This window comes from Meles meles, chromosome 3, assembly GCF_922984935.1.
Source record: "Meles meles chromosome 3, mMelMel3.1 paternal haplotype, whole genome shotgun sequence".
Lineage (NCBI taxonomy): Eukaryota > Metazoa > Chordata > Mammalia > Carnivora > Mustelidae > Meles > Meles meles.
In genome coordinates this window covers 109,922,669-110,066,847 of record NC_060068.1, presented here as the reverse complement: position 1 = coordinate 110,066,847, position 144,179 = coordinate 109,922,669, and the positions used below count along the sequence as shown (strand labels likewise).

General features: G+C 47.1%; 1 protein-coding gene across 4 annotated transcripts; it reads right to left on the bottom strand.

The window, feature by feature from the left end:
- Nucleotides 1-65,112: 65,112 nt before the first annotated feature.
- LOC123937932 (core histone macro-H2A.1) lies at nt 65,113-133,390 on the bottom strand. 4 transcript variants are annotated; one of them, XM_045998782.1, is made up of 9 exons: nt 133,206-133,390; nt 123,942-124,147; nt 107,079-107,185; nt 106,440-106,637; nt 88,951-89,061; nt 81,648-81,747; nt 75,361-75,450; nt 73,156-73,330; nt 65,113-65,875 (listed from the first exon to the last, which is right to left on the bottom strand). In XM_045998782.1, exons 2-9 carry the CDS (start codon nt 124,111-124,113, stop codon nt 65,710-65,712), a joined length of 1,119 nt encoding a protein of 372 aa, XP_045854738.1. In that variant the 5' UTR covers nt 124,114-124,147; nt 133,206-133,390; the 3' UTR covers nt 65,113-65,709. The 4 variants fall into 4 exon arrangements, with proteins under 4 accessions (XP_045854738.1, XP_045854740.1, XP_045854741.1 ...); XM_045998784.1 differs by lacking the exon at nt 81,648-81,747 and adding an exon at nt 79,859-79,949; XM_045998785.1 differs by lacking the exon at nt 81,648-81,747 and adding an exon at nt 79,859-79,949 and having other exon boundaries at nt 88,951-89,058.
- Nucleotides 133,391-144,179: the final 10,789 nt, after the last annotated feature.

Here is a 144,179-nt window from a genome sequence, read left to right as displayed (position 1 = left end):
TAAGTGACCTTGAACCATCAATCAGAAAAAAAGCAGATAACCCAATGGAAAGACAAAGATTTAAGCAGGCAGTCCATGGGAAAGGAGATACATAAAGCAGATGGAAAGAAGCCCCACCTTACTATATTTTTTTAAATGTCGATTAACAAAACAAGATACAATTTTTGCCTCAGAGGCTTGTGAAGGCTTACACATTTGCTGATGCCTTTTATTGGGCAGCGTGTGGGGAAGAGGCCCAGTCCCACGGGGTGGGCGGAGAGCGGGAACTGGTGTAAGACCTGCGGACAGAAGTTTGGCAAATGCGTAAAAAATGCACCCTCCTTTCGATCTAGCTATCCCACATACAGGAATTTATCTTACTGGTAAATGTATAAATGAATGCATTGATGTGCATTTGGGGACATTTATTATATCCTTGTTTATTATAGAGGAAAAAAAACAAAGAACTGTAAACATGTCCGGATAGAAGACTGGTTAGGGTACATCTGTGTAATGGAATCCCCCGCAGCTGTTAGAGTATGGCGGGTTTGTACTGTATTTTGCAGATCTTCATATATCACCCCAGACACGTTAAGTAAGTACAGAACAAGGAAAGTGCCGAGCAGTAGGCCCAGACTATTCTCCTTTGGATAAAATAAATACAAGCTGGAGATATATATATATATATATATATATATATATGCCTCTGCGTATAGACATATAGCCCAAGAAAAGCATAAGAAACTTCTTACAGTGATTTGATTTTTGATTTTCTTTAGACAAATGTCCTGGGAGCTTGAGAAGGGAGGGAAACTGACTGTTTATCTTACCTTTTCATTTTATCAAGATTTTTAATTATTTGCATGAATATTATAATTTTAAAGAAGAAAATCAATTGAAGCTGCTCATTTGTATATAAAACATTTCTAGTTAAAAGATTTCCAAGGTGTGTGTGTGTGTGTGTGTGTGTGTGTGTGTTTGGACTATATCTTTCCTCTGAAATCCTACTAACTGTCCAAGAAGTGGCTCTCCAGCATGGTCACCCATGTGAATAGTTCAACCCTAAACCAGGGTCCTGTTTTGTTTTGGAGTGAAGCAAAAGCTCGGGGGTGGGGTCAGCATTAGCCAGTGGGTTGGGGACCCCGTCCTGCCCAAGAGCTTGAAAGAGTCTGGTCTTCCTGTCTCAGTCCCACAGGGCAAGGCCTGGGGTTCTCAGTGCACCCCTGGAACCAGCCTCACCCTTGGACTGGTTAGTGGGTGTTCTCCAGGAGAGCACCAGGCAGATGGTCCTGAGTGGGTGTGACCTCCATGAGTCCTCCAGGGAGTTAGTAAATCTGCGTATTTTCTGTGAAGGCCATCAGGACAGCCTTTGTGTTAAGGAATTTGGGGTGCAATCTATGTTCTGTCTGTTCCCGGATCCTTGGTAGCTGGAAGGGGCTCCTGCCAGGAAGGAGTCAGAGAGGCCAGGGCTTTTGGAAGAAGCAGCAGGCACAGCTGACCTGTGGTATCTGTAATGACCCCTAATGAGTCAGAACATCCCATCTTCTTTTCCCTCTTTCTCTCCTGTTCCTTCCTCCTCACTGTTTTTTCCATTTAGAGAATTTTATTCATTCTTGTTTTAAATTTTATTGCAAAATAAAAGTTAAATTGGCCTGTCATTTAGGGTTTCAAATTGTTCTAAAAGGCTTATTGCAAACACAAGTGCATGTTCACACACACACATACACACATCTTACTACTATTATAATTATTACCACTTTTAGTAATTTAGCTGATTCTTCTGATACCTCTGTATCTGTAAATAATGTGCTTTATTTACGTTCCTCAGGTTTTTCATTTTTGACATTGTCCTTTGGTTTCTTGCTGTGGAAAATAAGGATTCAACTCTTTTCATCACTACCCACATGTCTCATCTCCCATCTTTCCAAAATAGAGCATAATTTTATTACATCAGTGTACAGGGCTTAAATTATTTTGACCTTGAAAATATAATTCCTGACTGAGCTGTGATGACTTGTACTTTTCCTCTGTGATCAACATTTTCTCTCTGGAGTTAATTATCTTATTTTTTTTCTCTTCCCACTGTTTTATTTTACGTCACTATTCAACACCACATTATCCTCCAGTTGAATAAAATTAGTCTCAAACTTGGTTTCACAATCCCTATTCTATTAATTTATTCTTCTTGAGAAAAACCTTCATGGAACCTTCTGAACTAGATTGGGTGCTTTCTAGATATGTTCTCTAGTATTTATTTGGGGTTTCTTCACTCAGACCTTGGTGATCTCCTTGGCATTCTTTTCTGCTGGATCTTCTATTTCCTGGACCCTGGATCCTCCTCTTTCTTGGGTTACTTCCTCATTTTGGTGGAGCACGTTTTCCCCCCATTAATTTACAAAGAAGTGAGCAGTTATTTTTGTGTGACCTTAAATCCCTGAAAATGCCTTTATTCTGTCCTCATGTTTAGTTGATGATTTGGCTAGGTATAAAAGTCTAGGTTGGAAATAATTTTCTCTCAGAACGTTTATGGCCTTGTGCTCCTATCTGCAAGCTTCCACTGTTGCTAAGAAGACCATTTTATAAAGAAATCAGTCACCCTGTCTTCCTTCCTCCCTCCCTCCTTTCCCCTCTATAGGCATTTTTCTTTGTTCCTGTTGTTTAGAAATTTCATGATGTAGTTCCTTGGTATGGATATATTCTCATTATGTAGGTCACTTAGTGAACTTTCTGTCTTTTGAAACTCCTGTCCTTCAATTCTGGCGATTACTTGTGAAAGTTTTTTCCTTCCTTATTTCCTTTGTAATTCCCCTGCTTTTATGCTCTCCCTTCCCACCCCCTCCTTAGAACTGCTGTTGTTTAGATATGAGACCCCCTCAACTGTTTCCCCAGTGTTCTTATTTTTCTATCTTTTTGTCTTCTCTGGCATTTCCTTACCTTGTCTTTGAAGTTTTTATGTACTTTGTTTCTGCCCTCATTTTAAAAAAATTTCTAAAACCTCTTTTCCTGTTGTTTTCTGAACATTCCATTTTCAGAAAGCACCTTGCTTCACAGATGTATTATCTTCTCTGAGAATATTGTAGTTACATGCAGGTTTTCTCCTCCTTTCCTGTGTGTTTTGGTCTCTATTTCATACTAGATAATTCTTACACATTCCTGGTGATTCTTGATTGTCTGCTTACATTTACGAATAGCAGTGACTAAAATGCTGATTTGAAAGCTCTAGATGCTTAGGTGGGGTTGTTTAAACTATAAGCTATGAATTTTATGTTGCATAAATCTTGTGCTATTTTCATAGGGAATCCTCAGTGTTGGTGTCTTTTGGACACCTGGACTAACCTGATTGCTTAGAGAAATTGTCTTCAGTCTCCTACCTGGAGGATATTTCCCTAGTTGCCAGCATTCTGGGATCTTGGGAGGGGAAGAAAGCTAACTCTCTCCTCATTGAGTGTATGTATCATTAGTCTTCTCAGGCTAGCATCACAAACTGGGTGGTTTAAGCAGCAGAAATTAATTTGCTCACAGTTTTGGAAGCTGGAGGTCCAAAATCAAGGTAGCAGCAGGATTGGTTTATGGTGAGGCTTCTCTTTTTGGCTTTCAGAAGACCACCTTCTTCCTATGTCCACACACGGTCTTCCTTCCATGTATGTGGAGAAAGCGAATGGTCTGTGGTGTTTTCTCTTCCTCTCTATTGGACACCAGTCCTATTGGATTAGGGCCCCCACCTAATGACCTCATTAGCCTTCATTACCTCCTTAAAGGCCCTGTCTCCAAATACAGTCACATTGGGGGTTGGAGCTTCAACACGTGAAAATTTGAAGGGACACAATTCACTTCACAGCATTTTGTAGAATTTCATTTAATATTTCTGTTTTTGTTCTGACACTGTAGCCTTTAGCTATGCTTGGTGATCTCCAGACTGTTTCATCCTTTCCTAACAGATCCTTTTGGTTTTTTTTTTTAAAGAATTTATTTATTTATTTGACAGACAGAGATCACAAGTAGGCAGAGAGGCAGGCAGAGAGAGAGGAGGAAGCAGGCTCCCCGCCAGGCAGAGAGCCCGATGTGGGGCTCGATCCCAGGACCCTGGGATCATGACCTGAGCCGAAGGCAGAGGCTTTAACCCACTGAGCCACCCAGGCGCCCTGGATCCTTTTCTTTTAAGTCTTCTGCCAGAACGGTGATGAGGTTGTCACCAGGCTACCTTGAATGAAGATGGACAGCTGAAGGCTTGGGCATTTCTCAAATAGATTATAAATCAATCCTCCTTTTAAAAAATGTACACTCGGGGTGCCTGCATGGCTCAGTGGGTTAAAACCTCTACCTTCAACTCGGGTCATGATCTCGGGGTCCTGGGATTGAGCCCCGCGTTGGGATCTCTGCTCAGCGGGGAGCCTGCTTCCTCCTCTCTCTCTGCCTGCCTCTCTGCCTACTTGTAATCTCTGTCAAATAGATAAATAAAAAAAATCTTAAAAAATGTACACTCATCCCCATTTCCAGAGGTAATGTTACTGCCAATTCCTGAGTGTTTGACTTTTGGTATTCATTACTGTTGACTTACGACTGACTATATTTTTCAGATCTCTTAAATTGGTTACCACTTACCTAGCTTCCAAAATGTTCTCTCCTGTTTTCTTTGTTCTGCTTTCTTTGTTATACCATAAAAGTACTGTTCTGTTGTCCTTAGTGGCGTTTCTGGACAGAGTAGAGGTATGTGTTTGTTTAAGTCTCTGTGTTTTACAGGACACCATATGTCTCTTTCCCTTGAAAGCCAGTGGAAACCTATCTGATGAGTTAGCTTAGATTCCTGTTCCATTTCTCCCTCAAATCTAGTGTTTCCACAAAATGTCTCCATGGACTATCCAAATGTGTTTTAATTTGATGCATTGATTGATTTTTGAGGTCTGATATCACTTGACCAGAACATATGAAATGCTTTCTGAGCTCATCCTAAATACACAAATCTTCTTAATAAACTCAGAAAACAATTTGTGTTTTGAGTTGAACAAAGCTTCCACATTTTCCCAAGCATCATTTCCTTACATTTTAAAACTAGATCTATTTTCAAAGGAAGCTAACCCATATGTGGTTGGTTTTTTGGTTTTGTTTTGAGAAGTTGTTTTGTTTGCTTTTAATACATCACAATATTTCTTCATAAAGCACTGGTGAAGTCAAAATTCTTTATTAACTTTTTCTTAAGTGAGCCCTTTTCATTAGTTTTTATTTAGAACCTTTTCTTCCCCCCAAAATTTCCTAGCCACAGCTAAGCTCCCAAAGATCTGAGTTCCTTTTGAAGTCTTGACTTTTGTTGTGTTTTAATTAGGGCAAACCAATGCCTTCTAAAATCTTGTGGGGTTTGTCAGTGTTGCCCAGGTGAGCAAATCTGCCCCCAGAACCCATTCCAGAAAGCATCTTACTCCCCGGTGCCTTGGGCCAGGAAGAAAGCACATACCTGCAGCACCCTCTTGTTCTAGTCATCTACTATGACTTTGCATAGATAAGAGTAGGAGATGTGCCTTGGAGAGCTCACATCTAGTTAGAAAGTCTAGGAAAGAAGGAGAGGTTCTGTCATTTCTTCGCTACCTACTGGGGCCAGGTAATTCAGTGAGCACTTTGCCTTTATTGTCCAATTTAAACCTAAGGATAAACATGTATTTCATCTAAAATTGATACCCATAATAAGCCTTCCAGATAGATACGGTTGTACCCCATTTACAGAATAAGGGTACTGAGACTCAAAAGGTTACTTAACTTGCCCAAGTTTGCACAACTAGCACATGAAAGGGAGGCTGGTTTCCAAGGGAGGTGGGATTCTAACCCATGAAAATCTGGGAAATGGTTAGGTACGTGGCATGGAGTGAATATTCAGTAATGATGTGGCATCGATGTCCCGGAGCCCAGGGTGCATTGTGTGAGATTGAGAGGAGACGGATGAAGGCTGCCACCATGAGGGAGGTCACGCTCGAGGTGACTGTTATCCCATATCTGTCTCTGTCTGTGCTGCAGCCATGTGTCCACTCACATCACTGGTGTCTGTTTCCGGGATCCTGCTAGAGCCTGCCTGCTGCACTCGCTGCTTTCCTTCCTGCTCTCTTAACTGTCCATTCACCACACGGCAGCCAGAATGATCTTTTATTTTTTTTTAAATTCAAGGTAGAATTTACCTACAGTGAAATGCACATAACTCAAACGTGTAAACTGATGAAATTTCGACAAATGTATACTCTTGCGTAACCAACACCGGAGTCAAAACATTGAATATATTCATCACCTCAGAAAGTTCGCTTATGTCCCTTTGGGGTCATTCCTCCCTCTGATAGGCAACTATTCTTATTACTACAACCATAGATTAGTGTTGCATGTTCTTGAGTTTCATATAAATGAAATCACACAGTGTATACTCATTTGTGTCTGGTTTCTTTCACTCAGAGTAATGTTTTACGATTTACCTGAGCTGCTGTGTGCATTAGTAGTTCGCTTTTTAAATTGTCGAATAGCATTGCCGTTGTATAAAAATACCATAGTTTATTTATTAATTTTCTTGTTGAGGGAGCTGTTGGGTTGTTAAAGTTTGGAGCCATCATAAATGAAGCTATTACAGACACTCTGGTATGAGAGATTTTTGTGGACATACATTTTATTCTTTTGGGTGAGGAAGAATGGAGCTACTGGTTATAAATAAATCTTTCTTTAACAGTTTAAGAAAAGGTCAAAAAATTTTCAAGTTGTTTGCCATTTAGTACTGCTACAAGCAACATATGTTTTTTTCTCTTCCGTTCTAGACACTAGAATAGGTAAAAATGAAAAAGACTAACAACACCCAGCATTGGAGAGGCAGGGGATCTGTGATAATTAGATATTGATATGGGGGAATATAAAGCTTGACTCTGTTATCTATTTCAAATGAATATTTGGAAATATAGGATGATGTAGAAGTCAAGGTTCATTTTCCTCCTATTATTATCCAGTTGTTCTAGCATCATCATCATTATCATCATCATCATCATCATCTTCTTCTTTTTCTTCTTCTTCATCATCATCATCATCTGGTAGTGCTCTGAAAAAAGACTTTCCTTTTTCATTTGGACTGCTTTGGGTCTTATGTCAAAAATCATATATGTGAGAGTCCTTCTGGGTTATCCATTCTATTCCCTTGATATATTTGATGATCTTTATGTTTTTGCTATGCTATCTTAATTAAAAATTATTTTATAGACGTATAATTGACATACCATTATGTCAGTTTCAACATAATGCTCTGACATTTGTGTATATTCTAAAATCATAACAAATCCAGTTATATTAATTTATTACCATACATAATTATAGTTTTTTCTCATGACGGGAAATTTCAAGGTCTGCTCTCTTAGCTACTTCCAAATATGCGATAGAGTACTCTGAATTCTAGTTACCATGCTGTACGTGACATCCCCAGGACTTCATCATTTTCTAAGTGGAAATTTCTACCTTCTGGCTACCTTGACCCATTTCACCCTCCCCACTCCCCATCCTCAGGCAACCACTATTCTGTTCTCTATATCCATGAGCTCAGATTTTTATTTTTTAGCTTCCACATAAAAGTGAGATCAAAGGGTGTTTGTCTTTCTTTGTCAAACTTACTTTTTATTTAAGCCTTCTTTAATATCTCTTCTATCTTACAGTCTTTGGTGTAGAGATCTTACATAGCTTTTTTTTTCTTACATAGCTTTTTAAAAAATGTATTATTGGTCTTCTATATCTTGTATTAAATTTATTTTTAAATATTTTGTGTTTTATGATCCAACTATAAATGATGTTGTGTTTTAAATACCATTTTTCTTTGTTGGGAACCAGTACATGCAATGCAATTCATTTTTGCATTTTGACTTTTATTCTGTGACCTTGCAAAACTCCCCTGTTAGTTCTAGTGGTGTGGTTTTGAAGGGTATGTATTCCTTAAAATTCGCCACATAAATAACCATGTCATCAGAAGAGAGCGACTGTTCTATATCTTTCTGACTGATCTTCATGGCCTAGATCTCTAGTACAGTGCTGAATGGAACTAGTGACAGTATCTGCCCTCTCCTTGTTCTCTGTCTTAGGGAAGAAAGCTTTCAACATTTCACTGTTAAATATAATATTAATGCTGTTAGCTGTCACTTTTTTTCTGTAGGTACCATGTCATAGGTGGTCTCTACAATGGTCTCCAAAGATCCCTACCTAATTTTTTTCACTTCCCTGTGCACTCTCCTTTCTTTCTTTCTTTTTTTTTTTTTAAAGATTTTATTTTATTTTTTCGAGAGGCAAAGATCACAAGTAGGCAGAGAGGCAGGCAGAGAGAGAGAGGAGGAAGCAGGTTCCCTGCTGAGCAGAGAACCCGATGTGGGGCTCGATTCCAGGACCCTGGATCATGACCTGAGCCAAAGGCAGAGGCTTTAATCCACTGAGCCACCCAGGTGCCCCTGCACTCTCCTTTCTTGAGTATGAGCTGGCCTTATTGACATGCTTCTCATTAGAAGCTAGATTAGAAGATCATGCAGAAGTGTTGAGATGTCACTCTCAAGTTTAGCCATACAAAGACTGGTCTTTCATCTTGGGGTTCACTCTCTCTTGCTCCTTTGCCCTAGGGGAAGCCACATGCCATGCCATGGGCTGCCCAGTAGAGAGGCCCATATGGGAAAGGACTGTGGGTGACCTCCAGCTAACCGTTAATCAGGAACTGAAGTCCCCTTTCCAATAGCTCAGTGAGGAACCGAACCCTGTCAACAGCCACATGAGTGACCTTGAAAGTGTCTCCTCTTCCAGTGGCCTCTTCAGAGCAGTCGGCAGTCCCAGCCATGGTCTGATGGAATTCGTAAGAGAGCAGCTCTTGAGCCCCAGGCTCTCAGTAAAGCCACACCCAGATTCCTGAGCCCAGGAACTATGAGATAATAAATGTTTATTGTCCCTGGTGTTCCTGGTTTACTAAGAATCTGCTTCGTGACTAGGCACTGAATATTGTTAAATGCTTTTTTGCACCAGTTGAGATCATTAGATGGTTTTTACCCTTTCTTCTGTCAATATGGTGAATTATATGGCTTTTCAATTAAGGCCCACATGGTCCTAATATATTATCCTAATTATATATTGTTGGATTCCGTTGACTAATATTTCCTTCAGGTTTTGCCTCTGTTTGTCAGAGGTACTAGTCTGTGCTTTTCTTTTTCCTATTGAAATATAATTTATGTTCCATAAAATTCAGTATTTTAAAATTACTGTACAATTCAGTGGGTTTTAGTATATTCACAAGGTGTGTAAACATCACTACGTGTAATCCCATAACATTTTTATCACCCCAAAAAGAAATCCTGAACTCCTCCTTCAGCCCTTATCCAAGCCACAGTCATTGAGTTCTATCTCTGTGGCTTTACCTATTCTGGACATTTCATATAAATGAAATCATACAATCTGTGGCCTTTTGGGTCTGGCTCTTTCATTTCGCATGCCATTTTTAAGATTCATTCACGTTGTATCACTATCACTACTTCATTCCTTCCCATGGCTGACTAACATTCCATGGTATGGATCGCCCACATTTTGTTTATCCTTGGTCACTTGTCAACATTTGGATTGTCGTCACTGTTCGGCTGTGAGGAGTATTGCTGTGAACACATGAGCAAGTTTTGATGGAGACATATATTTTCAGGGCTCCTGGACATATGCTAGAGAGAAATTTCTGGGTCACCTGTGTAAGTCTATGTTTAAGTTTTGAAGAAGTACTACCAAACGCTTTCCCACAGTTTCCCACCATTTTAAATTCCCATCAACAATGTGTGAGAGTTCCAGTTTTTCCACATCTTCACCAATACTTGTTAGTACTATCTTCTTGATTATAGCCATCTTTGTGGGCATATAGTGCTGCCTTCCTGTGTGTTTTTTTAAAAAGATTTATTTATTTATTTTAGAGAGGTGGGGGGGGAGGGGCAGAAGGAGAGGAGAATCTTAAGAAGACTCCCCACTGTGGGCAGAGCCTGACGGGGGGCTCAATCTCACGACCCTGAGATGACAACCTGAGCCCAAACCAAGAGTCAGGCACCTGGGTAGTGCCTCCTCATTGTGATTTTGATTTGCATTTCTCCAATGGATGATAGTGTTGAGGATCTTTTTACATACTTATCACTGTTTGAATATCTTCTGTGGAGAACCGTCTGCTCAGGAACCGTCTGCTCAGCTTTTGTTCATTTTTTGAAAAATTAGGTTATCTTTTCATTATTGTGGTATAATAGCTCTATGTAGATTCTAGATACAAGTCCCTTATCAGACATGTTTTTTGCAAAAATTTCCTCACATTCTGTGGGTTGTCTTTTCACTTTCTCATTTTTTTTTCAAAGATTGTATTTATTTATTTGACAGATCGAGTAAGAGAGGGCACACAAGCAGGGGCAGAGGGAGAGGAAGAACAGGCTTCCCATTGAGCAGAGAGCCCGATGCAGGGCTCCATCCCAGGACCCTGGGATCATGACCTGAGCCGAAGGCAGACGTGTAACAACTGAGCCACCCAGGCGCCCTCACTTTCTTTTTGATGTCCACTGAAGAATAGTGTTTTTAATTTTGGTGATGCCTAGTTTACTTTTAAAATTTTGTTTCTGTTAGTCATATCTAAGAAACCATTGCCTTATCCAAAGTTTTCTTCTAAGGACTTTACAGTTTTTGCTCTTACATTTAGGTGTTTGATCCACCTGAAGTTAATTTTTATATAGCGTGTAAAATAAAAGTCCTTAGTCATTCTTGTGCCTGTAGATATCCTGTTTTACCAGCACCATTTGTTGAAAAGACTACTCTTCCTTCCATTGACTTGTCTTGACACCTCTTGTCAAAAGTCCGTTGGTCAGAAACCTTTCGGTGGCTCAGTCTGTTGAGCGTTCAACTCTTGATTTCAGCTCAGGTCATGATCTCATGGTCATGAGATGGAGCAATGCATAGGGCGCTGTGCTCAGTGGGGAGTCTGCTTGAGAGTCTCTCTCTACATCTCCCTCTTGCCCTCCCTTACCCTCCCTCATGTGCTCTCTCTCTCTCTCTCTCAAATAAATTTAAGAAAATCCTTTGGCCGTGGATAGATGGGTTTTGTTGTTGTTGTTGTTGTTTTAAATTTATTTTACAGACAGAGATCACAAGTAGGCAGAGAGGCAGGCAGAGAGAGAGGAGGAAGCAGGCTCCCCGCTGAGCAGAGAGCCCGATGCGGGGCTCGATCCCAGGACCCTGAGATCATGACCTGAGCCAAAGGCAGAGGCTTTAACCCACTGAGCCACCCAGACGCCCCAGATGGGTTTTGTTTTTATGGACTCTCAGTTCTACTGCATTTGTGTGTATGTCTCTCTTTCTGCCAGTACCACAGTTTCTTGATTACTGTAGCTTTGTAGTTTTAAAATTATTGGGAAGTGGGAATCTTCCACCTTTGTTATTTTTGTTCAAGATTGGTTTGCCTGTTTTCAGTTTCCTTAATTTTTATACGAATTTTAAGATTAGCTTGTCAATTCCTGCAAAAAGGCAGCTGGAATTTTTATAGGGATGTGTTCAGTCTGTAGATTAATTTAGGGAGTATTGCCATTTTAACAATATTAAGTCTTCTGACTCATAAATGTTTGATGACTTTCAATTTACTTAGCTCTTAATTTCTTTCAACAGTGTTTTGTAGTTTGTGGTTTTCTTGTATTGACTTTGTTTTTTGTGTGAGGGCAATGCTGGCTTTACAGTATTAGTTGGAAACTGTTCCCTCCTTTTCTAGTTTCTGAAAGACTAGTATAGAGTTGGTATTCTTTTCCTTATGTGTTGGTTTTAACTCACTTTTAAAGCCATCCAGTCCTGAGACTTTGCGAATATTTTAAAATATGAATTCAGTATTTCTTTTTAAAGATTTATTTATTTATTTATTTGACAGAGATCACAATTAGGCAGAAAGGCAGGCAGAGAGAGAGAGAGAGAGAGAGAGAGAGGAGGAAGCAGGCTCCCCACCGAGCAGAGAGCCTGATGCGCGGCTTGATCCCAGGACCCTGGGACCATGATCTGAGCCGAAGGCAGAGGCCTTAACCCACTGAGCCACCCAGGTGCCCCTGAATTCAGTATTTTTAAAGGATAAAAGGAACTGTATACCAAAATAGCCAGCTTTACATTATGTTAATTTGGAAAATAAAACAATACAGAGCTTTTTAGATTTTTAAGTTTCTTTTTGGAGTCAGTTCTGGCAATTAGCATCATTCAAGAAACTCCACTTCTTTTTAATTGGCAAACTTATTGGCCAATAGTTATTTATAAAATTTTCTTATTATCATTTTGATGTCTCTAGGATCTGTAGTGATATCTCTGTTTTTATTCTCAGAATGAGCAATATTCTCCTTTTCTTTAAAAGTCTGACTAGATTAACTTCATTATTTTTTAGATATCTGCTTTTGGTTTCATTGATTTTCTTCTCTTTTATTTTCTATTTCATTAATCTTTGTTCTTACATTTATTATCTTGTTCTTTTTAATTATTTTGGGTTTATTTTGCTGTGTGTTTTTTTTTTAGCTCCTAAATGGAGAAGCTCCAGTTTTTTAGATGATTCTTCTTTTCTAGTATAAGCATTTGAAGCTATGAGTTACCCTTTAAAGCATGCAACAGATATGTTGATTTTAGATATGATTTTTTACTTAGATATGATGTTTTATTTTGATTAATTCAAAATATTTTCTAGTTTCATGTTTTTAAATTTATGTTATTTGGTGCATCCATATTTAGGATTGTGTCTTTCTATAAACTGACCCCTTTATGGGCACCTGGGTGGCATAGTTGGTTGAGTATTTGACTCTTGGTTTTGGCTCATGATCTCAGGGTCATGGGCTTGAGCCCTACAATAGGCTCCGTGCTCAGCAGGGAATCTGCTATCCCTTTCCCTCTGTTCCTCCTCATGCACACTTGTGTACTCTCTCTCTAATAAATAAATAAAGTCTTAAAAAATAATACATTGACCCCTTTATCATTGTGAAGTATCCGTTTTTATGTGGCATTATTCCTCAACCTAGAGTTTATTTCTTATTAGTAAAGTCACTTAAGCTTTCTCATGATTAGAGTTTGTCTGATAGATCTTCCTATGTATTTTACTTGTAATATATCTGTCTTATTTTAAAGTGGTTCATAGAGAATATATAATTGTGCTCTATATTTGTTATTCTATCTAGATTGAGACTCTCTGCCCTGCTCTTTAATGTACTATTTAGAATTAAGTTTTTATTTTGTAATTAAATGTAAGTATAGATGTGGTTGGATTGGGTTTAACTGTAGCTTGCAGCTATTTATTTTTCTGTTTGTTTCTGCTGTTTTCATACATTTTTTTCATTAAAAAATTTTTTTTTTCAGAGTAACAGTATTCATTGTTTTTGCACAACACCCAGTGCTCCATGCAATACGTGCTCTCCCTATTACCCACCACGTGGTTCCCCCAACCTCCCACCCCCGCCCCTTCAAAACCCTCAGGTTGTCTTTCAGAGTCCGTAGTCTCTTATGGTTCGCCTCCCCTTCCAATTTCCCTCAACTTCCTTCTCCTCTCCATCTCCCAATGTCCTCCATGTCATTTGTTATGCTCTACAAATAAGTGAAACCATATGTTTTCATACATTTTAAAAAGGATTTTCCCCTGCCTTTTAGAGGAACTGTTTTTTTGTTTGTTTGTTTGTTTGTTTTTATGATTCCATGTTAATGCCACTCATGGCTTTTTAGGTTCACCTTCATTTTACTGTTTTTTTTTTTAATTTTTATTTTTAGTGGTTGATTTAAGTTTTAAAATGTGCATCTTTAACTTGTTGCAGTCTATCTTTCATATTAAGCCACTTTATTTATAACAGGAGAACTTCACGATAGTACAGTTTTACATCCCCTTTCTTACCCCTTGTGCTATTTTAAAATTTAGTTTTACTTCTACATCGGTTATAATACCATATATGTATATGGTATATATACATATATATATACATACATATATATACATATATATATACATATATATACATATATACATATATGTATATGTATATATGTATGTATGCATATATATTTGATTTAAATAGTCAAATATGTCTTAAATTTTGAAAATTTCTATTTTGTCACATCTTGAAACTTACAGAAAAGTTGTAAAATTCCTAGAGTTCCTATATATCGTTTACCCGACTTCCCCAATGTGAACTAGCATCTTGCATAACCATAGTACAATTATTAAAAGTAAGAAACTAATATTGATACAAACTGTTAACTACGCTTTATTCAGAATTCACCAGGATTCCTACAGATGTTAATTTTCTGTTCTAGGAGCCCATCCACATTCTTTTTTTTTTTTTTTTTTTTGTTTTTTAAAGATTTTATTTATTTATTTGACGGAGAGAGAGATCACAAGCAGGCAGAGAGGCAGGCAGAGAGAGAGGAGGAAGCAGGCTCCCTGTGGAGCAGAGAGCCCGATGCGGGGCTCAATCCCAGGACCCTGAGATCATGACCTGAGCCGAAGGCAGCGGCTTAATCCACTGAGCCACCCAGGCGCCCCATCCCATCCACATTCTTTCATTCCAGTTAACACTCACCCTCTCCTTAATGGCTAGCAATCTGTGACAGGTCCTCATCTTTATTTACCTTTGATATTCTTGATACTTCAGAAGTAATTTTATGGAATGTCCCTCAGTCTAATGTTTTCTCATGATTAGATTGAGATGGTGCATTTTTGGCCAAGATAGCCCGGAAGGGGTGTGCCCTTCTCAGGGATCTTCTCAGGGAGCATATGATGGTATGTCTTATTATTATCGGTGGGGTTTACCATTGATCACATAGTTCAGGCCGTGTCTGCTGGGACTCTCTACTGAAAGTTACTATTTTTTCTTAATAAGTCTCTTGGAAGAAATACTTTGAGATCACATGAATAGTCCATTTCTCCTCAAACTTCCTCTCACTAATTTTAGCATTGCAGATCTTGTCTGCAGCAATTGCTGTGATGTTCTAATGGTGATTTTCTATTTCCCTTTTTCTTTCTGCCTGTATTAATTAGAATTCTTCTGTAAGGAAGAGCTGTCCCTTCCCTCTCCCCATCCTCTTTCTCTCAATATTGACCCATGTGTATTTATCTTATGCTATAGTTTACTCTCTCATGCAACTTTTTGCCCCACTGGGGCAAACTCTTGGGAACTCTTTGAGGTTCCTGAACTTTTCATATGTCCTTGTCCTTTTTTGAGCACGTCTGTACCTTCTGGCACCTGTGGTGCTCCCGGGTCTCCTTGCATTTTATCTGCCCCAGCTTTGGCTTTAACCAGCTTATACAGAGAGCCCTGGTTATGGTGATGGTGGTTTTTGTTTTGTTTTTGTTTTCTAATTGAGGAATGATATTTAGAAGCTAAGATCTAGGTAGTAAATATACTCATTGCTATGGGGATGTCATTATTTCTAGGTTCTACTGGTGCACTACTTGGTGATACAGATAAAGGGGTGTGTGTGTGTATATGCGTGTGTGTGTGCATGTGTATATATATATGTACTAATATATATACACATATGTATGTACTAATCTATGCATACACTCATTTACATTTACTTTTGTAACTGTCTCAGTATATTTTAGTATATGTGCTGCCGAAGCGAGCACTGTCTCAGTATATTTTAAAAACTATTAGTTCACATGGATACTTCTAGTATTTATTTATTTATTTATTTTTAAATTTATTTTTTTTTCAGAGTAACAGTATTCATGGTTTTTGCACAACACCCAGTGCTCCATGCAATACGTGCCCTCCCTATTACCCACCACCTGTTCCTCACCCTCCCACCCCCGACCCTTCAAAACCCTCAGGTGGTTTTTCAGAGTCCATAGTCTCTTATGGTTCGCCTCCCCTTCCAATTTTTTTTTTTTTATAAACATATAATGTATTTTTATCCCCAGGGGTACAGGTCTGTGAATTGCCAGGTTTACACACTTCACAGCACTCACGATAGCACATACCCTCCCCAATGTCCATAGCCCCCTCCCCCTCCCCTAACCTCCCCCCAGCAACCCCCAGTTTGTTTTGTGAGATTAAGAGTCATTTATGGTTTGTCTCCCTCCCAATCCCATCTTGTTTCATTTATTCTTCTCTTATCCCCCTAACCCCCCATGTTGCATCTCCACGTCCTCATATCAGGGAGATGATATGATAGTTATCTTTCTCCGATTGACTTATTTCTCTAAGCATGATACCCTCTAGTTCCATCCATGTCGTTGCAAATGGCAAGATTTCATTTCTTTTGATGGCTGCATAGTATTCCATTGTGTATACATACCACCTCTTCTTTATCCATTCATCTGTTGATGGACATCTAGGTTCTTTCCATAGTTTGGCTATTGCTGCTATAAACATTCGGGTACACGTGCCCCTTCGGATCACTGCGTTTGTATCTTTAGGGTAAATACCCAGTAGTGCAATTGCTGGGTCATAGGGTAGTTCTATTTTCAACATTTTGAGGAACCTCCATGCTGTTTCCCAGAGTGGTTGCACCAGCTTGCATTCCCACCAACAGTGTAGGAGGGTTCCCCTTTCTCTGCATCCTCGCCAGCATCTGTCATTTCCTGACTTGTTAATTTTAGCCATTCTGACTGTGTGAGGTGATATCTCATTGTGGTTTTGATTTGTATTTCCCTGATGCCGAGTGACATGGAGCACTTTTTCATGTGTCTGTTGGCCATCTGGATGTCTTCTTTGCAGAAATGTCTGTTCATGTCCTCTGCCCATTTCTTGATTGGATTGTTTGTTCTTTGGTTGTTGAGTTTGCTAAGTTCCTTATAAATTTTGAATACTAGCCCTCTATCTGATATGTCTTTGCAAATATCTTCTCCCAATCTGTCAGTTGTCTTTTGGTTTTGTTAACTGTTTCCTTTGCTGTGCAAAAGCTTTTGATCTTGATGAAATCCCAATAGTTCATTTTTGCCCTTGCTTCCCTTGCCTTTGCTGATGTTCCTAGGAAGATGTTGCTGTGGCTGAGGTCGAAGAGGTTGCTGCCTGCGTTCTCCTCAAGGATTTTGATGGATTCCTTTCTCACATTGAGGTCCTTCATCCATTTTGAGTCTATTTTCGTGTGTGGTATAAGGAAGTGGTCCAATTTCATTTTTCTGCATGTGGCTGTCCAATTTTCCCAGCACCATTTATTGAAGAGGTTGTCTTTTTTCCATTGGACATTCTTTCCTGCTTTGTCGAAGATTAGTTGACCATAGAGTTGAGGGTCTATTTCTGGGCTCTCTATTCTGTTCCATTGATCTATGTGTCTGTTTTTGTGCCAGTACCATGCTGTCTTGATGATGACAGCTTTGTAATAGAGCTTGAAGTCCGGAATTGTGATGCCACCAACGTTGGCTTTCTTTTTCAATATTCCTTTGGCTATTCGAGGTCTTTTCTGGTTCCATATAAATTTGAGGATTATTTGTTCCATTACTTTGAAAAAAATGGATGGTATTTTGATAGGGATTGCATTAAATGTGTAGATTGCTTTAGGTAGCATAGACATTTTCACAATATTTATTCTTCCAATCCAGGAGCATGGAACATTTTTCCATTTCTTTGTGTCTTCCTCAATTTCTTTCATGAGTACTTGATAGTTTTCTGCATATAGATTCTTAGCCTCTTTGGTTAGGTTTATTCCTAGGTATCTTATAGTTTTGGGTGCAATTGTAAATGAGATTGACGCCTTAATTTCTCTTTCTTCTGTCTTGTTGTTGGTGTACAGAAATGCAACTGATTTCTGTGCATTGATTTTATATCCTGACACTTTACTGAATTCTTGTACAAGTTCTAGCAGTTTTGGAGTGGAGTCTTTTGGGTTTTCCACATATAGTATCATATCATCTGCGAAGAGTGATAGTTTGACTTCTTCTTTGCTGATTTGGATGCCTTTAATTTCTTTTTGTTGTCTGATTGCTGAGGCTAGGACTTCTAGTACTATGTTGAATAGCAGTGGTGATAATGGACATCCCTGCCGTGTTCCTGACCTTAGCGGAAAAGCTTTCAGTTTTTCTCCATTGAGAATGATATTTGCGGTGGGTTTTTCATAGATGGCTTTGATAATATTGAGGTATGTGCCCTCTATCCCTACACTTTGAAGAGTTTTGATCAGGAAGGGATGCTGTACTTTGTAAAATGCTTTTTCATCATCTATTGAGAGTATCATATGGTTCTTGTTCTTTCTTTTATTAATGTGTTGTATCACATTGATTGATTTGCGGATGTTGAACCAACCCTGCAGCCCTGGAATAAATAACACTTGATTGTGGTGAATAATCCTTTTAATGTACTGTTGGATCCTATAGGCTAGTATTTTGGTGAGAATTTTTGCATCTGTGTTCATCAAGCATATTGGTCTGTAGTTCTCTTTTTTGGTGGGATCTTTGTCTGGTTTTGGGATCAAGGTGATGCTGGCCTCATAAAATGAGTTTGGAAGTTTTCCTTCCATTTCTATTTTTTGGAACAGTTTCAGGAGAATAGGAATTAGTTCTTCTTTAAATGTTTGGTAGAATTTCCCTGGGAAGCCGTCTGGCCCTGGGCTTTTGTTTGTTTGGAGATTTTTGATGACTGTTTCAATCTCCTTACTGGTTATGGGCCTGTTCAGGTTTTCTATTTCTTCCTGGTTCAGTTGTAGTTTATACGTCTCTAGGAATGCATCCATTTCTTCCAGATTGTCAAATTTGTTGGCATAGAGTTGCTCATAGTATGTTCTTATAATTGTCTGTATTTCTTTGATGTTAGTTGTGATCTCTCCTCTTTCATTCATGATTTTATTTATTTGGGTCCTTTCTCTTTTCTTTTTGATAAGTCTGGCCAGGGGTTTATCAATCCTATTGATTCTTTCAAAGAACCAGCTCCTAGTTTCATTGATTTTTTCTATTGTTATTTTGGTTTTTATTTCATTGATTTCTGCTCTGATCTTTATGATTTCTCTTCTCCTGCTGGGTTTAGGGTTTCTTTCTTGTTCTTTCTCCAGCTCCTTTAGGTGTAGGGTTAGGTTGTGTACTTGAGACCTTTCTTGTTTCTTGAGAAAGGCTTGTATTTTCCTATATATTTTCCTCTCAGGACTGCCTTTGCTGTGTCCCACAGATTTTGAACTGTTGTGTTTTCATTATCATTTGTTTCCATGAATGTTTTCAATTCTTCTTTAATTTCCTGGTTGACCCATTCATTCTTTAGAAGGATGCTGTTTAGTCTCCATGTATTTGGGTTCTTTCCAGCTTTCCTCTTGTGATTGAGTTCTAGCTTCAGAGCATTGTGGTCTGAAAATATGCAGGGAATGATCCTAATCTGTTGATCCTGGTTGAGACCTGATTTGTAACCCAGGGTGTGATCTATTCTGGAGAATGTTCCATGTGCACTAGAGAAGAATGTGTATTCTGTTGCTTTGGGATGAAATGTCCTGAATATATCTGTGATGTCCATCTGGTCCAGTAAGGCCTTTATTTCCTTGTTAATCTTTTGCTTGGATGATCTGTCCATTTCAGTGAGGGGAGTGTTGAAGTCCCCTACTATTATTGTCTTATTGTTGATGTGTTTCTTTGATTTTGTTATTAATTGGTTTATGTAGTTGGCTGCTCCCACGTTAGGGGCATAGATATTTAAAATTGTGGGGCGCCTGAGTGGCTCAGTGGGTTAAAGCCTCTACCTTCGGCTCAGGTCATGATCCCAGGGTCCTGGGATCGAGCCCCACATCGGGCTCTCTGCTCGGCGGGGAGCCTGCTTCCTCCTCTCTCTGCCTGCCTCTCTGCCTACTTGTGATCTCTGTCTGTCTGTCAAATAAATAAATAAAATCTTAAAAAAAATAAAATTGCTAGATCTTCTTGTTGGACAGACCCTTTGAGTATGATATAGTGTCCTTCCTCATCTCTTATTATAGTATTTGGCTTAAAATCGAATTGATCTGATATAAGGATTGCCACCCCAGCTTTCTTCTGATGCCCATTAGCGTGGTAAATTGTTTTCCACCCCCTCACTTTAAATTTGGAGGTGTCTTCGCGTCTAAAATGAGTTTCTTGTAGGCAACATACTGATGGGTTTTGTTTTTTTATCCATTCTGATACCCTGTGTCTTTTGATTGGGGCATTTAGCCCATTAACATTCAGGGTAACTATTGAGAGATATGAATTTAGTGCCATTGTATTGCCTGTAAGGTGACTGTTACTGTATATTGTCTCTGTACCTTTCTGATCTACTACTTTTAGGCTCTCTCTTTGCTTAGAGGACCCCTTTCAATATTTCCTGTAGAGCTGGTTTGGTGTTTGCAAATTCTTTCAGTTTTTGTTTGTCCTGGAAGCTTTTTATCTCTCCTTCTATTTTCAATGATAGCCTAGCTGGATAGAGTATTCTTGGCTGCATGTTTTTCTCGTTTAGTGCTCTGAATATATCATGCCAGCTCTTTCTGGCCTGCCAGGTCTCTGTGGATAAGTCTGCTGCCAATCTAATATTTTTACCATTGTATGTTATAGACTTCTTTTCCTGGGCTGCTTTCAGGATTTTCTCTTTGTCACTAAGACTTGTAAATTTTACTATTAGGTGATGGGGTGTGGACCTATTCTTGTTGACTTTGAGGGGGGTTCTCTGCATCTTGTGGATTTTGATGCTTGTTCCCTTTGCCATATTAGGGAAATTCTCTCCAATAATTCTCTCCAATAGACCTTCTGCTCCCCTCTCTCTTTCTTCTTCTTCTGGAATCCCAAGCATTCTAATGTTGTTTCGTCTTATGGTGTCACTTATCTCTCGAATTCTCCCCTCGTGGTCCAGTAGCTGTTTGTCCCTCTTTTGCTCGGCTTCTTTATTCTCTGTCATTTGGTCTTCTATATCACTAATTCTTTCTTCTGCCTCATTTATCCTAGCAGTGAGAGCCTCCATTTTTGATTGCACCTCATTAATAGCTTTTTTGATTTCTACTTGGTTAGATTTTAGTTCTTTAACTTCTCCAGAAAGGGCTTTTATATCTCCAGAGAGGGTTTCTCTAATATCTTCCATGCCTTTTTCGAGCCCGGCTAGAATGTTCAGAATCGTCATTCTGAACTCTTGATCTGACATATTACCAACGTCTGTGTTGATTAGGTCCCTAGCCTTCGGTGCTGCCTCTTGTTCTTTTGTTTGTGGTGATTTTTTCCGCCTTGTCATTTTGTCCAGATAAGAGGATATAAGGATCAAATAAAATACTAAAAGGGTGGTAAAGACCCCAGAAAAATGCGCTGTAACCAAATCAGAAGAGACCCCAAATTATGGGGGGGAGATAGGGGATAAAAAGAGGTTCAGAAAAAAATTTAAAAAATAAAACAAATAAAGAAAAAATATAAAAAAGAAAGAAAAAATATACATATTTAGATAAACTAGTCAAAAAACGTTAAAAAAGAAAAGGTAAAAGTTTTAAAAAATTTAGCAGAAGAAGAAAAAAGAAAGAAAAAAAATTGAAAAAAGAAAAAAAAATTGAAGTAGCCGCAAGACTAAAGAATCATGGGGAGAAAGCCATGAGTTCCGTGCTTTGCTTTCTCCTCCTCTGGAATTCCGCTGCTGTCTTAGGAATTGAACCTGCTTTCCTTGATAGATGAACTTCGTCCTGGCTGGATATTTTGTTGATCTTCTGGGGGAGGGGCCTGTTGTAGTGACTCTCAAGTGTCTTTGCCTGAGGCGGGATTGCACCGCCCTTACCGGGGGCCGGACTAAGTAATCCGCTCCAGTTCGCTTTTGGGAGCTTCTGTTCCCTGAACGTTTTCCGTAGAGTTCTGGAGGACGGGAATGAAAATGGCTCCCTCCTAGTCTCAGGCCCAGAGGAGCCGAGAGCCCGGGGCCCCACTCCTTAGTGCACCCCCAGAGGACAGCACCCAATCACTCCCGTATCCCCAGTCTCTAGCCGCGCTCCGAGCTCACCCAGCCCGCAACCAGTTCAAGGTAACCCCGAGCTGAGAGTTCAGTCCTCGGCTCTGTCTTTGTAGCCGGCTTCTCTGTTCTAATACCTGCGAGCTCTGCGACACTCCGACACCCCCGATCCTTCTGTGACCCTGCGGGACCTGGGGCCACGCTGACCCCGCGTGGGCTTCACCCCGGTTTAGCCTCTGGAGCAATGTCCCTCAGTGGAACAGACTTTTAAAAGTCTTGATTTTGTTGTCCGTTTCTCCGCCGCTTGCCAGGAGCCGGCCCCTCCCCCCGCGGTCTATCTTCCCGTCGTTTTAGATTCACTTCTCCGCCAGTCCTGCCTTTCAGAAAGTGGTTGATTTTCTGTTTCTAGAATTGCTGCTCTTCTCTTCGATCTCCCGTTGGATTTGTAGGTGTTTGCAATGTTTAGATAAGCTTCTGAGCTACCTGATGTAGTCTCAGCCTGCTACTTCTCCGCCATCTTGACTCCTCTCCTAGCTTAGGCATTCTGGATACTTCTAGTATTGATACTGGTATCCAACCCATTACCAGTGTTCATTCTGACCTTTCTCATTTGCTTACTTTTAACTGCCTCTTTGGATCATTAGAAACCTAGTTTTTATTATCTGCAAGATGTGTATTTGTTTGTTCAACTCTAACGTCCATATAAAGCTGCTTCAAAATTCCCAATTCATATCTCTTTGAGAAACAAATTTAGTAACTACATCATACTGTTTGGGTGCAGTTCTTTTTCTCTTTAGCTTTACAGTATCTCAGCAAAATATAGCTTTTGAAAGTTAATTGGGGCCACCTGGGTAGCTCCATCGGTTAAGCAGCTACCTTAGGCTCAGGTCATAATCTCTGGGTCCTGGAATTGAGTCCCACGTCAGGCTCCCTGTGCCGCAGAAAGTCTGCTTCTCCCTTTGCCCTTCCCCCCACTCATTCTCTAGTCTCTCTCTCTCTCTCTCTCTCTCAAATAAATAAATAAAATCTTGAAAAAAATGAAAGTTGCTTGGGTTAGTTCTTTTCTTCCCTACCCTCTCCAGTGTGTTTACACTATTCATTTGTGATACTCTTCGGTTACAATTTATATTCCGTCTTGGGTGCTTACCACATCCTGGTTGATTTTATTTTATATAAATTTACGTGTAGTAAAATTTGCTCTTGGAAGTGTATGACTGTAAGATTTTGACAAATGTATGGGGGTCTTGTCTGAATCAGCAGTCATGATGCAAAATGGTTCTGTCACCTCCTCCCCAAGTGCTGTCCCTTTTAAAAAAGATTTTATTTATTCATTTGAGAGAAAGAGTGAGCCTGACCTAGGAGAGGGGCAGAGGGAGAAAGATACTCCCTGTTGAGCTGGGAGCCCAACATGGGACTCAGTCCCAGGCCCCAGAGATCATGACCTGAGCCAAAGGCAGACACTTAATTGCCTGAGACACCCAGGCGCCCTCGTGCTGTCCCTTTTTATCAGCCTCTTCCCCACCGTCTTGTCCCTGGCAACCACTGATTTCTCACTTGTTTGCCTTTTACAAAATGTCGTAAAAAAAGGAACCAGACAATGTGTAGCCTTTTTAGGTCTGACTCTTTTCCTTTAACCAAATGCAGTTAAGATTCATCCAAATTGTTGTGAATCAGTGGTTCGTTCCTTTTTTATTACTGAAGAGTATTCCATTGTACCCTTGTGCCATTGGAATGGTGTTTATCCATTGACTGGTTGAAAAGCATTGGCGTTGTTTTTAGCTTTGGGTGATTAGGAGTAAAGATGTTAGATAAACGTACAGGTTTTTTGTGTGAACATAAATTTTTATTTCTCATGTGTAAATACCGAGAACTGAGAATTTTTGGTCATATAGTATTTCTGTGTTTAAATCTATAGAAACCTGATAAATTGCTCTCGGCAACAGTTCTGTCACTTTGCATTTCCACCAGGAGTGCATATGAGTCCCAGTTGTTTTGAACCCTTATCAGCAGCTGGAATTGTCATTTTGAAAAATTTACCATTGCAGTAAGTATGTAGTGATTTCATTGTGGTTTTTATTTGTCTTTTGCCTAATGACTAATAACATGGAACATCTTTTCATTTGCTTATTTACCCTCTGTGTATCTTTGATGAAGTGTCTGTTTAGATTTTTTGCCCATTTCTAAGTGATTGCTTATTTTCTTATTGTTGAGTTTTGAGGTACTTTATATATTCTGGAAACAAGTCCCTTATAAGATACATAATTTGTGAATATTTTCTCTTATCCCATGGCTTGTCTTTTCATTCTCTTAATAGTGTATTCCATTTCATGTTTTTACCTTTGATAAAATTGAATTCATCAATTTTTCTTTTATAGATTATACTTCTGGTGTAGCCAGAACATTTTGGGGAGAATTAGCCTTTGAATGATACTGAGTCTTCCAATCCATAAACATGGATTTCTCCATTTACATTGCTTTGATTTCTCTCATCATGACTTAAAGTTTTCATCTGTAGATCCTGCACATTCGTAGATTTATACCTAATTACTTCAGGTCTTGGTGATATTGTGAATAGAACTGCTTTATTAATGTTAAATTCCAGTTGTTCATTGCTAATATAGAGTAATACAATTGATTTTTGTTTGCTGGCCATATATCTTATAACCTTCATTAAACTTATTTAGTTGTGGGAGCCATCTTAAAGGTGGCCATCTGCTAATAGAGACAGTTTCATTTCTTTCTTTCCAATCTGCATGCCTTTTATCTTTTTCCTGCCATATTGCACTGGCTAGGACTTCTAGTATGACCTGAGTAGAAGTGGTAAGAGTGGACATCTTTGCCTTGTTCCCAACGTTAAAGAGGAAAGTGCTTACAGTCTTAAGTATTTTAACAGTGGTTTGTTTTTGTAGATGGCCTTTATAAGGTTAAGGAAATTTGCTGCTGTTACTAGTTAAATGAGTTTGTATTCTGAGTGGATTTTGCAGTTTGCTATGTCTTGGTTTTTCTTCTTTAGTCGGCTAACATGGTGCATTTTGTTGGTTGATTTTGAGATGTTGATCCAGCCTTGCATTCCAGGGATAATGCCACTTCATTGTGATATCTTATTCTATTTTTGTATTGCTGGGTGTGACTCAATCATATTTTGTTGAGGATTTTTGCATTTGTAGTCATCTGAGATACTGCTCTGTAGTTTCTTATATAATATATTTATCTGGTTTGGTATTAGGGCTATGTTAGCCGCATAAAATAAGTTGATAGTCTTTTTCTCTTGTCTGTCAGAAAATAACTTGGTTTAATTAATGTAGTTTAGTTTAATTCTGTTTTAGTCAGAAAACAAATTTTGTTTGATTTCAATTTTAAAAAGCATATGAAATCTTATTTAGGGCCCATTATATGATCCATCTTGTTAAAATGTCCCTGTGTACTTGAAAAGAATGTTTAGAGGGCACGTGGGTGGTTCAGTTGGTTAAGCATCTGCCTTTGGCTCAGGTCATGATCCCAGGGTCCTGGGATTGAGCCCCGCATCAGGTTCCCTGCTCAGCGGGAAGCCTACTTCTCCATTTTCTTGCTTATGTTCCCTTTCTTGCTGTGTCTCTCTCTGTCAAATAAATAAAATCTTAAAAAAAAAAAGAATTTTTATTGTAATAGTTATGGAGTGGTATGCTCTATAAATGCCAATCTGGAGCTCTGTTGTTAGTGATCCCAACTACATATGTGCCTATATTTTCCTGAGGTATTGAGCCTTTTATTGTTACATACTATCCCTCTTTATCCTTGGTAAGCTTCTTTGTTCTAGAGTCTATTTTGTCTGATATTAATATAACCAGCCACTCCAGTTTTCTTTTGATTGGTGTTGATATGATAAGTCTTTTTTCATCTTTTTACTTTTAACCTATACGTCTTTTTGCATTTAAAGTAGAGTTCTTTGGGGTGGTAAATACCCACTAGTGCAACTGCTGGGTATGAGGGTAGCTCTTTCTTTAACATCTTGAGGAAACCCCCATACTGTTTTCCAGAGTGGCTGCACCATTCCCACCAATAGTGCAGGGGGGTTCCCCTTTCTCCACATCCTTGCCAACACTTGTTGTTTTCTGTCTTGTTAATTTTAGCCATTCTAGCTGGTGTAAGGTGGTATTTCATTGCGGTTTTGATTTTTGGGAAGAAGTCAGGGAGGGAGACAAATCATGAGAGACTCTGGACTGCGGGAAACAAACTGAGGGTTACAGAAGGGAGGGGGAGGTGAAGGGATGGGATGACCAGATGATGGGTATTAAGGAGGGCGTGTGTTGGGATGAGAACTGGGTGTTATATGCAGTTAGTGAATCATCGAGCACTATAGGAACTTATGATGTACTATATGTTGGCTAACTGAATATAATGAAAAAAAAAGTACAAAATCTTTAAAAATACTGGGAAAAAATAAAGTAGACTTCTTGAATACAGCATAACAGTGGGACTATTTCCAAACAATTCAATCTCACAATCTCTTTTAATTGCCGTATTTAGACCATTATGTTCAAAGAAATTATTAATATTTACATTGAGGTCAACTATTTTATTGTTGTTCTATTTGCCTCCTCTCTTTTTTCCCCCCCATGGCTCATTTCATGCCTTTTTTTGATTAACTGAATCTTTTTTGGTATATTTATCTGTTGGCTTTTTGACTACATCTTTTTAGATACATTTTTTAGTCATTGCTCTAGAGATTATACAACAAAATCCCAACTTTTCAGTCTATTTAGAGTTCATGTTTTACTGTTGCAGGTAAAATGGAAAAGCCTTACAGCCATAAAGATACTCTTAACCCCCCCAATTTATGTTAAAGTTGTTTGGGGTATTATGTAAACATTCATTGGGTCCTTCAAAGCTTCAGGGTTCTGACAATTATCATTTTTCTTCCAACAATCTTTTTTAAAAAATACATATTTTTAAAAATTTTATTTATTTGAGAGACAGAGAATGAGAGGGAGAGAGAGCATGAGAAGGGGGAGGGTCAGAGGGAGAAGCAGACTCCCTGCTGAGCTGGGAGCCTGATGTGAGGCTCTATCCCAGGACTCCAGGATCATGACCTGAGCCGAAGGCAGTCGCTTAACCAACTGAGCCACCCAGGTGTACTTCCAACAATCTTGTGTTTTAAAAACTTCAAAGGAAAAAAAAAATTCTCTTCTATGTACCCTTCCTGATTTCTCTTCCTTCATTCCTGAAGATTCAGGTTTACTTCTGGGATCATTGTCCTTTAGCCTGGAAAACTTCCTTTAGCATTTATTTTAACACTATTCCGCTGGTGACGCATTCTCTCAGGTTACTTCTTTGTCGAATGTCATTCTTTTGCTTTCATGAAGGAGATTTTCACCGGATGCCGAGTTCTAGGTTTTTTTTTCAGCACTTGAGTGATGTTGTTTCACTGCCTTCTAGCCCCCAGGGTTCTGATATGAAGTCCGTAGTATTTCAAATAGTTGCTCCCCCTGTACAATGTGTTGTTTCCCCTAGCTGCTTTCCAGATTTTTGCTTTATCTTTGGTGTTTTTGCAGTTTGCTTTTGATGTATCTGGGTGTTCTGTTCTTTGCTTTCACTGTGGTTAAAACTACCAGCATACCTCATTTTATCGTGCTTCACTAAATTACATTTTGCAGACATTGCAAAATTTTTACAGATCAGAGGTTTGTGGCAACTTTGCACCGAGAAAGCCTGTTGGTGCCTCTGGTGCCATTTTTGCAATCGCATTTGCTCACCTTGGGGCTCTGTGTCGCATTTTGGTAATTCTCACAGTGTTTCAAACTTCCTCATTATTTTATTTGCTGTGGTGACCTGTGATCATTGATCTTTGGTGTCACCTTTGTCATTGTATGTAGGTGTCCCACACTGAGCCTATATGGGACAGCGAGCTTAACTGATAAATGGGTGTGTTCTGATGGCTCCAGCGACTGGCCAGTCCTCTCTCTCTGTCCTTGGGAGAATGGGCTGTGGATGAGAGTGTCCATCCGACTAGCTGGTAACACCCAGGGAGGGTTATGCTGGGCATTTTGACATGGCTGACTCAGTGATGGATGTCATCAGAATCACGACATCCTCGCTTGGCTGTTTGATCACGGAGACACTTTGACATGGTCTAAGGAAAAACATTTTAAAATAAAATTAGAGGTTACAGGGTTGATTTTATTACCTATTGAGGCGAGTAATAGATGTCCCTGACTTTAATCCTATCACTAAAATAGGAGGGTTGGGAATCGGGGAGCCTCTGGGTTGAGGTAGGGGTGAGAAAGATGTGATTGAATCTTTGACAACTTGTATTTCTTGGTGATAAGGCAGCTGTTAAGACTTGGCTGATTTCTTTTTGGATGATGGACGAAAATACCCTGTATCTTTATGAAAGGCCACTCTTCGTTGGGCATCCAAAGGACAGGCCTGGGGGTCCAGGAACGAGGGGAAACCAAGACCAGGGTGGCCTCATTCTGCCAGAATGGAGGGATATGGACCCTCACAGCACTTGCCTTAACCCTCCTGCTCCAGAACATTTTTACTCCCTCCCCGCCCCCCCACCCCATGCCACACACTCGGCTGCCTCTCCCCTTGTAGGCTTGCCTGGGAGAGCACTGGGGTGGGGTGAGTGAACACAGACACCGTGCTTTTTCTTCAGACTGCTTTTTTGATGTCTCAGGGTTTTGATGGGTCATTTTTGCCTTTCCTGGAGGCATGTGCTGCATTGGCAGAAGCAGGAGCTCCGATCGGAAGGCTGTCTTAAATCCCAGCTTTACTGGCAGGAGATGTTGTCTACGGGAAACGTCTGCTTTTGAATCAGGTGGAGAGGGGTTTAGTGTGGCTCTTGCCACTTAATCGAGCAGGTGAACTTCTCTGAATCTTGGTGCTATGGGCTCAATTTTGTCCCAAATTCATGTGTTGTAATTATACTTGCCCTAACTCCCAGTGTAATTTCCTCATGGTGTGTGTGAGGGGGGGTGGGCTAAGGAAGGAATTAGGTTTAAATGCGGGCATGAGCAGGGGAGGAGGCTCATGATAGGATAAGTGCCCTTGTATGAAAAGACACCAGAGAGCTTGGTCATGGGCTCACCCAGCAACCCCTGCCCTCCACCCTGCTGTGTGAGGAAGTGATGATAGACAGTTTGCAAGCCAGGGAGAGAGCTCTCCCCTGGGTCTGACCATGCCAGCACCCTGATCTTGGACCTGCCAGCCTCTAGACCTATGGGAAATTAAACTGGCTGTTGAATACCACCAGGCTGCCTCATTTTGTTATCCTGAGCAGACTAAGATGCTTGCTTTTCCTCTCCTGTAAAACACAGGTTATGATACTTACAGACTGTAAAGCATTTGTACTAAATGTATATTCGTGACCAGTAACCTTCCAGTTACCAGGCGTTTCTTTCATTCATATCATCACAGTTATCATTGTGATAATTATACATAACAAGAATTTCATTTTGGGAAAGGAGATGTCCCCCTAAAATGAATTATCAGGATTGACCCAAGTTTCCTTTCTTCAGCAACAAATTCGAAAACAAACTGTGTTTCTGAACTAAACCACTTATATCACATGCTTTTCTGCCTTCTTAAACAGTAGCATAAAGATAACACCTCACAGTGCGTAACGCTGGTAACAGTATGGTTTCGTGAACCTGTCTCATGAATTTGTACTTGGGATGTTGAGCATTTCTCGTGTGTTATTTGCCGTCTGTGTATCTTCTTTGGTGAGGTGGCCAGGTCTTTGACACATTTTATTGGGTTGTTTTCTTTTAAGAGTTATCCCGGTCTGTGGGCTTTCTTTTTATTCTCTTAACTGTGTCTTTGAAAAAGCAGAAGTTTTAAATTTTACTAAAGTTGAACCCATCAAATTTTCCTTTCACGGATGTGTTTTTTGGTGTTGCTTCTGGGGTTTCAGTGCCGACCCAGAACAGCTCTACACCTGTAATCGATTTTGTTTTTAAAAACCTACAACTCAAGAACTTGAGGCCCAGATGATTCCACTGGTGAATTCTATCAGATAGTTAAGCAATAAATAATAGCAATTTTATACTAACTCCTTCAGAAAATACAGGAAGAAGAAATATTTGCCAGTTGTTTATGAGCACAGCATGACCTGCTAACAAAACCTGATGAAGAAGTATGTAAACTCTCAGATCAATATTTTTCCTGAACAGGAGAGCATAGGAGGCACATTGTGGAGACAAAAATCTTTCATGTAACTGCATCAAAACAAATCCAGCAGTATGAAAAGGGATACTACATCATGACCAAGCAGTGTTTATTCTAGGAATGCAAAGTTGATTTAATATTTGAAAATCAATTATTTTAAGCCACCTTAACAGAGTAAAGAAGAAAACTGTGCAATCATCTTAAAAACAAAAGAAAAGCATTTGAGAAAAATCATTATCATTATAATAAAAATGTAGCAAATTAGAAAGAGAAGGGATTTCTTCAATCCAATAAAAGACATTTACCAAAAACCTATAATTTATCTCAAGTCTAATGATAAAACCTGAAGCACTTTCTTTCTAAGATTAAAAGTAAGATAATGTTGTCCACTCTGGTCACTTCTGTTCAGCACCGGGAAATCCTAGCCACTGCCAAAAGTCAAGTAAAAAAAAAAAAAAAAAAAAAAAAAAAGAGGCCTACATATAGGGATGGAAGAACAAAATTGTTTTCATTTTGGGGTAATATGATCATGTATGCAGAAAAATCCTAAGGAACCTATGGAAAAACAACTAGAACAGAAACTTGAATTGAGCAAATTCAGAGGATAGTTTCATTTCTGTAAGTGGATTGTCATCCATTTTTTTTTCCATACACCAGGAGCAAACACTTAGAAAATGAACTTCAAGAAAGAATTCCACTTGTATTAGTTATAAAAACCCGGGGAGCCTGGGTGGCTCAGTTGTTAAGCATCTGCCTTCGGCTCAGGTCATGATCCCAGGGTCCTGGGATCGAGCCCTGTATCGGGCTCCCTGCTCAGCGGGAAGCCTGCTTCTCCCCTGCTCAGTGGGAAGCCTGCTTCTCCTTCTCCCACTCCCCCTGCTTGTGTTCCCTCTCTTGCTGTGTCTCTCTCTGTCAAATAAATAATTTTTTTAAAAATCTTAAAGAAATTTTAAAAACCCATAAAATATGTAAAGGGAAATTTAATGGAATATGTGTGAGACCTCTACACTGAAAACCACAAAACATTACTGAGGATATTTAAAGAGACTTAAATAAATTGAGAGAGGTGTCATGTTCATGGACTAGAACACTCAATAAAGTTAAGATGTCAGTGCTCCCCAGTTACTGTAATTCCAATCTGTCATGGTGAATTTTTCTGTAGAAATTAACAACTTGATTCTAAAATTCTTACGGAAACACACAGGTCCTAGAATATCCAAAGTAACCTTGAACAAGAAAAACAAATTTGGAGAATTTAAACTACCTGATTTCAAAACTTACTATTGAAGTACAGCAATTTCTGGTATGAAGGTTAAAACAGAAGTAGCAAAATTGATTATATCTGTAAAAATTGAAGCAATTCGCAGAATTAAAAAATGGAAAATAGGATGTTAATTATCTAAAACATGGAGGGCGAAGTAAAAATGTGCTTTTTAAATGTGTTTGAACTTAAGCAACCATTAACGTCATATGGACTGCTATTTACATAGGAAGTTATGTATGAACCTCACCGTAACCACAACCCAAAAACCTAAAATAGTTACATTAAAAAAAAGAGAGAAAGAGAGAGAGAAAGGAACCATGCATAAAACTAAAGAAAGTTGTCAAATCACGAGAGAACAAGAGAAGAAGAAAGGAACAGAGAACTACAAAAACAACCAGAAAACCAGGAGCAAATGGCACTAAGTAAATACTTATCAATAGTTACTTTAAATACAAATGGACTAAATGTGCCAATCAGAAGAGAGTGTGACTGAACGAATGAAAAACAGAACAAAACCCATCTTTGTACTGCCTACAAGAGACTCATTTCAGACCTAGTGATACACACAGACTGAGAACGAAGGGATGGAAAAAGATACTCCAGGCAAATGGAAGCAAAAGAAAACCTGGGATAGCAGTAGTTACATCAGAAAAAAATAGAGTTTATTTTATTTTTTAAAGTAGGCTCCATGCCTAGTGCAGAGCCCAGTGTGGGGCTTGAACTCAGGACCCTGAGATCAAGACCTGAGCTGAGATGAAGAGTCTGATGTGTAACTGACTGAGCCACCCAGCCACCCCTAAAAAAATAGACTTTAAAACAAAGACTGAATCAAGAGACAAGGAAGGACATTACATAACGATAAACGTGTCAATCCAACAAGAGGATACAATAATTACAAATATCTGTATACCCAGCATAGGAGTACCTAAATATATAAAGCAGATATTAACAGATGTAAAGGGAGAAATGGACAGTAACACAATAATAGTAGGAGACTTTAACACCCCACTTACATCAATGGATAGAGCATGCAGGCAGAAAACCAAAAAGGAAACATTGTCTTTGAATGACATATTAGACCAGATGGATTTAGCAAACATATACAGAACATTCCATTCCAATACAGCAGAAAGCACATTCTTTCCAAGAACACATGCAACATCTCCAGGATAGATCACATGATAGGGCACAAAATAAGTCTCAGTAAATTTAAAAAGATTGAAATCATATCAAACATCTTTTCCAACCACGGCAGTATAAAACTACAGCTCACTTACAAGGAAAATTTTGGAAAAAATACAGACACATGGAGGCTAAACATGCCGGTAAACAACTAATGGGTTATCAAGGAGGTAAAAAAAAAAAAAAATACCTGAAGACAAATGAAAATGGAAACACGATGGTTCAAAATCTTTGGGATGCAGCAAAAGCAATTCTAAGAGGGAAGTTTATAGCGATACGTGCCTGTCTCAAGAAACAAAAAAAATCTTGAGCAATCTAACCCGATACCCTTTACATCTAGAAAAAGAAGAACAGAGTCCAGGGTTAGTAGAAGGGAGGAAATAAATAGAGACTTAAAAAAATAATAGAAAAGATCAGTGAAACTAAGAGCTGATCTTACGCTTATCCTGGTGAGCCCTGAGTAACGTATAGAATTGTTGAATTGCTGTGTTGTACCCCTGAAGCTAATACAACATTGCATGTCAACTGTACTTTTTTTTTTTAAAGATGCTACCGTTTAAGAATTCCTGAAATAGCACTTTCTTGTCCCCGAGGACTCTAGTGGCATATATTCCTGCATTCAAGTCAGTATGCAATAACCAGTAAAGATTATCATAGATTTTGCAGTCATTCACATTAAAATGTCCCAAGCATTACATTAATCTTCTGAGGAGACACAAGATGAATCATTAAAACAAAACAAAGATCTGGTTCTCTGCAAATATAAACAACCTTGATAAAGCTTTAGCCAGACTCATCAAGAAAGAAAGAGCAGACTCAAATAAAATCAGAAATGAGGGAGGATATGTTAAACCAACAGTACAGAAATATGAAGGATTGTAAGTGACTGCTACAAAAAAAGGATATGCCAACACATTGGATAACATGAAGGAAATGGATCAATTTCTGGAATCATACAATCTTCCAAGACTGAATCAGGAAGAAATAGAAGATCTCAGCAGACCAATTACGAGTGATGAAATTGACTCACAGATCAAAAACCTCCGGGCGAACAAAAGTCCGGGACCAGATGGCGTCACAGGTGAATTCTATCAAACGTTTAAAGAAAAGCTAATACCGATCTTTCTCAAACTATTGCAAATAAGAGAAGAGGGAGGAATGCAAATCAGTAGTGGCTGAGTATTCCTGTTCATGGATAGGAGACACGACTGCCCAGGGGCTCAGTGGAGGATAGAATTTTGGGGGACAGATATGTTATGCATCTCGATTGTTGATTGTGTTTGTATGATTATATATAATCACCAAAGTTAATCAAACTGTATCAGTGTTTTTGACAAACCCAGTGTTATTGACTACGATTTATACCTCAGTAAATCTGCAGAATAAGAAAATATTTCAAACACACACACAAAAGCTGACCTTTCCAAGTGCTCTTGAGGATATGGATTAACTGTAAACCTCACACACAGTCGAAGTGTAGAATTGTGCAGCCTTTCTGGGAAGTGGGTTGGCAGCTTGTTTTAAACTCACATTCCCGCTTGACTGTCTTCCATTCCTAGCTATTTATTCAAGAGAAATGGAAACATATGTCCACCACCAGCTTTTAATATGCATATTAAGAGCAGTTTCATTCATAAGAGTCCCAGTTCTAGAACGAACCCGAATGCTCATCAGCCCCACAGTAACATACAGGCTATTGAGGAAGAGTTGCAAACGCAGTGTGCCAAGACAGAGACACACATCTTCGTGATTCCATCTCCATAAAGTTTTGCAAGAAGCAAATCTGGTGACTGAAGGCCACATGTATCCTTGGCTGGTGGGGAGGGGAACTGAGTGCAGAAGAGTACCGGGAAGGGGGGGGGGCGGGTTTTGAGGGTGCTTGAAATAGTTGAGATATTGACTACAGTGCTGGCTACCTGTGTGTGCCAAAATGCAACAAAGTATATAAAATGGATGCATTTACTTCACCTAAATTTTGTTTCAACAAAGTTAGGAAAAAGAAAAAGATACCAACCAAGACCTTGAGCCCATTGGAAGTTTCACCAGGTTCCTCAAATCGTAACCTGATACAGGTATTCTGTTTAAGATCCTGAAGCCCGATTTGAGACATTCCTCGTTAAAAACAGGAAAAAAAAAATGTAGAAGCTTCTGTTGTAGAGAGGAGAAGTTGGCAAATCAAGTCACACTCCTTAGGACTTTGCTTGCTACCATTTAACAGGAATTTTGTATCTCTCTCGAGTCTCTCTGCCCTGGCTCCCAGCACACAGCAATTGGTGGAAGACGGGGAATTGCATTTTTGGTTCTAAGCACTCATCATGCTTTCTGCAAAGGTGAGGTTGTCCTTACAGTTTCTGGAAATATGACCAGGGGCTGGCTTTTCCAAGAGGGCCACTAAGTCCCTTGTTTCTCTATTCATATCTATTGTACACATAAGAAACTTGACGCTTTTGAGATAATTTCCATGGGGGGAAAAGCCTTGTTATTTCAATTACCTAGTGACCGTCATTTAAAGTATTTATTTTATCTAGATAATTGATCCACCAGCCCACTCTGGGGTGGCGTACATCTGCCGCCTTTGGAAGTGGGCCCTGTTACTGAGGACAGGGATGTGCCTGGCCTAGGTCAGTGTTTCACAAGCGTCCTGCTCAAGTTCACCCTCGCGCCGGGCACCTGGGGGAGCCGCCATTGTGTCCTTCTGTCACTTGTGGCTCGGGTCACCATGTGTGCACGGCATGGCTCGTAAATGGGGAAATGGGATTCGAGCTTGGAGCTTGCGACAACTTGCTATGGAAAATGAGTGATGATCCAGAGACAGCCAAGGAAACAGTCCCGCTTTCCTTGTACCTCATTTGCCAACTTGCTTCATCTGCCCACCACAAATTGCTGGCCTGCCCCACGTGTCTGCATCTGAGGATCACGGCCAGGGACAGGCTACATCACCCTCCCGCAGCATCCGGCACAACCTGTCTCTGAAGTCCTTGAGAGTCTGGCCCAGTCTACCCCCCCAACACCAGTTTTGCAGAAATTGTGCCTCCCAACCTCTCGGCCCACCTGGAAGGTCCCTCAATTTTCTTGTGAAAAGACCAACCAAAAGTTCTCAGGGTTTCGGGAGCTTGTGTTACCCCCTCCTCTACCAAGCGCATTTTACACTGGATTGAATTTCCCCTCTTTATGCAGGAATTCAGCCCTGTGCACAAGAATAGCACCAGGGTCATAAATATTAAGAACAAATTTTTCTTTCCTTTTTTCTCCTCCTTTGCCCCAGCCATGGTGCAGGCAGCAGAACAAGGCAGGTGTGTAGTTCTGCATGGCTCGCGTGGATTCTGTGGGCTCCCCGTGGGCAGGGGGTGCTGGACCGTGTGGTACTTGCATTGCCGAGGCAGGAGAAAGGCTTTTGTGCGTGTTCAGAGGCTGGGGTAAGGTTCACGGTCAGGTCATGGCGCCAACATTCTTTTCTCGGCCACAGCAGCCGCGATGGGCCCCAACGGGAGAAGCCCGGGCAGGGGGGGCACGGGTCTCGGGAAGCAGAGCTCCAGCTGCTGTGTTTGGTTTCCCTTTGGTCCCAGGGATTTAGATAAAAGGGCTGCTTTTATTGATTGGGGAGCTTGGGGGAGGGAGGAGGCTCTCGATGTCAGCCTTTGCCTTTTTGCTTTCCTAAGCAAACATTTATTGAGCATTTACTGTGTGCCAGGCATCCTGCTAAATGCTTTTCAGGCGTTATCAGTTTGAATCCACAAGACACCCCATTGCTGGAGTCTCTTTTTGACAGAGGGAGTGAGTACAGCCCAGAAAGTTTAAGTAACCTGCCCAAGGTCACACAGCTTATTAATGGGAGGCACTGTGGGCCCTGGAGCCCTCTGTCACTGGGACTATTACACTTGTCCCCTCTCTGTTCTTCTCGCCCCCCCCCCCCCCCGCCTGCCCTGTGCACCTGCTGCTGTTCCACCAGAGTGGTCTTTCCGGAACTCAGCCCTGCTCTGCAGTCATCAGTGGCCTCCCTTTTCCCACGGTGCAAATTCACACTGTGATATGAGCTCCACTTACCTTCTCCTAGGAGACCCACTGAGCTGGGCCCTTTCCACCCTGGGCTGCTGTCCCTCATACCGAGTTGTCCCCCAAGAATACCTGAGCCCAGGCCTCCTGCCTGGGTCTCCAAAGCCCCTCCTGGAAGGGCACTCCCTCCCTGCCAATCACAGCTCCTCTGTCAACCCCCTGGGGTTCCTGGCATGTGTGGCCTGGGTGAGATGGGGTTAAGGGGGTAAGCGGTGTATATTGTTTCTTTCCACCCCATTCCCCACACAGAGACTGGCCTGTAGGGGTGTTCTGCTAATGCTTCTTGTGCTAACTTGGGTGGGAAAACTTAATTTTAGCCTCTTTGTCGTTGGCATGCAAGGTGCTTCATGGTCTCAGGACTCCTGTAAACCCCTTCCCTGACTGGCATGGGCCCCATTCCTGCCTAGTAATAAAGGTAGAGGAAGAAACTGACCAGTGATGGGAGAGGAAGGTGCTGCTGAGGAGGACGAAAAAGATGATGACCTGAGGGTCCCCCATCCAGAGAGTAGAATGGGGCCCAGGCCTGGGCTGAGGGTCTGGCTGGCTCTGGACTGACATGGGAAATGCTGGGGTAAGATATGGGGATGTCCAGGGCTTGACATCAGTCCCATGCAGGGACCCAGTGGGAGGGCAGGTGAGGGGCTTCTGGAAGCACAGGTGTTAGCTGGCTCATAGGAAACCAGAGGGGCAGGGATTATCCCATTTAAGATCGCAGAGACAGATGCCATTTGTTGAAATGAATTAGGACCCCAAATGGGTGAGTTGCAAAAAAAAAAAAAAAATCCTCAAAGAGGTATTACTGGGGGATCAGTGTTACCCACTCTCGTTAATGAGCTGATCATGCTTCCATGGGAACGTTCTCACTGGGTCCTAAGGGGAAGTCTCCTGCACCTCAGCTTTCCTCCTCTGTGGCATGAAGTTCCAGCACAGCGACTGCCTGGCCATGCAGGGGGTGGTATCCCAGAGAGAGACTAACCCAGCCTGTGCTGTGGTCAGTGATGAGGGGGCTGCCCCAGGACACAGTGTTCCCGAACCCCCTAACTTCTGCACTCACTCTGCAGGATGGGATAGAACTTGATCCTCCTGGCTCATTGCTTTCACATGATTAATAGTTCATTCCCACTTACACCAATTCTGAGTCTTAATAAGAGTTTCTTGGTTGGGGGGCAAGTCTCTTGCCGTGCCTAACCCACCATGTAGGGTACTGATGGGTTCATTTTGCTCCTGACAACCGTTAGAGCTGCGCAGGGTTGGGGTGGGGGGGGCATTGAAATTGTAATTTGTGAAATGGAGCAGCTGGGGCTCGTCCTGAGGTCACATAGGTGAGTGGCGGAGGTAGGGGGCAAGTCAGGTTTGGCTTACTGTGAGCACTGTTATCCCAGGCTACCCTGCCAGCCTTGATCTGACCAGCTCAGCCATCCACCCTCCTTCTCTGGCTCTCCAAACATGCTGACCACAAGGTGTGCCAACCAGGTATTTCTGCAGCCCGCCCTCGGTGAGGACCGGTGGATTGTGGCTGGGACAGCCCGTCCCTTGCTGAGCTGAGGCCCGTGTGCGGCTGAGGGCACCCTCGCTCCGGAAGACTCTTGGTAGAGGCAGCTTGGAGCAGCCTTGCTTTGTTTATAGTGAGCTCCCAAGCTTGATGGTTCGGAGAAGAACAACAGAGAATGACCATCTGGGTGACGACACTGCTCGCAGGTGTCTGTTGGTGCTGACACACCCTGGGTTACGCTGGAGGGGCCCACAGGCTGGCTTTTCCACTGAAGGACATCGGAAGGTCATCTGGAGGGACTGTGGCTTGCTGGCCACTGCGGTGTGAGGGCCAAGGGGCAGGACTGGAGCGCTGGGAGGAGCTCCTACATCTGTGTCCACAGGCCCATTCCGGCTTCTGATTCTACTCCTCTCCAGCGTGGGAGCCTGAGGGTGCCGCTTAGCTCCGAGCGCTGACCGTAAGGTTGGCAATGACCGTGAGGACCCGCATGGTGACGAGGCTGGGCACTCTGAGGATGGGGCCCGTGGGTCACGTAAAGCAGCCCCTCAGTGCTACAAGGGCTTGTGGTTTGCTGGCTTATGGGTTACTGGCGCGGCCCTGGTAGAAGGGAGCCCTCCCAGGCCCCTCCGGCGGGGGCAGGGGTGTGGGGAGGACGGAGGACAACTGGCCTGCTGACCCCGCAGGACAGGTTCCTCTGCAAAGTGGACCCCGTGCCTGGCCTGAGTCCCTTCTGCACGGGAGACACACGGAGATCCTGTTAAGGCCCTGGCGTCCACTGTTCAATCAATCAGGCTAATCTGCCTGGCCCTCGATAAGGGCAGGGATCAGGTTTCAGGGAGATTTTCCCGGGATTACTTCTAGTAGCCGCTCAGTCTAGACGGGCCTCTCAGTTACAGGCGCACAGACAAAGGCGAGGATCGGGAGTGCCCGGCCACAAGGCTGCCCGGAGCCCTGCCATGGGCCGCTCCCTCCCTCCCAGCCCCTGCTGTCTTCCTGGGCGGCCGGGGCAGGGGAGAAGCCAGCTCACTGACTAGGGGCCTCCTGGGTGCAAGGAGGGTCCTGAGCCCCTGCAATGTGCCCAGCAGGGCCCCAAGGCGCCACAGTAATACGAGTGGTTGGTGTCTGTGGTGTTCTCACCCTGTCCCAGGTGCTATGAAGGGCACAGCTCCCCTTTGTCTCCTTCAGTGGTCTTATGACGGAGTTACTCTTGTGCCCATTTTAAAGATGAGGACAGTCGGGCAAGGGAGGTGGAGGTAGACAGTGATGGAGCTGCGATGTGAATGGAGACCTGTAGTTGGGCTTTTTCTGGGAACTCGGGCAGGGACTGGTGGCTGAGAGAAGGCTGCCCAGTGCTGAGGGCACAGGCAGTGATGTCTACCCACCTGTCTCGCTTCTGGGTTCTCGACCTGGTTTTGCTGCTTGCTCTGGGACTGGGGCAGGCCGCTTTGGGATGTCAGTTTGCTCGCCTATAAAATGGGCATGGCAGACAGGGATGGTGCAGGTCAGTCAAGGAGAGCGTGTGGGAAGTGGTTTTGGGAACAGGGAGGGCTCTGCCGCTGCCAGTCCCTGGTTCCTGACTTGCTGTCTGGCCATGAGCGAGTGAATGGATGAATCTGAACAGCCTTCCTTGTGAGGGAGATTCCGCGAATCCTGTAGTTCCCTCCTCTCCCTCCCCAACTCCCACTGATCCTTGGAAATGTGGGGAGCAGTTCAAGGCTACAAGGGACGGGGAGCTGTGGGTACAACCCCCCTCTCCAGTTTTCCTGGAAGGTGAGCAGGAGGCATGTCCCCCCCCCCTGCCCTTCTGGGGACACGCAGGTGTGACCTCTCCCACTCAGATACTGCTGTGTCCAGATGGGGTGTGTGTGTGTACCCTCCTCAGGCTTTTGGAACAGAGCCTAGAGAGGGAGCTTAAGAAAATGTCCTTTGGGGGCTGGAATAGAAGATTCGGTCATGTCTGTGGATAATTGACGGAAAGGGAGACAGACGCATGGTAGACTTACATGGCTCTCCATTTTATGACTTACCTGTCTTGGGTTTGAAAGTCTGTCCGTTACTTTCTGGTTCTCTGCATCTGCCCCCATGCCCTCCCACAAAGTTGAAGATCTGCTTCAGGAGAACAAAGCATCACTCATTTAATGGGTTAGCTTTTCCCAGAGCAACAGAACCAAAAATTAATACCTAATAAAGAATAAAAACAGGGGTGCCTGGGTGGCTCAGTGGGTTAAAGCCTCTGCCTTCGGCTCAGGTTATGATCCCAGGGTCCCGGAATCGAGCCTCGCATCGGGCTTTCTGCTCAGCAGGGAGCCTGCTTCTCCCTCTCTGCCTGCCTCTCTGTCTACTTGTGATCTCTATCTGTCAAATAAATAAATAAAATCTTAAAAAAGAAAAAAAATAACAAAATTTGTAAGTTTGATGAGACCTTCAGGGATTGCTCTTCTGTACAAATGGCTTCTATCTCCAAGCGTTTTTTGTTTCAAAAAGCCTCAAGTCAAAAATTGACCTTGTATATGAACCTTGGTGGGAGGAGGTTACACAGAGATAGCCTTGGGTGGACTGACATGTGCCCCCCTTCCCCCAGTATGGTACAGTTGTCTAACACGTACACTGTGTTCCTCAGAGGGGAGTATACATTGATTGAGAGAGCCTAGTGAAGAGGGAAGAGGAGGGCCGTGTGCAAGGGACAAAGCATTGAGGAGCTCATGGAACTTGGAGTTTCAGTGACCTTGGTCTGAGGCGTGGATCCACCATATCACCAGTTGCGTGAGTTAGGCAGGTCATTTGGCCCTTGTGAGCTGAGCCTCTGCTTTCTTGTGAGTTGAAATGAGGAGAATGGTAGGACTGAGGTTGTCAGGCCATTGTGAAGATTGGTCTGAGATGGCCAGGCATGAAAGGGCTGTGTGAGGAGAACAGTCTTTCAGAAGGCCTTGCCTTGGGAGGAGGAGCATGGAGAGTCATCAATCTAGTGGCTGGGCCTTTGTTGTGGGCTCTGCGGGTGTTTAATTTGCCCCGTGTAATCAGCCTTGGGTGCCTCGACTCATTTCCATTTTCGCAAATGCATTTCAAATGCCACTGGGCTCAGAACAAATGCCAATTTAACTCTGTAATGGAGTCTTGAGTTTTCGCTGAGCCATGCATGGCTGCTCCCAGCACGATGAGCAGAATTACAGTGAAATCAGTGTGTGTTCATGGACGCTGACTGTGTGATTAGCATCTCTGGAATTGACGAACCCTCATCTTTTCCTTGGTCCGTGAGTGAGTGAGGTCAGGGAAAGAGAGGTGGGAAAGGAGTCTCTGGTGGAAACTGGAGACATGTGCTACAGAAAAGGGAAAATGGCGGCCTTTCTGCCACCCTTTCTCCGTAGAGTCTTGAGTGAATCACTTTACAGCTCTGGTCTTCAGTTTCCTTAATCGGTCAGATGTGACCATTCCTGTGCTGTCTGTCCACTAGGGTTTTTGGAAGAACTCATGAACATATGTGCTGAAAAGACGTTTAAAAACAAAGAATCTTGTCCAGATGTATAAAGTTGTTACGGATGGAAGAATAGGGGTGTGGGTAAACGTTGGCAACACATGACTTGTCAGGTTTTGTAGTTCCGTTTTCGGCTTCTGAGATCTATGAGTGACTTGGAAAATAGGCCAACCCGGTAAAGGTTTATATTTCTAGGAGCCCACAGTGTGGGTTTTTTATGATTAATTATACATTAGTCCATTTTCACAAATAGAGCGGTGCGGACAAAATGATGGCTCTTAGAGGTCGAGCACTGCATGTAAGCCTTATCCATGTCACCTCAGGCTCAGGCAAGGGAGACCACATGCCCCAATCATGCAGTTAATAAGAAGTGTGATAGCATGTGAGCCCCTGAAATCTGTGGCCTTCTAGTATCGCCAGTAAGTCATTTACAAGTATTTGATCTGCCTTCCCTCTCCTCCCCTCCTTCCTCCCTTCTTCAATAATTGTGTCAAAAAGTCCTTGGGTGTTGGCTGGTCTGGTGGAGTGAGAAGCTTGGCAAATCTTCACCCCTCCAGAATAGTGATAAAACTGGGCAAAAGTGTCAAAAACCACCATTTAAGTGTCCTAGAAACTCACCAAAATCACACTGTTCTGGCCAGAACATAAAATGATGCAGCCAGCTTGAAAGCCAATATAGATTTGGCAGTTACTTACACTAAAATATCCCCCCCAAAGTTAAACATAAACTTACTTTCCAACCCAATATCCGCACTTAGGTATCTGCCTGTATAGATCTCCTTCATCTCACAGTGGGTTGGGTATCCCAAGGATCTCATCCTAAGTTGCCAATAATGTACGTGGCAAGTGTGCTTCATACACCTAACCTGCCAGACCTCCTAGCTTAGCCGAGCAGACCGTGCATGTGCTCCGAACACTAATATTAGGTTCCAGCTGAGCACGGTCATGTAACACGAAGGGTCAAACCTCTCATGGCATGTTTGGATACTGCACTGAAAGTGAAGAACAGAACGGTTCTACGGGGACAGGGTGGTTGTAAATTACTGGTGGTTTATCCTCAAGATGGCATGGTGACCGGGAGCTATGGCCCCTCCCCCTGGCCAGCACTGAGAGAGAGTATCGTACAGCATATCGATAGCCCAGGAAAAGAGTGAAATGAAGAATTTGAAGTCTACTTTCTGATGACTATATTGCTTTTGGACCATCACAGAGTCAAAAAATCGTAATGTGAACCATCTTAAGTTGGGGACCATCTGTGTTGGTTTTCCATTATTGCTATAACCGATCACTACAAAGTAAGTGGCTGAAAACAACACAAATGTATTATCTTATGGCTTTGGAGGTTAGAGGTCCAAAAGGAGTCTCACTGGCTAATATCAGGGTGTCACCAGGGGTGCATTTCTTCTGGGAGCCCCTTGAGGAGAAACTTGCCAGCTTCTGGAGGCTGTCCACAGTCCCTTGACTCATGGTCTCCTTGCATCTTCAAAGCTGGCAACAGTGGCAAAGCTGTATCCTTCTCACGGAGTATCTCTCTGACTTCTTCTGCCTCTTCTCCTTTGAAAGGACACTTGTGAGTAGAGTGGGCTTGCCCAGGGAATCCAGGGTAATCTTGCTTTCTTCGCACCAGCCAATTAGCAGCCTTAGTTCCATCTGCAACCTTAATTTCCCTTTGCTGTGTAACATAACATATTCACAGGTTCTGGGGATTAGGACATGGACTTCATATAAAATAATCCAGGATGACCTTGCTTTCTGAGGGTTGGCTGATGAGCACATTGGTCAACTTTGGAAGCCATTGTTCTGCCCTACCACACTACCCACAGTAAAGAAAATATGTGTCCACACAAAAAGCTGCATCTGAGTATTTTCAGCAGCATTGTGCATGATAGCCCCAAACTGGTAGCGGTCACAATGTCCATCACCTGGCTGATGGATAACAAAGTGTGACATATCCAGAAAATGGGGGTGTGATGCATCAGTAAAAAGAGAGTAATGATACGCATTCAATCCCAGATGAGCTTCAAAAACATGATGCTAAGTGAAAGAAACCAGTTGCAGCAGATACATAATTCCCTGTATATTTGCTTCTTTCAGAGGCAAATCCATGAAGACAGAAAGCAGATTGGCCAGGGGGTGTGCCTGGGGCTGGGGAATGGGTCCTGGCTGAAATGGACAGTGGGAACTTCGTGGGAATGATGGAAGTGTGCTAAAACCAAATTGTGGCAATGGTTACACAGTTGTATGAATTTACTAAAAAAATCACTGAGTGGTGTTCTTTAGGTTGGGTTGATTTTAGGGTCATTTACAATTCACCAAGGCTCTCTGAAAAAACAAAGCACTGGGGTGCCTGGATGGCTCAGTGGGTTAAGCCTCTGTCTTTGGCTCAGGTCATGATCTCAGGGTCCTGGGATCGAGCCCTACATTGGGCTTTCTGCTCAGCAGGGAGCCTGCTTCTCCCTCCCTCTCTGCCTACTTGTGATCTCTCTCTCTCTCTCAGTCAAATAAATAGATAAAATCTTAAAAAAAAGAAAAAAGAAAACAGAAAGCACTCATGCAGGGCCAACAGGGAAGCTGGCAGAGGTTAAAGGCCACATGAAGAAGGCGCTCACTGTGGTGGCAGCCTTACGGTTTGGAGAACTTGGTTATACACACTGGGATTGAGCAGGTAAGTGAATACACTGAGAGTGAAGGAGGCTGATTTTCCCACTGTTAGAGGAGGGAGTTACAGATAAGGAAAGGGGAAAGTGAGGATGAACACAGTTATATTGGACTGTAATTGGAGGTATTTGTGTAAACTTGCGGCTTCCAATATTGATAAATGTAGAAATTAGCGTGTATGTAAATATTACCCATACACATGGTCGTGTATCTACACTACAAATATTGGTGAGCTCTTTCCACTAGGAAGGCCTAGCAACCAGAGCAAATAGCACACCTGGTTTGCCGAGATGATGGTTTCTAACGCCATGTTCCACTAACGGGGACTAGGAATCCTTGGAGAAATGGCTGATTCCAGGGACAGGGCAGGAAAAGCATGCAACGTGCTAGAAATATGTTCTGCCAGAAAGTCAGACATGGTTGAAGGGGCTCCCGCTGGTGCAGTCTGGGACACTGGAGCATCAGAATATATCATGATAGTAGTGATGGTTTAAAACCCACAAGAAGGCCATCTCTGGTGTAAACGATGACGTGTGGGAGAAGAGGAAGCTCACATCACAGTAGAACGTCAGCGGACCCATATGGAAGCAGGAATGAGGTTAGGAAAATCTCCCTGCAGCAGTCCTTATAATGATAATTATAATATTATAACCGTCATTATATAACAGTCGTTATAATAATAATAATTTTCTAGGCAAAACGAAATAATTAGTTTCGCATTAAAAATTTTAAACTTCCATCTCTATGTGAGGGTGTGCCGGGGCTTGTTCTTTGGTCTCATTCAGAACTGACTCAGACGGGAAGCCCTGTTTGATTCTGCCCTGAATGGTCCCAGGCCACTTTTCTCCAAATTTCTTTTCACCTGTGTGGTGCTACGTTCCTTCTGCCTTTGTGTTCGGTGGGTAACCGTCCCCTTTCTGCTCTTGCCACTGTGTCACCTGCAGGTCTCCTACCTGTCCTAGGCAGTCTGCTCTGGCTGGGACACCACAGGGGCAAGCTTGTCAGGGGCTGCATCCCCTATTCTTCTGGGACTTGCCATGTGGGGACAGGGCCTGGGCTGCCGTGCATGGAGGCTGTGGGGTCTCTTTTGTCTGCTCAGATTCCTTGTGGCCTCTTGCTGGCTCCAAAACTATTCTGAAGAGCTGAGAGTGCCCGGGAGTTGGGCCTCAGTTAGCATCACCTTTGGTCTGGGGAGATACCTGGTCTCTTTGCTTCCAGCAGCGTCACTTGACAGGTCAGTGTGGGAATGAGCACGCTCCGCTGGACACCGCAGCCCACAGGTTGCCGGATGTCAGTAGACCGGCCAGCACCAACTGTGGAGTGAAGTGTCCATTGACAGCTGCTTGTGGGTGAACGGTGACCTCAGGGGTGCCTTCCAAGAAAACACTACGCAGTGATTCTTCGTTGTTACGAGCTGAGTAATGGCCTGTCACACCTCTAGGCCCAGACCGTTTTGCCGTTTCTTCGCTTGCCAGTCCACACATTCCACAAGACTCTTTGTTTGCATGGTGGCTGGGCCCCTTTGAACCCCAGAGCTGTCTCTCTCCTTCCTTCTTGGGGTCTGGGAGGGAGGGAGTTGGGAGAGCAGATCCCCAAGACAGCTGTCACTCTCTGGAGACCACACTGCCAGGGGTACCTTTGGGCATAGGGATTTGGGCAGGACAGATGGCCCTGGGCTCTGGGAAGCTGTCCCAGAAAATCTGGTTTACCACACACAAATAGATGTTCATCATCCTGGAGCTGGAAATTAGGTTTCTGGACTCATTTTTATGTGCTGTTTATGTTGGCCACTGTCCTTGGAACAACCTTGGCCAGCTGAGGGTTGAGGGAAATCATGCCTTGTCCACTTGGAGAGGGTCATTCAAAAAGGGATGGGCTAGCTCGCCAGGGACTTTTCTGATAGGGTCTGATAGGGTCTGGCATGCCCCTGCTTGGCAGGACTCGGTTCTGATTTGGGCTGAGTGCTCCCTTGGGAGTGGTAGCAGGGGCATTCCCAGCCAGGAGAGGCCCCGGGAGCCCGCGTACATCGTGTAGAAGGCACTTTTTTTCCCAAGAAACAACCCTCATGAGCCAAGGAGGGTCTGCCTCTGTGGCCTATGCATCAGAGCCTTTGTGGGGCTCTCCTTGCTTCGTGCAGGCCCTGTCACGTGGACTTGAGAAGCACCCGCTTTCTGTGTACACCCCAGTACCAGGCCCCGGCACTTTCAGCCCTGTATGAGAGAAAACACAGGCTGGGAGCTAGCGCTCTGGCCTTGAGTCTCGTGTCTGCCAAGAGAATGAGACAGTGTGTGCAAGCATTTCCCCTTTCCCTTTTGGAGCCCAGTGTCCTCATCTGTCATCGAGGGGGCCAGAGCAGAGGCCCTCGAGGTTTTCTTCCGGATGTCATAATACCTGCAGAGACACATGCCTGGCAATTCTCCATGGTAAAGGGTATAAGTATTTGTCACCATAGGGAGACCCCTTGGCCTGGAGCTCATCCTGGCGGGGGCTGCATTGCCTCTTTGCAGGCAACATGTAAGATCTTTCCTTTGTCTTTGGGGTTGTGCAGTTTCCCTGTAATACATCTATGTGTAATTTTTTTTTTTTTTTTAAATCCTACTTGGGGTGCCCTGGGCTGCCTAAGACTGAGGCTTAACACCTTTTACCAATTCTGGAAAAGCATCTGTCAGGATTTATCTCTTCTCTCCTACTCTATTTAGGAAATCTGTTGAGATATTTCATAAATAAAGTTTCTCTTTCTTCCATTTAATTTTTCAGGGAAATACTGAAACCAGCACCGTTTCGCTCATAGATTTCGCTCATAGATTTGTGTGTTGGCTCTGGTGGTTCCACTCCACGCTAAGGGTCAGGTTCAACTATGGGCCACAGGGCACTCGTCTCAGGACCCAAGCAGAAGGGGTAGCAAGTACCTGGGTGGCTTCTCAGGCACGTGAAAGGCCAAGACAGACCGCGACAGTGCATTTCACCTTGGCCTATGTCATGTCTACTCAGATTTCACTGGCCAAAGTACCTTATGTGGCTCAGCCCAAATGGGCATGTGGATAGTCTACTTGACTCAAGGAGGGGGTTGAGGAGAAGTGGCTGTTGGCTGAACACTAATGCACTCCATCCCAGCCTGTCCTCTCAGGTACAAAGACTCACTTGAAGACAAACAGAAATGTGCTTCCTCCTTCCCCAAGACAGGATGGAAGTTTCATCCGATCAGTCCAGCAGGCTCAGGATCTTGGGGACTGTGAACTTATCTGTGAACTGAAGGGACGAGTATTTGTCCTCCTCACCCCTCAAAAAATCCCCTACACAATATGCAGTTGAGGAGCAGGGACAAAGTAACCACAATTATCCTTCAGTTATCCCTGAAAAGAGGAGAAATGGGAGGCACCAAGCAGTGGTCCAGGGTAGTGTTCCTCCGGGAAAATGCTGTGAGATGCTCTTATCGTGGGCTTAGGCAGTGTTCCTGGATGAGGTCCTGGTTCTGCTCTCTCGGCCTACCACCTGGGTCCACAGCAAAAATACCTCCTGATTGGGGGTCTGGGTGGCTCAGTGGGTTAAGCCTCTGCCTTCAGCTCAGGTCATGATCCCGGGGTCCTGGGATCAGCCCCGCATCGGACTCTCTGCTCAGCAGGGAGCCTGCTTCCCTCTCTCTCTCTTCCTGCCTCTGCCTACTTATGATCTCTCTCTCTCTCTCTCTCTGTGTCAAATAAATGAATAAAATCTTAAAAAAAAAACAAAAACCTTCTGATAGCTCCAGTGGCTCACAACAAAAATATTTTTTACTCAGGGGTCTACATGTCTTCTGTTCTGCTCCAGGCTGTGGGTCAGGTTCACGTGGTTGTACACGTGGGGCCCAAGGTTGAAGGGCAGCTGCTCTCTAGGGCACGCTTCTCTCATGCTATGTCCCAGAGTGTGAGCCCAGCTTACAATTCTTCATGCATTTCTCTCATGTCTCTGCCCCTGTCCTGTCCTATCTCTGGACCACTTTGTGAGTTCTTTTTTTACATCTTTTCCACTTGAGTAATTCTTGAGCCAGCTGTAGTATTTACTGGGTTTCTGATTTCGTTTTTCATTTCTAGAAACTCTAGCTGATCGTTTCTCAAGGATGCCTGGTCAGTTTGGAAATTTTCTTTTTCCATTGGGTTTAAGCTTATAGACCTGGCTTGGGCTTCTTCAGTTTGAGCTCTTAGCCCTCCCTGTAGGTTCCCTCCTCCCTTTCCACTTCTTCCCTTTCCTTCCTCCCTTCCTCCATCCTTCCCAATGTTTCTTCTATCCTTCCTCTTTCCACCTTTGATTAGTCTTTGCATTTAAATTTCTATTTATTATGTTTGACCCAGCATTTCTGGATGTTTATGGTGGGAGGGTAGCCTGGTGCATTGCCAGGAGCTGGAGGCCTCTCTCTAAAGTACATTCATCTCAGTTCTCCCTGGGCACACTGCATGCCCTGTTTTGTTGTTGTTGTTGTTTGTTTGTTTGTTTGTTTTGAGGCCTTGGAGGGCTCAGACCTGAACTCAGCCCAAGGTACCTCCAGGGGAAGGAAAAGACCCAGTTTCTCTGTAGAGGTTCTTGTCAGAGAGAGGACGGGCACACAGACACAAAGAGGTAAGGAAGAAATGACCACCATGCATTTATTGAGCACCAGCTGTGTGCCAGATCCTGCATCAGTGCTATGTCTGTCTCCTCATAGCATCTTACTGGATCAACACAGCAACATTTTGAAAGGCTCGGAAATGTCAAGCAAGATACACACGGTGTCATATCAAGCCGGTAGCCCAGACTGAGAAGCCAGGTGTAGCCCCTTCTCCCTGTGCTGTGCTTCTTCAGAGGACAAAGTACAGGTGGGCCTGACTGTCCAGGGCAGGTGTGTGGGAAGCACCAGGGCCCTTCACCAGAACCCCTCTGCCTGCCTGTGCCTCTGAGTGTGTGTGTTGAACATGGTGGTGGGCATCAGCGAGTAGGGGCTTAGGGAGGATTCCCCTTCCCTTTTCATGATAGTTGTAGACATTCCAAAGGACTAGATCTTAACTGGGTGCAGGGTTACTGTACTGTATGTGAGGGCAGGGGCTGTGGTATGATTGGGGCTAGAGGGGCTGTCAAGGCGCAGTCTTTGAAGCCTGCATCGGGAGCCGCTGGTGGCCTGAGCACGCACGCTTGGGTTGAGAGACAGGTGTGTAGGTGTCAGTGGGGACTCGGCCATGAGGCCATGCTCCAGACTCTTCACAGGTCTAGCGGCTGTGTTGCTGGGTCACTCCCAAACACTTAGCCACCAGGACTCGCTGGACCCAGGACCCCTGGTTGGTTGTGTTTTTAATGCAAAGTCAGTCCCAAGGATGGCAACTTCAGCATCCTAGTCCGAACTTCAGTCTTCTCTCCTAATCTAGTGGTGATTGCTTGCACCTTTTCCAGAGAGAAAGTCCCGTTCTGTGTCTTCTCCCTGGCACTGCCCCCGACCTCCATGCAGCCACTGAGCAGTAAGACTCTAGCAGACGCTGGGGCAGAACAGGAAGAAGCTCCTCCTCAGGGCACACTCAGGGGCCCGGTGCCGTGTTCCTGCCACTGTCCCAGTCCACAGGGACAGGAGGCTGTCATGCAGGGGTGGGCTCTGGGACAACTCAGATGCCTCATGCAGAGCCTGGAGCTGACCATCAGTTGCAAAGGGCTTCCTGGCCCAGCTGCGTGCAAGCTGGGATCTCTGGGCAGGTTTCTGGAATGGGAGGGGACCTCCAGGGGAAGGTTGGCAGCAGAGCAATCCAGAAAGTGGACCTTGGAGTCGGGCGGACCTGGATTCAGGTTCTGGCTCTGTCACTTGCTTGTGACCTCGGGCAAGTTCCTTAACTTCTCAAAGCCTCAATTTCCCCACCTCACCAGGAGAACATGAGTAACAACAGTGCATGCCTCTGTGTTGCTGCTGAGGGCCTTGCGGACAGGGCCCGATGCATGGTGAGCAGACAGGAGAGGCTACCTGTGGTTGCCATTGCTGTTCGTGTTGAAGGTACCCTGGAGTCCCAGGCACTGGGTGGTGGTGGCTCTGGTCAGAGTGACGCGAGGAAAGTCCGGATGAAAGAGCCCAGGCATTTTGAGTTTTGGCATAGAAACTGAGCGGCTGGTGTCGGTGTGGTTGTGGCCCTCCAGCTCTGGGAGGAGGCCATCTGTAGGCCCAGGGGGGTGACCTGGCAGCTGAAGGGGAATGACCCCTCCCCCACAGCTCTCTCTGGAAACCTGGCAAGTGAAACCCATGCTCCCTACTCTGATCGGTCGGTGTGCCCCATCCTGCCCCGTGAGTCCTCCTGAGGGGCCGGGGAGGCTGCCGTCAGTCACCCATGCCTCCATGTGACGTGGCTTTGTGGTCTGCTGCTCTTCAGCCAAGTTTCTTCAGGGGCTTCCTGCCTCTTCCCTTGCTACTGGCTAGAGCTTGAGGTGGTCATCTTCACGAGCGTGGCTTTCCTTCAGGATTATGTCTCGCAGCACATCAGGAGCAAAAAGAAGGGAGGGTTATCATGACCGACGGGGAACGGGGCCTCTTTTTCCTATGGAGTCATGACTGTGAGCTTTGTGGCCACACTTTCTCTCCCTTCAGTTGCTTGCATCAGTAAGTTTTGGCTCTGAGTCTGTGCTCCAGAGAGCAGAAGCTTCCAGAAAGGTGAGAGCCAGCCGAGAGATGGGCACCACGTGCCGTCAGGGAACCTCGGGGAGAGCTCACTCCATGTTCGTGACTGTATAGAAAGCCATACTGGCCACAGGATCTGTGAGTTTTTCTCCGAAATTCCTTTGGCTTTGGGGTCCTCAGGGAGCAAGCACTAAACCACCACCTTCCCTGCAGCTTACGAAGTGAGCCTACGACTGGCAACGGGCTGAGGCAATGACAAGAAGGCAGATGGACTGAGACATTGCTGCCTAATCCCCAGCATGGACACAGGACTGGTCACTGCTCTGGAGCAGACCCTCTGTCCCCGGGCCTCAGTTTCTCTCTCTGCTACCTAGACATTGCCGATGGCTCCATCCACTCCAGACTTGTAGCGTTCATTGACTCCAGGCTTGAACATGGCTCTAGGCCCATGCTTTGCACGGCTTCCCATGGAGGAGTCCTTGATCCATTCAGAAGCAAAGAGAAACTATTTTGTGAATGACTGAAAAAAAATTCTCTTAGAGAGTAAGAATTCCACAGGGTGGTTAGCAGGCAGTCCTCGGGATTTGCAGAGAGATACCAAGCGTCCAGATAATTCCAGACCAGGATGTGGCAGAGAGATGCCAGCTCTTTGAAGGGGCTGCCAGGCAGCCTCAGCTCCTGCCTGCAATTCCTCCCCACCCTACCCCTTCCGGAGTGCACAGCCAGAGGGCTCCTGTCCGCCTGGCTTCCACGGCTGGGATGCTGCAGGGACTGGCTTCTCGGGAGCCACAGTTAAAAACTACCCCTGCACTTGAGGGTTTGATCTCTTGCAGCAGATGATAAATTGGCCCCAGGCACTGAACCAATTCCCCAAGGCGCTGGAAACATTGTGGCCCACCCTCTGTCTGCCATCGCTAACTCAAAGGAAGAAACAACACTCTGCCACGATGCTGAAATAAAAATAATTCTTTGGTAGGTTTGCTGAGCACCAGATTCTAGGTAGGTTTCTGGACCCTAAGTTTTTCTCACTGATTTAGGAGCCTGCTTGCCTCCCAGGCCTGGGATGCTTTGCATGCCAGCGTTGATGGTTGTGGCCTGGAGTCTAAAAGAGCTGGGACTAAACCCAGCTCCGTGACTGTCTCCTGTGTGACCTTGGGTAAGTCATTGAACGTTCTCAGTTCCCTTGTTATCAGAAAGAGGAGAACGGGATCTTCTGTGCAGAGCTGTTAGGGCACTAAGCTGCCATTTATGGAGTGCTTGCTGTGTGCAGGGGACATGTACCATGTCGTTTAATATTTGCAGTAACCTCATGGTGGGGGCCGGTGGAAGGGTAGTATTATTCCTATTTTATAGATAACTTGTAGGCTCTGAGAGACCAGGTGACGCACGCAGGACCACAGCTGGTACGCTGCACAGCTGGGACTGGAATCTCGAAGTTGACGTGAACTCCTGCCCTTTGAAGGGCTTGCGCACCTTAGGGGCTCTGTAGGCACAAATGAGAGAACAAAGAGAAGAGAGCTGCATGCGTTGTCTCTACACCTGACTCCGAGGATCATGTTGGGCCTCGCGCATGAACCCAGGATTCCTGTGACCTGGACGTGATGGCAGGCAGGCAGATGGCCACTTGGGGATTGCTCCAGGGCAAGGCAGGGCAGGAGAAGGTCCTCAGGGGTGCCGGGGCAGACTCTTCTTCTTCCTCCTGGGGCAGGCAGGCCTCTCTGGAGGCTGAGCCCAGATCCTGGATCCTGGAGGCCGGCACAGGGTTGCTGAGATTTAAGGAGTAAGTTCAAAGCATAAAGGAAGCTCTCTTAAAAATGAAGGGCAGTGTGAGTGTCGGGGGCCAAAGGAGGACGGTTGAGAATTCCTAGTAAAACTTTACGGCTTCCGCATCTCTGCTCCTCTGAATTTTCCCATGAGAACTGCAGGTCTGGGGGGCCGTCTCGGCTGAGTGAGGGCAGGAGCCACCCATTAGCCAGGCCAGGCAGGGCTTTCCGGCTTCATTAGTGGCCGCACACGGCCCTGGTGGACGGCGGCCTGCTAATTGGGGGCCACACTACAGGCCCATGGTGGGGAGACACGGCTGGCCATTCCCTTGGGGGCCGGGATGGCCTTGCCATGGCCCGCCTGCCCCGCCGGCCAGCATCTGCTCAGAGGAAGCTCTGCTCTTGTCCCATTTATGCATATTGACTTAGTGGAGTGCAAACACGTTAAACGTTCACTTTCTCCTTTATAGGAGTCTATAAAAAGGCTCTTAAACTGGAGTCCCAGGGCTTGAGCGAGACAAACGTAGGATCGGGCCTTGAGGAGGGTGCCGTCCGTCCCCTGGCCTTCAGCACAGAGGTGTGAGCCCATTTCGGCCGTTGCTTCAGCTTGGAGTCTGGAAGCGCCGGCTTCGCTGGCCCGGCCACAGAGGACTTGTGCCCGCGGGCACAGGGCTCCAGATGTTCGACTTCTGGTGAGTTCCTGCGGAAGGCTGGCTGCCCTCGTGGCCCACTGTGGTGTAAGAGCCAGAGAGGTAGCCTTGCCCGGGGCCTGTGGGGGTGCCTGAGATCCTGGGGTCTCTAAGCGAGCGCAGGAGAGGAAATGTCCCAGGTCCCCCGTGACTGGCTAAGTGAGCTTCGTGATAATTGTCCCTGGTGACTTGGATCCCGGGGATGGCCTGCTGGGGTGCAGGAGAGGGTGGAGGCCCAGGATGGAGTTGTGCCTCTGGAACCACAGAGCCTGCGGCACCCCCCGTCCATGTAAAATGTTCCCTCTAAAGAGTGACTTGGTAACCAGGTCATAAGCCCTGGGGCCAAGCCTTGGGGGGCGATTTGCAGGTTTTGGGAAAAGACTTTTGCTTCTCAGTCCTTAGTTTCTCCATCTGTCAAGTTGGGAGCCTGTCTTTGCCCCACCTGCCTGCCTCTTGGGGCAGCCGTGGGGCTGCAGTGGGAGAGGAGTGTTTGGGAATGGTGGGAGAGATGCTTTGTGGGGCTCACGGGGGCCTGGTCTGTAGAAGGTGGCCCTGGCTTGGGGTTCAGCACCTGGCGCTCCTTTGTTTGGTGTACAGCTGACGGATGGGTCAGTCAATGAACGTACTGGTGCTCACCCCGAGGGCCTAGCTGGTCACCCTGTCCAGCTCACTGGGTCTCAGTGTTTTCCATAGCCGCGGCTTTGGGCAGGAACTCAGGAGCTGGTCCTGCTCACAGGCATACACCCTGGGCTGTCCCCCTGACATCTGCTGTCCCTTTGGTCCTTGCTGACCTGATCCCTGCCTAGGGCTGTGCTCACTGAAGGTGTTTGGCCGCACAGCTGGGGCGTCCATCTGTTGTCTCCCTACCCAGTGCCTGGGCCTGGTGAGCAGGTCCCTCTGGGCACTGAGGGTGGCGAGGGTGGAGTGAGGGCAGCCCCAGCGGCCAGCAGCAGCCTTCACAGGCCTGTCCTGTCAAGGAATTCCATACAACAACCAAGGGCGAGAATGAGCCTCGACCCAGGCTCAGGTCAGAGCTTTCCTGAGAGCAGAAAGTGTTCAAAGCCAAGGGAAAGGCAGAAGGGAGATAGAGACCTTCTGGAAAGAATAGCCAAACCTCTGGGTGCAAATCTCATCAAGGCATAAGAGGTTAGCGTGGGTTCTGCCCCTGAGGGGTAGGCTGCCTTTGAAGTCCAAGCTGGTCTTGTCTCTCTCCACCTTGCGTCAATTCCTTAGTCTCCCTGAGTCCATTTTGTCATGAGTCAGTTGGGGATATGTCACTAACTGTAGAATATTTGGGGGGCTTCAATGCAAGAATGTGAGGCAGCCAGCACAGGGCCTAAAACAGAACTATCCAGTACATGGATATTACTGTTTCTACCACCACGATTAGCAGTCACTGTCTTTATAACTGTTGGCAGCCTAGAACCATTTGCTGGTGGCTATGCCCTGGTCATTCTTTTTGCTCCATACACTAAATTAAATGGTATGAAAAGCTTGGGGTGTCTTTCTGGAGAGCTTCACAGACAGGTTCTAGAACATTGTTACCCAAATACACGAGCCACCTGCCATGCTGAGCACTTAAAATGTGACAAGTGAAAATGAGGAACTGAATTTTATATTTTACTTCATTTTAATTTAAACAGCCTTATGTGCTTAGTAGCTATCATATTGGACAACACAGTTCTAGAAGCTTCCCTGCGAACTTGCCTAGCTCTTCTCTGAGCCGTGTTAGTAGCAGATGGAGAAGCATTTGTCAATAATTCCGGCACCTTCCACTACATACAGTAAAGGCTGGGTTAGAATTGTACATGGTATTGATAACCACCTGGCCAGGGTCCCTTGAACTTGGCCCACATAGAGATAAGCTGGCTAACTCTCAGACGCGGACCACAGCCTGAGTTTGGGCGTTAGAGGTTGGACCTGCCATGGCTTCTAACATTTATGGGAATCCGAGCGTTAGAAAGAAGTAGTTCACATTTCTTCACGTTTTTGTCCCTGACACTGGGCTGCCAGCTCTCTTTTACAGACAAGGAGACCACATCCCCAAGAGGTGGGTGACTCACCTAGCCCCTGATCCCCTCCGTATTCCTCAACCCACAGAAATAGAGGACCAGCCAGTTTTCACACTGATGGAATGCCATAGTACGGCTCAAGGTCACGGGCTGCGGAGCTGTTCTCCCAGGCAGAATGGGGAGTAGCTTCCCATATTATAGCTCTGAGAATGGAGGCGCAGAGGGGCCAGAGGACCTGCCCAGAGTCCCCAGGGCCTTGGTCCGTCCTCCAGGGGCAGGGATGGTGCTCAGGGCCTACCAGTCTCCAAGCCGGCTTCTCCCGTCACCCGAATCCTTGCCACCGTGTTCCGACTTCCTGCAGCCGCTGCCAGAGTGGACAGGCCACACCGCAGGGCAAGTCTGCACCAATGGGAGCCCGGGCTGGGCCCTGAGTGGGGTGGTCCTGCCTCAGCAGGGCGGGTGTATTGGTGGTGGGGGGGGGGGACAGCTGACAGCCTTAATAGGTACATTGTCCCCTTGCTGCCGAGAGTGCCGCCCGGCCACTTCCTCACACGCGGCGCGCTGATGAGCTCATGTCTGAGGCTGCGGGCGGCTCAGGGCAGCCGGGCTTGGCTGCAAGGAGGCCCGGGGCTGGCGAAGCCCGTGCGGGCTGGGGCCGGCAGGGTCGTGAAGCAGAACGTTGTAATGAGCGACGCCGGCTGGATTTATGGGGCTGCGCACGTGCGCCTGGCCTTCCTGCGAGGGCCTCCTCACGGGAACAAAAACAAGTCCTGGCCCGAGCTCGGCGCGACTGGGTCTTAACAAGAGCCCACTAATTACTGGAAGGCCCCGGCCGGGTCCCCAGCCTGTGGAGGAGCAGAGCTCGGGGCTGGTTCCTGTGTCAGCGGCGGCTGTGCCAGGGTCCTGGGTCTCTACTAGGGAGGCCCTAGCCGGAAGCCCGAGGCCTGCCACTTACTGACAATGGCATTGCATAAGCCGCTGACCTCCTCCTCACTTCTCCTCATCTATAGAATGGGGAGTGTCGGTTCGGAGGCCACTGGAGACAGCACGAGAGGACCAACGAGAACTGACTTCACAGTTTTCCATTCCTAGTTCCAAATCCCGAGTCTGCTAGCTTCTGCTGTGCGGCCTGGCCAAGTAACTTGACCTCTCTGAGCCTTGCTCCCTCATCTAGAAAACAGGGATCAGAATGCTCATTTTGTGGGGTCGTGAGGAGGATTTGACCGGTGAATGCACATTGACTCCTTAGTGAACCGGGTGCTCACGCCGCTGCAGCTTCTCCGTGTACGGTCCCATCTGGCTGTGTTGTGTCTGTTGTTTTCTGCCCTGACCGTGGAAGCGGCAGATGGGTTCTTGAAGGCCCTTTGTCGTTGTGACTCTGCTCCTGTCCCATGGTGTCTGGGCCGCAGAGGGTCAGACCCATTCTGTCAGGGACCTGTGTGTCCCTGGTGCTCTTTCTGGTGGTACAAGGGCCCAATAATGCTTGAATCCAGGCCTTGGGCATAGCAGGCAGCAAGACTTGGCTCTCCTGTCCTGGGGCTGGGGCTGTGAGAAGAGGATTCCTGACTTGGGCTTGTGTGCTAGGCCATCAGGAAATGCTGCTAGGGGCCCACCAAGGACACCTGTCCTGGGGCCAGTACCCTTGCCTGGAAATTCTGTGCGTCCATGCTCGCTGGCATGCAGGCAAGGAGTCCTTGGCTGCAGAGACTGAGAGGTCTCTCCTGAAAGCATTTTCTACCATTTTCCCTGTTTATTGATATCATGGATTTAGCATCTAGCGAGAATGTTCCCCTGACCTCTCCCTTTTCGAATCAAGAGCCAAAGAACACAGAAACACCAGATGCCATGAGATCCGGGCTGTGGTTAGCAGTGTGGCAAGAGTGTGCTGAGCTGGGACCTGGTGCCAACATCAGACTCCACTCTGAAGCCACCGTGTGCCCACATGAAGCCAGAGAGCCAGCAGGGTGGTACCCCTGGCTGACTCGTATAGGGCTGCCGTGTCAGCAGTGATCATGTTCTCCCCAGTCTCCTCACTGCCTTCTCTGGGTCAGGCGCTCTGCCTGGTGACTGGTCTTGGTGGTCCTGGTGGACTCTGCTGGAGTGGTGATTCATGTAACCACGGAGAGCATACCCCTTCCCGCCTTGGGCCCTCAGGGCAAGGTGCTGAGGGTGCCATAGAGGGTAAAGGTCCTGATCCCTGGCCTCGTGGAGGGCAGAGTTTCCTTCACTTACTGCTGCGTGCCCAGGACCTTGTATAGTGCTGGGCCCAGAGGGCTCAAGGGATCTGTGTGGATGAGTGATACTCCCTGTGTGTTGGGGAGACAGGCTTGTCAGCACAGGACAGCTGTCCAGGAGGCACAGGGCTGTGGCTGGGGAGTATGCAGAGCGCACCGAGAGAGGGCATCTAGCCCAGAGTGCAGCGCAATCAGGGAAAGCTCCCTGGAGGAGGTGGCAGGTAGGTCTAAGAACAGAAACATGAAGGGCTGAGCAGGATTACAGATAAAAGGTGGCAGGGGGGGTTTCCATCCTGAGGAACTGGCATACACAGAGTCCTGAAAGGAAGATGAGAGTGGCCCAAAACAGAATCCGTATCGGTGGAAAGAGAGGCAGAGGTAGGCAGGTAAGGTGGGCAAGGCTGACCTGCCTTCCTTGGAGCCTAAGCCCGCAGCAGCTTCAGAAGGCAGCTTCTGAACTTGCATGGGTCCCTCTTCTCTTATCCATTCTGCAGGTGGAGACGCTGCACCATCACCGCAGGGGATGGTGAGGACCCAGCCAGCTGTGTGCATGCCCGTATCTTGCAGGCTGCAAAGGGCTGAGCAGGTGAAGGTTTGGGTGCTGGGGTGACTGGGGCCCCTTGAGGCCGGGGAGGGTTCAGGTGAGGGCCCCCTGCCAAGCGATGTCCCTCAGGTGTCATGTCACCTCAAGCAAGCTGTGAGCATCACCACAGCTGTTTGGATTTGCTCACAGATACACTCTAGATGCACTGTCCGTGGCTGTGGACAAGTGTATCCTACACACTTTGGCCAAGGGGAAGTTCCCCCACCATTGGCCCACCCCCTGCCCGCAGTGGCATTGACCCTCTCCGGGATGGGCCAGAGGACCCAGTGAGCTCTCTCTGGGGCTTGGGAGATTGCATTGAGATGGGCACCAGAGGCAGGACCTCCGTGGGACGTAACGAGGAGCTGCTGGGGTTCAATTATGCGCCGGCCCCGGCGCTGGGCCGTGTGACTGACAGCTCATTACCCTGCTGCCATTTTGGGCAGTGGAATTTAATCTCCCAGATGGGAAGCAAATCAATTTGTCCATCCACTGCAGCTGAGCCTGCTCGAAGTCTACCCTAATTTATTCTCTTAAGCTTCAGAAGCCTGGCCATGTTAAGGCAGAGAAATAGCGGCTTTCCCAGGCAGCCCAGGCATGGCATGCACAGGCGGGCATGGTGAGATGCCAGAGCCTGGGGCCTGACCAGACAGCCGTGGTGGTCGGCGGGGGCCGTGCCGTCAGCCAGGGTCCCAGTGCGGGCGGCTGGGCTCATCACTGGAAGACGCGTATGTGGGGATGGGACTGGCATTGACAGCCAAGTCATCGAGACCAAAGTCGCCTGCCCCCCCAGGCTCAGGGCCAGAAGGGACTCCTGCCAGCAAGGCACGTATGATGCACTTTCGTGTGTTCAAGGGCTGGGTTACCCTACGCTCTGGTCATGGGTCTCGTTCCAAGGCTTTGGACACAAGATTTGGCAGGTGTCATTCTGGGACTCTGAGCTTTCTGCCCTCAGTCAAGTGTGGCCAGACCGTCGCAGCCATGGTGGTGACCTTCACCTTGTGACGCTGGGACAGTTTTCAGGGCGATCGGAGGCCTCTTCCCCTGTGATTACATTACTTGTGGCATGGGCTCCGGAACCTGGCGTGGCTCCCCCTCCACTTTGTTTGGGTGCAGGGCCCCAGCAGACCTCAGAGGGCAGTCCCGTGGTCCCTCCAGAAGGTACTCAAGGGGACTGTTAGTGGAGGTCTGCATTTACATGGCAAAACTGGCCTCTCGAGGAGAAACTTCGGCAACTTTGTGGGAGACCGATTTCGGGGTGCTCCTGTTCAAGGTGGATGTTTCTCTGCACGTCCTTCAGTGCTGCATTCTGCTGACACAGGACTCCAGAATCTTCTAGATGTGTGTGAGTGTGTGAGAAGAACGTGGGTGTCAGGGGTGGGGGAGGGGTGAGCGTCCCTTTGGTGGGAGTAGGGTGTGAGGAAGATGGTGGCTTCCGCGGAGAGAGCACTTTCTCTCTGGAGCTGGACAAAGCGGCCCGGTTGAGTTGATTTTTAGAGGTCAGAGAAAGGCCAATCTATTTACACACCTTTGCTGAGGAGCATGGTGGGGCAGTGGTGGGGGCCGGGATTAATGAGCAGGTTTATTACCTCCCTGTCAGGAGGGTCATGGGATATTATTTTGATATCAGGGGGCCCCCAGAAGCAAACACAACAGGTTAGATTTTCAATAGAAGAAATGCCGGAGAAAAAGGGGGCCTCACCCCTGGCCATTGAGCGTTTCCCTTTCTTCTCAGCCAGGGCTGGGCCCAGGACCCTCCTCCCACCCCAGTGCTTTCAGGGGGATCCCTCCGGGGCCGCACCAAGGCCAGCTCCCAAGATAACGTTGGACGGTGGCGCCAGGCCTGGAAAATTAAACATCACGGTTGCTAGTGAAGGAAGCAGCCACGCCAGCCCCCAGCCACCGTGGCCTCTGATGGGGGGAGCCGGCCTGCCCAGGGCCACTGACAACACAGCCTGAGTGCCAAGTGAGGAAACTGCCTGAGGACTGCCTGCCCCCGGCCCTGACCGGCCCAGGCGGGTTTTCCAGCCTCAGGCCCTGGGACTGGACCCGGATTGGCGAGACTGCACGACAGACTGAAATGACTATGCATCTCTTGTTTTTCAGTCTTCGCTTCCCGCCTTTTCTCTGTCAGGGCAGACTGTGGCTGTGACCAAAGGTAGCTGGCCGACCCCTGAAGAGGAAGGAGGAATTCTGCCAGATGGACAGAGGCACAGACAGATAGCCCCACATGCCAGGGATAGGGCCAGGGAGCAGAGGCTGCACGTGGGGTTCAGGTCTGGGCTTCTCAGCCCCCAGCAGACCCCGTGGCTCCCCCACCTGGGCCTGCAGGCCTATGTGCCATCTGGCTACTTACCACCAATCCCCTCGTTCCCTCGGCCTAGGAGACCGCGGCCCATCCTAGGAAGCCCTGGCATCTAGGTCATCTGCTGCACAGAACCTTTCTTGCACGCTGGGCCAGTGAGCACAGCTCCCTCCTGAGTCCCTGCCTGTCCAGCAAGCAGGGCTCCAGGTCTCCCACTCTGCTGGACAGAGGCACTGTCTAATCTGCCTTTGCAAGAGGCCTCAATTTGAGGGCTCTTTTATAGTAGGTACCCAGCAAATCTCGCTGGCCTCTAGATTGCTTTAATTACATATTTCTCTTCATCTGTCCTCAAACACGTCTGTTTATGCTGCCAGGGCTGGCCACAAAGGACCTGTCAGTGTATAGGCAAGAAGGCCTGCCTAACCCGGGTGAAACTTCATGGTGCATATCAAAGGAGAGGCCACCTTTGGGGGTTCAGATAACATAGAGTGGGGAGAGCTTTGTAAAGTCTGACAGCTAGGTTCGAATTCCAGCTCCAGCCCTGAGGGTTGTGTGGCTTTGGGGGAATATGCTTCGCCTGGAGAGAGGTGTGTTGTATTTCTCTCATCTGTAAAATAGGGATAGAGTTACACCATCGCGGAGTTGCGGTGGGAAGTAGCAGATATGGGTGTAGAGGACCGGTGTGCGTGGGGGTACACACACAGGAGTTATTATTATGGGTCACCTGGGTCCCAGTTGGAGCCATGGAGCTGTGTGAGATCCCAGAGGCTGAGGGAATTGTCTGAGTTATGCAGGGCAGAGTTCAGCTGCCGAGGGCTGGGACTGCTCCTCAGAAACAAATTGGGGGGTGTTGTCTGGCTGGTGCCACCACCAGATCACAGGGCTGCATGGCCCCCAGGTTGCAGAATAATTTCATTTTTGGTAAATTTCATAACTGCCAACCGGTCTTGTGAATAGAGGCGCGTGCACATTTCAAGTTTCCCTCCTAGTTACACCAACCTCTTTTTAAAGTAATGAGCTGTTTTCTTTTTTCCCTGTAAACATGAGGCTGACATCAGAGAACAATTTTTGATCCTGGTTTTAAAAGCTAACTGGGTGGTTTGGACATGATGGGAATCCCAGGCAGTTGGCTGGCCTCTTTCCTCCGTTTCACTGAAAAGAATTTCTTCAATGAGCCTACATCTCAGGGGCGAGATGCACTTTGGATTAGTGAAAGTTTAGAAACATTTAGGTGATTATGGTAAATAATTCACGCAAATCCTGACAAATGCAACCTATTCTTTTGCGCATGTAGAAGGGCGAGCAGAAACCAGCCCCCTTCCTCTATTTGCTTCCCAGTCCTTTTAGCGCCATCTAGTGGAAGATTCCCGCTAAACACAGGATTTGCTTCTGTGGTCCGTCCTTCAAAGTTGAGGAAATGCAGTTCACATCTAGAAGATTTTTAACCCTGAGTTCGTTCTGTGTTTCAGTCTCTGAGTTAGAAATACCACCCAAATTGCCAAGGGAATGTAGAAAAAGAAAAACAAAGCTGGGGCATCACGTTGCCTGATTTCAAGCTCTATTACGAGGCTGTGATCACCAAGAGAGCATGGTACTAGCACAAAAACAGACACATAGACCAATGGAACAGAGTAGAGAGCCCAGGTATGGACCCTCGACTCTATGGTCAACTAACCTTTGACAAAGCAGGAAAGAATGTCCAATGGGAAAAAAAAGTCTCTTCGATATATGGTGCTTGGAAAATTGAACAGCTATATACAGAAGAATGAAACTCGACCATTCTCTTACACCGTACACAAAGATAAACTCTAATTGGATGAAAGACCTCAGTGTGAGACAGGAATCCATCAATGTCCTACAGAACATTGGCAGTAACCTCTTCAACATCGGCCACAGCAACTTTTTTCAAGACACGTCTCCAAAGGCAAGTGAAACAAAAGCAAAATGAACTTTGGGGACCTCATCAAGATCAAAAGCTTTTGCACAGCAAAGGAGACAGTCAACAAAACAAAGAGGCAACCCACAGAATGGGAGAAGATATTTGCAAATGACATGATGGATAAAGGGCTGGTATCTAAGATCCAAAAAGAACTCCTCAAACTCAACACTCAAAAAACAAATAATCCAGTCAAAGAATGGGCAGAAGACATGAGCAGATACTTCTCCAAAGACATACGAATGGCCAACAGACACATGAAAAAAATGTTCAACATCACTAGCCATCAGGGCAATTCAAATCAAAACCACATTAAGATACAGTAGTTAGAATGGCCAAAATTGACAAGGCAGGAAATGACAAGTGTTGGAGAGGATGCAGAGAAAGGGGAACCCTCTTACACTGTTGGTGGGAATGCGAGCTGGTACAGTCCTTCTGGAAAACAGCATGGAGGTTCCTCAGGAAGTTAAAAATAGAGCTACTCTACGACCCAGCAATTGCGCTACTGGGTATTTACCCCAAAGGTACAGATGTAGTAAAAAGGGGCACGTGCACCCCAATATTCATAGCAACAATGTCCATAATGGTCAAACTGTGGAAGGAGCTGAGATGCCCTTCAACAGATGAATGGATAAAGAAGATGTGGTCCATATATACAATGGAGTATTATGCCTCCAAAGGATGAATACCCAACTTTTATATCAACATGGACAGGACTGGAGAACATTATGCTGAGTGAAATAAATCAAGCAGAGAAAGTCAGTTATCATATGGTTTCACTTACCTGTGGAACGTAAGGAATAGCATGGAGGACATTAGGAGAAGGGAGGGAAAAATGAAGTGAGGAAAATCAGAGGGGGAGAGGAACCATGAGAGACTATGGACTCTGGGAATCAAACAGGGTTTGGGGGGGAGGGGATGGGTATTAAGGAGGGCGCATATTGCGTGAGCACTGGGTGTTGTCTGCAAACAATAAATCACTACACGACATCAAAAACTAATGATGTATTGTATGGTGACTAACATAACATAATGAAGGAAGAGAAGGGGGGGAGGGAGGAAGGAAGGAAAAGGAAAGAAAGAGAAAGGGAAGAAGGAAGGAAAGAAAGAAAAAGAAGAAAGAAAGGAAGGGAGAAAGAAAAAAGAGAAGAGAAAAGAAATGAAATGAAATACCATCATAACAACCCGGATTCTCTTTAGTTGCTGATTACAGTGAGTCCTGGATGGCCGTGGTCGGCATCTTTACATCTGAATCTGGTTGTGCCTTACAAGCAGTGTGATCATTGGCAGGTTCCGTAACTCCTCCCAGCCTCAGTGTTCTTAGCTGTAAAATGGCTCTGATAACAGACACTGCCCACAGAACTACCCCTAGGACAGAAAGGAATGATGCCCACATGGGGCTCAAGACGGCGCGTGGCACACAGTGCCAGCTCCCATTAGCCCTGCTTATTTCTTGTGCCGCTGCGCACCGCGGGCTCTCCTTGCAGCAGTGACGCTCTTGGGTGAATGGCTGCAGTCAGGCTTGTCCACGCATTCTCATCAAGAAGTAGGAAATCTAGACTCGGTAGAGATCTTGGGGGAGAAAGGTAAAGATTTTAATACCTGACTTTTAGGAGAAACTTGGGAAAAATCATCTTTCAGGTTTTCATTAGCGGTAGTGGCTTTTTCACTTAAAAGCGTGGTTGTGTGATGGGCTCAGAAGGTCTACTTTGATTTCATTAGGCACAGTTTGGAAAGGAAAAATGGTCCTTTACCTCCGTCCATTATATGTGGTGTGCTGCGTATCTTCTCTTGGTTACAGTCTGTTTTAGAAGCAGGCACGTCTCTTTAAAGAGAGAAACGGTCTTCTGCATTGTAGGCAAATTTAGATAAAGGCAAACGTACCTTTAGAAGCAAATAGTGCCTGTGTTTTGCTGACCGAATTTAGATAAGAAGTGTAGCTACTCTGGTCCAGCTGGGATCTAATTACAGCTGACCCTTGAACAAGGTGGGCTTGAAGTGTGTGGGTCCAACTCAGGCAAGTTTTTTTTTTTTTTTTTTTTTTTTTTTTTGGATAAATGCAGTGCAGTACTGTAAGTGTGGTTTCTCTTCCCTGTTTTTCTTACTAACATTTTTTTCTCCTGTTTTCTGTATTGTAGCGATACAGTATATACTACATGTACAGAATACGCTCATCGGCTCTGTTATCAGCAAGGCTTCTAGTCAACAGGAGGCTACTGGTAGGTAAGTGTGGGGGAACCCATTAAGTATGTGGATTTTCGACTGTGTGGGGGTTGGTGCCCCTGACCCCCATGTTGTTCAACGATCAGCTGTCACCTGTATCACTAAACGATAACCCTTGGCCTCGAGAAAGCATTACAAGGTGGCAGCACATCTTGGGGACCTTGGTGGTGGCACCTTACCCTTAGAAGGTCCTTGGCAGCAGGAATGCTGTCCTATAGGAACAGAAGGTCCAACACCGCCCCAGCAGAAGGCTCAAGGCTTTGGCAGCTCTATTTGGCAAGTGGCCCAGGGACACTGGGCCCATCCATGAGCCAGGGAGACCATCCATGGGGGGCAGGGGGGCAGATGGCAGGAGAGAGCCGGGCTTAGAGTTTAAAGACCTGGACGCGAACACTAGTGCCATTGCTGCCCACATGGCGTTCGGTATATCTGTTTCCTTATTCATGAACTGGGGAGAATACCCCTCCCCAGGTGTTACAAGGCTGGAAGGAGAGACTTCACAGGAGCTCCCCCTCCCAGCCATCAGGGACTGAAGATGCCCAGTAGTGGCCCTGTGGTGCTTCGGTGGAGGGGGGAGGGAGGGAGGATCAGGGAGGTGGGAGGGGGTGAGCGGCTGCCTCGCCCTAGCCCGCCATCCTGTGATGAGAGGAGCCCACCTAGGGCTCAAGGACACAGTAACTTGAAACAAGCCAGTCAAAACAGCAGTTTAACATTTTACTAAATCAATTCACACAAATTCCAAATTGCAAATATAATTAAGGACAACAGATTCTGTTCTGCCTTTTAAATCTTTCATTTTCAAATCCATCATTAAGACAAAAAGTAAACAAAAATTAAGTCGGCTGCAAATTCATGATTTTTCTTCTTGAGGAAAAAAAAAGAACATTATAGTAAAAAGAACGCCACTGGGTGTACAATAAAGCACCACGACACACGGTTACAAAACAGGCTTCCTGGATTCGGCCACAGATAGAAGACACTGCTCTCCCCGCTGTTCTGCGTCAAGCAGGATTTCATTAAAATAAAACTATAAAATCTCCTAGGTTACACTAAAGTCAGACACGGTCTGGAACACAGTGCTTAACAACAGTAATGCCAACTATCAGTGCTAACGTAAAAACATTTTAGAAGGTCAAAAACAATTAAACTGGAAACCAAAACCTTATTTTCCCTAGATGAGCAAAATTGGAAATGAAAGGGTCCCGCCTCCCGACAGGAGTGAAGGGGAATTTTCGTTCTTTCTTTCAGATCGGCGGAGGCGGGGGCATGGCGCAGGCTGGCTCTGTCGCTCCTCAGCCTAGTTGGCGTCCAGCTTGGCCATTTCCTGTACGTAGATGCCTATACTCTCGCTGTCAAAAAGCACAAAATACACCGTCTTGATGGAAGAGGACATTGTTGACACGAAGTAGCTGGAGATGGCCTTCAGGATCAGCTGAGCTGCTGTCTGCTTTGGAAAACCATTCCTGCAGGGGAGAAAAGCACTCAGCAACCAGAGAGATGATGACTGCCACGGCCCTGCCTCCCTGCTCCCTCCCTCCCAGAGGCCCCCTGAGGCTGAGGCCATGGGCTGTGCTTTGCCTCCTATTGCCTTAATGCCCCTGGCGGAGGCAGAGGGCTGTGGGGTCCTGTGGCTGCTCGTACACAGGCCTGAGAAAGGCCCGTACCTGCCACACCCCAGAACGACAAGTGTGCAGAGAACTGTGACCTGCAGGAGGATGTCCCATGTGCCCTCAGGAGGGACATGCCAGAGCAACCAGCAGACAGGCAGGATCTGTGTGTGAGGCATTAAGTCTCCCCAGGGTAGGTCACGCTCCTGTTTCTCCTCGTGGCATCACTGTGACTAGCATGGGGCCTGGCGAATAGCTGTGGGTCACGGTCCGTGGGACAGCGGGACGCAGGAGCTTCTCTGGGAGTGGGGGTGCGGACTGTTCTTCATGCACACAGGCAGAAGGGCTCCACCCCTCACATGGGCCTGAGACCTCACAGTGCTGGGGCTGCTGGCCCGGAATGCCTCCCAGGACACACCAGCTCACACCACCCAAAGGCCAGGGCCCAGGGGAGCTGCAGGTACAGGGAACAACTCCTGGCCCAGGAGGCCTCTGCATCTTGAGGGGCAGTACCCGAGTCTCCAGGCCAAATGGCTGTGAATTCACACCTATTTCTGCTTGTGACAAATGCCCAGTGGCAACTGCAGAGGCAGGTATGCAAAATCCTCAAGAATTGCAAATGAGGTCTAAAAAGACTGACACCACTTGCTCCAAGGGTGCCTTAGGCTGTTCCTGGTCAACCCTGTAGGCACAGGACCCAGGTGACCATCAGGAACGGAGCAGCTTGCCGAGTCTGGCAGAAATCATGCAGGCTTTGGAGCCGGGGTCCTGGACTCAGATCCCTGGAAACAGTACTTGGGGTGTGTCTGGGGCCTGTTTTCATGGGATTTTTTTGTCCTTTGGTCTACAACCTTCAAACGCCCCTGAACGTGGGCACTGTTGGTAGCCTGAGTGCTGGGCCGGCCTGTCAGCTCTGGCTGCACTTCTCCTTCAGGTGGGGAACCTGCCGCCAGGTAAGAGGTTCTCCACTGTGTAAGGTGTGGGGTCTCTTGTAGCGCTCTGAGCCATTCACTCAGTGTCTGGGAGTTCCAAACCACCTTAGGACTCCGAGCAGCTCAGAGCCACTGGTGAAAATCACTCTGGTGACCCACTTTGCATCAAAAAGGGCTTTGCCCAGCTTTGAAGATGGATCCCCAGTAACTTCTAGATGCTTCACAATGAAGCTTGTTCTTAGCAGACAAAGGCTGTCACCCAGGGCATGTTCCCAGCCTGTGCAGGGTGGCCTTTCGGTGGTAGTGGGGTGTGAGAGATCCCTCACAGCAGGGCCCCCCTCCCTCAGCCCCACGGCGTGTCCACAGGAGAGCCGCACACGCCACCCCGCCCGTGAGGCTGAGGGAAGAGAAGCACAGGTGTGCCAGCCAGGGCGGTGCTATGAGGCCCAGGTTGCTCTGGAGCCAACCCCGGGTGCTCGGTCTACCACCAGAGGAGGAAGGGCGACCAGCAGGTGGGAGGGGATGGAGGATGGTGGAGACCATGCGGAATGAAGGGTTTTGCTGGGAGTGGGGACAACTGGGACCCACAGGGCAGGACATTCCCCTCCCACCCGTCATCCCCTCTCAGATCTACAGACTCATCTGGGGAGGCAGCTGTTCTCGCACCTGACAGAGGCGCCCTGACAGCTGACAGTTTTCGCAGCATAGGTTGTCCACAACAAGGCACATGTTGGCAAGTGCTTGAGGACCTAAACTTAAGCTTCCATTTGGGGAGGGGTGCTGGGGGCAGGCATCTGCAGTAAGGACATTCCCAGCGTCCTGTGTCGACATGAGGGTTGGGGCAAGTCCACCTCGCACCTGCTGGGGGTGCATGACTGCGTACGGGCTGCCCGTCACCCGGTCCTGCCGGCTTTTGTGCAGATACAGGGTCATGGGTCACTGGAATAAGGGGTCACTCTTCTGAGTGTCTCCCAAAGAGCAAATATTTTCCTATTGTAAATTCAGCTGCTGCCCAAAGGGGTTGCCAAATGACAGCCCCTCCGTTCATCCCTGGTGAGAAAAGCCTGAGGCAGTGGCGGCCTGCGGCTGGTTCTGCAGGAGTGGGGAGCTAACGGAAGTTGCGGCAGCACAGGGAGGAGCTGGGCTCCAGCCAGGAGAACGCGGAGGGCTGTGGGACCACGCAGAGCTCGTGTGTGGACGTGGTTGGTGGGGGTGAGCAGGGCCACAAGGAGTTGACCTCAGTCCTGGAAGTCCGGCTCCCCACAGCGAGGGCTCCCTTCTGTCTGTCTCTACGTCACAGCCGCAGGGGATGCTGCAGTCTGCTGAGGGGCTGGATGGCTGCAGCCGCCCTCCTCGCACTGGCCCAGCCTGCTGGCCCGGGGGCACAGCTCTGTCGGCTGCCCTCACCCACGCTGTGGCTGCTGTGTCCGAGCTGGGTGACAGATGGGGCCGTGCAGATACTCTGGCTCCTCGGCTCTTGCTGACCAAAAGCACGTCTGTCACTCCTGCTGAACTCCTGCCTTTTCAGACACAGGCCTTCTCCTCTAGCTTTCCGTCTCCCGTTTTTGCCAGTCTCAGCATCGCAATGGGCTTGTCCACATGCAGGGTGCTGGGCTCCCCCTGGCGAGTCCGACTCAGCAGGTCCAGGGAACGCGGCTGTTCTCCTGCAGCCTACATGGGCTTTTTAATCTGAGCTCACACGGTGGGCCCCACGGTGAAGATCCTCTAAGTCGAGGAGAGAAGTGGGGGTCTGAATTGTCAGGCCTGGCAGCCCCTACAGCTGACAGAACAGGGGCTGCTGTCCGCTCTGAAACTCACTGCTGGGTACGGGGGAATTGCAGTTGTTTCCAGAAACACCTCCCATTGACAAGCCCGTCTCTCTGTCGTAGGCAGCCACAGCCTCTAGAAGGACGCTAGCCACGGGACTGCTGCTCCAGACTGCACAGGCCACCGGTAAGAGCTTTCCTTATGTTCTCAGGGTTGCGCGGTGGCTTCACAGAGGCACAGTTCAAAGTATTTGTGGCAAAACAGAATGTCAAAGCGGCTGCTCCCACAGGACCGCCATAGGCGCCATGTCCTGTGCCCACACGTTGGGGGCAGCTGTGGCACAAGCAGTGGCCCCCCACTCTTCTGGGCCGAGCAGCTGCCCAGGGTGTGAGTCCAGGCCCTGCCCCTGGAGCTCGCTGCCCATCCAGGGCAGTGGGCTGGGTGTCCACGCACCTGCTGGCCAAGGAGTCTGGGAGTGGTGAGCAAGAGCCAGGCAGGAGGTCCTCTTTCAGTCCCGGTATCTAACCAGCGGAAGTCTTGCAGGGGCTTCAGGAAGGCTCATGGTGTGGGAAGCTGCCTTTTCCCCAGGCCCTTGCAACAGTGCTGGCCTCTGCACCTTCCTGGGCTGATGGGGCGGCCTTAGGCCCTCAGAAGCTGCTGGCAAGTCTGCGATGCCTAGTCATTCTAGAGAGAGGAGGGGCCACTGGCATGCACAGTGTGGCAGGGGCCAGCTTCAGGAGACCCAACAGCCTGCGGGGTCTTGCTCCTCCCCTGGCTTCCTGGCTGCTTGTGTTCCCTGCTGGTGGTTTTTCTGTAATGGCCCTCCCAGCTTGGCCAAACCTTTGGCCTCCTCCCCCAGCTCTGGCCTGTTGCCCCTGTTGACAGTCACTTTATCTGTCTTCTGGAAAAGACCAGAGACCGTCCCCCTCATCCCAAGATACAACAGAGCAAGAGGGGGTTGGGGCTTCTGTTCTGGTGTCAGATTGGGGTGTGACTCCCAGCTGCCCTGGGGCAGGGGCATTAACCTCTCCAAACATTGTGGGTACTGGGGTGCATAGCTGGTGATGCCCGGGGTGCTGCTGCTCCCCACAGGTGGGTGTAGCCTCCTGGCCCCACTCGAGCCCTATGGGGCTTGTTAGGGGCTGCGAGTCCCACGAGGTCCTTAAGTTACTCTGCAGCCAGTGCTTTCGACCTGGAGTAGACTAAGGAGATGGCTGAGCTTCCCTGAAGTCATTCCGATTGTCTCGGACAGCCCTTCCCAGTGTCTTGGGCGTCAGCTCCCCTAGACTGGGGCAAGTGGACCACAGGGGCTGCTGTGATCTGGCACCCTTTGGGCCAGGCTGGTCAGGGATGGCGGGGGCTCCGTATTGGTTGTCTTTCCATCCCACCTGGACGGCAGGTGTTCTGGGCTCACCAGGGCCATATCAGAGAAGAGGGTTTCGTTACTCCAGCACTGCTGAGCCCCCACCTTCGATGGGGCATCACCAAGCATCCCTGTTATTGGGGAGCTCCCCTGTGGGGCTGGAAGGCACACAGGAAGGATTCTAGGCTAGGAGCAGTGTTAAGCAGGTTGATCAGGGACGCTGGAGACTCTTGTGCAGAGAGGCTGTGTCCTGGGAGATGGAAAAGTCCAGGCCAGCTTTCTGGAGGAGACTGTCTGGGTGCTTGCCTTAGAAGGCAGGGTAGGATCAAAGGTGGTTTCTAGATAGATTCCGTGCTGGACCGGTTCACCGGTCTGTCTTGGTGGTCTAGAAGAGGTTAGAGCTGGATGGCACAGAAGGTTTGGTGATGCTGGGAAAGTGTGTGTGCCCGCGCGTGGTCACTCTGCTGCCAGGATTAGGTCTCCCGCACCCTGTGCTACTGGGCCTTTCCAGGCATGGAGATGGGCCAGGGAGCACAGCCAGCCGCTGTGGCCTGTTACTTCCCTCTCTCCAGGGTATTCTTGTTTGAGGCTACTAAGTCATTCTCCCCATTTGGTTTGGTTCTGTCCTATTTCTCTTCTAAGGCTGGTTCCCAGGGTGGAAGGAGGCTGATGCTCGGCCCAGGCAGGTCAGGAATTCCAAGGTGGGGTTTCCAAAGTTCCCTAAAATCCACTCCTGTAGAGAGTGCTCAGGCAGTGGGACAACCGTCTGCGGACCAACTGGGACAGAAGGAAGGGGTTCCATGTGCCTCATTTCAGCAGCACTGATGCCAAGGACTTGCCCTCAAATTCTGGCTCTACCCCGTCCAAGCTGTGGCACCTCAGGTACGTGTGTTAACCCCTCTCAGCTTCCGTTTTCTTCGTTTGGTTTTGTTTGTCTGGACTTAATGCCAGTGCTCACCTGGTTGGGTTGTGGGGAGATAATGTAGATCAGGAGTTTTGCACAGTGCCTGGGACTCAAGCAATGCCCGTAAGTGGAAGCTTGAAAAAAAAAACAAACTGGTGGTTCTTTTAAGCTCGTAAACCTAGCAGAGTTTAATCGAGGCCCCAAAGTACCTCTTTATACTACGCCCCCCCCCCCAGAGATGGGTTGCCCTCAAATGTCCAACAGAGTGGGGGTATCCGTAAATACTGTGACTGCAGTGTCCACGGACAGGATGTCCAGAGGCCAGAGGCGGTGTCCCTGAGGCCACTGTGGCCTCCAGTGGGCTCAACTGCTTGGCAGTGGGGCCAGTGGGCTGAGGGTGGGCATCAGGGCTTCAGTCATCCTGCGGGGGCTGGGCTGTGGCAGAGAGAAAGGGTTCCTGCTGATCTTTACCAACATATTTGCATTTCTATACTGTTTTAATTCCACTGTGACTTTTCTGCCAGAGACCATGGATGCCACAAACAAACTGTTTTATTTCCCCTCCTGAAACCCACTGTGATTTACTGGCCGGCTCTGGTGTAATCTCAGTCTCTGCTTAGGAAAGACAGGGCAGCCGTCTACGCGGCTCCGTGGGACCAGGGGCTGCATACACGTGCTCACCTTGGGCGTTTTGCCCTGTTGAAAGCTTTCAATTGATTGTTTTTAAAAACTTTTTACTCTGTGAAAATTGTAGAGAATTATTTTAGGCTTCAATTAAAAGTTCCCAATACCCACATGAAAGAACATGAAATCACTTCCTCCAATAAAGGCTGCTATTGCTGCTTTCTTCAGAAGCACCTTTCATCAGTGGAGATCCAAGTGCATCTGAAGCACTAATTGAGCCTCGGAGCCATCTGTGAGGAAAGGCCATCCCCAAAGCCCCCTCCTGATAAGGCAGGCCAAAGAGGCTAACTCATTCAGCAAAGGTGACCACAGCAGCGCGGTGACCATGAACAGACCATTTGTCAGAGGTGGGAGACACAGGGGGTCCCAGTCTGAAGACACAGGAAGCCTGCCCCCGGGCTAGCAAGCTCTGTCACTGGAGGTGTGGGACCCCGGTGAGGAGAGTGCCATTACAAAGCCTGCCCAAGGCGGAAACAGCAAACTCCTCTCTCTGTCCTCCTCATGGGTTGGAAGAGGAGTGCTCTGAAAAGAGGAGCTTTCTAGAAAGGCGAGGAAGGAGTCTAGGAGCAATATTCAGGCTCTCCCGGCACAGCCTGTGGGGCCCAGGGAAGTCAGCGTGGTGTCACACAGTTCCTGCCTTCCTGGGGCACTGGGAGGAGCTGACGGCAGACACCCAGGGAGCTGCACAGTCTGGATGGGATGCCCTAGATGCAGCCATGGACAAGACAGAGCCCGGGGTTGGGGCCTCTGTTGGGCCCAAGATGTCCACACTTCAGCCTCTACAGGCCCATTTCCCTTGGCCTCGGTGCCCAATCCAGACGACCCCGTGACAGGATAGGCAGCAGGGCACGACCCCTGCAGCCTGCTGTGACGTTCCCAAAGTCCTCTCCCTTCTCAGAGCACCTCTGACGGCTGCTAGTGCACACCCAGCATCTGTCGGGGCTTGCTCAGGGCTGGGAGGTCGGCTGGGCCCAGCCCTGTTTCACCGTTACTTAAGTGCCCACTCAGGCGCACCCCTCCTGAGCCCGACAGCAGGACAGGGAGACAGAGGCAGAGTGCGCAGGTCTGGGGGAGGGGAAGGACGCTTGGAAAAAAAGGTGAGAGGCCGAGAATGGTGCAGTGGTGGGAGGGTGCTCTCCGCACACGCATCCCAGCATTCACACGGGCCCCGTCCTCCCCACTCACCCCACACCTGAGCCTCTCTCCTGCACGGTTCACTGTCTCAGCACACCCTGAGCTCGCTCCCATGCATCCACTGTGATACTGAAAATTTTCTGTTGGCCTCAGGCTTTCTGTCTCACTGCGTCTCTTCAATTGTTGTTCACCATTGCTTCACGTTTGTGTTATTACCTTCAGATCTACTCAACACATCAGGTGGCCCGAAGACAGCCTCAGCAGACCTTGCACAAGCCAGAGCTCCATGAGGATGGGCCACATATGCAAATCAGCACATCTACTAATGACATCATAAGCCAAGTGTCCTTACCTGCCACTGCCAATAGAGGGGAACGCGATGGACTTGAGCTTCTTATCGTCGGCCAGGGCCAAGCAGTTCTTCACTGTCTTTTCCAGAAGTTCCTCACACTTGTCTGCACCCCAGACTGGACTGTTACAGTGGATCACAAACTTGGCCGGCAGGCCATGGCCCGCGCTGACAGCAGCTGGAGAGAACGAGACAGAAACAGTGAGTTCCATCCCTCTGCAAGGCTCACGGCACCTGAAGCCCAACCCAGAGCGCTCTGGAGGCTGCTCCCCAACTAGTCGTTTTAGGGGAGACACTGGGCCATGGCCCACCCTTGGAAAGTTGGCGTCAGCATCCATCACCAACAGGAATTTTAGCCAAGATGACAGCGAGCTCGCTCTCTACCCTCCCAGAGGCAGAGCCTGGAGCACCTCACTCGACCAAGTATGTTGGCAGCCTCAAGTGTGCCTTTTGGGGTCTCCAAGCCCCATTCCTCCAGTGGACTCATGTACAGATAATGACAACGTAGCTAGATTGCCCCGGCACAGTTCAGGAAAAAAGCAACAGGAAATCAGCTCTGGTCCACGAACCGCTAAACACCATGACAGCTCCAGAGCCGCCGCTTTCCCCTCACCAACCCCCCCCCCCCAGTGTGGACAGAACTCAGCTCTTCTTCCACGATGCTTCTATTTTCCAGTCCCGCGAGAGCCACTTTGTCCATCTCTCCATGTCCACGCCACAGCCAGCTCTTGCCCTCAGGCTCTCCCCCTTGTCAGATCCAGACAGCCTGGCCTCCAGTGTGTTCCCCACCCCTGACCAGGGTGGCACGTCAGCGCGGGTCTCCTAGAGCAAGTTCCGCAACTCCTGTCCCCCAAGACACACCACAGAGCCGGTGGTTCTGGGTCCACGGGTGCGGTGAGTGCTACCTGCTCTGTTTCCACACGGGAGCAAAGGGAGGTCTCCACATGCCGAGGGACAACCGTCCTCATGGCTGATACAACCTGTCACGGTAGGTTGTGACACTACTAGAGACAAGGAGAGCATGCTGTGTGGGTGGCCTCTCATGGGGCGTAGCAACAGCCCAGCCAAGTCACAGGTCAGCATCTGAATCTTGGCTCTGCTCCCTGACTGACTGGAGAACTCTGGGATAAAGTGCTGACCTCTGGCAATGAGAGACTGGGGTCTGTCCCTGGGAGAAGTCACAGCCACAGGACATGCAGGAAAAGGCTGAAGAAAACATCCTGACAGGGATCATCTTTGAGAAGGGCTGTGTTTTATACTACCTTTCTATGTTTCAAAGTGCCTTAAAACATCTTGTAAAATAGATGCTAATACCAAGAACAAAAGGAGTTATTAAAACATGCAGACATGTCGTTAGCCTTGCTAAATGTAATGGGTTTGCCTCAGCTGTGTGTCAGGTGTCACTAGCTGAGCTGGGTGAGTGGTAGCACCAGGACTGCCCCTTGTCACAGCTCTACTCAAGGGTCACCCAAGGGAAGGACCTCCAGGCTGGTGCAGAGAAGGGCCAGGAAGGGACTGAAGAGAGGCCAGGAGCCCCCGGCTGGGTAGTTAATAATGCAAGCTCCTCCCTTGTCCCATATGGCATTTTGGTGGCAATACCTAGAAGGACTTGAAAATGCCCTGTACCCTGATGCCATCCCCTTTTGACCACCTCATGTGCCAGAATCCAGGCCAGCAGCATGAAGAAGGACCTGGTTCTAGCTCTTAGCAATCCTTCTCCCTACACCAGATTCCAAGTCATTTTCTTACCCCCCTGGTATCAGGAGAGGTGGGACTGGCAAATGGAGAATGTCTCTATCTTTCCCATCAGAAACACAGATGGCTGAATGGAAAGGACTCATTTGCATGTCTCCCTAGCACTACTACAGATGGCTCAGTACCACTGTTGACAAGTCTCGACTCTTAGCTTTGCCAAACTCGGCTGTTCTAATTCCTTAAAATGTGAGGTCTAGGCATCAAACATTTAAAAGCTATTTTGAGCAATAAGGAAAAAAGTGGAAGGGCACACTGTACAACCCTTAAGCTCCCCCTGACAGTTTGCATGTGCTAAGCCCACGTCGTAAAGCTGACAGGTGTCCCTGTGGCTCCAGTTCGGAGACAGGTGCCTATGGTCATGCACATCTTAATTCCAAGATGCCTCACAATCCTGTTCTCCTGATGTGGCATGAATCACACCCAGATAAGTAGGGGGGCACTTCCCCAGCTCACCTCCAGCAACTTCCAAAGGCCCGTTCTTTTTTCGGAGCTCCAGAACTGCTTCCACAAACTCCTTGCCGCCTTTCTTCTCCAGCGTGTTTCCTAGACAAGGACAGGGTGCGGTCAGACGATCATCCTTGCTTCTCGGGGCACAGACAGACACTCAGCATGTCAGGTGATTACAGACTTCAAATGATCTGACCAGCTAAATTTCCATATGGCTGCAAAACACGAACTAAGCCTTGGTGAGGTTATCAAAGTGACACTTGGAAAGGATCCACCACTGGCCAATTGCCCGAGTGGTCATTGCAGTCCCACATTTGGGGGTGACTTGGAGTCATTGGAGATGGGCTGGAGATGAGAGGGACACGGGACAAGCCTGTTGCTTGCAAGCGTGCCTGTCCTGCATGCTTTTCCTTCCTGTGAGAAACCAGGTGGTGCTGGCTTTGGAGGCTCAGGCCTCCACTAGATTTTCCTGGGGAGAACCCCCAGATAGGGAGGCTGTAGGGAAAGCATACCATGCTCCTATGAGGGAGCCAGGTCTGCCCTTGGCAGCAGGCCCAGAAAAAGCATTCAGATTTGGTCACCTCTGGACCGGCATTATTACCATGCTTTGTTCCTGTTTTGCAGCTTTGGCTTCATATGTGAATACAAGAAAAAAAAAAAAAAGAAAGAAAGAAAGAAAGAAAAAAATGGCCTCAGACAGTATTTCCTTCATCACACTCATGACTCAGAATCACTGTAGGTAAAGGAAGGCAACATCAGAAGCAGAGCTTAAAGGCGAGCTTGTAACCCATGGAAGGAAGGTGACCGCCTGTTTAGGGCCAGATTGCTAGGATTAAATCCAGTGGAGATAGGCAGCCCCTTTTCTTGAGCTGGGGGTCCTGCTGAGCGTTCAGTTCCTGCTGTGAAGGCGGGTGCCCACACGAGATGGCCAGTGTCTACGTGGCCTGCTGCTTACAGGTCCACAGCGTTCTGAACAAGTGACCACATCCTCCTCTCAGGTTTGGCCAGAATGGGGTCTCAGTCTTCCTTAAGCTCTGATTCATCAGTTTTGCACATTTTAAAGTACTTTTCCTCACAAGAGGATGAAATACTCCCCTTAAGATTCACCATTTATCTTGGAAAATTCTCAGTTGCACTTGGCACGCTGTGATACGTGTCACTCGGCACATCAGAGCGCACCAGCCCAAATTCTCTTTGGATTCTTCACCCTCTCGTGACTAGGTCTGTTCATCTGAGACGAACCTGCCTCCCAGGTAGCCTGGCCATTGAGGAGCGAACTAACCCCGGGAAGTATTGGGAAGGGAGAGCACACAGCCTGGGCACCGTCCCCCATCAGCACCAGGGCCAATGGCAGGCACTGACCGGCTGGCAGCAGATCTGGGAAGTGTGAATGCATATGACCAGCAGGCCATCACCACCCCCCACCCCCCGGGGGCACTCTCAGATGTCCCGGAGAAGGGCACGATTAGCACATGGGATGCTGGGGAGGGAGCCAGCATCCCTCATTAGCTAAGACGATACCCTCATGCCTGCGCCGGTCTTGGAAAGCAGTCATGGACACTTTAAATGGCAGAGGAATCAGGAAGGAAAATACATCCACTCCAAAGACCTCCATCCGCTGGCTGCCACAGCTGCTGCGCATTTCTGACCAAGACCAGCATCACAGAAGGTGGAGGAACAGGCATGACGGAGCAGGGTCGGGCCTCACAGTCCCTTCCACCCTGCAGGAAGTGCAGGCTCTGAGGACACCGCCCCCCCCACCCCCCCGGGGAGTGAGGCCCAATTAGGGGATCACTCAGAAGATCATGCAATGGAGAAAAAGGAATCTTTAAGTCTGAATCTGCTGGGTCCCAAACACTGCTGCCCACAGCACCTGGTCTGGCCTTCCCTGCTAACTTGTTCTCCAGCTCCAGGGAGGGAAAACAAAGCTGCTCCACGCGGAGCTACGTTAGGTCTGCATTCTCTATCAGACATACTCTTTGGGGGAAAACTGAGAAATTTGGAAGGTAAAATAAAACCCGTACTATATTCAAACTAACAATTCCTTTCTAAAGCATATGGTATTAAGAAAATGGGCTGATGTATTATTAAAGGTGCTTTATCTTAGGAAGAGTGTTTACTTTAAAATTTTTACTTGTAATTAAATCTGGCTTTAATTAGAAGTGAAACTTGCAAGTTAAAAATACACTCAATGCAATTCCCAAACTTAAAGATTGAAAACCCTAGGTTGCAGGCAATCACCGCGGTCAGGACCGGACCCCTACACACACATAGGTATGCACATGTTCATGTAGACACACGTGTACTTTGTAACAAGAAACAGGCCCATTTCAAGTGTATTGTCAACACTCATCATGGAAGACTCTTGCTTTTTAGGCTCCACTTCAGGGTTAATCGTAGTAAAGCAATTGGCTTCTTTGCCCCCAAGCATAAACATGTGTTACTCCCATGAGAACAAGAACATTATTTCATGCTCAGAAAGCAGGCATAAGTATCAGTGTTCAAAACAGCCTAAGCGAAAATTTAGGCTTGGACAAATGTCAGGCTAAGCCTGTGGTCTATTTCACTGTTAGAAAGAACTGTGATGGGTAAGAGTTAATCACGGGGCTAAGCATTCCTGCACTGGCATTCCTTCTTCCAGCAGTCTCGGGTCTCAGGAATTCACACCCAGGGGAAGAAATGGAGCGACCGACCGTGTCCTAGCTTCTGCTTTTCCCCTCTCACACATCAAAGTGGGAGCTGGCACCAATTGAAACCATGGATGAATCTGGTTTGTCATTATTTTTGGAAATGTCAAAGGTAGATGGGTTCAGTACTAGTCTGGACTGGTTCACTAGAAACAGCACTGAGGTGGGCTTTGGAAGACCTGGGTTCTGGCACAGTCACTTGGGGTCCTTCTCAGCCAGTAAAGCTGTCTGGACCTGGTGAGGTGCCTGCCAGCTATGACAGCATTCACGAGCGATGCGCCACATGACCTTGGCTGAGCTCTGGGAGCCAGGTGATGGACAGGTCACCGAGGCTAATAGTGCCTCCCCTGCCCGTCTCAGTGGGCTGAGGGCAAGTACCTCACAGGGCAAAGTATTAGCACGGTCACGGTTCTAAGGAGACCAGTTGTGATCACGGTTCTGGAAGGACTACGTTCCTTGCCTGTTACCCCAGAACTGGCTCCTGCCCCATCTCAAAGCCTCCAGCTGTACCTCTGGGCATCGTGAATCCTGCTGACCACACACCTTGCACAGCAAAGAAAGTCCCTTTCCCTTCTCCTTGGGACTGGGAGAAATAACTTTTGCACTGGAAGCTTGCTCATTTCCATCTCGCCCCAAGTCCTGGACAGCAGGATGAGCCCAAGTCTTAGTCACTCTGGGCAGAAAGATAAGCTCTTCTCTTTACTGTTTATTTGCCTCCAAATAAGTACTTCCCTCCCATCAAGTTTTCATTTGGTTAAGAAAAGGAGTATCTTCCTCTTAAGCTGCCTGACTTAGGAGCTCTTAAACTCCTCCAACATCTTGTGAAAGTGGAGTTTATTTTAATTGCCTGCAGCCTGATTTCATTTTGGCCTGGAGGCCTTGGCGAATCCCAACTTCCCGGCCAGTGTGTCTTTTCCATCCATGTCCCAGATCCAAAATGCCCAGGAGAGTAATCAGCCCAAATCGCAGTGGCTAGGGCACACTGGGAACAGCAGGCTTTGCTCGCGACACTAAACAGAGCTGGACAGCCTCAGACTGCTAACACTGTTAGCACTTCAGTGTCTGGAACACTCAGGAAAATCCGGGGAGCCTCAGCCTGCAGGCTGACTGCACTTTTGCCCTGTATTAGAAAGGGTACTCCTTTAGGAAGTGGTGTTCAAATCTACCGCCAGCATGCTGTGCTCTGCTCCCGACAGGCACAGCTAGCTACTGGCCAAATTCTAGGTGCATGTGAGGGTGAGACCAGACAGGAAGCACCCACCATAGGGCAGGCACAGACCCAGGTGTCTCTCATCGTGATCACTCTTTCATCAGTAGGGAAACTGAGGCACTGAGGACTTAAGTTCCTTGCCCAGCCCTCCTAACCAGGAGACGGCAAGGCTGGGATTCAAGCCCCTTCCACCCAGCTCTACCCCTGTGCCTTCCTGCCAAAACATCCAGATGCCCGGACCTCACCGAAGTAGGCTTGGCAGCCGCTTGGCCCATCCCCCTCCATCCCCCTGGCAGCTGAAATCCAGGGTGAACCCAGTCTCCAACAAAGCTGCGCCTCGTGAAGCAAATGCGGAAAGGACGCTGCTGAACCAGTTTCCAAACCAGAAGTGTGCCCATCTGTCTGGGAGCTGCAGGAGGCACCCTAGCGGATAGCTAGCTGTCGATTTCTCGTGGTCACAGCCCAGGGATGGGAGACCTCGGGAAGGTCAGGACGGCTGGAAGTGTGAAATGAATGCAGCCCTGCATAGCTGTCAAAGGATCAAGCTGTCTGCGGCGGCCGACTGACCATGCACACACACACTCGGCAGCACCCGGCTAGGCATTACCTACTTCACCACCGGTGTAGAAGTCAGTGTTTGTCGGGTGAACGACAGCATCACTGTCGATCGAGGCAATGTCAGCCTGTACAACTTGCAACTATAACAGGTAAACAAATGTATATCAACTGTGTTGGACCGAGACCCACGCACAGGCACATTTACTAAGGCCCAATGGCAGGGCTGGCCTACCTGGTCGATTCCAACATATGAGCCCAAGGGGCAATCAGTCCACGAAGTGTGCGCACATGTGGATGGGGGTGAGGAAGAGGAGGAGGAGGAGGAGGAATATCAAATGTGACATGTTTAAATTAAACATTTGAATGACATGTCCAAAAAAAGAGAAACACACACATGAGATCATTTCCAAAGATTAAAAGAAAGAACAAAACAACGAATGCCCCATTTCACTTCGCAAAAGCCTCTAAAACTGGCACCCCATTGAGAAGACTACTAAAAACATGGCATCTGTTTTAAAAAAAATGTGGACTATCAGGCCAACCACAATGACAAGTTTCTCCATTTTGTCGGCAGCAACATTCAGAGCTGGGGTTTTAGACTCAGGGCACGCATCGTTTTGTCTGCGTTTGAGGGCCATCTCTTGAAAACCAAGAAAACAGTATGTGTGCATAGAAAATTGCCTTTGGCTTCCCCCTCAATGGGTAAAAATGTTTTTTTCAAGTCTGCCATTTAATCCAGCCAATCTTATTTTCATGTATTTTGCATATAAAAATATACTTTAGGTATGATCCCTGCCTTTTCTAGTTTATGCCCCCCCCCCTTTTTTTAAAGAAAATATCTACATGAAGAAAGCATATGGGTGGAAAATGAGTTTGGGCAGGGCACTCTTGAGTCCCTGTTCCCATGTTTCCAGCCCACAATTATATCTGGTTTGTGAAGATTGGGCCCAGGCTCTAGAATGAGCATCTCTGCCAGTAAGAGATGCTGCTACCTGACACAGGTGGCCAAAGGTGGGAACGAAAGGCTTCGAAACATACCTAGGTCAGCATCAGGCAAGAGGCTACCTCAGTGGGCATTAGCTCATCTGCTATGCCTGGCAAGGCTCATAGCTAGGAGGACAGGAGCCTTCACTGAGCCCCTGAGCGGACAGTTCCTCTGTGCAAACATCAAGCCACAGACTGGGACACCTGAGCGGTACCTCTTCCCTTGCCCCGAGCTGGGCAGACACCATGGCTCTGGGGAAGAGCTCTTCTCTGTAGGAACTCCCTCACAGATGTTCAATATTATCCTCTAATCAAATAATTCATGAAGTTGGCATGCAGTCATATACTGTTTTCGGTCATAGGAAACGCTGAATAGGTGGTAAATTTGGGGGAAACCAATTTGCTGGTGGATTAAAGCCAATGATGAACCGATGCAGTTTAATTGGCTCTTCGAGTGTGTCTAAGCTTTGTCATTTCTAATTAAGGCTTAAATGGAGAAACTATCATTTTGTAGCAACCTGAGATTTTTCAGTTCTAAAAAAAAAACAAACACATTTTTAAAAAATCCCTCCCAGGTAACCAGCAGTCAGTATGATCATTATGGAAGAGAATTTAGATAGCAGTATATTGACCAACCAGGGGAAAGTAGCCAATTGCACTTAATGAAACATCAGATCATTTCCATTTGAAATGGCTCGGCGTGAGTAAACATTCGGGGTTTACCCTCAAATGTCCATCTTGGATTTGGGAATTTGGCTTGCCCCCCTGAAGTTTGAGAAGATGAAGAGCCTAAATTCTGGGCTCCATAACTTTTCATCTGACAGCTGGCGGTGCCAAACCCCATCCCCAATTACCTAGGTCATCTTTAAGGTCAATGTCAGCATTGGTAGGATTGATTATGGCCTCCACCTCAAAGCCGGCTAAATTACTGATTTCACTGTGAATAAGGTTCAGCTGAAAAGAAAAGCATGAGGTGGGAAATAACAGGACAGCCGGGAAGTCACAGAGAAGTGAGCCTTGGGATACAGATGGAGGGCAGGGGACACTCCAGCTGCCTTGGGTGCAGAGGGGAATGAGGAGTCACTGGCTAAAACGAATCCGTTTCAGACAAGACTCGAGTGCTGCTCAGGATGCTGGAAGGAAGCAAGCTAGGCTGAGGGTCCAGGACCTGCTGGGTGAGACTTGGGGCAAAAGGGAGGCATAAGCCATGTGGACTGGTAGATCCACTTCCCCCTGAAGAAACAAAGTAACAGCAGCTATCAGGACCCAGAATCAGAGTGTTCACTGCCGGGGGCAGGAGAGTGGTATATGTGACCACCTCTTTGAGTCCCGGGATGTTACACAAGTCCTAGCTGGTTTGGGAAAGCCCTAGGAGCTCTGCCATTCTCCTCCAAGTGGTCACAGGTCTTTCAGGGTGTCCCCCTCACCCTGCCTCCTGGCCGGCTGGCTCCCCTGCCCTGCTCAGAAGTGGCCAAGAGCAAGATGGTCTATGGCTTAGTAACATCTAAGTTTACGTGCCTATTAGTCACGTAATACCAAAGTTGTGGTAAAGGACAGGACGAGAAAGAGCTGCTCTCCAGCGAGATGGTGGCCCTTCAAGAGTTGCACTTTGCTGAGTCCCTCTGGGTCAAGGATTTCCTCTAGTTTCATGAGCACAAAACCAACTGGCTTTTTTTTGAAGAGCCACTGAATGGGTTCCCTCCTCACAGATACCCCATTGCTATGGGAACCCTCTGGCTCAAGAGAAGCCCTGAATTCTAGATTTAGCTGTCAGAAGCGGAAGAGGACTTAGCTGGCCCAGGACTACTGTCCAGGGTCCTACTCTCTCCCTTCCTATTCTTATATACCAGTGCCTGAAGCAAAGTGCACTCGCTCGCTTGCTCTCTCTCTCTAACGATGCTTATCCTTCAGTGACATGAATTCCCCTCAGCCACAGCAAAGAGCGATGCCTAAGCAGCCCCCAGAGGAGCCGGCGCCTGGGATCAACTGTGCCCGGGGCTGGACGAGCAGCCTGCAGCTGCAGGGGCCAGCAGGGCTGGAGCTGAGGTGCACACTCGGACGAGAGGGCCATATGCAGACGCTTGGCAGGGAGGCTCCTGGCAACTTGGCTTCAAGACACTGAACTGCTGGGGCCAAATTTTTTGTTGAAAACAAAACCAAACAGAAAACCTGACACTCTCTAAGCACCAGAAATATAAACCCACATTTCTCATTCCCAGAAGCACTCAGTAGATTCTCAAAAAATAAAATAAAATAAAATGGACCCACTTAAGCCAAAACTCATCCTCTGTGAGGAAGCACTTGGGGAAATAACTCTGGTCCTATGCTGGGCTGGGGAAAGACTCAGCCAGGCCCTGCCACAGGGCAGTTGGCTCCCTTTCTAGTTAGGCCTAGAAGGTGGAAGAGGAACAGGTTTTCTCCACAGGGACTTCCTGGGGTCTGGGGGTTTTAGGGGACTGCCAACATCCCCAAAGCTGGAGGAAGCCCACTGGTGGGGGGGGGGGGATCTCACAGAGCACAGCTGTCTGCACTACAGGCTCTGGGGCTGGGACAGACAGAGGCAGAGAAGAGACCAGCATCAGGGTGAGGGGGCTAAGTGCTGCGTTCAGGAAGAAGGGGTGTGGGTGGGCACAGACAGAAGGGGGAGCAGGCTCCAGGGAGGCAAGTGAATGGTCAGGATTCAGGATAAGATAGAGGGTTTGATCATGATATCATGTAAGTATTGCATCTTTGCATCTAACTTTAAGCAAACGCTGTTTACAAAAACTCAAGCTAATATTCCTTGCCTCCCACCCAAAAAAACCTGCCCCCAAATCCTACACTATGAAGTAGCAGGAGGTTGTTGAGGATGAAGGGAAAGGAGAGGAAAAGGGAAAGCAACACTTGACTTGGTGTGGTATGGAGGAGTATACCTGAAAAGGATCTATGAGTTTGCTTTCCTGTTTGTGTAAAATATGTATGTTCAAATCCCTAAAATTCACACTATTTTTTCCCAATGGTAGAGATGCTTCTGAACTTAATTTGTAAGTGCCTCATTGGAAAACCAGCTATTTCCATGGGCTCTGATTCAGCTAGCAGAGAAGACCCCAGAAGACTATCTATGACTCTGCCTGGGGACTGGGATCTCTGGAGAAACTTGGGGGTGGGGGGAGAAGGGTGGCAGGGAGCTTCCAAACAAATTCCTTGGAGAATTCCCAGTTCCCTCTGGACTCCTCACCTTCCTGGCAAGAGGGGCCCCACTCTTGGAAGTCCAGACCACTGCACCGCAGGGAGCCACTACCACCAGCCAGGAGAATTCGCAGCTAACAGAGTACTGTCTCACTCTCCCCTATGCCTGACTCTTGCTTTTCTGCCTACGCTGGGCACCAGGCTCAGCACTAGTCCAGGCTGAGGGTCTGAGCCGCAGAACAGTTTTGTTGTGGTTAAATATATTGAAGTATTCTTTAAAAACCACCTCTGGACTATAAAGCATGTGTTTGGGGTGGGGGGATTACTCTGTGTGTATGTCTGCGAGAGGAAGGAGTGGGGAGGGGAAAGGACAAGCCGGGCAGGCACTCTGGAAAGACAAATGGGTAACCAGCTTGGCTTGGGCAGACAGGCCCATGGACAGAAGCCAACAGTGAAATGGTCAAGAACAAAGGCCACAGCTCCATGGACAGGAGAAGAAACCCTGTGAGCATGACATACAAATAGGCCATGCGTGCAGCAGTCTGACAAGGATCCTGTAGTCTGGTGGCTATGCACAAATGGGCTTGGTAGGACCAGGAAAGATGTCCTGTCCTAGGAAGTCCCATCCCCTCTTCCCCTAGGGACAAGATCTCTGCACAACTGTGCATATTCTCATATTAAGTCTGATTCTCTGAGAGGTGGGGCGTGGGGAGGAGTGTCACTGATGACTTTAGAATTTGAATAAGGTCACTACTCCTCTGTCTCATCACTGGAAATTATGGAAAAATAAGTTTTAATCCACAGTATGGGGAATTTAAAATATCCGAAGATTATTGGCCGCTGTTGAGAGTGACCAAGGGGGACTTCCAGTTACAGAGCAGGAGAGGGTCCTACGTGACTGTGGGGCTGGAAGAAGGGGACTTAGCCCGTGTCCTACAAGACCCTTCCACTTCTGGGCCCTGATTACTCTCCACTGGCTCTACTATAGCCAGTGTCCCCCTCTATTATGCCCACATCTTCCCTCTACTGCTTATGTCCATGTCAGTCCTTGTTCTCTACTCATGACTGAACTCATTACTAGAAGCTCCTAGAAGGCGGAGTAAGGCTGACTCTTAGCCCCAAGTGCCACACAATGCCTGAGATGGTGCTCAGGTTGCTATAGGGACAGAGAGTTGGGCTAGAATGTCAAGCCTCCCAACAACTTTGAGGTGAAATGGCCACCTCCCTTCTCTTAAAGTAGGGCTAACAGAAATGCCAGAGCTCAGGACCTGGGCCCTTGGCCTGGCATGGACCTGAGGTGGCTCAGGGCCAACCTGGCCTTCTAGAAGGGAAGGCTGGTCCTCCCCCCAATCACGGCAGGTCAGAAGGTGGCCTACCGGTGATAGGGAAGGAGCCATGGCTTGGAACTACTAGACAGACATGTGGGCTATGCCTTGACATGACCTACTTGGCTACAGGAACCCTATTTTTTTTAAAATATATATTGTTAAAAGCTCAATTTTGAAATGAAGGTATTTGATAAACAGTATCTGAGTGACACCTTGGATCTAGCCTATAATTTTCAATTTTGGTGTCTCTCATGGCCTCATGATGGGCAAGGAAGGGAGAAGACTGACCAGCTGTATGTATTTCCTTGTGCTAACCTACAAAATGTCACTCTCGTCCTGTCCCCAAAGTCCATTTCAACCAAGGTATATGGAAAGGGTGAGGTGTTCCACAAAACTGTTTGTAGCCCCTGATGGAGAACCACGTTTTCTCTGTGGCCCACATCTGCCCTGCCTCTGGGATGAAGGGGCTTCTTTATCCGTGCTCTGCTGCCTACCCTGCACACATCCCCAGCTTCGGGTCTCCCAAAGGCCTCAGGTCTGGAGGTGGCATCTGGTGCATCTCTGGCTAGAACCTGTCACACAAAGACAAGGACATAGGCAGGCCCTGCTGGAGGCCCAGGAGCTGAGCCAGCACTGTTCAGCCATAGGGTAGAAAGAGAGCGTCGACCCCTCCCTCCTCACTGCTGCTTTCATCGCTCCCTCTCTCCTGACACTGTTCTAGCCCCTGCGAGTCAGGTGTATGTGTCTGGGAGGGAGAACACCCATGGTACCCTGCCCCCTGCCTTCAGTGGCCTACGGGGCTGTGGCTCAGATCCTAACGGTCTAGGGGGCCTGGAGACTCACTCGTAGCCTCCTCATGCTGCCTTCGCTACTCCTTCAAATAATAATGACCCTTCCAAGAAAGCCTCACATCATTTACTGCCACTGACCCAGATTTCTAGAAGTACACCCTGGAAGAATTTTTTTTGGCAATAAAACCGTCAAGTTTTTAAATCTCTGAAAGGAAGCTGTGAATCTCTGTTGAACCACAAAGCAAAAACATTTGGTGGATTCAGATTCACAGAACCGTCTCCTTTTTAAAAACAACTCAGCAACAATGTGTGTGAACACTGGGTAAAAGCAGAGTCATGAGGACGATTACTCCTGAGACTTGATCATCAACAATCACAAGATGCCAGCCTCCTCAACCCTGGGCTGACTTCTCCTGCCAGTAGCTTAGCAACCGGGCCTGGCAGGGCCATGCAAGGCACCCGATCACCCTTCTCCACTGTCGCTTGCTTGCAAGAGTCAAGCCTCGGTTTCACTGTCAGAGATGGGAAAACAAGATTCAAAGAATACCGGGCACTCTATGGTCTTTGTTCTGGGGTACCTTCTTAGGACATTTCCAAAAGTCTAAGTCAAAACTGTAGTCTGTAAGAATGACGTTTTAAAATGTGCTTCGTGGGAAAAGTCACGTCAGTTTTAGGACTCTTGTTCCTTTTGCGTTATATGCCATGACTTTCACCCCTGGTAACAGCCAATCAAGGGCCAGAAAGTACTGCTTGCAAATAACTCTCCCGGCGACCAACACTAGCTGCACGTCACCCCTCAGGGGCCCGGGATTCCAGGAAGGGCCACCGACACACTGCTGACGCTGAGGCCCAGGCTGACCTGAAGTGCCACCTTATTCTGCAATGCCACATTTGGGGAGAAGGGCATGTGTGGTCCTGGATTTGGGGGTGCCCTGTCCTGGATGTGTGGATCTCAGGTCATTAATCTGGAAGCACACTAACGCGGAGTGCAGCCTTGTGGGAGCTTGGTGCCCGTTTTCCCTGCTGACCTCTGACTGTGGCACGTGGGAAAGCTGATGGGTGGTCTTTCTAGGTCTGCACTCCTCTCCCTCTCTGACAGCGGGCCATTCTACCCTGGGTTCAGCTCAACCCATCCTCTCAGATCTCCCTTCCAAAGCCAGGACATCAGTAATGGGCACAGGAGTTTCTCAGTCAAGTCTCCTCTTCCATTTCCTGTTCTTAAAGAACACTAAAGGACCCCCATCCCCATAAGTTATCAGAGAGTATCAGTACTTCTCTAGAGCTGTCTGGTCCCCCCGCCCCAGAATGGAGTACCGTCAGTATTCGTGGACACTGGCGTGGCTGAGTGTGGCTATTCTGGAAATACCTGACTTCATCCAGTCAGGGGGTGTGAGGAGGTCTGAGAGGAGGCTGGCTTCGGAGTGGCTGGCAGGAGGCAGCAAGAACCACAGAGGGAAAGTAGAGGCCAGGGTCAGGGCACCCAAAGGTGGGGTGGACGAAAGGGTGAGGGATGGTGGGGACGGCGGGAGGGACTGAATGGCTCTACTGGCACGGCAGGCTTGCCAGCCCAGCAGACAGTCTACACTGGGGATCTAAAGCACGCCGGAGTGCCTCCTGAGCAGCACCAAACCCCAGCAAATGGGACAACGGTTCACGTTAGCGTCCAATATATGACCCAAAGGACACATTAAAGGGTGTGAAAGCAGACCCAGGTGGTTGCCTTCACTGCTGAGTTGAAATTTTCAAAATAAATAAAAAATATCTTAAACGAAAACTTGCAAAGCCCCAGACCTTAAGATGATAAGCGCTGCTGCTTTTTTTTTTTCCTTTGAAAAATGCATACAAAATACAGATAATGGTTATAAAATGTCAGCGGCGATGGTTATTTGCTGGAACACAGGGTCCACCACCGGAAATGCATCATGAGAGCCTGAGTGCAATCAGGACAGGAAGGAGGGGGAAGGGAGGAGGAGCACTTGCAAGGCAGGAGCAGGAGGGCTGTGTCACTTGAGATGCGAAAGAAAATTGACAGTGAGGTTGTAAAAATGATGCAGCTTCAGAACCAAACTGTTAGCCACAAAGCAATTTACACGGAAGGTCAAATTCATGCCTTTCATTTTCTTTCATGAAGGATTTAAAAAATTAAGAGAAGTGGAATTCCCTCTCTCTCCACCCCCCCCCTTTTTGGGTGTTAATAGAGAAATATTAATTAACTCTTACTCTCAGGTCTTAAAAGCCTTTGCATCATTTTTATTTTCAACAAAAGTGAATCATCTTTTACAAAACCATGGCGTCCTGGCAAAGCTGCATCACTGGGATGGCTGAAAATACAGTGCCCACGGTTAAAACAAACAAAAGATTGGCTTGAGGAAAGTCGAGAGGTGGCTCAGTGTCCCGTTACCTAAGGACATCTAGAAACAATCCCGCCCCTATCAGAGGCTCTGCCTGCGGGCCCTCCACAGCAACGGAGGGAGCCAGCGGGCTGCCTGCTAGACCTTTCCTTTTCCAAGACCCAGCTTTGACTTCAGGCTGTTTTTCTGGCCGGAGCTACATGACTCATTTATCCCACGTTAGCAGCTCCTTCCACAGACTAACCCCAGGCTGTCACTGACCCCCCACACTCCCACCACAGGAGTGGCCTTCCCTCTTTTTAGCCCTATCTCCTCTTCCCACCCTGGAGACAGTCTCCCCCAGCGCTCCTGCCGAGCCCTCCCTGAGACCATCCTGCAAGTCCCCGCCGCCCGCCCTTCCACCCACACCCACCAGGCCAGAAGTGGCCTCCGGGAATCCCTGGGCCTTCCTGCAGCAGAGGTGGCCTCCACCTGACTGTCCCAGGGCCGCGAGCCCACTGAGGCCGCACGTCTGCCTACCTTCTGTCCAAGGAAGAGGCTCTTCGTGGAGAGGACCGTGAAGCCGTCGGCCGGCGTACCCTCGGTGGTGCTATCAGCACTGGCGGCCTTGCTGACTTCCCCCTGCTTCTTCTTGCACAAATACAAGAGTCACTGTGAGGCCCCACAGGCAGATACTCAAGGAATCTGGGCTTCTCTAACAGGGAGGTGGCTCCTGGGCCCTGCCCATCATCCTGCAGAAAACAGGCAACTACAGCACCACCAGTTTCTGGCCTTTCTCAAAGTAGGAGCCACAGGCTCTGTGAAGTCCAGGAGTTCTACCAAGAGCAGTTTCATCACTTTGTAATCTCAAAATACTGCTACTTAAAGGCACAACTGTATTGCAAAGTGATAATCTACAACAATTATTTTCATTACCTTAGACCAATTAAAAGTCTCTTAAGTAAGGGTCTCCGCTTTCTAGATGTGTACACACTGTGCAAGTCTGAGGGGGGAAAGCGAACTGTTTCTGACCATGAGTTCTCAAAGAGCCAAATGTCAGACCGAGGACCAATACTCTCTACCCTTCCTCAGCCCAGGAGGTAAGACACTCCCTGACTGTCCTTTGAGAAACCAGCTGTGGAGAAGGATCCCTGAGGTGGGTGTTGGTGAGCCCTGCTGTCCCCAAGGACTCCCTGCCCTCCTGGTGGGCACAGCTATCAACACGCTCATGGGCCCTTTCCCTATCCCAACTACACTCAAGTATGTATACCCTGGGGTTCCCAAGAGCCCTGCAAGCTACATTGTCCCCAGAGGTTTAATTTCAAGACCCTCAACTTTCTAATGGACTTTTCCTGAAACTCATAGGCCCTGAGTGAGACGCATTTGTGACAGAAGTCTCACGCCCCATCTCCTTGTACCACCACCCTGGTCCTACTTCCCATTGCTGGCCTGGCAACCCCCCACCCCCAGGAGTAGGGATACAGGGCTTTACAGAATCTTTCATGCATTTCTGTTAAGTAGGAGGACAGTATTAGAAATGGGCATTTTGTCTCACTGGGGGATGTCCGCCTTCAGATATATCATAGACTGAGGATGGTGGGAACCATAGTAGTTTGTGTTTAGACACTCCACCTTTTCCCTTCCCCCCAGTTACTATCAAAAAGTACATCACTCGGGGCACCTAGGTGGCTCAGTGGTTTAAAGCCTCTGCTTCCAGCTCAGGTCATGATCCCAGGATCCTGGGATCGAGCCCCACATCGGGCTCTCTGCTCAGCGGGGAGCCTGCTTTCCCCCCTCTCTCTCTACCTGCCTTTCTGCCTACTTGTGATCTCTCTGTGTCAAATAAATAAATTAAATCTTAAAAAAAAAAAAGTACATCACTCTTGAGGGGATGCTCCCATGTGAGCAAACCAAGAAGGCAGAGACTAAGAGGTATTCCAGATGGCCTTCCTAAAGGAAGGCTCTGGACCTGCAAACTCAGGGCAAAGTCTGTGCCTATTTAGGGATTCACATTCATTCACATATTAACATTTTTGCTTACACTGAAAAAAATAGTCTAGTTTTATGGTCTGCTTTAACAAGAAGGGCTGCTTTAACATTTAAGGTCTACAGCCAAGCTGGAACGTGTTCTGTGAATTCAGTGAGCTAAATCTAAAGCTCCAAGGTTTGGATATAAATGCTGAGACAAAAGGCATTTTATCAAGAAACAGGGCATTAACAAAGCTATGTTAAAATGATCAGCATTCTGATTGTCCTAATTCTTTCAGCATACCAGATCTGGCCAGTGAAAGGGAACCCAAGAGTGCAAGGTATAAGCTACAGGGAAGTTGTAAGTCTTAGTAAGACTTTGTTGATACACTTTCCAGGAAACAAGAAAGGGAAAGGCTGGAAGACAAATGCTTTCACTACTCAGATGTTTCTAATTCTGTGCTTTCACCAAAATGGGAGAAATACCAAACTGACTGAACAGCTGAGAGACCATTAAAGAAAGGGCCAATGGACCTCACAGTAATGGATCACGGCCAGTTTCTTAGTTGTGACCAGTGTACCAGGGCAATGGAATATGTTACGACGGGGAACGTGATAAGGGGTATTGAGGAACTCTCTGTACTGTCTCTGTAACTTTTCTGTGAATCTAAAACAACTGTAAGATAAAACATGCATTAAAAAGAATTGATGACAGATTACTAGGCGACTGTTGGCACTTAAGAGCTCAGAGGACTGAGTGATGTTGCTTTAACAGAATCCTTTCCATTTCCACTTACTTTTGGTGAACAAGACGTTCCCAGTACTTGTGTCTATAAATTTACAAATATGGGATGCTGAACACTGCCTCGTTTTAACAGTAAGTCATTATCTTATGAACTTGAGTTAATTATAAAAATGCTATCTCCATCTCCATCTATCCCATAGATGGGATACAGTTCCCAAGATACAGTATCCATAGATACAGTTCCAAGAATATTTTCTCCTTAATAGTTATTAAATTTGTAAAACATTTATTGGTTTGATCAACTGTACATTAATAAGTGTGATAACTGTCCAATCCTGTAAAATCTTTAACATTTAGTCCCTTTATGATCACAAGAAATTTTTTCCAAAAACATTTAAATTTATATACATAATTTTTTTAAAATATTTTATTCATTTATTTGACAGGCAGAGATCACAAGGAGCCAGAGAGGCAGGCAGAGAGAGAGGAGGGGAAGCAGGCTCCCTGCTGAGCAGAGAACCCGATGCGGGGCTCGATCCCAGGACCCTGAGATCATGACCTGAGCCAAAGGCAGAGGCTTTAACCCACTAAGCCACCCAGGTGCCCCATATACATTATTTTTGTTGGGAAGATCAATACAATATCACCACTAGCATTAAATGTGTGGCATTAGGATAAAATTTTGTGGGACAAGTGAAAGGGTCATACAGGTTCAGGGAGAAAAGTGATATAAATTTTCTACTTGTTAAAAAGGAGCCTGCTCTACATATTTTTTAAAATGATGGCGGTATTCCAAATCAATGCTGCATTTCGATTTCTTTGGATACATTTAAATGAGGGATGAAATAATTTTTATACAAATTCTAAATGTGTGAGATACAAAGATTTTCAAAATTCTTATAAGAGGTAGGCAAGCAAAAAAGTTTGAGAATCACTGCTCTACCCAGTGAATACCATGCATACAGGTGGTCCTCAATAAATGCTTGGGAATGAGAAGCAGTTTTTAAGTAGATAAGGATTTAGTGCTTATGCCCCAAAACACTTCGACTTTTTTTTAAAGGTAGAATAGCCTTAACTAACAGAATTTCAAGCATTCAACAAATGGAGCTGGTTGTACTGGGAGGAGGGGGCTGCGACAGCTTTCCTGTGCCCCTGGTACAAGTCACCAGCTGCCTATGAAGCCAAGCTATAAGGCTGAGCCTGTGTTGTTTAATGCTAGAGATTTTTAACAATGGCTCATTTGCTCATGGCCTCCTCCATTAAAGCTGATGCCCACACTGTAAACTGGTATGACCACTATGAAAAACATTATGAAGCTTCCTCAAACATTTAAAAAAGTATTTGAATCCAAATGATCCAGCAGTTCCACTTCTAGGAATATAACCAAAGGAAACAAAAAACACTATGTCAAAGAGGTAACTGCACCTCATGATCCCAGCATACTTATTTATGACAGCCAACACAAAGAAACAATCTATGCGTCCACAGACAGATGAATGGATAAAGAACTGTGGAAACATTCAGCCATAAAAAATCAGTAAATCCTGACAGGAAACCCACAGAGATCCAAAAAAGATGAACCTAAAGAGAGCCACAGCAAGACACATTATAATTAAAATATCAAAAACTAAAGAAAATGAAAGAATCTTAAAAGTGGCAAGAGAAAAACAACTTAAGTACAAGGGAACTCCCATTAGACTATCAGCAGATTTTTCAGCAGAAATTTGCAGGCCACAAGAGAGTGGCACAATATATTCGAAGTACTGAAAGTAAAAAAACTTCCAACCAAGAATATTCTACCTGGCAAAAGTGTTCTTTGAAATTGAGAGAGAAACGTTTTTCCAGACACACAAAAAGCCAAAGGCTTCTAGAAATGTTAAAGGGACTTGTTTACACTAAAAAGAAAGAGTGCTATTTAGTAATAGGAAAACATATGAAAGTGTAACTCTCATTTATAAAGGTAAGTGTATACTAAAGGTAGTGACTTAATCCCTTATAAAGCTAGTATGAAGGTTAAAAGACAAAAGTGGAATAAAAATTAGTACAATAATTAATTAACAGACACATGAGATTAAAAGACAAAGTATGACACCAATAACATGAGGGAAGGGTAAAAATGCAGAGTTTTAGAATGTGTTCAAACTTGCACTATCAACTTGAAACAGACTGTGAATAGGTTGTTATAAATCAGCCTCACAAACTGAATTCAACAACACATTAAAAGGATCATATACCATTATCAGGTGGGATTTATTCTGGGGATTAAGGGTAGTTTAATAACCATCAGAGTGATACACTATATTAACAGATGAAGGATAAAAAGCATATGATCACTCCAACAAATGCAGAAAAATCATATGACAAAATTCAACATCCATTTACGATAAAAAGCTCTCAAAAACTGGGTATAGAAGGAACATAACTAAACATAATAAAGGCCATAAATGTCAACCCAAAAGCTAACATCATACTCATTAGTAAAAAGTTCAAAGTGTTTCCTCTAAGTTCATGAACAATACAATACCCATTCTTTCCACTTTTATTCAATATAGTATTAGAAGTCCTAGCCAGAGCAATTAGGCAAGAAAAAGAAATAAAAGGCATCAAAATCAGAAGGGAAGTAAAGCTGTCACTATTTGCAAACAGCATGATATTATATATACAAAACCCTAAAGACTCCTCCAAAAACCTGTTAGAATAAATGAATTCAATAAAATTGCTGGATACCAGATTAATATATAGAAATCTGTTGCATTTGTATATGCTAAAAACAAGTTGTAAGAGAGAAATTAAGAAAACAATGGCACCAAAGAAATGAAATGCTTAGGAATTTAACCAAAAAGGCAAAAAACTACACATTGAAAACTATATATTATACACTGAAAACTACAACGCATTAATAAAAGAAACTAAAGAAGACACAAATAAATGGAGAGAACTCCTTTGCTCATGGATTGGAAAGATTAAAATTGTAAAAATGTCCGGACCAACCAAAGCAATCTGAAGATTCAATATAATCTCTATCAAATTTCCATTGACATTTCTCAAGGAAACAGAACACTCCTAAGATTTATATGACATCACAAGAGACTCTGAAACCAAAGCAACCCTGGCAAAAAACGAAGAAGAAAGCATCATGCTCCCTGATTTCAAATTATATTACAAAGATATAATAATCCAAACAGTATGGTATCAACATGAAAACAGACACATAGACCAATGGAATAGAACGGAGAGCCCAGAAATGAACCCACATATATATTACCAATTCCTGACAAAAGAGCTAAGAATATACAATGGGGAAAGAACAGTCTCTTCAATTAAATGGTGTTGGGAAAATGGGACAGCCATATGCAAATGAATAAAGCTTAGCAACATTTTACATCTTATACAAAAATTAACTTAAAATGAATTACACATATGAAGGTAAGTCCTGAACCCAGAAACTCCTAGGAAACAGATGGACCTTGTTATTGGTCTTGGTAATGATTTTTTGGATATGGTATCACAAAAAGGCAACAAAAGCAAAATAAACAGTGGGACTACACCAAACTGAAAAAATTTTGCAGAGCAAAGGAACCATCAACAAAATGAAAAGTCAACCTTTAGAGAAACTTGCAAATCATATACAGACAGTCCCTGGCATCCAATGATTTGACTTTGAATTTTTCAGCTTTCCAATGGCGCAAAAGCTACACACACGTCACCAGAAATCATACTTTGAGTTTAAATTTTGATTTTTTTTTCCCTGGGATAGCAAAGTATCGTACTATACTCTCTAGTAATGCTAGGCAGCAAGAGCTAGTCACAGTGACCAGTCAGCCACACAACCATGAGGATGAATGATTAATATACTTATAAAACAATTCTGAATCCACAGAATCATTCTGTTTTTCACTTTCAGTACAGTATTCAATAAATTACTTGGAATATTCCACACTTTCTTATGAAATAGGTGAAATGGCTTTGTGTGAGATGATTTTGCCCAACAGTAAGCAAATTAATGTTCTCAGCACATTCACCATAGGCTAGGTTCAGCTATGATGTTTGGTAGGTTAGGTGTATTAAATGTTGTTTTCACCTTAACAATATTTTCAGCTTACAGTGTGTTTACCGGCACACAACCTAATCATAAGGCAAAGATGATCTATATCTGATAAGCGGTTAATATCTAAAATATATAAATAACTCATACAACTCAATAGCAAAAGGAAAAATTTCTTGATTAAAAAGTGGTCAGGGGGCGCCTGGGTGGCTCAGTGGTTTAAGCCGCTGCCTTCGGCTCAGGTCATGATCTCAGGGTCCTGGGATCGAGTCCCACATCGGGCTCTCTGCTCGGCAGGGAGCCTGCTTCCCTCTCACTCTCTCTGCCTGCCTCTCTGCCTACTTATGATCTCTCTCTGTCAAATAAATAAAATCTTAAAAAAAAAAAAAAAAAAAAAAAAAAAAAAAAAGTGGTCAGAAGAGAGAAGGGCAGAAGGGTATATTGGAGCAAATTATTATAGAGAATTTCCCTAATATGGCAAAGGGAACAAGCATCAAAATCCAGGAGGCAGAGAGAACTCCCCCTCAAAATCAATAAAAATAGGTCCACACTTCGTCATCTAATAATAACACTTATAATCTTAGGGAAAAAGAGAAATACAATGGCACTAAATTCATACCTTTCAATAGTTACCCTGAATGTAAGTGGGCTAAATGCCCCAATCAAAAGACACAGGTTATCAGAATGGATTAAAAACACAAGACCCACCAATATGCTGTCTACAAGAAATTCATTTTAGACCCAAAGACACCTCCAGATTTAAAGTGAGGGGCTGGAAAACAATTTACCATGCTAATGGACATCAAAAGAAAGCTGGGGTGGCAATCCTTATATCACATACATTAGATTTTAAGCTAAAGACTATAATAAAAGATGAGGAAGGATACTATATCCTACTTAAAGGATCTGTCCAACAAGAAGATCTAACAATTACAAATATCTATGCCCCTAGAATGGGAGCAGTCAATTATATAAATCAATTAATAACAAAATCAAAGAAACACATCGACAATAATACAATTATAGTAGGGAACCTTAACACACCCTCACTGAAATGGACAGATCATCTAAGCAAAAGATCAACAAGGAAATAAAGGCTTTAAATGACACACTGGAAAAGAAGGACATCACAGATATATTCAGAACATTCCATCCCAAAGCAACAGAATACACATTCTTCTCAAGTGCACATGGAACATTCTCCAGAAGAGATCACATCCTGGGTCACAAATCATGTCTCAACCAGTACCAAAATATTCCCTGCATATTTTCAGATTACAATGCTTTGAAACTAGAACTCAACCACAAGAGGAAAAATGGAAAGAAAAATACATGGAGGCTAAAGAGCATCCTACTCAAGAATAATGGGTCTACCAGGAAATTAAAGAAGAATTGAAAAAAATTCATAGAAAAAAGGAAAATGAAAACACAACTGTTCAAATCTTTAGGACACAGCAAAGGCGGCCCTGAAAGAAAAGTATATAGCTACAAAAAAAAAAAGTATATAGCTACACAAGCCTTTCTCAAGAAACATGAATGGTCTCAAGTATACAACCTAACCCTACACCTAAAGGAGTTAGAGGAAGAACAGCAAACAAAGCCTAAACCCAGCAGGAGAAGAGAAATCATAAAGATCAGAGCAGAAATCAATGAAATAGAAACCTTTCAAAAGAACAGTAGAACAGATCAATGAAACTACAAGCTGGTTCTTGGAAAGAATTAATAAGCTGGATAAACCCCTGGCCAGACTTACCAAAAAGAAAAGAGAAAGGACCCAAATTATAAAATCATGAATGAAAGAGGAGAGATCACAACCAACACCAAAGAAATACAATTATTAGAACATATTATGAGCAACTATACACCAGCAAATTTGACAAGCTGGAAGAAATGGATGCATTCCTAGAGACATAAAAACTACCAAAACTGAACCAGGAAGAAACAGAAAACCTGAACAGACCCATAACCAGTAAGGAGATTGAAGCAGTCATCAGAAATCTCCCAACAAACAAGAGCCCAGGGCCAGACGGCTTCCCAGGGAAATTCTACCAAACATTTAAAGAAGAATTAATACCTATTTTCCTGAAACTGTTCCAAAAAATAGAAATGGAAGGAAAACTTCCAAACTCATTTTAGGAGGCCAGCCAGCATTACCTTGATCCCCAAACCAAAGACCCCATCAAAAAGGAGAAGTACAGACCAATATCCTTAATGAACACTGATGCAAGGATTCTCACCAAAATACTAGCCAATAGGATCCAACAGTACATTAAAAGGATTATTCACCATGATCAAGTGGGATTTATTCCTGGGCTACAAGGATGTTTCAACATCCACAAATCAATCAATGTGTACAATACATCAATAAAAGAAAGAACAAGAACCATATGATACTCTCAATCAGTGATGAAAAAGCATTTGACAAAGTACAGCATCCTTTCTTGATCAAAACTCTTCAAAGTGCAGGGGTAGAGGGTACAAACCTCAATACCATCAAAGCCATCTATGAAAAACCCACAGTGAAGATCATTCTCAATGGGGAAAAACTGAGAGCTTTTCCCCTAAGGTCAGGAACACGGTAGGGCTATCCACTAACACCACTGCTATTCAACATAGTATTAGAAGTCCTGGCCTCAGCAATCAGACAACAAAAAGAAATAAAAGGCACCTGAATAGGCAAAGAAGAAGTTAAACCCTCACTCTTTGCAGAGGATATAATAGTTTATGTGGAAAACCCAAAAGACTCCACTCCAGCACTGCTAGAACTCACACAGGAATTCAGTTAAGTGTCAGGATATAAAATCAATGCTCAGAAATCAGTTGCATTTCTACACAACAACAGGAAGACAGAAGAAAGAAAAATTAAGGAGTTGATCCCATTTACAATTGCACCCAAAACCATAAGATACCTAGAAAAAAACCTAACCTATGAGGCAAAGAATCTGTACTCAGAAAGTATAAAATACTCACAAAAGAAATTGAGGAAGACACAAAGAAATGTAAAAACATTCCATGCTCAAGGATTGGAAGAACAAATATTGTGAAAATGTCTATGCTACCTAAAGCAATCTACACATTTAACGCAATCCCTATCAAAATCCCATCCATTTTTTTTCAGAGCAATGTAACAAATAATCCTAAAGTTTATATGGAACCAGAAAAGAACCCGAATAGCCAGAGGAATGTTGAAAAAGAAAGCTAAAGTTGGTGGCATCACAATTCCAGACTTCAACCTCTATTGCAAAGCTGTAATCAAAAACAGACACACAGATCAATGGAACAGAATAGAGAGCCCAGAAATAGACTCTCAACTCTATGGTCAACCAATCTTTGACAAAGCAGGAAAGAATGTTCAATGGAAAAAAGACAGTCTCTTCAACAACTGACATTGGGAAAGTTGGACAGCCACATGCAGAAGAATGAAACTGGACCATTTCCTTACATCACACACAAAAATAGACTCAAAATGGATGAAAGACCTCAATGTGAGACAGGAATCCATCAAAATCCCTGAGGCGAACAGAGGCAGCAACCTCTTCGACCTCAGCCACAGCAACTTCTTCCTAGAAACATCACCAAAGGCAAGGGACACAAGGGCAAAAATGAACTACTGGGACTTCATCAAGATCAAAAGCTTTTGCACAACAAAGGAAACAGTCAACAAAACCAAAAGACAACTGACAGAATGGGTGAAGATATTCACAAACGACATATCAGATAAAGGGCTAGTATCCAAAATCTATTAAGAATTTATCAAACTCAACACCCAAAGAATAATCCAATCGAGAAATGGACAGAAGACATGAACAGACATTTCTGCAAAGACATGGCAAACAGACACATGAAAAAGTGCTCAACATCACTCGGCATCATGGAAATACAAATCAAAACCACAGTGAGATACCACCTCACACCAGTCAGAATGGTTAAAATAAGTCAGGAAATGACAGATGTTGGCAAGGATGCGGAGAAAGGGGAACCCTCCTGCACTGTTGGTGGGAATGCAGGCTGATGCAGACACTCTGGAAAACAGTATAGAGGTTCCTCAAAAAGTTGAAAACAGAGCTATCCTACAACCCAGCAATTGCATTACTGGGTATTTACCCTAAAGATACAAATGTAGTGGGACACCTGGGTGGCTCAGTCAGTAAAGTCCCTGCCTTCAGCTCGGGTCATGATCCCAGGATCCTGGGATCAAGTCCTGCATCAGGCTCCTTGCTCCATGGGGAGCCTGCTTCTCTCTCCGCCTCTGCCTGCCACGTTGTCAGCTTGTGCGCTCTTTCTCTGACAAATGAATAAATAAAATCTTTAAAAAAAAAAAAAAGATACAAATATAGTGATCCAAAGGGGCACATGCCCCCAAATACTTATAACAGCAATGTCCACAATAGCCAAACTATGGAAAGAATCTCCATGTCCATCAACAGATGAATGGATAAAGAAGATGCGACACACACACACACACACACACACACACACACACACACACACACACACACCATGGAATACTATGCAGCTATCAAAAAAGAAAGTTTGCCATTTGCAATGACATGGATGGAACTAGAGGGTATGCTAAGTGAAATAAGTCAATCAAAGAAGGCCAATTATCATATGATCTCTCTGATATGAGGAATTTGAGAGGGAGGGCAGGGGGTTATGGGGGGTAGGGAGGGAAAAAAATTAAACAAGATGGGACGGGGGAGGGAGACAAATCATAAGAGATTCTTCATCTCAGGAAACAAACAGAGTTGCTGGAAGGCAGGGTGGGTGGGAGGGAGGGATAGGGTGGTTGGGTGATGGGACACTGGGGAGGGTATGTGCTTGGTGAGTACTGGGAATTGTGTAAGACTGATGATTCAGAGACCTGTGCCCCTGAAGCAAATACTACATTATATGCTAATAAAAAATACAGTTACCATATGATCCAGTAATTCCACCACTCGTTATATACCCAAAGAAAAGGAAAACGCTAATTTGGAAAGATGTATGCACCCCTATGTTTATTGCAGTATTATTTACAATACCCAAGACAGAGAAGCAACCCAAATGTCCATCAAGAGATGAACACATACAGAAGTGGCATATGCATATATTATACACATGCACACACGATGGAATATTACTCAGTCATATAAAAGGATGAGATCTTACCATATGCAACATGGATGGACCTAGAGGATATTACGCTAAGTGTATTAAGTCAGAGAAGATAAATACCATATGATTTTACTTACATGTGCGATCTAAAACTCAGAAGATATGAAGAAAACAAAAAGCAGAAACCAAATCATAAATACAGAGAACATCAGGCTGCCAGAGGAGAGTTGGGTGGCATGGTGGGCAAAATGGGTGAAGGGGCGTAGGACATTTAGGCTTCTAGTTATAGAGTGAGGCACAAGGAAAAAGGTCCAGCACAGAGAATAAAATCCATGGTATTATAGTAAGGTTGCAGGGTGGCAGATGGTAGCTACACTGGCACTGAGTGCCATGAAATATACAGAGAAATCAAACTGCTATGTTGTATGCCCTGAAGCTAACATTGTAGGTCAACTATACTTTCAAAAAATACTACAAAAAAAGATATAAGCTTCCAGTTATGAAATAAGGAAGTAGAGGGGATGTAATTAACAGCTCCCAGCTACAGTTAACAATGCTGCATGGTATATTTCAAAGTTATTAAGAGCAAATCCTAAGAGTTCACATCATGAAGAGAAATGAACGTTTTTTTTTTTTTCCTAGTCACATGAGACAATGAATGATCTGAATTTACTGTGGTAAGCACTTCACAACTGATGTAAGTCCTTGTGACGTACACCTTAAATATATGTAGTGCTGTATGTCAAACATATCTGGATAAAACTGGAAAACAGTGCTAGAGAGGAGAGGAGGTGGAAATTCTAAGCAGAGTATGTATCAGGAATGCACAAATATATTCAATGAGAGTCCAGGATGTGTTATTTAAAACAAAAATGTTTGTAAGCTGTTGGCCCCACTTGCCTCCAGCAGAGAGCCGTCAGCCCTCCACCTACAGAACAGGGGGGCTCTGCCAAGGCAAGTAAAGGGTCCGCGGTCACAGGACACATGAGGGGCCTGAAGTCTGGGCTCTGAAATTCTGCATGCGATTTCTGGTTCTACTACTGACTTGACTACTAGAGCATGCTGCTTAACTTCCCTCTCCCTTCGATTCCTTGTGGGAAAACGGAGTCTAAGCTGGGAGATCTGATAAACCAGTGGCCTCGAGAGAAAGCTGCCAAAACCTGTCTGTATAAGACAAGCCATTCCTTCCCAGTTCTCTCCAGTCTGGCTACTTGGCACACAAGTTGAGTCTCTTGCGTGCGAGGATCCCAGCCCATGACAGGGTAGCTGAGGTGTACTCAGATGCCTCCTGAGAAGTCACTACATTCAAATCACAGTAACTGTTCCCCTAAGCTTTACATAAAGCCTATAGTCAGGGATTACTTCCCTGCCCAGCCTTTTGGATTCAAATACCATTTTATGAAATGGTGACGCAGGTGGTAGATTTTTTTTTTCAGATCCTGGCAGGAGGGGGAAAAGCTAACAAGCAATATTCTTTGTCAATCTCCAAAAGGACTGACTTTGGGGAATTTCATACTGTTGTACAAATCCACAAGCTCCCATATATCATACCTGCACCCAGCTTCATTCTGAACAGCACACACCTATTCAATCAGAGTCAGGGGGAGACCTATTTAAGAACACGCAGGGCTGAGTGTGCAAAGAGCCTTATGTGAAATCATCAACCTGAGATGACCTCTGCCCGAGCTCTAGTACCCGGATGTCTGACCTGCTAGGAATCTCATTAAAAAGCCAGTAAGATTTTGCAAGGACGGCAGCTTCTCACAAGAACCAATGTCTTTCTTTGGCATCCCTTTCCCAAACACTCATCATTCAATTTTCAGTTTAAATATTTATTTCTCAAAAAAGAAACAGGCATCCTACTAAACTCATCATGGGCTCCTTGCCAGGCAGTGAGGAGCAAGCCTATCTTCACGATTCAGGGGGTGATTTCCACATGGGGGTGGAGCTCAGTTGGGGGATTTTGCGAGTTTGTCTGAAAAGTCCTAGGTGAGACTGAAGCACTACATTGTACACCTGAGACTGTGACAATGCCATATGTTAACCAACTGGGATTAAAATTAAAAACTTTAAAATAAAAGGAAACAAAGAAATCAGGTGAGAGAATTTTTTAATCCAGATTTTTGGCAAAAACGATCTTCTTGGAGATTATCCTATGGCTCTCAGTGATCTTTCTGACACGGGGTCTTAACTTGGAAGACTGAAGCCTAAATGGCTTCCTTCAAATCTTCAGGATTTTATGCATTGGAAAACCTAATCTTAAGAAGGGTTCCTAGACCCTCCAGCTGCCAGAGGTGTGCGTGTTATAGAAATGTCAGGAACCTCACATCCAAATCCTGTTGGATGCTCTCTGGGAGGAGGCAGGCAGGCTGGCTGGTCCTCTGCCACAAGTGCTCTCCTGTCAGTCACTTGAACCCCCGATACCCTCCTCTCACAGGACTCTCTTCCAGTGCCACCTCACCAGAGAAGCCTCACCTGACGGCCTCTGAGGGTAACGCCACCTCTGACGTCCCTGCGGTGTTTCTGTCACGGCACCCTCTTCCCCACACCCCTGTAAGGACTCTGACCCCCTCACTAGACCAAAGCTCAGCAAGGGCCTGCGTTCACTGCCGTACCCTCAGGAGCAAGAGGAACGAGGAGCATGTGCAGGGACAATGACTGTCGATTGAACGGAGGCATCTTCTTTCAACAACTTTGGTGTTTGCTATTAAGAGGAGGAGGCAGGGGGCACCTGGGTGGCTCAGTGGGTTAGGCCTCTGCCTTCGGCTCAGGTCATGATCTCAGGGTCCTGGGATCGAGCCCCACATCAGGCTCTCTGCTCAGCAGGAAGCCTGCTTCTCCCTTTCTCTCTCTGCCTGCCTCTCTGCCTAATTGTGATCTCTCTCTCTGTCAAATAAATAAATAAAATCTTAAAAAAAAAAAAAAAAAGAGGAGGAGGCAGAGTCTGGAATTTCTGAATGGGCTCAGACGCTCTCTAGGTGAGAAAGAGTCACCAGAAATCTGTCTGCCTCAGCACGTTCCCATTGGGGACTTTGTCCTGCAGACCCGTGAGCACAGACACCTACACACGATACGGTCAGAATGCTCAGAACAACGGCAAGTCCATTCACAGAGACCTGGTGAGGACGGTGGTGCTTTCTGTCTAGGGCACTAGAACCACACCATGGAATATTCCAGAGCCAGCTCTCTACTGAGCGCTGTGGAAGAGCAAGGGAGTAAGAGCAGCGGCAAAGCTGTGCACCAGGCACCACAGTAAGGACGCCTCGGCGTTCTCTCCTCAGGTTCCCAAGCCCCAGGTTCGAGCTCCATTCCACTGATGAGGAGATCGTGACACCAGAGAAACTCAGTCACTTCCTAAGGTCACGCGGCCAGAAAATGGCCGGATTAGAACACAAAGCCCAGCAAGCCAGCACCCCTCACCACTGTGCCACCCTGCCGAAATGGGGGGTAACATCTTTTATGTGTATTTATATTTAAAGGCAGGGACAATGAGGAGTGCTTTACAGATCTCTATGCTTTTCCATGCATAGACTATCTGAAAGGTACACCAACATTATGGAGACTGCTCTGGGGAGGTGAAGTGGCGGGGGCTTATGGTGAGAGCTCTTACAGCATCCTCCTTTGAACCATCCCCACCCTTACACGTGCTACCTAGTCAGAAACACAGTGCACATATTCAGGCACTGAAATGTGAGGTTGGAATGGATGCCATCATTTTATGGGAGGGGGTAAACGGAGGCACAGACTTGCCTGAGGCCACCCAGGGAGGCAGGAAGAGCCCCATGGCACCATCAGGACCCCGGACTCCCAGTCCCAGTGGGTTTTGTGGCCTCCTCTCACTGGATCCATGATAGCTGACTCAGCTGTCACAACTGGAGACTTTCAAAACCTCCCAATTACATCGAATTGGGGGGAAAATTATGATTTGGAATTCAAGTGTTGACACTTGAAAAATACCAACTCCCTTTTCCTCCAAGTGCTTTAGCATGTTACTAACGCTTTCTCTGCATGTCTCTGGAAAGGTTATTTTCAGAACATTCCACTTAAACCTAGAGATGCAGGTTTTCTGCTGTTTCTGGGAGCTGACACCACAATTTACATTAAACAAATGTTTTGAAAATTAGCTGTTCACGGTTCCAATTTCAGCTTCCCCCAGGGTTTAATGTTAGCCAAATACTGGTACAGTAAGCAGACAATGTGTTTTATTGTGTGGAAGAAAAACAGACCACCATAACAGACTTCCTGCTTTTGTAATCAAGGGGAAAGCTGAGTGTTTGCGTGATTATTGGCATATGGTTATTAGAAACAGTAAGTTCCAAATATAGCTACTAGAGCTAAAGACACACACACACACACACACACACACACACACACACACACACACCCTTCATTTCCAGTCCAAAAAGAAAGAAACAGCATTCCTAGTGTTTGGTAAAGTGGGAAGGCCAGAAAGCCGTCGGGCAGTAACTACTAGGGGAAGACTGGGGTGACGGGAGCAGGATTCAGCCCAGGGTTGTGCAGGGCACACAGTTAGAGGGGCTGCTCTGAAGTCAACGAGCAGTGGGTCCGCATGAACAAGAGCCACGCTCGGGCCACAGCTGGAAGAACACTAAACCAAGCACCAAGGGCCCTGCTCTGTGGGCGGCCAGCTCCCCGGGGCCCGTGATCCAGAGATGATGGTCTTGGCATCTTCATCGTCTCTTTGAACGTTTAGAAAGGCATGAACGGGCGCTTTGCCCCTGCCTTCCCTGTCATCCTGCTCCTCCCCGCAAATGTGAATGTTGAAAGGGGAGACAGAAACAGTTCAAACTGCTAATTTTATACTCGGCAGGAACGAGTAATGGAGCGTTCTGCGATATCCCCGCCTGGCCATGAGCCTCCCCTAGGACTTGGTAGCTGAGTGGAGCGTCAATGCCTGGAAAGAGCTTCCAGGATGCTCTTCAGTAACGGGTTTCCCTTTCAGAGAGCTGGGCCTGATTCTCAGCTAGGCGGGCTGGGTCAGGGCAGTGGCCTGCAGACAAGACGAATTCAGATTTCTGTGTTTTCAGGGAAGCATTTGTTCATACCCAGCAACACGGACAAAAAGTACAGCTGCGTCCACCTCAACTACCAAAGGATGGGCAACAGTGTAGAAGGAAGTGTGGACCCACTCAGAGCAGGGTACATGCTGGGAGGGTGGACAGGAGTGGGGCAAAGGGGCAGTGCTCCTGCAGCCTGGCCTGGTGGGTAGTCCTCCCCATCTCATCAGGCCAAAGGCTTTGGGTTCTGGTGGGAAGAACATGCCGACATGGCATCTGACCCACAAAGCTTCTCCAAGGAACCACTACTGACGGTTTCACAAAACAGGCAGGTGACTGCCCGGTCACTAGCTGGTTGGCCCCGAAAGCTGTGACAAGAAGCCCAGAGGCTAGGTCCAGGGAGGAAGGAACACGGAACATGTGTTTCAGGTGCTTTGGGACCTCCTGCCGATGCTGAGATAAGGGGGGTGCAAACTCCCACATGCCCAGATCCCGAGGGTGGGCTGTGGCTCCTCCACTGTGAGGATCGGGGCTGGGGATTAGCTGGTCTGTCCCCCCTACCCCCATGAAGAAGTTGGGTCCCACCCTGAGAATGCTTCACTTGCCACAAAAACATCAGCACCTGGGACCTCATCTCCAGCCAAGCTGGGTCTGGCAGAAGCGTCGGAATAACGCATCTGTTTTCTTCCTTAACAAGGCAACTGTTCTGAAGAGCGAACTGTCTGAACCATCCTCCCTCAAGGATGCTCAGAGGAGGACGCGCGGGCATGGCAACACAGTGAGAGTTCTGAGAGCATCGGGGGCAAGGAGGCAGCCAGTGCCTTTAGGTAGGACTCGATGGCAGCTGCCCCAGCACAGGAAAGCTCCGGCATACCCAGGTCCCTCCGCAGAGGTGTGAGCCTCTCCCTCGAGGGCCAGGAATGGGGTTCTTGCAGCCTGGGGCTATCTGCCTCCTCCCCACAACCTCCTTGCCTGCAGGAATGGGGGGTTTTGCTCAGATTCTGGCCGCTGGAGTTGGGCTAGCCTCTCTGTGAGAGCTCCCATGCAGGTTCCTCCTTCGTCCCTGGATAAGCTCTCAGCAGGAGGGAGCCACTCCAGACCTCACCTGCATGTACTTGTCCTGATCCAACCCACACAGCCCTGTCCCATCTCGTACCTTGGATTTCCGGGCCCCTTTCTTGCCTCCTGCTTTCTTAGACACGGGCTTCTTCTGGGATGGAGACTTGGCCTTTTTGGCTGGGGGTGGTGTGATGATGGCTTCCAACTTCCCTTTGGATCCTCGTTTCTTTGCTAGCAACTCTGGGTGGATGTTTGGTAACACTCCCCCGCTAGCTATGGTGACTCCTTTTAGCAGCTTGCAGGAAAATCAAAGTAACAGATGGTTAGCCCTGTCCACCAGGCCCCTGACCTTCAAGAAGTCTGCCCTGCGCATTCACATTCTTGCTTTGCTCCATCGAGCTCCTTCCTCCAGGGCATCTCCAAGGATACTGACAGGACCCAGACTCACTATACAAGGGAGCAAGGCCTCAGAGTCCCTCACTCCAGTGGAACTTCACTACCTTTCCTCCAGGGAGAGCCAAAAACCTTGATCCATTCCCTCTCATCCCCAAATAAAGCCTCAAGGAAAAATTGGCATGGGGCGCATGGGGGAGGGGGGAGGTTAGAGAAGCTGCTAATAGTCCAAAATGCAGAGCACACCTCTGACAGCCAGCCAAACACCAACCTCCCTGTGTTTCTCGGGCAGAGGGACTGCCTGCCCAAGCGTCTGGCAGGGGAGGGAGAGAAGCACCCATACCTGATTCAGCTCCTCGTCATTGGCCACAGCCAGCAGGATGTGCCGGGGTGTGACCCGTCCCTTCTTGTTGTCTCTTGCAGCATTGCCCGCCAGTTCCAGAATCTCAGCTGCGGGGAACAGAGGGGGAGAGCACTGGTTATGTTAGCGTGTCAGAGGACCTCAGGCATCCTCCCAGGCCCCATGTTCATGGCCCTGGGCATGGCCAGCGGCCTCAGGAAACAGCTACCCCAAGGCATGAAGCTGCAGGCGCTCTGCCCTGCCACACCTGGAGCTCAGTCGGCTAGTTGCAGATGTGCTCAGTGGGACCAGGAGGCCCCTCCACTCCGTCCCCTTTGTTTGGGATATGAAAACATGGAGGTGGAGAGAGAAGGGACCAGCTGAAGGTACCCCATTAAGAAGTGGGGGAGTGGACAGGTGACCCTGTTCCCCAGAACAGGCACCCCGCTGTATGGCCCTAGAGGGAGCTCTGCTTTCTGAGTACTGGGTCCTGTCAGGATTCAACATTGAACACCTATACATTCAGACTCAGAATTAAAAGGGAAGGACGGGACTCCACCAAGTCAACATCCCAAGAACACAAACCAAAAGAGGTAGGATGCAGCAGAAGAGGCCGAAGAGGCCTTACAACCAAACACAGTGTGCCAAACCTATTAATGTTTGATGGGATGCTGATTACAAAGAGAGAGAGAGAGAGAATGGGAGCTATACAAGTCTTTCTGGACAAAACTGAGATCTGAACACAGACTGGTATTAGATACCCCAAAGGATTATTAATCTTATTGGGAGTGACCTTAGTATCACTACTCTGTAGAGAACTGTGCTCTCTACAGGAGATACATGAGTATGTACTTGGGGGTGAAGGATCTTGACGTCTGCAATTTACTCTCAAATAAGCACAACCAACTCCACGGAGTAAATGCAGTGACGTGCTAAGTGCCATTAAATGTAGGTGTGCGGTCAGAGTGCTCCTCTTTCAGCATCGTGCATGCTTGACACTGTGGAACTTTAAGGTTTTATTTTTTTGAGAGAGAAAAAGACAGACAGAGAGAGAGCACCCACACACAAGCAGGGGTGGGGCAGAGGGAGAAGCAAACTCCCCACTGAGCAGGGAGCCAACTCAATCCCAGGACCCTGGGATCATGACTTGAGCCAAAGGCAGAGGCTTAACCGACTGAGCCACCCAGGCGCCCCAGCACTGTAAAACATTTTACGTACTAGACAGCTAGAAGCCCGGACCCTCATTGGTGCTCGGGTTCATGTGCCCATCTTTCAGGACGGACCCTCGCCAGACAGGATGATGGTGCTTCCATTGCACCCAACATGGGTCGAAATCGCCAGTGCCCTTGGCAAAAGAGTTTTTTCTCCTCCACAGCACAGTTCTCTTGGACAATGTCAACATCATCGCTTCCTCATTTTCTAAACCCAGACTGTCCTGGAACGTATCTTACACTCCCCTCCCCCATGTCTGCAATTCTGCCGGCCACGGCCCTGCCTATGACCACTGCCCTGTGGGCCCGGCTCAGGCCGGACCCCCTCTGGGTACTGAAGAATTTCTAGTATTCTGGGTTATGTTATCAATACTAGAGATCTCCAGCAAAGTCAGAACTCAGGATCATTGTAAAATAAGCAGGGAACAGGTCCTGTGCTTAAACTTTATGATATTCCATGGTCCACATGAAGGAGGGCTAGCTGCTGGACCCAGGGCGGTAACTAGGGCATATAATGCTGAAAAAAGGCCTGGCTCCTCACACAAATTCTCCTCCTGGGAGCGGTGGAAAACTAGCCACAGCCTGAACAAGTTTCCACCTGGAACCTGAGGCAGGAACTCAGAAACTCAGTAATCGCATCACTGAAGATACATCCCCCCACACCCAGAGACACCACGAGACGCTACCTACTTGATGCTCCCAGGCCAGAGCCCCTCACCTTGAATTTCCCAGTTGAGAGTCACTACAGTGAGGACCCATGAGGACCTGATGAGAACCAGCACATTTCCCACCCTTAAGCATTAATCTCAGTGGGGCTGTTTCCCCCACAGCTGAGGGCAGATGGTGGGGGAGAGAGCCCACCTGCCAGTTTAGCTGAGGCTTCCCTGTACATGACGGTGGCAGTGGGCTGCAACGCCCAGCAGAGATGGACCTATCTCAGCCAAGCAGGAAAGGGGGTCGGGAGGCCCAAGGGACCCTAAGCCCCATGTGCCATGATACAGAAATGGGCCCAAGTTTGAGCTTCTTCCTCCTCCACTCCTGAAGGAGGCACCACACCTGCATCACTCTGGTCCTGCCCGTGGCTGGGGAGGAAGCTCCCGTAGGATCCTCAGCTGATGCGAGCACAGACTCTAGGGTAAAGAAAGGAGAGCTGGCTAGAGCTGTCTCTGGGGGGAGCCCAAGCAGGGAGAAGCTCAAAGAGGAACAGCTGGTACCAAAGCAGTAGCTTAGCTGGCATTCCTCCTGGTCCCCACTATCCCCGCACCTCCTCACCGTGCCCTGCTTTCTGGGGCCACAGGGAAACATGGGGCAAACAGTACCCGCAGGGCCAGAATGTACAGAAGGAGTCTGGTGGATTACAACCTTTCCCCCATAAGGTGCTAAGAATGCTTAACCCGGCCTGCATTAGGCAGAGACCCACCATGGTGCCCTAAGCCCACCCCTGTGAAATTATGGCTTCTCAGGCAAGAGGACATGGCTTGTTTCTTTCTCCTTCCAGGAGTGGTAGTGAAAGGCTCTTCCCAAGAGAAGGGGCGGTGGCCACCATGGGGAGACCTGTGGTCTTATTTTAGGCACTGCTCCTTTAACTTTTGGGTGTGCAGGTGAGGATGTGATGATGGACACGGAGACCGCGGAGGGGTCACCATAACTCTGAGTGGCCTTGGGCCACTCCTTTGGGTGGGACACAGGCAGCCTGTGACACAAGGATATAAAGCACAGCAGTGGTCTGTGAGTAGCTCCCACGGCTCAGAAATCCGGAGATCAATTCTCCAGCAGCTCCCCCTCGCTTCCAAGAACTTTTCTTCCCCCACCACCGGCCCAGCCCCCAGGCTCTTACTCTGTGGCCGAAACCTCAATGGGCAGAGTGACTCCACTTGGGAATCTCAAGGGGTGTACTCACCTGCTGTTCATTCAGCCTGGATCCACGTGGGAGTGACCCTGAGGGGCAGGTGTGTCCAGTGGGATGAGGAGCACTGCAGCTCCTTGCTAAGAGCTGGTGTATGTGTGTGTGTGGGGGGGGGGGGTCCTCATTCCTCTACCTGTCTCACCAAGGAGCAAGAAAATTCACGGCTCTTCCCTCCCCACAAATCCTAGCCTGCCTTCCATCTGCGCATGCCCAGAGGACTGGCCCTCCCACCCTCTACCGCCCAAGGGTGGGGACTCAGTTCCACCTGTGGGGAGGGGTTTGGAGACAACTAAGTAGGGCACAGATTCATGCTGCACCTAGTTGAGCAAGAGATTGATCTTGTTTACTCCTGCATGTTTTCCAGAGGGTGGTTACCATAGCAACTCCTTTGTCAAGGGACACGTGCGAGACGAAGCACCTCAGAGGTGAGATGAGAAGCATGTTCCACGCCCATCCGTCCCCCGGGTACATGGCAGCTGGCAGAGAGCTGGGGCAATTTAAGCAGCGTCGAAAGATGTAGACCTCATCTGACAAAGGCAGGAAGCCAGAGCACTAACTCAGCCCTGGCCAAGTCTTCATGAGCGCCCACCCTCTCATCCTCGGGCCCGTTTCGGCATCAGCCATCAAAAGGGGGCTTTCCTGGCCAGGAGAGGGCTGACTGCTGCAGGGGGAGAGGGGAGGCAGGCAACGCCAGCTGCTCGTCAGGTTGGAACAGATCCCCTCGACTCTGTAGGGGCAGAGGGTACTGGCTTTGAGGAACAGGGGCAGGGCACAGGCCCCCGAAGGAACTTCCTCATCCACTTCCCTTCCTTGTAACTGATCCTCACCCTTGCGAGTGACAGCAACAGCAGGATCATGGAAGACCAGGCTCAGGGCTGTACACGGTTCCTGCCATGGCCCTGGGGAACCAGAGCCGGCTTCAGCTCTGCCTCAGCTTGCATGGAACCCATGCCTTCCCGCAAGGGAGGGTTTCCTACACCTGATTCATCTTGAATTTTGGAAGGACTTATGCATCTCTTTAAAAAAAAAAAAAAAAAAGGTTTTTTTGTTACCCCCCTCACCACCTGGGTTAAAGGGAAAAGGATTCTGGGAAAGAGAAGAATCAGGAAAGCACCACACCCACAGATGCAAGTCCTTTTCACGATTTCCAGAGCTCACTGCTTGGATCCTCCCTTGGAGGGAGTTTTCAGGAGCCATGGCCCTGGGGGCTATAACCAAAACAAATGGAATCTGCAAGAAACCACAGGAGGAGACCGGGCAAGAGCAGTTAAGAAGAGAAGAAACAGACCCCTCACCAGGTTCTCCACTGGCTCAAGCCAGGTCTTCCTGGCCAGCAACAGGAACAGCTTTGTTACCAATGACCAACAACGGACAGATGTGGGCCCCCAAGACTGCAGGTGCGGTAAGGCTCCCCATGACAAGCATTGCGTGGGGCCAAGTTAAATGGTGAGCAACACTGGCCAGCTTTTGAGCTATGTTTTCATTTTAAAGATCTTTTTTAAGATCTAACTTGCAAGATACCCCAATATCTCCTGTTCCCACTCCTGGCTAGGGCCCATCAGGCAAGTAGTGAGCCCCTAGATCCATCATCTCTAGTGGCCGGGCCCAGCAAGGAGACCTTATTCTCGAATCTAAGCAGCGGGCGCTGCACAGACAGCCCTGGGCCCACCATTCCCCAGGCTCACAGAGCACCACTGCTTTAAGGCCGCTTGACAAAATTCCCACAGCTGTGAATAATGGCATTATTTGGCAGCCTTTCAGCTACAGACCAGCTGTCTGAACGTGAATACCTTTGACAGGTCTCCTTTCCAAGTTCACCCAGAGACCAAAGGCTTAGTCTTCCTCCCCTCCCCTCCCCCCGACCCCAAACATCTTGAACTGAACCATATCTGTTGTAGGGAAGCATTCCGTCTATCTTCCTTGAGGGAGATGAAGTCATGGCTTACGGAATTAGAGTCCTAACAGCTAACAGGTGACGTGTGCAGGCTGCACCAAACTCTAAACACAAACCTTGCAAAGGCAAAAGGCGGGGGCTTCCCCGGAGCTGTTTGAAGCATCTCCCCTAACAAAAGAGATTGAAAAGAACAACCAGAAATCAAAGGAAAGCAAATGTTCACATAATCCCAAGGAGAAAACAGCTATTTGCTACAAAGCCAACAACATGACAGGCAATCTGTTTATTGTATTTCTGTCAGTTCCTCCGGCTTCCATCAGCAGTTCACGGAGCTCAGAACTGTTTTACACCGTTCTGGAAAGCCTTAACCCAATCAACCCCAATCGGGGAGTGATTGCTCAGAGTTTCCTGCATCCTGACTGCACCGCACTTTCCTCTAATTCCCCCAGGGACCTAGAATCCACCGGCCCCCACATCTCACCTTTTCAGATGAGCAGCAGAGTGTGAAACCCACCCACCTGTCAACCCAAGGCTCCAGGGCCTCACTCATGAGCCACAGCAAAGCTCTCCAGTCTGCTCATCCTGGGCCTCAAAGGAGCCAAGGATTCCAAAGAGAAAAAAACCAGCAGTAACAGAAAGTAGCAATTGTGTGTATGTGTGCAGGATACAAGGTATTTGGTAACAATAAGCCTTTCTGTTGCTTTTCTGCAGATGTTCTGAGTCTGACACACACTTGTCCCTTGCTGTTAAGTCCACGTTGCAGACCCTCCTAAGAATCCAGGAACAGCTGCTCCAGTCTCCCACCTTCCCCACGTCTTGCAGTAAGATAGAAACGCAGTGTAATTTGAGAGTTTCTAAAGTAAGCTGTTTTTCTGATTTCAAAGTAAAAAGTAAGTAAATCTACATTCTACACATTAACAAAAAAGAGGGAGGATTCTTGACCCACACTACCTTCCTCTTACCCAGCACCCCAGCCCCGCGCGAGTCCCTTCCCTTTCTGTAGAGCCTTCCCGTGTCTTCCCCTGAGTCTTTTTTTTTTTAATTTTTTTAAAAAGATTTTATTTATTTATTTGACAGAGAGAGATCACAAGTAGACAGAGAGGCAGGCAGAGCCAGAGAGAGGGAAGCAGGCTCCCCGCTGAGCAGAGAGCCCGATGTGGGACTCGATCCCAGGACCCTAAGATCATGACCTGAGCCGAAGGCAGCGGCTTAACCCACTGAGCCACCCAGGCGCCCCCTCTTCCCCTGAGTCTTCTGCACTTCTCTGTCAGCTAACCTTCTTGCTATGTCTTCGGGGGCAGGCGGGGGGGGGGGTGCCGTGGCAGAGCTGGGGTCTGTGGTCAGACAGCCCAGTGTGAATCCCAGCCCACGCACTTGGCTGAAGACGTGCCAGTACACACCGGAGGTGTGCTTGCGCTTTCTACGGAAGGGGGATGATTGTGAGGTCACCTTCCGGCAGGTGAAGATTCCTGACTTGGCAAGCTGCTGCCTGGTTACCATGGTGGGTAGGTGTCAGCTGCTGTTTAATGGGCTATGATCACACACTTCGTCTTTTGCAAAGCTCACCAGGCTTGATTTCTAGGGGAAGAAAACTATCCTTTCTTTTCCTTGGGTTCCTCTATCAAAATAATGGGCTGGCTAAGTGCATAGATGCTCTCACGTGTGTGAGAGCCAGGAGGACAAAAGCAACACAGAAAACCTGGTATTTCCTCATCGACAGTTTACTCTGCTGCTACACTTAACAGTTTACATATGTTTGAAAAATGCACTTGAACCCGATTAACCTTGGGACTGCCAGACTTACCTTGATAGAATGCAGCACCCGGAGCGGCCCCACAGGCGGTCTTTGCCTCGGGATGGGGCCGGGGGCTTTCGTCTGACCCCCATGGGGCGTGTGCCAGGGCAGAGGCAAAACCAAAGCCAGCTGCCCAGACAGCACGAGTCAAGGCCCAGGACAGAAGGTGGAAGGATGCCATGCTGGGGTGGCCCCAGAGAAACCTGCTCTTCCCCCAGGCCCTGGCTGACAGCTGGGCAGGACGCTCTGCCCCGCCACTCACTCCTTTTCAAGGACTCAGTTAATATACAAGGAAATGGTTAGTATGTGTTTGTTTGGATGTGGAAAATCACAGCCATTTGCTCTGAACTCCTCTCAGGAAGAGATGGACATTCAGAGAGCTCTGATTAAATGAAATGATTTGAAAAGTGTCATGTAAAGAGGAAACTCATTTAGAGAGCCCTGACACAGTGCCATTTCCCAGATAGACTTTTACAGAGGAAAATGAGGAGGAAGGCGCGTATGGCAGACAGCCCCAGTGTGGGGGGTGGAGGCGACGCCTATCCCTGCACTCGAAACCATGTTCCCCAAGATGGGGCACCCTGGTGTCTCCTTGGGGTGGAATCGGGGACTCCATCAGAGGGAGACACTCGACCCTCTTTGGTGCTGTTTCCCTTGTGCACAACTGTCTTTTCAAAATGTAAGAAATGAAAACACGGTGTGAATGAGAAGAGGCAACTATGGTGTGTGCACCCTTCCCACCTTTGAGACACTGTGTCACGCTCCTGCCCTGACATCTGTCCCTGCCTGCTTAATCCTGCTTCTCACAAGGGTTCTGAGCATGTGGAGTTTTCAGGTTCTTTTCATGACTGCTTTAAGAGCATTACGCGTGTGTCAGAGCAGAGGAGGCGCTGGCCCTGTCTGCCCAGGTGGATTCCCAAGGCCACGAGTCCGCTGTAAGCTGTGTCCCCCTCTTCCCTAAACAGAAGATGAAGGGACATTGTGCAAAAAGCCATCAACCCTCCAGTCTATCCTCCATGCCGCTGAGCCATATAATCTCCTCATGGCGGACAGGGTGCTATTCTCCCCTCTCCAAGGACTCTGTGGCTCCCCTTTCCCCAGAACCTCACTTGTCCTGCTGCTGATGCAGCCAGCACTCCCAACACTGACCAGACTGCCCCTTCTCTATGGCCCAGCACACGTCATGCCAACAGCCACCAGCCCTCATGTGCTCAAACCCATCTCCTTCCTATCAGTGACCCTTTGTCCCTCCAGGCCCACCCTGCAGGACCCCTGTCCCCTCTACCCAGGCCAGACCCCAAGACTGTCTCCAGCCCTCGCACATCACCTGCAACTGCTCAGGGTCTGCCCCTCTCAAGAGGCTTTGTCGCCTCAGCCAGGCTGTGGCTCCACTGAGGACCCGAGCTAGCCCTCCAGGACTGGGCACCTAGCATCCTCCCGCAATGTCCACTGGAGACACAGGAGATGCAAAGCGGACCTAGGGACCCTGAGCACCTGCAAACCGCTCCCCCCCCCTTGGCCCCCCAGCTCTCCTCGTAACGGCTCCTGAGGAGAGCCTGCAGGGGGCGCTCTTCTCAAGATAGGTTATTACGCAGAATGGCCTTGCGGAAAGAGGTTTCTTAGGCGCTAAGCCCCAGTCTCCTTCTAGGCCAAACAGGCAGTTTGAGGATTCCACGTGTTACCACATGTAAAGCAGCGAGCCAGTGCCTGACACATAGTAAGTGCTCACCAATAAGGCAGACGTTTCATTACTTAACACCCACTGGCCTCTGCCTAGTACTCAAAGCACTGGCCCCCATGTCCCCCAAACGAACACAACCACAAGCCACATTCTCCATCTGGAATAGGGACCACCAGGGCCTGGCGGGGAGGTGGGAGGGCGAGGAAACCGACCCTGCTCAAGGTAAGTGTCCTCATTTTCTGATGCTGACTTCCAGCATCAGAACCCCCAGATTTACAGAAGCTGCGCACAAATGTGGGCCACAGACTACCTCAGTCACCAGTTACCACGAGGGGCATCCCTTAGGAGAGCCATGGCAAGAGGCCTATAATTAGCCTTTCCCAGAGGCCCTGCATTCCCACATGGTTCTCACCGTCCTACAGACAAGAAATGTGAGCTCTGGCAAAACAAGAGCCTCCTTCTAATGCTGATGACATCTCTAAACGTCTTCTATAAAGGCCACTCTACACAGCGTACGTGGGGATGACAGTAGTCCCACAACAGGACCCCTGGGCATCAGGCGCCACCACAGGCCTCTGAGGTACCGAGGAGACATGCTTCCAGGCCACCAGATGGAAGGCACATGCCTCAAAAGGAAGGTGGGATATGAAATGAAGGAGGAAAGACACTGAGGAATGGGGGATGGGAGGCAGGGTCAGAGCTGTAGGCGGGCTGAGTTGCCCAGCAAATGGCAAATCCCAGGCGAGGCCCAGTTATCTTCTTGGCAACCAGCACAGGAGGGGGCGGTGGGGAAAGGCAGGCAGGGAGATGGGGGGGCGGGGGGAGGCTGACTGTGGCTAATACCCTTTGGGTCTGTCTTCTTGCTACAGTGTATTTATAGCTCTGAGGAGTGGCTTTTTGCTTTCACTATGTTTTATTCTGGGTTGACTAGACCTAGAAGCCTTCAGGCAAGCAAAGAAAGCAAGAGAACTATAAATATGTTCTATTAGTTGGTATCTTTCTGTTCAAATAACAGCAAGAGAGAAGATACCTGTAGAATTCTTATCACTTCCTTCTCCTCTCCGTAGATGAGTGGTGCTTTAAAACCATTCTTGCCAGTCATCCACAAGAGACCCTGGGGTGCGGCTAGCACCCTTCCTGGGATGTTGCTATTTAAATCAGGTGGCTGGCTCCTGGCTTCCTCTCCTTTTCAAGGTACAGCTGAGACATCCTCAGTGGCTTTTGCATCAGAGGTGAGAGATCAGTCCTTGATAAAGTTCCCATGCCTTCCCGTTTGCCACCCACGCCCACACGTGCCCTGCCACTTCCCTCTCCTCCAGCCGGTCCGGCTGTGCCCCGGTGTCATTAGCACAGCCTGAATCCGGCTTTGTTTACAAATCCAGGGCGCAGGTTTGGCTCCCATCTCATCAACATCTGGCAGCATCTGCCATTACCAACATTCTGTCCTCCTGAAATTCATCATCCTCTAACTGAGCTTCTGATCCTTCAGTGAAAAACTACTTATGAAGCAGCTGCAGAACATGAGCCCTCGTGCTGGTAGCTGAGCTCATGGTGCTGAGGGAGAAGTGGGGAAGGTACGTTCCCAACCCTGGGGTCGGGAGTATGGCCTCTGATAGGTCTAACCCACCACAGACCCTCACTATAGATCTGTTGAAATGAACACTGATCACGTCGATCCTCAGCAGCCCAAGTGGCACCTTGCACCTAGCCAGAGCCTGGTACCTCTTTCACAAATAGGTCATTGCAGATGGGTCGCTAAAGGAGTACACCGGGCCCTGCAGCATTCAGACCGTGATTCAGAGTGGAAGTGTGGGCACGCTCTCCAAGGCACTGGCCTGGTTTCATGTATTAGAGTCAACGCTCAGGCTCCATGGCAGGCAGTGTGAACTATAAAGCAGTCATCCCAGGGGAAGGCAGCCCCAAGAGGGCCCAGGGTCCAGGCAAGCCTCTGCTCACAGTCTCAAGTCAGGTCTCAGGGTTGGCAGAAAGGCCTGGGGGTTCTGGGGAGATGTTCGGGGCAGAGCAGCAATCCCCAGATCTTCCCAACCAAGATTTGGGCTCAAATATAAATGTCAGTCACTGAGATCACATGTACCCATTATCCTGATTCATTAGTCCTTGGCATTTCATTTTTAAGATTTATTTTGAAATGAAAAGGGAGAAGAAAAGTATCTTCGGAAAGATATAGAACACATATAAGAAATTAACGCTTTCTCCTGGGAGGAGAACTGGGTAAGGAAAAAGAGCAGAAAGAGAAATGCAGGTCTTACTATGTGTCCTGTGGGGAGGTGCAAGTTTTACCATTGGTATACATCACTTACTAAAGAAAATAAACAAATGAAAGACCCACCAAATATGAGAAACATAAAGTATGTAACTAGACAGACCAATGAAACAGAAAATAAAGCCCAGAAATAGCCCTAAATATATCCAGAAATTTCATGTGTGGTGAAGGTAGCATCTCAGATCACCAGGGAAAAGATGGGATATTGAATTGATTGTGTTGAAATAACTGGGTAACCATCTGGAACAAAATGAAGTCAATCCCTATCTCACACTATGTATCAGGATTAATTTCAAATGGATCAAAGTAAAAATGTAAAAAATTTAAATCATAAAAAGACTAAGCAAAAGCATGAAGGAGTTCTTTTGTAACCCTGGAGAGAAGTAGACTTTCTGAACAATGATTCAAAATCTGGCAGAAATAGATGATAAGAGACTGCCATTATTAGGATTATTTCAGATAAACCTGGTAATTATTCCACAATGTATAGGGATATAAAATCATCAGGTTGTACACCTTAAATATATACAATTATATGTGTCATTTATTCCTTAATAAAACTGAAAAAAACCAAATTATTCAAGTAGATGTTCTTATGTATAATAGAGTTAAAGAAAATTTTGAAAATGAAGAGAAAACAAATTATTAAGAACAACCAAGCAGATTAAAAAAAAATCCCAACAGGACGTCTAGAAATAAAAGTTTCAAAGCTGAAATTAAAAATTCATTGGGGGACCCAAGTAGCTCAGTTGGTTAAGTGTCCAATTCTTGATTTTGGCTCAGGTCATGATCCCAGGGTCGGGAGCTCGATCACCAAGTTGGGCTCCATACTGGGTGTACAGCCTGCTTAATATTTTCTTTCCCTCTCTCTCTGCCCCTCCCTGCTACAACTCAGGGGCCTGCACAGCATTCTCTCTCAAAATAATAATAATAATCAGTGACTGAATTAAATAGTGTATAAGATATAGCTGAAGAGAGAATTAGTAAATGGGGAGATAGTTCTAGAAGACAGAGCAGAAATAATTATCTACAAATAAGTTCTGCAAGACAGAAATGATAACTATTACTGAGATGAACAGATATGGAAAAAAGAATGAGACACTAACATGTTTGACTTGTGTTTTATAAGTAGAAAGAGCCTAGAATAGACACATTGAAGAAATAGCAGCTAAAAACTTTATGGATATGATAGAAGCATGTTCACGGATGCCTGGGTGGCTCAGTCCACTGAGCATCTGCCTTCGGTTCAGCATCTGCCTTTGATCTCGGGGTCCTGGGATCGAGCCCCGCACTGGGTTCCCTGCTCAGCAGGGAGCCTGCTTCTCCCCCTCCTTCTGCCTGTCCCCTGCTTCTACACTCTCTCTCAAATAAATACATGAAATCTTAAAAAAATAATAATAATAAAAGAAGCATGTTCAAAACCACAGCCTGAGAAAATTTATCACAAAAGGACTCACAAAATGAAATTCTGAACGATGTACTTGAATCACAAATAAAGTGATCCCAGACGGAAGACCTGAGAAGAAAGAGGCACACTCAGTTTGGGGCATACCTTTTCCTTTGCCTGAATCCAGAAACAAGTCTGGTCTTGCTGTGGGCTTTTTCATTGGCCCAAACAAAAACAGAACCCTTGCTAGGGAACTTGTCTCTGCATCTACAGACCCAGTGGCAGAAATGAAAGTGGCATGTGACCCTTCATGGGGAAATCGTGAAGCAAGAGGGAGCCTCCCTGACCATTGCGTTCCCAGGCAATGCAGCGCATCTTCAAGGAAACAGGTTGGAACAGCTGCACACCCTCATGAAAAGTCTAGACACAGACCTCACATCCTTTGCAAAAATTAACTCAAAATGGATCAGAGACCTAAATGTAAAACACTGAACTATAAAACTCCTAGAAGACAACATAGGGGAAAATCTGCACGACCACAGGTTTGGTGACGAGGTTTTAGATACAATACCAAAGGAGCAAAACATGAAAAAAGAAATGATACGCTAGTCTTCATTACAATCACAGACTTCAACTCCATGAAAGACACTGTTAAGAGAATAAGACCAGTCACAGACTGGGAGAAAATGATTGCAAAAGAAAGCAATGAAGTCTTTCCTTTCTCTGAGCCCAGTGCCAGAGTCCATGCCCCGGCAGGGGAAGCGGGGCCGCTGTTCCACGAAGTGGGCCCAGGTCACGCTGACACTGTCGTGGACCCCCTCAAGGACTCCTCAGAAGGACTGGGTGGTGGACAGATAAGAACTCCGTGTTTGTGCTCCGCAGCAGGTGCACATGCTTCTGGGATCCCCATGCTGTCCCGATGTCCTCCACATCTGCGGCAGGGGTAGCAAAACCCCTCCCCTCAGAGGTTTCTGGGCTCTCTGCTCCAGCTCTGAGACCTGTCCCACCTAGCCATCGGACACTACGTGATGAAGGACGTATCAAAGGTGCACTGTGATAAACCGCTTCTCCCAGCACTCCTCCTATGTCTCCCACCTTGGAATCATCTCCTCCCCTCAGAGGCAGAGGGAGCACTGCCCGTGCAGCGTCTCCTGAATTACCTCACAGTTTGCTTTGTGAGATGGATGGCGATGATTTTCTGTGACTGGCTATCAGTGAAGCTCATCAGTAGCGGATATTAATAAAAACAAATAATTGGGCTAAAATCTAACTCCCTTTCCTGCATGAAAGGCATCCATCCAGTGCTGCAGCTACCTCTGGGCAGTGGAATTAAGAATGAGTTTCAACTTCTTACATTTTTAAACACAAGTTGCTCCTATAACCCGGAATGGGAATAGGCATTTAAGTATTGTCTGCGTGCACTGGGTACGCAGCACATTAGTTTCAACTTCGGTGTTTCCCACTTTTTTCTAGCTGCAGCCCTCTGGCTCATTAAAATCCCCAGTCCTCCCTCGCATGTGTGTGTGCACACGTGTGCATGGGTGTGTGTGTGTGTGTGTGTGTGTGTGTGTGTGTGTGTGTGTGTGTGGTTTGTTCAGGGCTATGAAGCTAGTAAAGCGCTTTGCAGAACAGGGAGCCCTATGGGGGGCTGAGAGCCCCAGAGCAGCACGAAGACCCAAGAAGGTGCTCATGAGAGCTAGCTGAGCCCTGGTCTGAAGTGAGTCTAAGGTAGGGGTAGTCTGGCAAACACACCAGAGACTCATAAGGAACTCAGGGGGCCTCGGGGCATCAGGAGCCAGTCTGGCTGTCCTCTTCCTGCCCTATTTTTAGCTGCATGAGTACAGGACACACTCGGGTGTCCTGGATAGGAAAGTGCTAGGCAGTCCAGGTAAGTGACAGAGCCAAGTGCAGGTTCTGCCTACCTCAATGTGCCAAGCCTGTCAGGTCCTTTCCCAGGCCAGAAACACCGAATGTGGTGGATGTTTGCTGAAACGAGTATGTGTATCAGGGTGTGCTGTGGACAGGGAGGGCTCCCCCTCCTGCACTTGGAGGACACACGGTGGGGCCGGAGTGCAGCCCAACCCCTAATACCAAAGGGATATGCAACACCTGACCCACTTATGGATCAGAAATCAAGCAAGCTGAAACCTGGGCAGAAAATAATCATTTCATCAGACAGTGAGGTATATTCTTAAACAGACAAAACAAATTCCTTCTCTGAGAAACTCCTCTGAGGTTATTCATACAGCCATCTCAGAAGAGATGTGAATCTAGCCGTCTTCCTATCTCGGCCATGGAGCTGTGTTTTTTTGCTAGAATACATCTTAAATCTCATCACTTCAGTTCTGCTACACACAGCTGGAGCAATGCTGACACACAGCGCCTTGACCCATGATTTAAAACCAACAAATCGGGGATGCTCGGGTGGCTCAGTTGGTTAGGCATCCGATCCTGATTCTGGCTCAGGTCATGATCTCAGGGTTGGGAGATCGAGCCCCAAGTCAGGCTCCATGCCGAGGGTGGAGTCCCCTTGTGATAGGTGTGGACATCTACCTGAAGGATTTTTCAGTTAGCCAGGAGCTGGGCACGCCAGAGCAGAGGCCCACTGGCATTCAGAATGTCTGAGCCAAGAGTGCACCTTCAGGCCGGGAGCCATCAGAGCCCAGTGACACCCCCCCAACCATGCAGTGCATGTTGTCATGGGTGAGGGACCCCATTCTCCTCCTTATGGCCTGCTCCAGGCTGGAGTAGGTGTGGGAAGGAGGTTGTAGCCTTGCATCTTGCTCTGAAATGTGAAGCTGGCCTCTTTCTCCTCTTGGGTCCAGAGCCCAATCATCTGTTGTACTTAAAAGGCAAAGGCACGGGGCGCCTGGGTGGCTCAGTGGGTTAAGCCACTGCCTTCGGCTCAGGTCATGATCTCAGGGTCCTGGGATCGAGTCCCGCATCGGGCTCTCTGCTCAGCAGGGAGCCTGCTTCCCTCTCTCTCTCTCTCTCTGCCTGCCTCTCTGCCTTGTTGTGATTTCTCTCTGTCAAATAAATAAATAAAATCTTTAAAAAAAATAAAATAAAAAAAAATAAAAGGCAAAGGCAACCTCTAGAACATGCTACCAGGTATGTTGCCACACCTAGCTCATGCTACCAGGCATGTTGCCTCTGAGAGTCTGCGAAGCAGATGGTAAATGTCCCAGAAGTGCGGACGCCTCCCATCTGTAACCCACCAGTGATTTCTCATGCCTCTGTGCTTTCAGAAGAACACAACAACTTCATGACCACATTTTTAGGGAGGAACCCTTGGTGTCACCTCACTGAGAGACGGGAGAAGCAAGAAGTGATCCAGCATTCCTGCTGCGTGTTATCATTTTGGAAGAGGCACCATGTCTTGCTGAGTCCCCTTGTCTGGTTGTGGGAGAGGTGGCTGCAAGATGGTGGGTGCCCTTCCTGCCACACACCCTGAGGAGCATGGAGCACTAAGCAATAAAAGCGTTACAATGACCCAGAGGATCTGGGTCCCTTCTCAGCTCCTTACTTGCTCTATGAGGCCCCAGGCAAGTTCTCTTACACTTGAGGCTGGTTTTTGAGTCACTACAGATGGGGGTGATATCCCTCCTCAGCTGACTTCCCGCAGTGGCCATGGAGCCACCAGTGAGACCAATAAAGTTATTTTCGGTAAAAGGACCACCCCTGCCCCCTGAGAGAAATAGCTGATTTTGAGACTGGAGCTGGGGAAATTCAGGGTGAGACTAGAACATCTCGTTGTGGGGGAAAGCAAGAAAATGTATAAGAATGGAAGAGGCCATCACAAAGGACAGCAGAAGCGGCCTGAATGTCAAACGTGAGACAACACGAGCCCCATCCTGGGTGATGACGTGTAGTGTATAACCCAATAAAGATGTCCATGAAGCAACGCTGCAAGTCCAAAGAAAAGAAAGAGGGAAGGGCAGAAGGAAAGTAAGTTCTTTACAGAAGAATGCCAACTAATACAAAGCAGAAGAAATGACAAACAGAAACAGCATTCTTTCATAACCACTACAGCAATAACCAATTCAGGTAAGAGCATTCAGGCATGCCAAAGCCACTGGGGGAAGACCGTGATTCCAGCTGTGCAGAAATCCTTAACCATAGGACCCCAGTGAATCACCAACAGCAGGACAAACCCATGTCAGGTGCCTCCTAGCACAATACTAGACAGGGACGCAAGAGCACTTAGGCAATCCCCCCGTCAAAAGTGCTCAACCCAAATGCAAGTCATGAAACGAACCCAGACTGATGGACATTCTGCAACACAACTGGCTGCATTTTTCAAAAAACATCCATGTCTTGGAAGATTTAAGGAAAAAAAAAAGTAAGGAATTGTTTCAACTTAAATAAGACTAAAGAAACCTGATAACTAAAGGAAAAGCAGGATCCTGAAATGGATCTTGGATCAGGAAAGAAAACAACAACAACAAAAAAACCACACACACAAAAGAACTACAAAGGCCAATGTTGGGAGATTAAAGAAATTTCCAAGTGGACAGCTAACAGGGCAGAGTGTAAACAACTGGGGCAACTGGGTGAAAAGGTCCATTGTACTACTCCTGTAGCTTCTCTGCAGTTTCGAAAAGTCTCAAGAGAAAAGGAGCCCCACGGTCGGCTCGATCCCTGGAGGGTGTCCGGACTGCCACGACACAAATCCAGGGGTACCCCCGGGGGACTCAGGTGTACTCACCCGTCAGGTACTCCAGGACGGCAGCCATGTACACGGGCGCCCCCACTCCAATCCGGTACTTGGGGTGGCCTTTCTTGATGTACCTCAGCATCCGCCCCACCGGGAAGATGACTCCCGCCTTGGCGGACCGGGAGGTTTTGGTAGACTTCTTCTTCCCACCCCGGCTCGACATGGCGGCAGCCCTGGAGGTGGATCAGTAAAGCACCCTGTGGAGGCAAGAGGCACAGACGTCAGGACCATGGGAACAGTGACTGCCACCCACCCCATGCTCCCCGGCCCCTAGGGGAAGGGCCACCGCCTGCAGCCACTGAGCCCCCACCCAGCCCAGCTGGGGCCCTCTGCTGGAGCACCTCACCCCTGGAAAGAGAAGGGCAATGCTTTTCACCTTTGATACCGTAACATCCATTTCAGCGGCCACTTCCGCTTCAACGCTACTCTGACAATGAGTGCTCTCAAGTGCCTTGCCTCTATGCCCCGTGATGTAAAAGGCAATGGGATTTCTTAGCGACGTCCTGCACACTTGTTCAATAACTGCATATTCATATCCTTGAGACCAGGATGGACACATGCAGAAGCCTTCATGAAGGAAAACTATGGCACCTGCCCCCAGCAATGATGGAAAGCCTGCTACCTAGGTAGTCTGATGAAAGCAGCGTCTCTACCTCATGATCCTTTCTCCGTGGGGCCAAGAACAGCTCACCAGAGTTCAGCAGGAAGCTGGGCTGTAATCACAGGCCCTCAGAACACTTCCAGTCCGCTAGCTGGGCCTGTCCTTAGAGAAGATGGAGAAGTGCTTGTCTTTCCTTGCTCCTCCTCCCCATCCCCATCCAAAATGCCATTCGAGTCCAGAGGATACTCTGTCTCCATCAACTCTCAGAAGGCCTCTCCCGTCCACCTGACTGACTGAACCCAGGCCATCACGAACATCTCCTGAAGAGGTCTCCCCACAGCGGGCCATACTCTCCAACTGCCCTGTCCTCCGGGCTGGTACAGATATGTCTGAATGGTTAATGGCTCTGATCTGAAAGCCTTCTCTGGCTGCCACATTCCTAAGGAAGAATCGACATCCCTGGCCCATCATGGAAATGTCCTAGATTCAAGGCCTGGCACATCCATCCAGCTTCACCCTATACCTCCGGTGCTCCAAACTCGGGCACAGGGGAAGTCACGCACAGCTCCCCACAAATGCCCTCCCCTGCAGGGGCCCTGCCCTTTGGCCAGGACTGCCACTATCCCTCTCATTTGCTTTCTGCCAACACTTTCCAAGCGCTCAGATCCAGCCGCTCCATCCCTGGGCTGCCTTGCACTTGACACCACGATGATGTGGCTATGCCCCCATCTCTCCCGTCAGAAGGCAGGCTCTCAGAGGGCTGCCTCTGGCTGCACTCCTAGCACAGCAACAGTAAAGTCTACACGTGTGCTAAGAGGATTCAAGGTATCAAATGTTCCATGAGAGCATTCAAGTCATTCATGCACTTGCTTCAAGAACTGTGCTGGGGAATGGAGACAGCAAGGCACAAGGCAGGGGGTATCTTCTCTGTTCTCCTGGAGCTCATGGGGCAGAAAGAGATGAAATAACCCTACAGTTATTTAAGTGATAACCATGAAAGGCAGCAAGGATGCTAGGAGAGGTTGTGAAGAGGCCTCAGCCTATCCTTGGGCACCAGGCAAGCATTTCCCAGAGGACATCAATGTTCAACCACTAAACCAAATGGGCAGGACTCTCTACTGGAAAACTGAGGTCAAGCTGTGGGCTATGTAGGTCACTCCAGCTCCAACGGGCCATGCCACAACACCAGCAGAGTCCACAGAGTTAGGAGTCCTTGTTACTGATGCCCAACCCTATATTTGGAACACACTGTGGTCCATATAACATCAGGGTGATGCATAAGGTCATCTCAAGTCATCTGCCTGACACAGATAGCCAAAACAGCAGACAGCAGATTCCTGGGCACTCTAACGGGGCGGTGGGGGGTGGTGGCTAGACAATTATGATGAGAATGTTACATTTCTCATCAAAGGGCACCGAGTCTTAACTGATCACTGTGAGCTAAAGAGAACCCTAGAAGGGCCTGAGTTTCTCTGAAACAATTAAATGGCCTCATTTCTTGCTGTGATGGGCTCCATTTTGAAAGAGTCCCTGCAAACAGGTGTCCATGCTGACTCTGAGCAGGAAATAGTATACATACACATGTGTGCACATGTGTGTCTGCAGGGAAAACTGTCATGGGGCTTCCCAACAGTATTTTCCTATACTACAAATGTGTCTCACGGACCAACCCCACACCTCTGGACTAGGAGTTTTCAGATCTGAACATTTCCCTTCCTTTAGCAGTAGAGGCCTACAGTCAGTGATGATTAATGCAGCTCAGCCCTGTTCTTCCCAGAGCCCTGGTGTCAGCTCCCAGCCTCAGGCGGAACTGTCTGGTTATGTTTGGGGCTGCCTCTGTGGCAAATAGGCAATGTCCTGTCCCAGAGAGGAGCCATTAGCATTCACAAGCCTGACGGGCCCTCAAAACGTTCATTCCTTAAAAGTGATGCTCCTGGTGTTTCCCTTCCACTCCAGCCCTTACGTGGACATGCTAGGGCCTCCCGGGTACATACCTGGCTGTGGAGCCCCAGGGTTCTGCTCTGACTGCCTGTGGCAAGGACCCACTTGAAAGTCCCATGGGCACCTGGAACTCCCTCCTCTGGGTTTCTGAGCCCCAGCAGTGACAACCTCATGTACCAAGTCACCAAGCAGCAGTCAACCTACGCCTTACTTCTTTGCCCATCTTCACAGTGCCCAGCCATGAGCCAAGCTCTGTTGAACCCACCTCGTAACTTCTCGGGCCTCTTCCTTTCTCTTCGGCCTCCCTGCCTTGATTCAGCTCTCTCTTCTCACCTATCATCCTCAGCTCCAGTCTCTCTCCATGGAGGCCAGAGGATGTGTGTCCCCCCTGTATGTTCCCCGTCACCCTGAGCCGGCCACAAACAGCATCCTTCACCTGCTTCTGTGGCACTGCTTCCCGCCGCCCCTGACTTCCTGCCCTGTAATGCAGGGTCCAGAATATCTCCCCGCCTGACGCCCTTTGTCCTCTTCCCGACCTACTGTGCTGGCGCTCATGCCATCCCTGTACTCAGACCCGACCACTGACTGGCGTCACTCGTTGCTCCCTGTTCCCAAAGCTCACCTTCTGGCACGTATCTGTGGACCCGCCTCCCCAGCCTGACTGCACTGCAAGCGACTTGGTGCCAGGTGGTTAACTCATCCCTAAGTCCCTGGGTCCCAGGCAGGACCTTCAACATCATGGATCCCCAAGTGTCACTCTGCTGAGAGGAGAACATCTTCACGCCTAACTTTTGGTCAGGCTCCTGATAACACAGACCCACGTCTTCATGCCCCAGGGCTGACCCTGCAGCTCCTGCTCCTCACCCCTCCCCATGTTCTTCCCGCACTTCTAACTGTAGGTCCCCACGCTGCAGCCACAGCTCGGAGAGACTTCTGGCGAAGCCACGCAGCCTCCGACATCCAGTGATACATGCTAACTTTAAAAATATCTTTCAGAAAATCGCCTTGTAGCTGGGCAGTCTCCAGATAAACCTGCAAGTCTGCCCAGTCCATTACACTTTTCAGGGGTCTGTGGAGAAATGGGTGGCCATGGCCAGGCACCCACATGGGGAGAGAGTGGCTGTGATGGACGTGGCCATTGAGTACTGGGGTTAATGAAAAATTCCAAAGTCAGACTGGCTTCTTTCAGGTTGTGGCTCTGCTGCTTACTGCCTATGTGTCCTTGGGCATGTGACATAATGTCACCCTCAGAGCTTATCTTACCATCAAGCGGGGATGAAGACAGAATGGACGTCGAGCAGTTGGTGAGAGAACAGAACAAAAACATGCATATACAGGGCCTGAAAAGCACTGACGGAGTGAGTGCTCAGGACAGTCAATAAAAATAAGAACGTGTATAATTTGAAAAGAGGCTGCCTCCTGGAAAGATGATGTGGGTTATCCATACTGGCAAGGATGGCACCAGCTGCTCTAACAAACAAGCCCCTACAGATTGATTCTCCCTCGTGAAAGTCCAAAGTGGGTTTCCATGATTGGCTGGTGCTACTGCACATGAGTCATGGGCCCAGACCCCTCCCATCCCTCACTGCGCAATTCCCAGGGTTACCACAGAAGGGAAAAGGCCATGGAGGATAAAGCATGGAGGCCTTCAAGGGGGAAAGAGGGCATACCACTACTAACCATGATTCACTGACTGGAACTTGGTCATATGGTCTCACCTAACCACAAGAGCGGCTGAGAAATGTCTTTTAGCTATCCAGTCAGCAGAGAAAACAGCCAGTTCCATCACACAACAAACCAAGGTAAAAACTGACCACGAAACCAGGGTGTGAGCAGCCAGCCAAAGCCTGTTGGGACCTATGTGACCCATGTCCTGCATCCAACCTCTTCTGAGAGGTGGATGGTCCCCTGTCACAGAAAAAGTGGCTTCTAACACACTCGGCTTCTCTTCAAGGCACTCATGTTGCTCAGAAGAGAAACAGCTCTACTATCTTGTCAAACCGACAAAACTGTGTGCTTCCTTCCTGGACTAATCATCCAGGAGGGCACCCCATTCAAGAAACTGGAAGTCCTCACCCCTAGAGAGGGCCTCCACGTGCTTTGACGATGGTGACATGGCTTCAGGCAACCTTGGCATTCATTCATCATGGCACATTATCTTAGCTGGGTCTTTTTTGACTGGAAATGAAGGTTCTGTGGTTGATCCTGAAGGGATCTCTGTGGTCTTTACCTCTGCAACCCCTCTGACTACAAGTCAATCACAATAGACACAAACCTTGCTTGCAGAAGCCTAAAGCTTACCCAGAGTCGCACACTGACGGAGAAAGGCTGTATGGAGAAGTTAGCCAGGCTTGAGTGAGAGGCAAGTCTCGAGTGAGAGGCAAGTCTCTGACCACAGGCCTCCCACAAACCGAGATGAGACAGGGCATGTGATCTTTCCTCACGGCACAGGACTAGGAAGAAGGCTGGCTGTGAAACCAACCTCCTCGACCTTAGCAGTTGCTACACTAGTGGGCTCTGCTTACCAGGCCCCCACCAACCTGTGATCTGGTAGGCTCTAAAATGCTGGCTGGATGGTGACAGATCAGCTGGCATTTACAGTAGATGGGGTGCTCTTGGCAAAGATGAGGGCAGCATTTCCAAAGGCCATAGGCCACAGGACTCAGAGATGCGGCAGGCGGGACACCAGTCAGGCACCTTCAGCGAGACCATTCGTGGACACGTACCTGGCCAATCCCTGTGAGAAATCATATCCTCAAAATTCAGGGAGCTCGTGGAGTCACCTTAGGGATTCCCAGGAAGGGAATACCACAACTGCACTGACAGCTAAAGTGGGAGCCACGAAGGGGCCTTCCCACTCCCTGATAATTCTATGGCTCCTGCCGACTCTCTTTTGCCATGAGACTAGCTCTGTAAAAGATGAAAGAGACCAGAGGGAAATACTTAGCTTCCTCACATCTGTAAATGACTGACCTCCACTAAGGCTACAGCATAGACAACTCTTTATCAGGGCACTTACAAAACCACTGTAACCGGCGGTTGTGAAGTCTTTTATTATCCAAGCAATGAAATTCGTGCATATCGATCCCAAATGAAATATTGACCAGAACTGCTGGGGAGCTGCTAGTCAAATGGCCCTATTTCCAGCACCCGAGGATGGGGGATTCTGAGCAATCAGTGGTTCAAGTCACTGCTGCCGAGGGAGGACAGCACCATCCACTCCTTGCAGCTGGATAAATGCCTATGTGTCCACATGCATTTGTCACTTCCCATCAACTCCAATCATGACAGCCAACCTGAGGCCCTTAATTGTGAAGCGTGGGACACTAATCCTGTTGACGGCATTCTCTTCCATTTACTCCCATCATACCAGATGATTAACGGTGTCACTGCTATCATGTCCCCAGAGGCACAAGGATCTACTCCACAACTATCACTCACAGAGATGGGCTTCAGAAACAGCCCTCTGATTGGCCGAGAAGAGAGACTTGCTCTGGTACACTAGCCAATCAGAAGAAACATCTCTCTCCATTCATGAAACACTACATCATCAAGTGAGCTGGATGATTAAAGGACTTACAGTCCACCCTCAGTGAGCCAAGGGATTACAAACAAGGAGAGAAGGACAAATTCGGATAATAAATAAATCCTAAACTGCAAATTTTGTTCCAGCACATGTATCTTCCTTGTGTGTCAAGTTTTTGTGGTGGAGTTAAAAACAGAAGACAAACACAAGTATTATTTAGGAAAGAGTTTCCAGAAGGCTAGTCTGGAATTAAAATTTCACCTCTGTAAACCCCCATGCTCGTGATCGGCACTAAAGGAATTGGCACTACCTTTCAATAGCAAGGCACTGTCTTCCTGCTTTAAGAGGAAACGTTCCTTCCCACCTCCTCTCTCTTTTAAAGGTTATGCCATACTTTAAGATAGCCATTTCAATGGAAGGCTATCAAAGGAAAAGTTTAATGTGCACTTCAATAGAGGAGGACCCTGGTTGGATGGCGTTGGCATCTAGAAGCCATTCAGTATTTGCTGAATGGCTGAAGTACTCCCAGTAAGAATAATGAACATCTAACCACGTCTCTCTCCTGCTCAGAGCCTTCGATGGTTTCTTCTAGCTTCACCTGACTCCCTCTAGGATTCAGCCATTCTGAGCCCCTGGCAGTTCCCCCATATGACCTCTATTCTCACTGTTCTAAGACTCAACACATGGGGCTCCCCAGGCCTCAAACACTTATCCACATCTGCCCTCCTCTGCCAATTCCTACTTGGCTTTTCTATACCCAGGAAGGGCTTGCTCCTGTTTATGTCACTGCTCTGGGGACTACACTGAGAGTTACTGTGGCCTTCTGCACCAACCTTACACCAGCCACTTGCCTGTCTTCTCTTTGCATCACCTTCCCAAGGATGAGGACTGGGCATCTCTTGATCATGCTCCTGACCCCAGCACCTGACTCAGAGGTGATTCTCAGAATTATTTATTGAAAGACAGTAAGATATGAATCTGGCAGGCTTGATCCAAGCAAACAAGCTATACAACTCTTCAGAACCCACTTAGGCTCACTTGTAAGAGCTGGGATGGCCTCCAATGTGCTTCTAGAACTTTAGAATGTGGGGCAGGACCCACAGGATTGGCATGGGCCTCCCAACCCCTGCTCCTTCCCAGCATATATGCCAAGAACGGAGCTCTGAGAAACCTAACATAAACCCAAAGACACAATCCAACAAAAAGTAGAAGCTGCTGTAATTCTGATCCATAGCATATACAGGTTCTTACTGTGTTTTGACAGCTTGGGGTTTGCACTTTGGTTTATTTTAATAAATCACCTTGAAATGACCAGGGACAGCATTAGCTCTGAACGTATTAGAGGCAGGTCCCAGAATACATGGACTCCAAGCCTCTCTATGGGAAAAGGATAAGGGGTCTCGGAGTTCTACTGTCACAAGGACCAGAAGAAATGGCAGATGGAGATGTCCCACTCCCTGCCCCTGGTCCCTTGGGTACAGACCACCCAGTGACTTGGGGCTGTGTGTTAGAGTGTCACAAGTGGTAGTCCAGACCACTCCTCATTCTAAAGGCCCTACCTCAAGTAATCTTCGCTTAAACTCTTCCCTCCTTCTTAATGCCTTCATCTAGCTATCAGCATTGGTAGGCTAAAACAAAGTAACAGAATAAAGAGATTTCCTGCTCTCCTCCTAAAACTAGAGAGGGGAAGAATTTAAAGACTCAAGGGTCTTCTGGTTTGGGTTGGCTTTTTGTTTGTTTTGTTTTGTTTTTTAAGAAAAAAATTTAAAGTTTTAAAGCAAATCTATCCCCACTGGAGAGGCTTTTGTGCAAGACTAGGATGACACTGTCCAACTTTAGTCCGTTGTGTACAGGCGGTATAATTTCTAGTTGCGGCATAAGGTGGGCATTTCAGAGTCAATAAGTGCTCTGAGGGCACCTGCAGCAGGTGGATTCCACCTAACTTACACCTAGAGTCTCCCACTCAAAGCTCTTTGAAACTTCCCTAGTCCGCTGAGCAGGAAGCCTGGGACAAAGTACTTTGCCCCTTCTTTAACGGTAAAACCTCAAACCACAAAGGTGGAAGAAAAAGAGAAGCCAGCAGGAAGGCCCCTCTAATTGTCTATTTTTATATGCTGTTTATTGGATCATTAAAATCTTACAAGGATTTCATGGTAATTGTAATTGCTGAATTCAAAGTTTGCCTTAGCTGTTTGTACAGACGTTTCTCGCTTTCAAACTGTGCAGTATTTTCCCTAACATCTTGTCTGAAAGAATCTTCCAATCTACTGACCAGATCCCTGAGCAATCCGTGGTCCCTGGAGTGGAGGCGGGGCGCGCCACCCCGCACACCTGTTGTCAGGTGACACCGCCCGCAGCATCCAGCGCGCTCACCTCCCCACCCCTCCCCACCCCCAGCGAGTCCCTTCCCTCCCGGCCTTCTCCACCCTGGGAGCCTACAGCCTTCGGGAGTTACCTTTTAAAAAAAACTCCCAGCCACAAAGCAAACAAAAGGCCGATCAGAAGATGAAAGAGGGCAACGGGGGGGCGGGGGGGGAGTGTTCCCGCGTTCCCTCTCCAGCCACTCCCTGGACAACCCCCTCCCGGGCCCTGCCTGGCTCCAATCCCACGAGTGTATCCCCCCAGCCGCCAACCCTCCCTTCTGCGTAGAGACGGAGCCAGACGCCTACACCGCCGCCACCTGGCTCTTGGGCCCGACTTATTGTGTGGGGGGCCGGCAGCTCGCGGGCCGGCGGGGGCCTCACCAAGTACAACTCCGCGCACGGCAGCTCCCGACCGCCCAGGCCCACGCTGGCCGGCCAGCGCCGCGGGGCCTCCCCGGGCCTCGGGCTCAGCCTGCTCGCGCGCCCCGGGAAGGGTCGCCGGGAGAGGGGCCAGCACTGTCGCCTTCCCACAAAAGCGCCCAGGCGCGGGCAGGAGGACGCGGTTTGGAGAGAAGTTGGCTTCCGGGTTTGCTGTTTGAACAAAACCAGAGAGAATCCCGCGCGGCCCGGCAGGGCCTGGGAGGGCGCCGTGCGCGCGCGAGGCCCCGCATGGGCCACGCGGAGCGCGGCGACCCGACCCCGGCCGAGCGCCTCCCGTGCGCGCCAGGCCCGGCCGCTCCCGGGTCCCCGCGGCCGGAAGAGCAGCGACCCGACCGGGCGACGGGGGACCGGGCGCGCGGCGAGGGGGCCCGCGCGGCACTTACGGGGCGGCTTGGCGGCGGCGGCGGCGGCGGCAGCAGCTAGGTGTCCGGCCCGTGCCCTCTCGGCCGCTCGCGCCTTTTCTCTCCGCGCTCCTCGCTGGCCCGCCCGCCTCCTCGCTTCCCGCCCGCGCGCCGCGCGCTCGCCCCCTCCGCCCGGCTCCGCTGCCGAGTGAACTGGAACCAGTCGCCGCGGCCCCGGGATTCCCACAATGCACAGCGCGCCGCTCGTCACATCCCATGCAGCCCCGCGCGTCCGGCCACCCCTCCCGCGCCACCCGGGCGCCCCGGCCTTGACCCCGGTCTCGCGGCTGCGCGCGCCTAGGCCTCCGCGCTTCGTCGCCGGCAGGTCGGCGGGTCTGTCCGCCGGCGGCCCCGAGGCCCTGCCCGCGGACACCCGGGCTGGAGGCTGGACGCTGGACAGAGGGCCGAGCCCCGGGCGCGCCCTGAGCCCAGTGCTGGGAAAGCCTCTGACCCCCCGCAGAGAAGCTTCTCCCGCGTGACTCCCAGCCCCTGTGTCTCCAGCGACACTTACTGAGCACCTACTGTGTACCTGAGCACGGCACTGTAGCAGACTCAACCCTAGAAGCTTTCCCGTTAGCCCGGGGAAGGGGAGGCATAACTGCTGTTACCAGCCAGCAATGCACACCGCCCGCACCCTCTTTGGCTCCCTTGGGCTTCTTTACAGTGACCCCGGGAAGTCTGGACCTGCTTTGTCCATGGAAGCGGTTAACTACTTGATTCATCCAACCTTCACTGTTGGACCCAAGTTGGGATCTGCTGCCATCAAAAGTGATTATCACACACATTTTTTTTTTTTTTTAACCGCAGACAAGCAGAAAGAGAAGGAACAGCTACAAAGCCCATCTATAGAGTCCTAAATTGGTTTCTTGCCCGAAGGTGTTAGTACCCCATCCAGGGTATCTAAATAGGGCCTTTTCTCTACTTCCTTCCCTTTCTTGGCCAAATTGCGATGGTGGAAGCCACCTCGGCACCCAGCTGTGGACCAAATTTAAATAATAATACACACCGGCCAGGAAGAAAGTGAAGTTTACTTCACCTTGCAGAAGGTGATGGGAAGAGATTAGAGAATTAATTCAAAACCACTCCCGGATTTCAGGCTGTCCAGGTAGCAGCAGTGGTAACCTCCCCACCTCGATGTGCTGCTTTCACATCACACCTTAAAAATTCGCAAAGCGGGGCTCTTGGGTGGCTCAGTAGGTTAAACCTCCAACTCTTGATTTGGGCTCAGGTCATGATGTCAGGGTCCTGAGATGGAGCTCTGCCTTGTGGGCTCTGGATTGGGTGTGGAGCCTGCTTAAGAGTCTTTCCCTCTACATCTGTTCCCTACCCCGAAGTTCGCTTGCTCTCTCCTAAAAAAAAATAAAAATAAAAATAAAAATTGAGATATAAATTGACATACAGCAATGTGTAAATTTAAGGAATGGGTTGACTAGATACATTTATATGTTGCATATGATTACCACTTCTATTACATCACATTAATTACTTCTTTCTGTAGTCAGAACACACTAGTCCTTGACCAGCTCACAGACACTTCTGCCTCAGGGCCTTTGCACTTCCTCTCCTTCATCTTGGAACACTTCCTCCTTTCCCCATCTGCATGGTTTACTCCTTCAGGTCTTTGCTTAAATGTCACCTTCTCAGGGAGGTCTTCTCTAAAATTTGAAACGCCACCCCATCTTACACTCTCCCCCTTCCTTGCCTTATTTTTCTTCAAGGCAGTTACACTATCTGACAGGTCAACTCTGTAGACTCTTGTCTTTATTTCCCTACTGGATTTCAAATTCCCAGAGGTCAAGGATTTTTGCCTGTTTTGTTCACTGCTTAATCTTCATCACCCACATTGGTGTGTGGCACAAAGTATGGCCTCAGTACTTAATTGGATTACTGAATACATAAATGGCTTGTATGGACACTGCTTTGCAATTTTTTTTCATTTTTTAAATTTTTCAACCCCGAAATCATGACCTGAGCTGAAATCAAGAGTCAGACAATTGACTGAGCCACCTAGGTGCCCCATATCTCAATTTTTTAAAAAAAGGAATAATGAGTGCGGAGTTGGAATAAAATGAGTGAAGGGGAGAGTAACAACAGATGAAACTGGAGAAATGATGATTCTTTGGGTTCCCCATAAAAGCATTAAGGATGTGTGAGACACCCTCAGGGAAGCTACAGATGGGTGTCAGGGAAGGTGCAGAGACTGTCTCCCTTGTTCTCTTGTCCTTCCCCTGGGTCCTTAGGCAGGGCCCCCTGTTTTGCAGGGATCAGGCAACAGGTGAGGTTTCTGTGGGCCGCAACAAGTCAGAAGGATGCCAGACTTTATTTATTCAATCAACAAACACTTGCTGAGCAACTACTTTGTGCCAGGCCCATGCAGGTGTGTTGGCACGCTATCCAAACCCTGGTCCAAAATGTAGGAGGTACTCCTGGAAACCTTAACAAGAGACAACACTGCAGCTGAAGGGAAGGCCAGGCCTGTGTGGAGAGAGGGAGGCTCCTATAGTCTGCTGGTGTCCTGGCAGCAGACAGACCTGGGGTCTTTCTTTCCCAGGTCCACAGCGATGGCCAAGGTCAGACACAGAAGATGACTGTCTAACAGATGCCAGTCTGCAACCCTAGAAGGCCAAGAAGTAGTTCAGAAGTAATTATGCAACCCTAGGTGGCCAAGACCGTCCACCCCAGCATCGATTCTGTCTTAGTGAAGAGCATGTATATCCCATAATTTGACCCTCACCACAGGCAGGCTCTTTCTCATACATTTCTGTTCCCATTTTACAGATAAGGACACTATACATTTTGGGGGGGGAAGCAAGAATTCTGCCTGAGATCATAGAGAGGACAGGCAGTGAGGTTCAAATCCAGGTTCATCCAGGACCTGAGTTTTTGTAACTTGCACCTGAAGGACACTTCTTGGGGGGTTGGTTTCCTCTCGGTGCTCATCCAGGCTTCCATGCCCCCCCAGTGCAGAGTGTCTTTTGTCCCCACTCAGTCCCACACCACCAACCATGAGTTAGAGTCTATACCCCCCCTAAGAGGTGATCTTAGCGGTCTCATCCCCAATACTTCTCTACAGCGCACTGTTCTCATAGAACTCACCAGCAATATTGTTCCCCACAGCTGTTCAGGCAGAGGCCCTTTCTCTTCCTCTCTCCAGAAGGCTCCACATTTTCTCTCTCTTCTCTCCTCCTTATTTCGTATGCCTTGTTCTTTCGCCTCCTCGGTGACCTGTCCCCTCACCTAATCTGGCTCAGGGGTTTCACCAGCTTTTCTTTCCTCCAATTGTAAAAGAAATGCATGTCTGCGATGTGGAACTTGGAAAACCAAAATGCGCAAAATATGAAAATCTTAGTATCCCACTGGGAGAGAACCACCACTCCTCTTCTAGCTCTTGTATCCGTATCCACTTGATAGTAAATATATTTGGATTTCCACTGCATTTACTCCTTGTCACCGGCTTTTCAAGCTTAATGGTCTTTCTTGAACATTTTACCAGGTAGTTATTCTACAATAGCAGCTTTCAAACTATTTGGATTTAAAACCCTTTTATCCTCTTAAAACTTAGTGAGGACTTTAAAGAGATTTTGTTTATGTAGGTTGTATCTATCAAAATTTGCTGTGTTAGAAATTAAAACAGGAAAATTTTGAATATTTATTAATTTATTCATTTAAAATATATAAAAATACGTGATGTATTTGTATGAAAAACTATTATACGCTCTAAACAAAAAAAGGAGTAAGAGTAGCATTGTTTTGCAATTTTGCACATTTCTTTACTGTCTGATTTAATAGACAATAGCTAGATTCTGATAGTCCCTGTATTCAATCAGCTACTACATATATTAAAGTATTCTAAAAAAAAGAAAAAAAGAAAAAAATCCAGCCATAGACAGTTACGTATTTGGGGGGAAAAGCAGGATTTTAGGGGCACCTGGGTGGCTCAGTCGTTAGGTGTCTGCCTTCAGCTCAGGTCATGATCCCAGGTCTTGGGATCGAGCCCCGCATCAGGCTCTCTGCTCAGCAGGAAGCCTGCTTTCCCCCCTCTCTGTCTGCCTGCCTCTCTGCCTACGTATGATCTCTGTCTGTCAAATAAATAAATAATAAATCTTTTTAAAAAAAGAAAAGTAAAGCAGAGGATTTAATAGCCTCCTCAGATTCTTTTGCGTGTTCGTCTTTGATACTGCACCAAAATTCAAGAAGTAGTAGTTTCTTAAAGGTTAATTGCAATGCAGAATCTAAAACTGAACAATAAACTTGGTAACATAAAAGTCCATTAATCTATCTTATATCTTGAATGGATGTTTTAGCCATGCGTGATTTAGGAAAATCATACCTTGGTCATTTAGAAAATAGTTGTTTCAACGGGGTTATATAGCTTTTCTTATCTTCCAAATATGAGCACCTTTCATTGTACAATATCAGAAAATCACATTCTTTTTTTTAAAGAAGATTTTATTTATTTATTTGACAGAGAGAGAGATCACAACCCAGGCGCCCCAGAAAATTACATTCCTTAAGAGCAACAGTTTTCTGATACCATCAAAAGACTCAAAAATATTGTTAAGTTGTAAAGCTTACAGCAGCAAAGTACAAGTATCCCAAAACTGTAATTTTTGCTTGAAAGTTCAAATTTATCATTGGCAACATAATGTTAGTGACTTTCCTTGAAGTGACAGGTTCATTTCATGCATTTTCAAGAAAATATCTACCATATTCGTAAGACTGTATTATGATCTCTGTGGGTGTTAGGCATTTTGCATTCATTGGGCCCTTCCTCTGTTAAAACAAAACACAGGGGTGCCTGGGTGGCTCAGTGGATTAAAGCCTCTGCCTTCAACTCAGGTCATGATCACAGGGTCCTGCAGGGAGCCTGCTTCCTCCTCTCTCTCTCTCTGCCTGCCTCTCTGCCTACTAGTAATCTCTGTCTGTCAAATAAATAAATAAAATCTTTAAAAATAAAACAGAACACAACAAAACATAAACCAAAAAACAAACAAAAAACCTCCATTGATATAAAGGCAAATATATTAACACTAGATATTTAAATTGTGACTTATGGAGATTTCGGCCCTGCACATAACCAGGTCTGAACAACCATAGTTTGCCAGTCAGGCCCAACTTCTCCAACAGGAACATTGCTAAGGCTCACAGGACTTTATGGGTCCACAAAAAAATTTCCTTTTAAAATCAGAAAAAAGAAAATGCAAGTTAATTCTTTTAGATAGAAGAAAAAATATTTTGATTAATAATATTAATTTATCTATCTTTATAGCAGTGTGGTCATAAAATGTATTTTTTATATCTTCTATACAGAGAAAAGGATTCACAAAGGCAAAAGTACTCCAGGCCCATGAAAGTATAAACAGAGCCCTGTGGTTGGTCAGTCATTGTTTCAAGTACAAATGATGTTTGGTGGGGCACTTGGGTTGGCTCAGTCGTTAAGCATCTGCCTTCAGCTCAGATCATAAGCCCAGGGTCTCGAGATCGAGCCCCACATTGGGCTCCCTGCTCAGCGGGAAGCCTGCTTCTCCCTCTCCCACTCCCCTTGCTTGTGTTCCCTCTTTCGCTCTCTCTGTCAAATAAATAAATAAAATCTTTAAAAAAAATGTTTCATGTTAAAAACAGCTAGGATAGCTCACAACTCTATCACACAAAGGCTCTTTCTCAAGGCAACCATCTTAGTTTGTAATATGGTAGAAGTGTTTTATCCACGCTTCTCCTTTGGTCACCTAGAATGTTTAGAAATGTGTTCTAAAGGACCTAAAGGATTCAACTAATACTTTTATTGCCTCATCAAGGACGTTCTTTTTTTTTTTTTTTAATATTTTACTTATTTGACAGACAGAGACCACAACTAGGCAGAGAGGCAGGCAGAGAGAGAGGAGGAAGCAGGCTCCCCGCGGAGCAGCGAGCCCGATGCGGGGCTCGATCCCAGGACCCTGGGATCATGACCCGAGCTGAAGGCAGAGGCTTTAACCCACTGAGCTACCCAGGCGCCCCTAGGACGTTCTTAAGTGAAACTATTTTTTTTTCTTTTCCTGCAAGTGCTTGGCAATAAAGAACGAAACAATTATCAGTGCCGTTCGGCGCCCTTGCTGATCTCTACTAAGTCACCAACAGTTCTACCCCCCATCGTGTTTACATCATTGGTGCAAAGATCAAGACTGTGAAATGTCTAAATAATGTCTTAGTAGTATCATGAGAAACTTTGACTTTGCGGACCCCCTGGGAAGGGTGTCAGTGACCTTCGGGGCCCTGCAGACCCCATTTTCTGAACCACTGTTCCAAACATCCTGGGGCTATTCCATCAACCATTTAACCCCTTTCCTTACTGTTCTTCCCCCCAACCCCAGGGTGTTTCTAACTCTATTATAAAGACACAATGAATCCCCTTAGAGATATACCTGTTGTGCACATCTGACGGCTGAGGATAAGTTCTCACAAGCCGACTGCAGCATCAAAAAACCATAGCTTGCTAGCAAGACAGGAAACAACGTGTGTTGGAGAGGATGTGGAGAAAGAGGAACCCTCTTACACTGTTGGTGGGAATGCAAGTTAGTGCAGCCACTTTGGAGAACAGTGTGGAGATTCCTGAAGAAATAAAAAATAGAGCTTCCCTATGACCCTGCAATTGCACTGCTGGGTATTTACCCCAAAGATACAGATGTAGTGAAAAGAAGGGCCATTTGTACCCCAATGTTTATTGCAGCAATGGCTACGGTCGCCAAACTGGAAAGAACCAAGATGCCCTTCAACGGATGAATGGATAAGGAAGATGTGGTCCATATACACAATGGAGTATTATGCCTCCATCAGAAAGGACAAATACCCAACTTTTGGTCCCAACATGGACGGGACTGGAAGAAATTATGCTGAGCGAAATAAGTCAAGCAGAGAGAGTCAAGTATCATACGGTCTCACTTATTTGTGGAGCATAACAAATAACATGGAGGACATGGGGAGATGGAGAGGAGAGAGAGTTGAGGGAAACTGGAAGGGGAGATGAACCATGAGAGACTATGGACTCTGAAAAACAACTAGAGGGTTATGAAGGGGCGGCGGGGGGGTGGGGGGGTTGGGAGGTTGAGGGACCAGGTGGTGGGTAATGAGGAGGGCACGTACTGCATGGAGCACTGGGTGTGATGCCAAAACAATGAACACTGTTATGCTGTAAATAAACAAATAAAAATAAATAAATTAAAAAAAAATTCAGAATCTCAGACTCCAAAAAAAAAAAATAAAATAAATAAAAAACAAACAAACAAACAAAAAAAAAACCATAGCTTGGAGCTTTAACACCAATAGCCAAATGGCCCTCCAGGGAAGGTGGGACAGGATGTCCTAGTGCGCAGGCCTGAATATTCTTGCATTGCCCAGCGCCTCTTTGCCCCACCCTGAATGTTCTCGAAGACCTCTGATGATCTGAGGGTCAAACAGTGGGGGTCACTCTTTCCCTTGGTTTCCCTTGATCTTGTTTGTGGAAGCCCAGCCAGGGAGTCTCCAGTTCATTCCTAAGGTTTAGTTCAACACATATCACACTAAGGACAGTGTGTGTGTGCACTCGAGGGAGTTGGGTGGGGCGGCATCCCAGGAAAGAAAACCTCTGGTAAACCCTCCCCCACCATCACCTGCCCCCGCAAACGGACAGATGGACTCTTTTCCATCGAACAGGTGTATTTGTCATCTCTGCTGGCTGGAGCCTTTCTTCCTTGCTCGATTACTTCCGAGATAAGTCCTGTCTTTGATCTGCGGTTGGCGGCAACATCTGACACTTTCCCTTGTTTGCAGCAACCCACACCCCATCTCATCTTTGTTAAGCATTTAATGCCCTTCTCCAAGAGGAGTACAGGTGAACATTTACCCTCAGTGACGTTATCACAAAGGGGCTGAGGAAAACCATTCTAGGGTGTACATCAGAAGGAAGAAGGGCTATACTCCCTCTTTCTAGGCATCTCTAGATTTAATATAGTTTCCTTGACGTTAGTGCTGAATTGAAAATGCAATGTGAAGAATTTAGGCAACCTGTAGAGCGGTGGTCTTCCAAGTGCGGCCCATGGACCCCCGAGGGGTATGTGAGACATTTTAACAGCATCTGCACATCACAAGTACTTCCATAATAACACTAAGGCCTTTGGGTGCCTCGTTGGCTCAATCGGTTAAGCTTCGGCTTTTGGCTCAGGTAGGGATCCCAGAATCCTGGGATCGAGACCCATATCGGGCTCCCTGCTCAGCAGGGAGCCTGCTTCTCCCTCTCCCTCTGGCCCTCTATCCCTCTCCCCCTGTTCGCATTCTCTCACTCTCTCTCTCAAATAAATAAAATCTTTTATTTATTTATTTTTTTGACACAGAGAGAGATCACTAGTAGACAGAGAGACAGGCAGAGAGAGAGGGGGGAAGCAGGCTCCCCACTGGGCAGAGAGCCCGATGCAGGGCTCGATCCCAGGACCCTGAGATCATGACCTGAGCCGAAGGCAGAGGCTTAACCCACTGAGCCACCCAGGCGCCCCTCAAATAAATAAAATCTTAAACAAAAATTAATGCTAAGGCTTTACTTGCCTTTTCCACCATGCTGTCTTTTGCACTGATGATAAAAAAACATTTGTGAGTCAACTATTGGCACCTCGGTTGCATCCAGGCAGTGGCCCCCAACTGCTAGCAGTCATGAGGTTCTTCAACACACACACACACACACACACACACACACACACACGCACAGACACACACAGAGTGAGCACGTTTCACTTTTCTTTCAAAAGAAGCAGATTTAAACATTTGTGTAGCTGCCACCGTGATTTGACAGCTTCCCAATACTTAAAAACTTTCTGATGAGATTGGTGATGGTATTAACAAGTATGATTTTCTGATATTGTATAATAAAATCTGCACACATTTGGAAACGTCTTATATATCTGATCTATGATAGTACAACTTAGTGAACTAGCATTTTCCAAATGACTAATGTATGATACGACAGCATCATGAGTAGGTTAAAAAGAAAATCCGCTCAAAGTACAATGTCACAGAGTATGAACAGTTCACTGATGTTTTAATAATCTATGCAACTTTAAAAAACTACCACTTGTGAAGTTTGGGTACAGAATCAGAGAATGGCCGCACAATTATTGGAAAGGTTGTTATAATACTACTCCTTTGACTACGTAAAAAATAAATAAAACTTTCGCATGGAAAAAATCCAACATAAAGTCAAAAGATAAATGACACACTGAAAGAAAATATTGGGAAAATTTAACACAGGTTAAAAAGTATTGTTCCTGCCTTAATCTGGCTGGGCTGCCATAAGAAAATGCCATCAACTGGGGGGCTTAAAAAATAGAATATTCTCCGAGTTCTAGAGGCTGTCAAATCCAAGGTCAAAGCTCTGGTTCAGTTCAGTTTCTCTTCCAAAGCAAAGTCACTTGCCCTCACATGACCTTTCCTCTGTGTGCCTGTGCTGGGGGTGAGGGTGAGTGCCAGGGTGCAGATGGGGGTTGGGAGTACTCTCTGGTGTCTCCTATTGAATTAGGGCCCCATCCTTCTGATCTCATTCAATGTCCATTACCTCCTAAAGGCCCTATTCCCAAATAAATTCACAATGAGGGTTAGGGCTTTGATATGAACTGTGAGTGGACATAATTCAGTCCCTAGCAGTCATATATATCATATATCATATATATCATATATCATATATCATATATCATATATATGACCCATATATATGTGTATATATATCTCTGTGTATATATATATCTGTGATATATATCACATATATATATATCAGATATATATGTGTATATATATATCTGTGAAAATTGTGGGGGAGGGGCACCTGGGTGTCTCAGTGAGTTAAGCCTCTGCCAGGTCATGATCCCGGGGTCCTGGGATCGAGCACCGCATTGGACTCTCTGCTGGGCGGGAAGCCTGCTTCCCCCTCTTTCTCTGCGGGCCTCTCTGCCTACTTGTGATCTCTCTGTCAAATAAATAGATAAAAATATTTTTAAAAAAGAAAAAGAAAATTGTGGGGGAAAATTAAAACTATTGAAAAAGTGCTCAGAAGTTGTGAACAATTAACAAAAAGATATAAAAATGATGCTTACAATATGAAAAGATGTTCAACTTCACTCACAAGGAAAGTGCTAATAAACTATACCAAGGTATCACAAAAGTTCAAAAGCTGGAAATGGTGCTCTGTTAGCAGAGCTGTAGGAAACAGGCTCTCATATATTCCTGGTAGGGATACAAAGTGCCACAGCTCTACAGAGGGGACTTCTGCAGTATTTGATAAAGTTATCTCTGAGTTCACCCCTAACCAAGCAATACTGCTTGTACATTTTACCCTGAAAATACACCCCAGTGACAGGAAAATACAAACCCACAGGATTATTCATTGCTTCATTATTTGTAATTGCAAAATATTGCAAACACTTACATTTCCAAGCGTAGGAGACAAGATGTGTATACACACATATGTGTGATACAACGTGAATACACAGTAAGGACTACACACAGTAAAAATGAGTGATGAAGATCTTTATGAACTGATTATGGAGATAATAATAATGGAGGTAATAATAATGGAGATTTTAATAATTCCAGGAGATACCATTAAGTGAAAAATGCAGAGGGTGAATGTATATGGGATGCTGTGTTTTGTATAGGAATATAGGGAAAAGAAGAACACATACATATTCTCTCTACAGAGGACAATGCGGGGGGTTGGGGTGGGGTAAACCAGAAAACACTGAGGACATTTACCTGTAAAGGGTGAGGGACAGAAAGAAAGGGACGCAGAGCTATTTCTCTGAGTATATTGTTTTGCATACCTCTGGTTTTCGGAAGCAGGTTAGTGCTTTACACATTCAAAAACTAGCCTTGCATCTGTACTAACAGACAGGGAGAAAAATTTTTAGAACTGAAGTCAAACTAAAACCAATGAACCCAAGCATATCTCAAGTGAATGTC

Bases quoted from the DNA above. Each gene is read 5' to 3' on its own strand.
- LOC123937932 (XM_045998782.1), bottom strand. From the start codon at position 124,113: ATGTCGAGCCGGGGTGGGAAGAAGAAGTCTACCAAAACCTCCCGGTCC. The intron at 89,062-106,439 runs GTACGAGATGGG...TATTTGTGCAAG, and splicing joins AAGGGGCCCGGAAATCCAAG to AAGAAGCAGGGGGAAGTCAG. The intron at 81,748-88,950 runs GTAGGCAGACGT...TTTTCTTTTCAG, and splicing joins GCCTCTTCCTTGGACAGAAG to CTGAACCTTATTCACAGTGA.